The following is a 105,560-nucleotide window of genomic DNA, read 5'->3' as shown; positions in this document are numbered from 1 at the left end:
CCAAACAGAGGATTGAGTCTGAAAGAAAGATGTGGAAATGAAAAAATCATCTGTGTTGGGAATATGACAGACAGCACTGAGCAAACACTCAAGATTTAATGTACACCAGAGCCCACAAAGCTTTCATGTTTATTACAGCTATGTTGTACTTCGCTGTATTTTGGAAGAGCTTTTCTAGATTAAAACACCATTCAGATCTTCTCATGCTTTTGTTCCCATTTGCCTCTAACCAGCTAGAATTAAGCATATAAAATAGTGTATGTTCTGTGCCACCAAGACTTTGGCTCCCAGTGACTTTCAGAGGATGGAAGTGAAAGCAATAGTCCCTGCTGGTCCCAGGCAGCCAAAGACCAGTGTGAGAACAGCAGTGTTCAAGAGATTTGCCATCAAAGTGTCATGCTGTACCTGGGGCACACAGAGGCTTCCCCATTGCAGAGGGCAAAGAAAGGAGGTGCCACTGTCCTACCAAAGAACCAGACAGAAAACTTGAATGTAGACAGTGTGACATTGTGGGGCTTGGCAGAGAAAAGATCCCAACATTTGTCCTGGGTTGGAGCTGTAAGTGTCACTTAATATTCCCCACACTCCTCTGTTGTAGCACTGCTGCTTTTTGGAAGGGTTGGTTCATGTTTTTGTTTTTTAGCTCTCTATCCCTTCCTCTTAAAAAGACCTTTCTCGGTTTGTTTGTTTGCTTGTTCCCTTCCACGAGATCCTTCAGCAAAATCACAGTCAGTTGAAAACAAGGCATCTGCATTTCTGAGCCCTCGCTGCGCTCCTGTGTGATTTATGAAAACAGAAGAGCCTATTTCAGGCGTAATCCAATCTGCTCTCTCTCAGCACCATAAGCACATTTGGAGCCAGATAAGACAATTATCACATGGATCTTTAATATGTGCAATTTATAGCTAAAAGGCTTATTCTGATAACTACGTTTTCAAGTGCCATCCATGTGCTACAGCACAGCGATGAGGAATCTGCAGCAGTGAGACAGCAGAACAGTCCCTGTGGCATTTCATAGAATCGTAGAATCATTAAGGCTGGAAAGACTACTGAGGTCCAACTGCTGATCTGTCACCACTATGCCCACTGAGCCGTGTCTGTCAGTGCTTCATCTACACGCTTCTTGAATGGCATATCCATACCTCCTTCCTGCATGGCAGATCTGGGGAGAGAGGAGATACCCAGAGCAGCCATGCTTGGGCAGCGATCGCATTTCTTCTTGGGAGAAAGGCTTGGGGCAGACGGAGGTCTTCTTGGCACATGGTAGCATGTGGCTGCCCCATGAGATGACATGGAAGACATCCAAAGCTTTCATCAGTTTTGACATGCAGAACTGTTTTGCAAAGTACCCAGAAAGAGGAGGCTGCTACTGAAACACCTTTTCATGCATACCCAATTCCCAGTTCCCAGATTTAACTTGCATACGTAACCTTCAGCCTCCTGAAAAGCAGGAGCCCATCATCCAGCAGCAACACTTGAGGTATCAAGCCATCAGGCAGTCAGTATTTTCAAGAGAGCTCAATAGAATTACTGGCAAGTAAATATTTTCTTTTTAGCACTAAGTGTGGATATCACAATATATAGTGTCTCATTAGAAAAAGAATCAGTTTTCTAATTGAATTAGCTATTTATCATTGTTTATGACTCAGAGTGTAGAACTGAAATATTCTAATAATTTCACGATAGGAAATGAAGATAAGAGTTTATGATTTTATCGTGTGGAATAGACTGTGACAATGTCTATTTGCAACAGATAAGATCTGATAAAGATAAAGAATTATCTTGTTTCACTCATGCAAATGGAACCAACAGTTAACTACACCAGGCAGCCAGGGATATATTGAGGGAGTTAAAAGCAGTCACTTTTCAGTCCAATTTAATACACAAACTTTGAGCATTATGAATCTTTATAATGCTTATAATTTTTTAAAAGAAGTTGCCACAGCAGTGCTAGAGCCACACTCATCCTCATAGCTATGCATCTAGGGCATTACCCTACTTTCTTATCAATCCAAATAGAAGAATATTTTGTAGGACTTAAGAGTTAAGACTCTTTGATGTTTATGTGCTTCTTTGGCAAATTTTGCTAGGAAGATCTTATATCTAATGCTATTTTAGCTATCTCTGATATATCCAAGCCATCAGAATATTGCAGCTCAGGTCTATGCTGCATTTCTTTAGGGACTTCATTAGTGGAAGATACCCTGACTCAGTATACAAGGTACTTTTGATGCATCATTCATACAGAAGATAATCAACTCTACATCACAGAGTGGGGAGCGGGGGATGCTTTGTGTAGCAATTTATAACTGTAACCCAAACAGTGCCCTAAAACTGAAAGATACTATTTGCATATGTATAACATTAAAGATTTTCAAGCAATAAAAGCTTTGTATCAGCTCACGGCCACATGATAGCTTTTCCTCTGCAGATAATTTGACCTGCAAATTACCCAGGATGTCTCAGTACAAATGTTCTGATCTGAGTCTGAATGCAGATAACCAGAATTGGGGTGAGGGCAGGAAAATGGAGGGGAACGAGCAGTGAAATGAGGTGATTCTAAGGAGAGAGGAACAAGTTGGATTGGGAATAACTGAGGAGTACGTTGCAATGCTGGGAGGATGCTCCACCTCCACGATGTTGCTTCTCTTCCCAGGAACTACAACGGATCAGAAGCAAAGCAGATAAATCCCTTTTGTTAGTCTGCTCATTCCAAAGGGAACTGCACACATTTAACAAGAAAGAAAAGTCTCAATGAGTAAATGATGAAATGGGAATTTTACCTTTTCTGGAAGATGGCATTTGACCCTAAGACAGGCAGAGATTATCCATTCTCTATGCTTCTTATTTATACCTTGGGGAGCTGACAGCCCTTCTAAAAGCAGACTGAGGATTTTTACACAGTCTGAGGTTTAAAATTAGGCACTGGAACTAACAGGCTGTTATTGTCTCATAATTATATTTGACACGATGCTCTCAGCTCTTCTCTGAAACATCAGACAGAGTCAGGATGCCAAGACATTGTGCTGTGCAGCAGCAGACATCAACCATGCAATGACACATCTCCCTCTGGACACCATGCAGAGGGTGAAAGAGCCACCTGGGCAAGGCCATTCCTTTTGATGCAGAAAGTGGAGTGGACGTTGCCTCCATTCCTTGCCACAGCCCTGCAAACACATTTCCATCGCAGAAGTGAGTCGGTCAGGTATCAGCCTCCTGCCAGCAGAAGGAAAGTACAGGTTTGCAACTCAGACCCCTCGAGCTGCACAAGGCATTTAGGAGGTTCAGGTTTTAATTCTTTTGCCCAAGCTCCTGGAGCAGTGACCTTCAAGGCAGTGCCTTGACAAGTTGTGCTTTTTCATAAAGCGTGGGCTGGTGGATGGCAGTTAATTTACATGGGTTTTCATTCTTTGAGCTCTGTCACCAGAGCACCAGCCTCAGTTATTGAATTCCCCAGTCAATAGAGCAACCAACTGCAGCACATTCACATCCAAGTGCCCAAATGAAGCACCTGTTCCCAGTTACTTCAGGATTAATATCTCTTTTCCACTTAGCTCTCTTTCTTTCTCTGTTTTTTGGCTTCCATTTCTACTGGCACAGGCACAAATACCAGGAACTCCAGTTGGGGATGCAGCCATCTTAAATAGCCCTTTTATTTGCTTTGTACCTTTTCTTTATTTGCTTTGCTTGGCTCCTTCTGCTGCCTTTCTCTGACTGCAAGCTCAGTTCAAACCAATCTGTGCAAGCTAATGTGATTTTTCTTTTCCTCTTTTTTTCCTTTGGTAGAGTTGTATAACGCCAGTAAATAAAAAAGGAAGAGGTCCATACTCTGAGTAGGTCTCCTTATCTTACCAGATACTGTCATCAGATGTAGCATCACCAAGGCAAGGCACACATGGATAGTACAAGGAGCCAAACAACTCCAAAGGCATCCCATCACCTGGGCCACGTAGCCTCAAGAGTCCTTGGTTGTTTCCCAGTGAGGAGCAGGGCACTCACTGCAGCTTTTCTCAGAGCCGAGCACAAAAGCTGTGGTCTGACCTGGAAACCTTTACTTTGTTCCTCCAGCCGTTACGCAGGCATAGACTGAAGAGTGAAATCTCTGAGTGTCTGGGGATGGTTGTTATTGGCTAATTAATGCTTTAGTGGCGGTGATATATAAGGGAGAGCTATGCATGTTAAAGGTGATTCATGCTGCCTTGCTGGGTTTAAGTCTAATGGGAAACTTATTTCACTGTATTTATGTGTAACGTCCATCCACGTCCTAGATGTCTCTCCGGGGAGCCTTCTCTCCATGGTCATCCAACTCCTAAGAAGAAATATGGACTCCTCTGTACCCGTCTTGGCTGTAAATCTGCAATTAAGAGAACGGTCCATTTGCTGCCCTGTGAAACTGAGGTGCCACTGACTCACAGCTCCGTCGGACTGGTCCCCTTCCCTTACAACCTGCCCCAGCAAGAGCCAACACACCTTAGGGGAGCTGCATCTCCTTGTATTGGCTTTGCAGCACCTTTTTTTTTCTTTTTTTTTTCCCACTTCTCAGATACATTGATGGTATGGACCCAAGCCTGATTGCTGTCTGTGTGAGCTGCTCTCCTGCTGCCCCATCACTCCTCTGAGGTTTGGTTCACACATGCCCTCAAGGCAGAGCCATTTTTGGATGAGATTGGTCAGCTTTGCTTTACAAGACATTTTGTGATTAACTTACTGCTGAGGTGGCAGGAATAGAAAAGTGGCACAACAATACGTTTAAATTCTCTTTTCTTTCCCTCCTCTCTTCCTTTTATTGTTTCTGGGCTTATGCTATGCCTCAAGGAGCTGCTGTCTCATAACTTTCCACCATCTGCTGTACTGCAAGCAGAGGGGCTGCCACCAGAGGCATTTTCTCTTCATTTTTCTCGCTTTCCCCTCAGCCAGGATTTTTTGCATGCTTCCAGCTCCCTTTGGGCAGAATCTGTCTCCTGCGACCCAAAGGCCAAGAAGGTCCAAGCTGCTAATGTCCAGACATATTGGCATCCAGATATTCAGAGCCCAGCATTATTCAGGTCTGTGCACAAACACAGCAGTCTGTGTAGCTCCTGATGCATGCTGTGTACAGAAGCGTGAACACAACCTGAACACCTGTGTTTGCAGCTAGAGAGGTAACAGGGATGGTTTCAGAGTACACTGGAGACACTGTGCATGTGGATTAAGCCCACTGCACAACAGGGCCCTGACCTATTTGAATGCAAGGCATGAATATATAAATATTAAATAACTTCTAAACTGCTACATCAATTCAGTATCTCAGCAAAAAGCTTTGACTGAGGTTTTTTCAAACCAGCCAGATTCAGACTGATTTCCCTTTGGGACAGTTTTATCTGGGTGCTTTGCCATGTTTACCCTATTAGTGCTCTTTGTTGTATTGAGTCAGAATACATTTAGAGCAAAGAAAAGTACAAATACTTTTAAGGCAACAAACCCCCTATGAGGACAGGCTGAGAGATGGGGCTGTGCAGCCTGGAGGAGAGAAGGCTCCAAGGAGACCTGAGAGAGGCCTCTCAGTATCTAAAAGGGCTGTAAGAAAGAGGGGGACACTCTTAGCAGAGTCTACTGTGAAACATGTTGCCCAGAGATGTAGTGGATGCTCTATCAGGTCAGGCTGGATGGAGTTATGTGATCAGCTATGGGTGTCCCTGTTTACTGCAGGGGAGTTGGACCACATGGCCTTTAAGGGTTCCTCTCAACTCAAACAATTCTATGAATCTGTGAATCAAGGAAAGAAATATCTCAGCCTGCCCCTTTCAACACTCATGGAGAGCTGCAGGAACTTAGGTAGCATCCTGGTATCACCCACAGGTCTGGATTTGACTGCCCTCCCTCCTTTTCTGCAGGGGAGAAGAGCTGGAAAATAGAAGTAAAAATCATCCAAGCACAAATTCACAGAGAAGAGGGATGTGGGTGGTTACAGCCCATGCCTGTAGAATCATAGAACTATTAACGTTAGAAAAATCCACTAAGATCACCTCAACCCACCCAACAGTGCCCACTGCCCACATCCCTCAGTGCCACATCCCCACGGTTCTTGAGCACCTCCAGGGATGGTGACTCCACCACCTACCTGTGCAGCTGTGCCTGCATCACTGCTCTATGTAAGAAGAAATTATTCCCAATAGCCAACCAGAATTTCCCCTGGTGTAACTTTAGGCTATCACCTCTCACAAGAGGTACATGATTTGATCTGGGATGAGTACTCAGGACTGAGGAGTGAACCTGGGATATGCATCACAGCATGCTAGAATGTTTAAATGGATTCCTTAGAACTGTGTGCACAACTGCATAAAATTCCTCCATTATCAAGTCTCCTGCCAGATTTTTCTGAATTGGCTTAAGGCTTAGGTCTCTGCTGAACAATTCTTGTGAATGGAATTCTGTGGAATTCTCCATAAGAAACCCAAAAGATCTCCTATGCTCCATTCCATGCATACAATTGCAGACCATGCTGGAATCATACAAGCCATAGTAAGAGACTTCTACCCCAGATAACCAATACACGTTCACTGAGGGTGGCAGAAATGCCATCTACCTTGTACAGCAATCCAGTTCCATTAAAAGTCTTGCCTGAGGTCATACAGAAAGCCAAGACTCAAACCCTATCCTCCAGTTAATTTCTTAGCCTGTATATCCCCTTTCTTCCTCAGCACTGAGTGAGAAAAATTATTGCAGAAATCTCAAGTTAAACTACTCACTGTTGGAGAGCAGCCCAAGACCTGGCTGCTTTATCAGTTTATGTGTAAAGACTCCAAGACATTACTTATATTGACTCAATATTAAATGGCAATAACCACCATGACAGATTTACTGCCTGACGATGTCTTCCTGCCTGCCGTAGTAGCAGCACTGATAAATTTTTTGCTCATTAGAAGATTTAGGTACTCAGTTCCTCTAGCAACGTTTTGAGTTTTTCCATTCTAGGGAACATCAAATCCTTATAAATAATGTTTTATCAGGGAAAGATCACACCTGGCTCTGCTGTCTGCACGTGGCAAATTTTTCCTGGGAGTAATGCTGTGTCAAAGGCACCATTTGACTTTCAAGCTGCCAATGCCACGCGGCAGCAAACCATGGGCAGCTTGGGGTTGTGCTGGGAGGACACAGTGGGCAGGATGGGACTCAGCAGGATGCGTAGCGGGGAAAAATCTTAATTACAGACTTGCCATTAAGTAATATGTCCTGCTCTTTCTGCCTCCTTGGGGGAATGCTGTACTATTTCAAGCTCCCCTTTAGAAATCAGAGTGCTGTCTCCTACCTGGCTTGCTCCTCAGCCAGCCCTGGGCATCCCTGCCAAGTCCTTCTGGCAGAACACTGCTTAGAAATGTGCTCATGCCCCAGGAGATGGAGTTTCCTCCACCCCTGGGGATAAAGGATTTACAGAGCTCAGCCTGCTTACAGCCAAGAAGCATTGAGTTCTGCTCACCAGGAGATGGCCAGGGCTGAGGGTCCTGCTGGGTCTGGGTGGGCTGCACACTGGTCTACTTAAGGTTTACTGGGTTTGAGCACAGGGCTGTGAACTGGAGTTGCTATTAAGCAAGCAGATGGGTCTTACTCCTAGAGAAACCCTGAACCTGTTGGAGGTGAGCTGCCTTGATCTTGACTTCAGCAGGGCGAGGCTTTCAGGCTATGCTGGCTCATTAATTTGCCTAAGTGTGGTGCAGGTGACTGAAGTGATGAAAACATTGTAGTTGTTCTTCGGTTTCTGAGCTGCAATTGGCTCTTGCCTACTGTTAAAAGACCATGCAAATACTCATTTACACTGCTGCAAACATCAAAAATAGCCTCAGCACCCCCAGCGGTCCCTTTTGCATCACTCAGATTAGCAGGAGGCAATGTAGAAATTGAAATAAGGAAGGCTATATGTTGCTGCTTACTTGTGTTGGCTCCATGCATATGCACACCATGCAGACCTCATATGTCAGAGAGAAGGAGAGGGAAATGCAAGATGAAGGACTTTTTTGATGCCTCTTGCACTCTGAAGGGCTTTGTGGTTCTCACCTTGCTTTTCACTCTCTCATTAGGAGCAATCTGCAGGCTGCTGATGCTCTGGAGTGGTGCTCTGCATCTCCAGGCTGTCCTCCAGCTGGGCTGCTCTTCTTCTGCTCACCTCCCCTTAATGGATGCAAGAATATATATTAATTTTTTTTCATGCACATCAAAAGGGTAAGGCGAGAGAAATGTCAACAATTAATCTCAAGGTTGGTGCTGGAGTTCTGCTCCTCCTTGCAAAATGTCAGGATCCATGCCCACCCCTTGAAGAGATGAAATAAAGCTAATGAGCTGGCAGAGCAGGGGACATGGTTCTGCACTTGACCCCAGAGAGACAGAGAAAGAGGTACTGGAGGAAATATTATAACTGAGTGCTGATTTGCTGAGTGTCTCTCTCTCCTCATCGGTGATGGATGTCTCATTCCATGCTGAGGGAGAACAGAATGGGTGCAGAATGTTGCTCAGCTGCATGTTCAATTTTAAGCATGGGCTTCTGGTTTCTGCAGAGTTCAAAGACCTGCAGAAGTGCAGATGGGGTAGGTGAATGGCAGGGGCAGCTGTGTTTTTGACTCAGAACCTCATTAAGAACTATCTCCATCCAGGCTGTTTGCTGCCTTCAGTTGCTCCATTTGATATCTGCAAGCTGCCCAACAGCTCCTGCACACATGAATATGCTTAGACACCTCGAGGTGACACGATGACACCCTCAGCCTGGGCTGTGTTTCCCACCTGGATTAAGTCACCACTGAGCCACGTGAGGATCCACAGAGGATGGGTACCATGGCAGCACTGCGCACTTGAAATCAAAGGAAATATTGGCTCAGCATTTTGAAGATATAGAGTAGGGTCATCTGAATTATCTGCTGCAATGATATTCTTTGCAAATATTTCCCATTTCCTCTGGTCTCAATTCACTCCTGAATGAGTTTGAATTTCATTTAATGCATTTCTTATAATAGACCAGATGCTGTTTGGACACAAGGTTTCCAAACAAGCCTGAAAGTCTCACACTGCAGAGCCTGACTTTCTTCCCCTGCTGTTCCTGATTATTATGCCTGCTATATGTCTGGCCATATGTATTCTTTCCGCTTCCTAATGATGCTGATATTTTTTTCCAGGGAAAAGCTGAACAAGCTTATTCTGAATGGGGAAAAAAAAACCCAAACAGATAAGGAGCTGTGAGTAACAAACTGCATGGGGGCAAAAAATAGACTGGGCTGCTTTATTGGGCAGTGCAATTCCACTCCTTGTCCTCTCACTACAGTTTGGTAAGGCGCTGCCACAGATTGCCCAGAGAGGTGGTGGGTTCCCCATCCCTGCAGACACTGCAGTCAGGCTGGACGGGGCTCTGAGCATCTGATAGCTGTAGGTGTTCCTGTTCAGTGCAGGGCAGTTGGACCAGATGGCCTTGAAGGCTCCCTTCCAACTCAAACACTTCTGTGATTCTGTGATTTTTCACACATTCAGTCCTGTGAAAGACAGATCATCACCAGACACTGGAATGCAGGTGGTCGCAGGGTTCCCACATAATTTTGGATCTGCACTGAAGTTTGCCAGCACTGTCAGCTGGCAACACCAGCTTCAAAGCAAGGTCGGGGCGGTGCGTCAGCGCTTACACAGCCGCAGCGTCCTTGTTGCAGAGCTTCACCTTCTTAATCAGCCCTGGCTGTTTGATTTAACTAATGCTAACTGATGCCGGCTGGATGTCATTGCAGTCAGTATTTGGGAGCTTTGATGGGAATATTGCTATTAATCTACAATGAGGGCAGGTTTCTGCTTGATGTTAATGATGCCTGTATTGCAAGTCCTGCTTACTTGAGACTACAGAACTTACCAACTGCTGATTGGGTCTGTTTGGAGCTTCCTGCTCCCGCAGTAGGAAATAATGATCCATTGACTCCAATGGAGTTCTGCTGATCTACACCTGCTGAGCATCCAGCCCGAGGTGTTCAATTGATTCCCTCGCTGAAAAACTGAAATAGATCATTCTGATTTAGCTTATTCTCCCCAGCAGAGTATCTCGGCAGCACATTTAGAAGAGTATCTCTTCTCCTGCACAGTTGTGACATTATTTCGTAGCAAGTGGTAATTTTTAAAAATGTATTCAGCTTTTGCCTTCTGTTATCCTGGATCATTAGCCAGCATCCTGTTATGCAATGTGATCTGTGAAGCTTGGTGCAGACTCTCACAATGTGATATCATTTCTCAAACGGAGCATGCAGTGGGGGAGAAATTAATTTCTCAAAGCTGCGGCATCATTACTGACACAGTAAAATCAGATGGCTTCCCTGGTTGTGTTAAAGGTTGTGTTAAATGCTCCAGCTGAACACCAAACTGAGAACATTGCAGAGTTATTTGATGTATCCATTTCCAGGACAAGAGGGCTATTTTCTTTTAGGACATGATTACATGGTGAATGAAATCTCCCTTTGCTATCCTCAATTTCCCTTTTGTTTGGAACAAACTCGAGTTCGTGGGCACAGCCCAGAAGGGGAATAGAGGAAAGAGCAGATCTCTGTCCAATACCCTCCATCCACTGGATCTGCTGTAGACTCGTAACATAATGGAAGCACCTGGACAGAGTGTGAGCTGAGGACCTTGCAGCAGTGGGCAACACTGGTGTTGGTTGGACGATCGGTCTAGATGATCTGAGAGGTTTTTTCCAACTTTGATGATTCCATGTTTCAATCCACACATCCCTCAGCCACTGCCTGCATCCTGCATGTGCCAGAGCATCCCTTCTGCTGCACAGATGGAAGCTTAAAGATGGGAATGCTTCAAGGGATTCTTACCCCACGAGAAGATGAAAGTAGTGTAATTTTCTTCTAATGGACTGATGCTGACCTTTCCCAAATAAACCATAGGAAACAGAAGAAAAATGTGGTGCTTTTTTGTTCAAACGCCTGGACCCTTTCATACATCCAAAGTTTAGAAGCATGAATCACTCATGCAAAGGTATTCATGCAGATAAAGTGCTGAGAGCCACTTTGAAAAATTGCCTCAAAAATATGGTTCAAATGATGCAAATCCAAGGGTATGGCATGGTGGCGAGGACTCATTAAAACTTCTGCTTCAAGTAACTTTTTTTTTAAATGTTGTCTGTGCTGGAAAAAGGGGGTAAAAAAGGCAGTCTGAGCCTGAAAGAAAAATTAGTTTTGTTTGTCCTTGAGAATGAAACAACCGAAGTTCATCTCAGATTCTTCCTTCCACTTTCTTGGTCCCTAGATTTCTATTCATGGAGTAAATAAGGTTTGCCCATCTTGTCCCCCAGGTCCAGAAGGTGTGAGATTACACTGACACTCCTGCCCGACACACAAGCTGCTCCCTGCTGTGCCCACCAGCAGTGGTGGAATTGCCTCTCCTAGGCTAGAAGGACACCAACCCATCTGTTTTGCATTTATTAGCCTTGACTTAGAAAAACAAACATATGTTTTGCAGCAGTGCAGCTGAAAACTTATTATTTGCCAGAAGGCTTACTAAGCAGCCTACAGTAATCTCGATAAGTGCCCCAATATCATAGCAGACTCAGAATGCAAGCACAGAATGAATGCACTGATCCAAGCCAATAGAAGCTCTCCATGGCATTCCTCAACCCTGCAGCTCCCACATACTGAATTCATCATCTGGCCAAGATCCCAACGATCTCCTCCCTCTGAGGACGGAAGTCTGAGGACAGAAGAGTCAGAGCAGTCAGAGTCAGAGTCAGTGAGGTTCCTGGGCAGAAGACAGCAATGATGCCTTATGCAGGCCACACCACTGCTGGGCAGCAGAACAACATAGCTGACCATGGCTCCAGCACTAACATCTTCCAGTGGCCCAAAGATGCTCTTACTGCATTCGTTTTGCAGTGCCCTTGAAACTTTCCCAAAAGAGCTCTTTTCTCTACGTTTTTTTCCTCTACTTATTTGTTTTTAGGCTTTTAGGGAAGCAGCATTTGTGAGTGTGCTCTCGTGTCCCACAGCCCTGCTCTCTCCCTTCAGCTGGCTCTGAACGTCAGCATTCTGCCTTTCTAAGGAACATCTTAGGAATGCAAATGTTTTGCAAATGGAAAACATTCTCTCGTGTTATGGATACAGTTTGTATTTTTGTGGAGATCAGAGAATCTGGCAACATTACACGGTGATGACATTATTCCAACTTTGAGCATTCAAAAAGTCATTGAAAATGCTGCCAGGGATGGATATAGTTTACTCTCTGCCTACTGCTGTTCCTATCAATGAGCAATTGGTGAGAGGAAGGGCACAGATTACAGGAATTCTTGCAATGTTTGTTTTTTCCATGCATTTTTCAGAGAGAATCAGAATTTTTTGAAGGGAAATAAGAGTTTTCTCTTTTTCCCTATTAAACAAGGCTAGCTCTTCAGTATCTTAAGGAAGAGTTTGCTGTGAAAGCAGCAATGTACAGGTTACAGATATGCCATTTTGCCCTTCCTCCTCTGGCTCTGCTAATGCTGAGAGACTTTACAAACTGTACGGTTATCAGGTGTCCAAGCCAATCAGTTTTGTTCTCAGAAGTATGTGGTTAAACTCAAAGTGAGCACCCTCACCTTGTTGGAGTAACTCCCTGCTTCCAGCATTCTGAATGTCGTGGGGGCCCTATTTCTGGCAATATTAGGGAAAATATGCATTCAGTTGGGGTATTCTTACTGTTTGTGCTGCTTATTTGCAAGCAGACACTTGAGATGTTCTTATTTAAGTAGGTAAGATATATCTCTGGGAGAAATACAAACCTGTAATTACTACTATCATAAACCTTATTAATCCAGGTAATCCTTGCAGGGATTATTTCAAATCTTGTGCAGAAATTATTAGAACTGATGTGTGATACAAAAGTGCTTTGGACCAAACTCTGAAGCTTTTTACTCCTAAGGTGGCATGATTTACTCTACAGACATCCCTCTGGAGCCCTTTACCTGCTGACCCTCAGAGTGACCAGCTGCAACAGTGCCCAGAAGAACTGCCAGAGAATAGAGATTCAGAGAAAACCCACATTCCTTTGTGTTCTGGGAATTACTTTACCAACACCAGACGTGGCAGAGAGGTTCTGTAAATAAATGCACGTGGAGTGCTATGGCTTGGGATACACAGCACGCAAGGGTCAAAGCACAGGCAGAAGCCAGCAGTCCATGTTCATCTCCCTTCCAACAAACAACGCACTGCTGCCCAGGTGAAAGAGGCATTTCTTCCCTCACCAGGCAATCTGGCATTTCACTGCATGCAGCATCTGTCAGAAATGCTAATTTAAGTTTCAGCAACTCAGCTTACAGAGGGAAACACTAAAGGGGATGCTTGCAGATGATGTCCTGAAGCAAGCACATAAAGCAACAAAGATTATACACTGGCACATTTCATGTCTGCATGAAGGACCAGGGGAGTGGCCTAGTGAAGGATGGCAATTAATTTCCATTACTTTGACCTTTTTTTTTTTTTTGCCTATTTACCCCTAAATTTATTCTTCATTTGACATAGGCAGTCTTATGATGGAATCCTGAGATACAACAGTGTGATGTGCTGATTTGGAGTCTGCCAAATGCACACCCCTTCATTACCAGGCAGTCATTCACTAAGGAACACACCTCTCTTGTAATCAAGAAGGGTTTGCATTTTGTGTTGAAGACTTCAAGTACAACACTGTGCCTTGTTTGCACACGCTTTGAGCTTACAAATATCACATCTGCATTTCAGTCTGTTTGCAGCAGTCACAAGGGTTACTGGTAGGAAACAGATGCTGGCTTAGAGGTGAGATGCTCAGATACGAGGATACATCATCACCATCATGTTAGAAAGAAGGCATTTGACTTTCACCCTGCTGGCAAACCTCCAGCGGCTTCATTGACCCAGAATCATCAGCACTTCCTCTGCAGGTATTGCAATGACGTGATGAGTATTTAATGGACAGAACTATGAGTGATGATGCCTGGCTTGGAAGCGCATGGGATGAATCAGAGTGTTTCTCCATTCCCGAGTAGCCCTTAGTCATTTTTGTGTCCTTCTGAATGAAATGGGATAATTTGGTGACTAAGACCATCTTGGCTGATGGAAAGTTTGCAGAATCTTGTTCAGAGCCAGCATGAGGTCAAGCAGATGAAATCCTGCTCATATCATAAGCAAAATCCTCCACAAGTTCAGTGGTGTTAGGCTTCTTGTCCAGGGCCTGATCCAAAAATGAAACCCACTGAAAAACTGCCACTGTTTTTGACGTTACATTACACTTTATAGGTGGAATTCTCAAGGAAAAGTTTTATCTAGTTCCTGAAACTCGTGGCAAAATTCCCACGACTTGAAGCGATCTGAGCTTTCGCATTTGATATATCATATATTCATCCCTACCCTTTTTCACACTGGTGATGTGCTTCTCTTCATACAGAGCTTGTGCACAGCATTGCTTTAGGAAAGAAATAGTGGAATGAAAGGTTGCCAACAGCCTTATATCCATGGTTCAATATTCACAGATCAAAGAGATAACCTTTGCCAGAAGGATGTGCTAGAGCAGCTTTAAAACCAGAGCCTGTAAGCAGCCTTCAGTGCTCACAAGATTATTAAGTTTTTAAAACCAATTCTGTAATTCACTTTAATTCCAATAACCTTTGCATGGGCTGTTGGCACTTCTATTGAAATTGCCAGATGCTGTTAACTAGAATTGCCAGTCAGTTTTACGTGTGCAGGTGCTGCTGTTGTCAGTAGCTTTGTGCAATTAATTCAGCTGCCACAGGGACTCTGGAAGCCTGTTGCAGGGTCAGATGTTATCAGTCTACTTTGGGGCTAATCAGGAACCTCCACCATCCAAAGGTGGTCCCTAATTCCAGACTCCCAGCTGTGGGCAGGTCAGCCAGCCATGATATCAGGCACTAGATCTGGTTGCTTAGGGCCCCATTCAGCCTGCTCTTGAGCACCTCAGGGGATGGGGCAACCCATCTTCATAAATATTTTGCTTTGGGAACAGTCCATGAGCCCAAGGCCTCTGTTTAGTTCTGCCATGCCCCTTGGTCTGGCTGCCTGCATCCAATTAACATGCTTCCCCACAACAGGGGTTTAAGTGGGGATTATTGATTGAATGCTTTTTCTCCCTGATAAGTCCGCAGACTGATACATGAGGGAAAACTATCAATAAGCACCGAAGATCAGCACAGCGTTTCCCCACGGGATACTGCTGGATAAATGCTAAGTTATTATTATCACTATCTCTGGAGTTAAGCCTTGCTTCACATGTTAGATAATTAGCTGGGAAGACAAAAATGGGTAAAAGAAAACAAAGACCATGGGCCCCAGCAAACAGGCGAAAGGGGCAAAGTGGCACTGCCTCCTGCAGCCCCTTGTGGAGACCCCCAGGTGTGATGGCTGAGATGGAGCTTGCAACCACCAGAGCTGCAGATATGGTCCATCCCCCTCATGGCGAAGGGTGGCAGCTCACTACCTGAGGGCTGCAAATCCCTGCCCAGGGACAGACTGCAGACACCATGGATCAGCAGAGAATACCTGGGGAAAGGAACAAGGTATGAGGCCTCATGGAATACCTTCCCCTCTCCAATTTTACACACCTTGAATTCCTTGCTTCAGCCAAATTTTATTCATCCACTGACATTAATTGTGAGGGAATTATTTCTGCATTACTATAATTGTTGTCCACTACCTTCAGCATTCCAGATCTGAAGAGTTTGCAGAGCCCAGAAAAGACAGATCTCATGGCCAGCATGAGAGAGCATTTCCAAAGTGGATTAACACATTATCCTTGCCACAGCCCGTACCATACAGCTGCTCTGTCTTTTAAACAAGGGTCCCCTAGGACTTATCCCATCAGGGCACTGACCATTTTCCTCTGCAATGCTACATGAATGAATAAGTCTTCTAGAACAGGGTGTGCAAGAAGAGGTGACTATAAGACTGCTGGCTCCTTGCCTTATGGAAAACTTGGGAGCATCTTTGCTTTATTGTAACAAGACTTGCTCAAACCTGGACTCCACACCTAATACCAGTGCCACCCCCTCTGTATGAGCATGGATTAAACCCTTCCCTGTGTCTCCAACCAACCTCCATTGGTCCCAGCCCAGCTCCCATCAGGCAAGAATGCAGCTCAGTATCTGCCTCCAGAAGTGGCTTTGCACCCACAGGGTGATGCTGAGCAGCACAGCAGGTAGGTGGGAGATGTTACTCTGTGCTGCAGGCAGGGGTGGTTTGTGTTTCATTCTCTTCCTCTTAATAATTACAGAATATTGGGAAACAAATCAGATTTCTTATCTAATGTCTGCATTTCATAAAAGGGTGTTTAGACCAGCAGCTGATAGATAGGAGAGAGGCGAGTCCTCCTACCCTGCACTTGAGATTTAACAGTATAGCTTAAACAATGACACTTATTTCTCAGCAAAGCACCAGAAAACCACGAGCCTCAGAGCTCTGACATAACATTTAGTCAGGCACAGCATGTGCTAGGCTGCAAACCAGCAGAATCAGCATATTTCCTTTTGTCTCTCTTACAAACGCTCGTGTCAACAGTCTCAGCAGTCGTTCTTCGGAGGGCATTTATACTGTCACACATTGCATTACACTGCTATTTATTCTTTCCTGGTTTTGTGAGAGGAAAGCAGAGCAGCAGATAAAGGCATGTGGAATTAACACATCCAACAGAGCAGTTCAGGGAGTGAATATTAAAGCAGGAGAGCTTTGTGACACATCATAACCCTAAATCTGTATTTTTTTTCCCATTGAAGTGATAGTGCTATTGACTGCATGGAATTCACCCATTAGCTGTACCATGGTGCTGCTGGCACATTAATCTGATGAATGTTCAACTAAAACCTGCGGTCTCCCTGCTGCAGAATTAAGAACAGGCTCGAGATTGGCTTTATAGACATGTTGGCACAGACTGACCATTCCCATCCACGTCACCTCGCACTGCCCTCACCTATCCCATCAAATACAGGACCCACTCACAGTGAAGTAGGTTTGTTTATGAACACTTGACTTCCAGGACCACATGAGCACAGCACGACCTGGAGGCTCCCCTCCTTGAGATTTGGGTTCTGAATTTCCACGTCCACACAGTACAAACTGTGCTGCTTTTACCATAGAATGAACCACAGAATGTCCTGAGTTGGAAGGGACCCTTAAGGATCATTGAGTCCAACTCCTTGTCAGCTGCTGCCCAGATCCTGTGTGGCAGGGGTTTGGTGAAAAACTATCCCAAGTTCACTTCAGCCACTGGAACTTTGGATTTATCAGACTCTGCTCCACTCCCCCCCCCCCCCATATCCTCTCCTCTCCCGAAGAGGAGTCCTGGTATTTCCTCCTGAAGCCACGGTTTCATTCCCTCCAGACATTTTAGGCTGTACTTCTCCCTGCTAATGGACTTTTTGGACACAGGTGTACAATCACACCCAGAAAATAGCCAGAAAACTAAGGTTATTTTGTTCCCAAATCAGTATCCCTGGCTGGCTGTTACCTAACCAGACACGATACATTCATGACCTGCAGCAGTGACAACACCTGCATGAGTGGTTTGTCAGTTTAAAGGACAATCTGTAAAACACAACAGTTGCCAGTGCTTTTCCGACCTCAGGGAGCACATCTCCTCAGTGGCACAGATTTACCTAGAAAGTGCCATCCTCCAGGGGAAACAAGAGCTGGATGTGAAGCAGTTGGCTCCAACTGAGACAGAGACAGCCATTGGCAAGCAGCTGGGACTGTGGAAAGTAATGGAAGAAAAAAAAAACAACCTCACCCTGTGCTCACAGCATCTCCTCTATTCAAAAAGATGGATGGTCTTGGGGTCATATAAACCTCATCTGCTACAGTAACAGCCATAGCCAGAAACAAGCACTGATTGCTAAGTGAATTTCCACAGGCTCCTTTCGTGCTGACTCCCTGCAAACAAAACATCTGATGCATTCATGGAGAGGAGTGCTCAGCAAGGAGCGACTTTGGGCTGTCTGTGCAGTGGGGTGCGTGTTTATACCCAAAAGGCTGCCCTCTCCTGCCAGCCAGCCAACACCAATTATGCACAGTAATGTGAAGGTTGTATTGTAGCATCAGTGCCATCACAAGTCTCAGACTTCTTGGCCAGGCAAAGCACAGAAACATGGTGTGAATGCCCTTATTTCAGCTCAGTCAAACACAGCAGCTGCCCATGCAGAATACAAGATGTGGCAGGAAATAAGATGCAAGCAGTCCAAGAGGATGCATGTAGGACTTGTAGCAACCAAATGAAGAGTTTGCAAAAGTGCAGAGAAGCGAAAGGCAAATTCAGAATGTAACCAAATCACCAAATAACCAACTATCCCAGAAAGCTAAGGCAACGGCAGATGAAGATATGCATGAATGCAAAGATCTGGATTTCTGCTCTCACTGAGTCCCCTGTTGCTTTGTTTGGTAAAGGAACTCAGAAGCTGCTGGTCCCGTCTAAAATGCTGCAGCCACTGGCTGGTGAAGTACAAGCACCCATCTTAGTTCTCTCCAGCTTCCATTTCCCAGCATAGGTAATTCATATCCTGATTCTACACCCTAGAGGAGCAGCAGGAAGAGTTTTATTCTTTTCTAAATTAAATTTTCTTGCTTATTTTATGGAATCAAAAGACTGGAAAGGCAGTTTATTTTCTCTGCTCCCTTCCCCTATGAAAACTCAAGCAGGGCTGTAACAGTCCTGATAAATATTTATCCAGCCTCTTCCTGAAGAAGTTCCAGCTGTAGAATCCCTGTGGCCTCCCCAGGAATCCTTTACCATTACAAGGTTTTAGCTCCCTTTAAGTCTGACTTCTTCTTGCTGTAGGTTAAGCCATCTCTTCATCCTAAAGAAAAGATTATTCTATTCCCTTTTGCAGCAATCTTTACAAGTCTTTCCATTTAAGCAGGAGATCAGATAAGCACAGGAAAAATTGAGACCCTGGCTCTGTTTCTGCCCATTTTGGCATTTTTCCTCATTGAGATTAATTAAGTGTAAAGAGGCACTTCCCCCTGTGCAACAGGCATGTTGCTGACATGTAAGTAGGCTTTGTGCCATCTGAACAGATGCATATGTATGTAGGCAAGCAAAGACTTTTTTTGAGCATCAGGCGTGAAAACGGAGCTGCAGCTGAGTCAGAACCAGGCAGACTATTTCTAACATAACTGTTTTAGCAGAGACAAGCAGAAATTAAATGTGGGTACAACATCTTTCCAAGCCATTATAGCCCTGTTTTTATTTTCCCCTCTTCTCCCTTCATCCCTCTCAAGCTGAATGATTGTAAGCCATTATCAGCCCTCAGAAACCAGAGCCAGAGCTGTGGGATGGGGGTGGCACAGGCATTCCTGCCCCAGCAGAAGGACTGCAGCAAAACTCCACGGCACCTGAATCACCAGGTGGCAGGAACTTCATCCAGAACATCAAGGCACACATGCCCTTCGCTGTAAGCTCACAAACCACAGCCAGCCCATAACCCATACTGGTGCAACATTGAGATCTCCCATCAGTGCCAACGTGCCTCTGGCTGCTGTCCTGAGGAATATGGCAATGCTCTCACACTGCAGCCAGAGCTTTCTGTTCTCCCTTTCTCCCAGGAAAGATTGTCAAGTTCAATGCCAAGAACAGCATAGGGCTAGCAAAAACCAAAGAGGCAGCAGGTGGTTCCAGCTGAGCCCATCACATTTTCACCCACAATAGTGTGCTGGCCAGCTGCGAGGAGAGGAATCTCATCTGGCTGTGAATCAACATAAGCAGGGGAGATGGGATGCAGAGTCAGGCAGAGAGGCTGTCGAGGATTATTTATGGTTCTTAGTGGATGGACAACTTTCATCACTGAATAACCCTGTAGTCAGTGCTTTTTTTTTGGTACTTCAAGAGCAACAAAGCACATCTGGCATAGATTCTCAGACTGGCAAGTACTGGATTGCTAGGGAGATGGTGTCCTTGATGCTAAGAGGAACTTTCTGTCTTATTTGCAGTGTACACCGGTATAATCAAGAGGCAGCATGGGAAGGGGAGGGAAGAATCATGAGTGATTTGTCCCTGCCAAAGACCCCTTTATTAAAAGCTCTGAGGATGCTCATCTCCACAAGGACTTTGCAAGAAGGAAATTGCAGGACTCCTACGCAGAGAGCTGCAGGTTTGGGTCAGACCAGGACTGCAGAGGGTGAAGAGCAACTCTGAAGGAAAAGGTTTTACACAGTGTCATGCACAGCATTTCTCTGCATCATCCCAGCTTTCTGAAATGGTCACCCAGCCCTGGTGCTTTCCTCACCATAAATTGACAGGGTGGATCTTTAGCCTGAGTCACTCCTAGAATAATTATTATCCCTGAAGTGCAGGAGGAGACAAAGGAGTTTACAAGTTAAAAAAAAATACTAAAAAAAAGCACTCCTGAGGATCACAGCTGAAGTATTAAGGCCTCCCAGCATATGGTTGCATGGGGCGCCCAGCAATTACCTCCAGTGTCGAATAAGCTGTTCATATCACGTATCATTTCCGTGCATTAAGCTGATCTATGTTGACAGAAGTGGGATATTGGGGAGAACGCACTAGGACTCCTGATACCTTGCACAATGAAGACGTGGGTAATTGAAAAAGATGTTCCTTTCCACAAAGCACTGCGGGCCACCTCATCATCCTTCTCTTTCTGTTCCTCTTTTATGGGTAAATTGAAAGCGAGCGCACTGCCTGCCTCCCGCTGCTCTTTCCACTGTCTCTCTTTCATGCTCCTGGCAGCAGAGCTGAATGTTGATGGATAATCAAATGGGAGATGCACATTGTGCTCCCGCTATCAGGCAGTGTCACAGCAGCTGGGAGAAAGAAAGGCAGGCAGGCAGGCAGACCGACCCTCAGATGGAACCCAAACACAGGGACAAGATGTGATCCACTATGTTTTAACAGCAGCAGTTGGATCCAGCTTCAGAATCAAACCATTCTCAGTCACTTGAGGAAACAATTCCCAAAAGCTCAGACTAGGAGTCAGAAATGCATGTGGAGAAAATGCTGCTTCCTCCCTGACCTCGGCAGGATCCACCACCATGCAGTATTTTCTCCAGACTGTCCCTGAATCACTAAAGTGCTTAATAGAATCACCTACATTTTACACTGAAGACGCATGGGACTGGATGGGCAAAAACCCTCCTAACAGTACCAACTGGGAGCAGGCAGATGGGAAATGATTGGTGTATGCTTTATGGTCTACTTCAGCCATGCCCAGCATCAGCCTGCACCCAGGGGAGCTGCACCCTTCCTCCAGGATGGCTTTGTGCTTTAACTGGGAGCTATGATTAAACCTGAATGTCAGAATGCATGGAGAGGCTGAGGAACAAACTCAGGGGAATGGATGCAGTGAGACATTATTTAAAATACCTTGCTTGATTTATGCACCTCCAGTAGCATTTATGCAACCTTTCGCTAATGCTCATGTATTTATGGACTTCAGTTTTCAGCTGACAGCAAGATGACTTGGCTTTGCAGAGGAGATGAAGAGTCTCAGTGCTGAACTTAGGCTCATAACCCACCATAAACTCAGCACTGTGGGTTCCTGGCCTTTTCCTACACTTTAAGAACTAAGAGGGACCCAGCAGCCACAGGTTTAAAGGATAAATATATATGTATTTTAAAAAGAGAGAGAAAAAAAAACAACACAACACCGAGAAATAAACCACCACACACCTACATGCAGGAGGAAATAACTTCCCTCAGTACATAATTAAGATGAGCAACTCTCTGCCACAGGGTCGTGGAGACTGAAGGGATAAGTATATTCATAGACGGCAAACTTCTGGAAGACAAAGCAGGGATGAATGGGATGGCTGAAGTGCAGCCTCTGCTTAGGAATTACCTGATTCTGATTGCTATGAATGAGGACATGAAGGAGGAGGTGGATGCTTAAGGACAAAGCATGCACTACAATCCTGCTCATATTCCTGCTAGATCTGCTGCATGCTGCTGCCAAAGGAAGGACTGGGGACAGAAGAGCGACTGGCCTGACTCAGAAGAGCTGCACTTAAAATCCTGCCCCTGCGTTTCACTGCCTGCAAGAGGTGGTTCAACAGCACCGAGCAACAACGTGGGGAGGAAAATTAATTACACAACTCGTTTTGGGGGGGGGTCATAGAACTGGTTTGTTCTGCAGATAAAAACCATTATAAAATAAAACATAAGTCATTTAAAAATGGAAACACAGCAGGAGAAGAAAGGAAGTAAGGATAAAGGAACAGAGAGGTACGGAATCTGGAAGGACAGATAAGCAGCTGGAAGATGAAAGAGGAAAATAAAATTAGAAAACAGATCTGTCGTGGAAGGAGAGCCACAGAAATACGCACTGGAGGGGCAAGTCCTTTTGGGGGCTAAAATCAGTGGATGTAACACTGCCTGCAGATTTTCAACATAAACTTTTGCAGAAGTAAACTTCTGAATGATTACACTGGCATCTTACCTACCAGAAATATGGCCACGTACAGATATACATATACACTCATGTTGATTTCAGTCTATGTATGTAATTTTACTTAAATATATGTGTATACTATACTATGTTCGTGTACATAAAGATAAATATATGTAAACATATGCATGTTTGTAAAGACATACAGTTCTTTTCACAGCTCCAGGAAGGGAAAAAAAAAACAACAAAAAGGTTTTGTGAAGATAACAGTGTTTGCTGTTGTCAGTAATCAAAAGCTATGTTCATTTCACCTGTTCATTCCTATCTGTGCCAGAGGCACATCACCAAAAAATGTTACCCCCCAAAACATGAGGACAACACAACTGAGCAAAAGTTTTACAAAAACAGAGGCTGAAAGATTTGTAAATGAATGCAAAGTGAGACAGGCACACATTGTCCAGAGAGGTTGTGGATGCTCCATCCCTGCAGGCATTCACAGCCAGGACGGATATGGCTCTGGGCAGCCTGGTCTGATGGTTGGCAACCCTGCCCGTGGCAGAAGGGTTGAAACTATATGATCTTTGAGGTCCTTTTCAACCCAGACCATTCTGTGTCAAAAAAACATCCACCAACTGTACAACAGACCTGAAAATTCATTGCTGTCACAAGTAATGACATTCCTGGAAGGTGCTTCCCCATAAGGAGCACGCCACAGCCCCATCCTCTGCACGCAGCTCCCACCTGGCCTGGGCTGCTTTGGTGCGGGATGGAGAAAGGAAATTCTTGTGCACACTGCATATGCATAAGGCACGAATTATAGCAGCAAGGCTTTGTGTGACCTTTGTGTATCATCCATCAGAAAGCAACAACTCATTGTGCATCTGTACAGTGTTGGAGCAAATGGATTTCATTGGGGAAAAAAAAAAGCAATGAAGCAAGGAAGCAAACAAGCTCGAAACAGTAAGCGTGCATTTGAGTTCTCTCCTTGATTCAGGCCCTTTTCTGAGAGTTAAATATAGCTCAGTGAACACAAACGTGCCCCTCCTTCCTAATCCACTCCAAAGTGGAGCTGATTAAATCCGGCCATTTATCACAGTCCCACCGCATTGGGCCGAGCTGCGCCGAGCGGCTGCAGCACCGTGCAGAAAGGAAATCCCAACAAGGACGTGGCACAGTTTTGTAGGACCAAATCCAATTAAAACATTTCCATTTTCATCTCCTGACCACCCAAAGTAAAGCAGAGTGTATCCGGCTTCAGAGAACTTCAAAGAACTGTTTAATTGTGTGAATATTTTAAACATAACATGAGGGATGAATTCTCTGCTGCTCTCTCAGTCAGTGCAGCTTCACAAAGTCACACCAGTGAGGAGTCTGTCCCCAAACGAGGTAAAAAAGTAGAAAGAAAAAGAAAAGAGAGAAAGAAATTTAAAAGGAAAAAGAAAAAAAGTAATATCCCGGAGTGGAATTTCAGCTTCTGTGTAACCTTTAAATATTTCTATTTCTGCTTCCCAAATGATGTATCATAAATTTATGAGCGAAAGTCCAATTTTGGGTATTGTCCCTGGCTCAGCAGAGCTTGCCTTGCTTATCCATGGGTCTTGCAGCAGTGATAGTCCCCACTGCTGAGCATCTCTGTGCCCTGCACTACTCACTGCCCTATGGGAACTGGAGTTTCAGTGCATAGGAATAACTATTTCCCAAAGACATATAGGAATAACTATTTCTTAATTCTCCCAGCCTTAGAGGGAAAGATAATTCCCATAGTACTCCAAGCATGTTATTGGGCAATGAGTGCTGAGAGGTGGTGCTGCTCTGCAGCACTGGTGCAATGGGTCTGGTGTGGTGGCTCTTGAAGTTATCTCATGTCAGAAAATAAAGCAGAAGATGAACTAAGGCTCCTGCAGCTGAGTTCTGCACCTGAAGAACCTGGATCTGAAAAGCCTTTCAGATTTTTCAGGAAAAGGGCAGATGTGGCACTGAGGGATGTGGTCACAGGATATGGTGGCATGGGTTGACAATTGGAGTAGACGATGTCAGAGGCCTTTTCCAATCTTCAAGATTCTATGATACTACGAAAGGACCAAGGTGATGACAAAGCAAGTACTCATGCTTCCTTCTATATGGAAAAGTACAGAATTTCAAAATTTCAACAGGAAAAGACATACTTTGCAGGAAAACATTCTAAACAAAAACAAACCAACAACTACTCAACAGCCTCAGCTGCTCAGTAAACAACTGCTATAGGGATTCAATGCGTTCATCCAGCAGATCCATGTGGTGCTGACAGAGTGGCCTATTTAGCCTCAAGGCTCAAGAAAAAGTAGCACACACCAGAACCTTGGCAGTAAGTGGATTCTGAAATTCAGTGGGTGAGAAACTGCATATATTAACTGTTAGGGGAAAAAAATGAGCTGGTGTCAGGTTGTTGTGCAGACCCTCTTTGGGGCTAACAGCTCCAAGGAAGGGCCTCAGGCATCTCCCATTTCAGGTGTGGTGGATCTGCTCAAACCCTATAATAGCTGGTTCAAAGTTGGACTGAATGAACTTAGTGGTCTTTCCAACCTTAATGATTCTATGGATCTAAGTTCACCACAATCTGTGTCCCAAGGACACCCTGCTGCCATCCGACCTAAAGCAAAGCCCAACATAGCACCTTCCAGTCTGCACTCATCTTTGTCTCACTTTGGGAAGTGCCATCTGAGGCTGGGGCTGCCTTGCAGGTGCAATCCCAGCTTTTGGCAAGAATTCCCAATGGGCCAAGGCAGCAGACATTGTGTGACAGCCCCCACGGCTTCACCTCCCAGCTGAACATTTTGCATGCCTCCAAAAACAAGGAGATGAGGACAGAAGGTTTGTCCTCCCCTCTGGTTGCCCTTAGCAGGTGCTAGTGCAGCACACATAACCCAAACCTCTATAAAGAAGCCTGCTTGCCTGCCTCCAAAGCTGCTGGAAAAGGTGACTTTCCTCTGCAAAGCAGTGACATAAAAAATGGCCCTCTCTCACTTGATATCTTTCTGGCAGGCACTCAGTCATGCTCTCCTTGTCTTCCTTCTCCTTTTTCCTAAGGCTGGTGCCAGAGCTGAGTGAAGGAGGGCTGGGATGCAGCACACAAAGCGGGCTGTGCTATGTGCAGGTGCTCCCCACACCCCTGCCCCGACTCCACACAGAACACAAGGATGGGATATAAAACAGATGCACCCTGATCACAACATTCTTTAATGTCAAATTAAGCTTCTGTGAAATTTCAGGATAAAGTAGACTTAAATAAATAAAACCACTGTCCAACTCTGTTCCCCCATCTCTGATATTAAGATCTGATTGTTTCCCTGCCCCTGAGTCCTAATAAGGGAGAAAGGTCCAGGACTTGCTACAAAACAGAGAGATTTGTGCATCTATTTGCTGGAGAAATGTTGTCTCTGAGTTTCAAAACAAGTGATTTACTCCCTAAATATTTGTGTAAAGTTTTGCCAATGTGGAAATAGTCTTCAGGCATCACTTTCAAAATGTCATTTCTGAGAGTTCAGCTTTTCTCTACTGTTATTCATCAAATCTGCCACTTTTTACTGTCTAGACTTCTACAGCACAAATGCCTCTCTAAGGAGGCAATTATATATGCTTTTTTAATATTCTTAAATGTTATCAGATGCCTGCAAAACAGTTGTCAGATCTCTTACAAAAATCTACGAGACGGCTGTTTTACTTGGAGAGCCTTTGCTCACAATAAATCACATTAACAAGACCAACTTAGTGCAGTTTAACTCTTCCCACAGCAACGTCGGTCTTTCCCAAATTACACAGGTTGCACTTTTCAAGCTGTGCCAGCTCTTTTTCCCCTGTTAACCAAAATTAAGGGAGAAATTCTCCAAAACATACTTCATTTCTCATGGAGGATGAGCATGGTATTTAGCAGCACACCTCTTCCCTTGCCATCCTGAAGGATACACCAATTAAAGGGATTGAGAGCTCAAGGTTTTGTCTCCTGAGTTCAGAGTGACTGCCCTCAAAACTAGTCTCAATGAACACGTTTTTGTTAGCAAAGTGGTGATGAGCGGTGATGCAGTGACACAGCTGCTCAGGGAGGTGGTGGGGTCACTGTCCCTGGAGGTGCTCAAGAACTGTGGGGATGTGGCACTGAGGGATGTGGTCAGTGGGCATGGTGGAGTGGGTTGATGGTCGGTCTGGGTGACCTTAGAAGTCTTTTCCAGCCTTAATGATTCTATGATACAAGTTATTTGGGAAGTGGCAATGAACCATCACTCTGAGATTGGGAGGAGAACCAGATAAGCACCCCAGATTAGGGGCTTGAGGCATAAGAAGAGACCAGAAATATCTCTCTCCAGCATTTTCTATGGGTTTCTCTAGGCATATGGGAAACCCAAGGGAACCCTTCCTTATCCATTCCCTGCCCGTTGCTATGGCTCAGGAGATGCTATGCAGAACACCGAGGATACAAAGATGGATTCACTGCTTGCATGCAGAGCCTGGGGTATCTAATAGTCCTTGACCACTGCATGGATTGATTTTCTGAATTTATTAAAAAATATGTATATATATATACTTCAATGTACATCTAGCTGTTCTCATCTGTGAAAATGAGAAGCAACCTCACAGCATTGAGGCCCCGAGATGGAAAAGCAGGAAACAGATTTCAGACAAGGCACCACAAAAGCATTACCATCATACTGACCTGAATAAAGGACAGTGGAAATAAAGTAGAAATTAAGTAGAAATGAAGTGTTAACATAGATACTCATTGACTTGTAAGATCTGGGAATTTCACTCTGCTTGTTGTAGAGCTCAGAGGAGCAAGCTATCTGCAAGGACTCCTCCCCAAGGAAGCATTGCCTTTTGTACCCATGGAAGTGTGCACGCAATGGAGAGGCAGATGTACAAAACTCAGAGCTGCTGCCTCCAAACAAGCCACTCTCATTGAAATTCCTGATGGATTTGTGTTCCCAGGTATTCTCTCAAGAAGCATGTCACTGTCAGTGGGGGAGTGACTGGGAGGGGAGCACACAATCTGTATCCTAAATCAGAGCAATCTCAGAAAATGAGCTGGCCAAAGGACAGTGGAAGAGGAATGGGGCATGCGATGAAAGCACATAAATCTGTCCCCCAGCAACCTTGCATGTCACGATTTTCAGACACCCTTTCAGAGAGCTGAACCTGCAGTTACCACTTACTTTGCTTGGGTAATTCAAACTCACAACATGAGCTGGAAACTTCAGCCCAGCTCATATCACCACATACAGTCTCAAGCACTCATTGTGCTTTTGTGTTGCTAACAGCAGAGCCAAACGGTGCACCCCCAGGCAGCTCAGCCTCCTCGTCTGCCATGGCTCAACTCCAGTGATTCAGGAGAAGCTGCTGTGCAGAAAGCCTCACTCAGTGCATGAACCGTTTTGCCTTTGCAACCTGACTGGTGACACGTGAAATAGTAATTTCAAGATGGAGCCACCCTTAATGGCAGGCGCTGTTATAGCAAACGCAGCCAGCAGGCAGATCTCACCTTGACCATCCCAAGGTCACAGCCTGCAACATCCCCGGTGCTCACATGGGAGGTGCTGCGGGCTCCTGGGTCACTGCACTCATGGCTCCGAGCATGGAAAAGAAGGGTGAGAACAGAGCCAGAGCAGCTTTCTAATGTCCTTTACCAAAACAAAACACAGTGACTCATCTAAAACTTTCAGAAAAATATTAACACAGCCTGCAAAATCTTTTCTTTGGGGCAAAAATAATCAGAAAAATCTCACTGCACTCAATAAACTTCCAAGGTTTTCCTGTGCCTCCTGCCTCTCACCTGAGATATTTCCTGCTGATCACTCAATAGCAGTTCAATCACCAGTGCTGCCATGCTTCCATAAACACAGCAAGCTGAGTCTGGTCACAAGGAAGCTCACTAACACAGGAGTTAGACCAACCCACGTGTTGTTGGGTTGGGTTTCTGCTTGCTTGTTTTCTCCTTTTGTTAGTTTGTTTAAAAAAATACATATGCAATTGCAAATCTTATCTTCTCCACACATACAGCTCCTGCATGGAAAATGTTCTTTCCACTCAGAGAACATCCAGGGGCACAGCATTAGCTGCAAGCAAGCAATGCAAATACTGAAATGCCTTATCACCATCACAGAGTCCAAGTGTGAAAACAATATTTGACCCAGAGATATTTTTCAATTCCTTTTTTTTAAAAACTGAGTAGGAAAAAAAAAAGAAGGAAAAAAAAAAAGATGACTAAAAGCTTCTGTAGGAACATTTGAATAACAAACAGTGCAACATAAATAGCAACTGCTTCCTGACAGACTACAGTGTGATTCTTAAAAACTCAATTGCAAGTTTGAAAAATTTAACGTATTTCCCTTCACCAGAGCTCCTCAGATGACCCGCACCCATGAGGAAACCATGCAGAAATTAAATGCAGGGCAGGCCCGAGGCAGGTTTGCTTGAGACATAGGAAGGATGCTATTGAAAACTGGAGGTTTTTGGGGATACACATCCTACTGTTCTTCTTACGCTCATTAAGCAGAATAATAAACAAGGAGAGGTAATTCAAGCACATGAATACAAGGATACTCACGTAGCTTTCGATGAGGAAAGCAAATTACTGCTCTGCTTGAGGAAAGTGGATCAAACCCTCAGCTTGCAGCTGATCCTACTTTGAGCAGGAGGTTGGGCTGGGGCTTCATGAGGTCCTTTCCCAGCTGAGTCCTGTAACTGAGTAACGAGCTTTTCCTGCAAATACATGGTGTTCCTGAGATGCTCCTATCCAAATCTGAGATCTAGACAGAGGGACAAGGATGAAAGAGCTGCACCACATCAGAAGTAGCAGAAGAGATTTAAGAGTTTCCTCCCGGCAGTTGTGCAAGGTGCCAATTCAACACTCCTCCTGAGAATGCTTTACTGCATTTGGGGTTGCAGTGTGAATTCCCAGTAGGTGCTTCACATTAAGTTTCTGAGTTCATATCTGTGAAGATTTGATTGAACCCAGAAACTCAGCCAAAACTGCTGAGCTTCATCCAATTACAAGGTAAACTACTGTAAAATCCAAACAGTGTCTTGGCAGCTGAGTCAAAGGTTAGATTTCATATGAGAGAGAGCAAACCCAAGGGAGTTTCCTGCAGTTTCAGGTTTCCCAATATTTCTGACACTGCAGAGATAAAACTTGATCTATTCTTATGAACGCACAACTGTAAAAGTTCCTTAAAATCCCCAAGAGTTTTGACATCTCCTGGGCAGTTCATGTCAGCCATCAGGTTTTGCAGGAGGTTCCGTGTGCAGTTGGGTTTATCGTGGCCAGGCACAGGGTGAGGGCTGCTGGCTCAGTGGCTGGGACAAGCGCTGCTGTCGTCACTGTTCATTGCTTCAGACCCAGCTGGAAGATTGGATTTTCACTGTGTGTGGTTATTGAGAATTAACCATGTATTGATCGTGCCATTTCAATGCCCAAGATTAATCAAAGTGTGGTGAGTTATCCATTCCCAGGATGCACTTTTCTGTACACTTGCACTTGTTTTTCTGAAGGAGCAAGGGGACTCCAACAAGATCTGAAACCCTCACAAATGATTTTCCAAGACAAAATGAGTTAACGTGCTATTAACATGAGTTTTAACAATCCCAGGTGTCGGCCGAGCTTCTACTTTGCTTTTTATTTCTGAAATCCATGGACAGCCTACCAGTGCATTTGACTTCAATAGGCAGCAAGCCTAGGTCACCTTCCCCACACCTCTTCACATCTACCCCCTCTCCAGGATGTACCACCACTACTCATCATCTGAGGAATGAAACTTTTTTGGTTATTTCTGTAGCTGGCTGATGGTACTACCAGAAGTGTGACCAAGAATACAGTTCATTGAGAACTTTGACTAGTTTCCTTTGGGAAAAACAAATATTTTGTTGAAAATCTTGATGATGCCTATAGATTTCAGTGAGCTTTTAACCACAACAGTAAAGAGCAAGACCACCATGCTTTTTCTAGATGGGAGAGTAGAATCCCTGTGCTGGGGCTGTGCTGGGGATGATGGATCCAGTTTGTATCCCTCCAGGAGATTAGGTTCTTACAAACAAGCACATGGGAAATGAAATGCTGGAGTAGAAGAAGGACAAGAGAGTGTGGGCAAATGGATGTAGCATGGTGAAGAGGGCCACAAACTCCCCAAAGCACCCTGTGGCCCAGCATGGCAATGGGGCAGCTCAAGGTGCTGGCACAGGGCAGCCCCTGCCCATAACTGCCACATCCCATTCGGTTACGACTCCTGTCTGGCTGAAGTGGAATCGACAGCCACGGACAGCAATGAGGGTGTAAATCCATTTCCAGCCAGTGAGAGCACAGAGCACTCATTAGCATTCTGCAGGCAGAAGTGGTCTGCTTACTCTTTGATGGAGGTGGCCGTAAGCAGCAAGCAAAGCAAAGATAAAAATTATCATTGGAGGGAATTATTGGAAGTTTCCCCTTCTGGCGTGACAAAACCAAGCACCCTCTGTGTTTAAAAAAGACATTTCCTGATTGTAATCACAAGCCAGAAGTTCATAAGCTTTTATTAACAGCTCAGACAAGAAAATTGAAGTATGTGATTAGCAAACGTTACAAAGGCAAATAAGAAACGCCGTATCTTTCCAACACCGTGAGCACGTAAAGCTAAATCAACCGTTTTGTGATTTGGGGAATACAATGGGCTGAAACATATTTCAAAGGAATTAGCATGGCCAAACTAATGCATCTTAATGTGTCGGGCTGAATTGTGTGGTGAGAGAGCAAGGAGGGAGGCTTAGCTCAGAGGCAACCCAGGCCTCCCTTTTTCCTGCTGTGCTCCACAAATCCTCTCATTTAAACACAGGGGTACTTAGATTAGCATTTCCATTCTCTGTTCCTAGCTATTTGGGTTGGGGCATTTTTCCCTTAGAAGTGTGGTATGTGAATTGTGCTGCATGCTAAAACAAGGCTGTAATGAGCAAAAAGCAGTTATTCAGCAAATTAGTCCTGACCATTGGAAAAAAGGTCAGTTTTCTTCTCCCTCCTCCTTTCTAGCTTCCAGAAGTTAGGCTCACTCAAAAAATGCAGAGGCTCTTTGTGCTGTGTACTCTTTGAAATAAATCTTACCTTTACATATGTTTGCAGTATAAAATGGATCTGTGCTTACACTAAATGAAATATTTACTAAAATGATTATGAACATTTTTCATTTGTGTAAGTCAATTAATTAAATTCTTTAACGCTGTTTCAAGGGCTGGTGCATTTTTGCAACAAAAATAATGTTTTGGCCATGCTAATTTTTCACATTGTTAAAAAATTGGCAGACCAATTAATATCAGACAAATATTCAGAACGGTTCTGGCAGTTTCTCATTATCAATAAACGTGAGAGTCTCACATATGCAGACCTTTGCCAATGATTAAGAAGCTCTACTGTTCAGCTCTGCATTGTTCAAGCCTAGGTTGTTTTCCAATGCGGTGGGGAAAATAAATCCCTGAGAAAAATCTGTTGCTTTCAAGATGTAAGAAGTGAGGAAAGAGGAAAGCAGGACAAATGCACTTAAAAACTAGGATGGCAACAACAAAGCCAGGCTCTCAGCTGGTGCAGTTTGCCCTATGTCTCTTGAATCCACTATGTCACAGTGGCCATGTCACAGCAGCCATGTCACATGTCACAGCAGCCATGGGTCTGCCTGTGCTGCAGTGCTTGTAGGCACAGATTCCTCTCTCTACCCAAAGTATTTCTTAAAATCATAGAATCATTATGTTTGGAAAGAGCTCTAAGATCAGCCACACCAACCGCCAGCCCACCCTCACCATGCCCACTGACCACGTCCCTCAGTGCCACGTCTCTACAGTTCTTGAGCACCTCCAGGGATGGTGACTCCGCCACCTCCCCGTGTAGCTGTGCCAGTGCCTCAACGCTCTTTCTGACAAGAAATTTTTCCTGATATCCAGTGGTTACTCCACTTTTTGTGGTCTTACTGTGCCGAAGCCAAAATCCAAATTTTCTGATGTGTTGCCAGAAAGGAACTTTTCTTCTCTGTTCCATCTTATCTACTGAGGATCTACTGAGGACTAGGATGCCACACCAAGGTACACTTCAAGGTATCCTGTGGGAAATAATTCTGCTGGCCTTTGTCTGAAAAAGCCATCCCAATGCTCCTATCCACCTCTGGGCAGCAGCTCTTAGTCCCAACCCTTCCAGCCTTGTGTTCGGTTCAAAGCATGCCTCAGGGGAATTACCTATTTAAGCCATCCAAGCATCGTCTCTTGCCATGGGAATTCGGTGATAATAGCATAATAAATCTTTTCTTTTTTTTCCTTTTTTTCAGCACTGCTCATCACACAATATTCTCAGGATTCCTACCTCAGCCTTCTGAAGAGGAGTTGCACACTACAGCAGCAGTGTGGCAGCACTGGGGAAGCTAGAATTATCTTCCTAATAGATCTTGGGAGGGGTGAGCAGTGATTCCCTTTGACTGATTTTCATTAACTGAGCTCTTTGTTATTGCTTGGGCGTGGGTTATGAATAAAACAGTTTTCACACGAGTGTACCTTCAGCTCAAACACAATATAATCCGCTTCAGTAAAGAGGTGGAAGAACGCAGCTTTCCGGAGCATTTTTATAAAGTGCTGGAGATCCCTCCTGCATGTTAATGCTTGATAAAAATACTGACCCAGATGCAAAACATGGTGGTAAATTAAGGCATAGGACAGCTGAAGCCAAATATGTACACATAGCAACCACCATCCTTGCAAACTGAGATCACAAGCTTAGTGATGGAGGCAGAGCATTCTGTGCTTATCAGTATGTTACATTTTGATCATCGCCTTTGAAATTGCATCTATTTCACCTTACAGCTGCTAACTCAAAAAACACAACAATGGATTAAGTATTTGCAAATGAACTGCACGGCTTGTACTACTGTTAAGTAGTTTCTGTGGGAATGCATTAATAATGGATCATTTATTTTATATTCATTTACAAAACCAGACAAGAATGGAGAATTAGATGGTCTTATGGCTTATATAGAGAAAAAAACACAAGCATCAGTTGGCAGTTGGCATTTTCTTGCTGTTTTCTTTATTCCCTTTCACTTATATGAGTAACCTTTATGAAAACGAGCTTAGGAAACCACATGATTAAGTCACCAAATAGCTGTAGATCCATCCTTCAACATAAGCAGCATTGATTGGTATGAGACAACTACTTGTTTCATACCACAATTCCATGATTGCTTGAAGCCAATGAAAGCAGTTTCTTCCACCAGAAGAATTTAAACCAACCTGGCAAGACTCAAGAAGTGTGGCTTACAGTGATGATGGCCCTAAGGCATCAAAAAAGGCATTATTCCCTCTTGGGATAAAATATTTCAGGATCTTCTGAATTTACTGTAGTTCAGCATTTTCCATGAAAGATTTCTACTTAGCCACTAAGCAGTATTCCTTCTTAGAATCCACTTTCAGTTCCCAACTGACTACGTTATTCCACTGTTATGTGCTCAGTGGTAGATGTCACTCCTCCTTACATCCACTTTCTTCCCTGTTTGTTCTTTCTCTCCCCATGCATGACCAATTGTGATCCAGTGGTACTGACCACACTGTTGAGAGCTTCCATATACAATACTGTGTGGATAGGTAGAATAAACAAGGTCAGCAAAAACTCAGTGAGAATTTTTGAGGGTGTTAGCCCTTACATACTCTAGTCAGCACAAATCTGGTGTCAAAGGCAGCCACAGAAACTCACCGGCATTGCTGAGAAATGGTGGTTGATAGAGCAGGGCTGACTCAAGTCAGCCCCTCAGCTGAGGTCGATGCTGACCCATGCTCTGGTTCAATCCAGGCTGCTTTCCCTGCATAGGGAGCCCATAGGAAAGCCACTGCCAGTTCAGTATCCATCCCAACACCACTACAACACCCTCTGCCCACAATAGAGTTGTGTCATGAGAGTGCATTGTCTTCTTGGAGGCAGTGAATCATACAGAATCACCTGGGTTGAAAAGGACCGTAATGATCATCTAGTTTCAAGCCCCTTGCTGTGTGCAGGGCTGCCAACCACTAGAGGCTGTTCATAGCCACATCCAGCCTTCCTTTGAATGCCTCCAGGGATGGGGCATCCACAACCTCCTTGGCTTCTGTGCCAAGTTTTCACTATGCTGCTTAGTCAGTGCTGCTGCAAGCAGGCAGTGTGGGAATGTGGGTTGTGCTAACGTCTCTGCTGCATTCCTATTGCAGGGATATTGCACTCGTTAAACACAAAAAACTCTTTTCCCCACAATGACAGCAACAAACAGGGATTTAAATGCTTGGCTGTGTTTTCACAGTGCCACTGAGAGAATGTGCAAGAGGAAAAGCAGCTCAGTTCAATTTGTGTTATTTATTAAGTACTTGAAACCCTGCTGCAGGACTGTGAGACATAATTAGGCATGAGGTCAGAGGAGCTCCCAACACAATAAACAACTTGGTTTGGAAAATATCTTTTCCTGTTCATTAGGAAAGCGAGTGTTAAGCAAGTAATCTGTCTCTCCAGTGAAATTTCAGTACAATATATGTCATGACATGTCTTACAAAATGAATTACAGGGCTTTCTGATAAGGGCTCACATTACTAATAGTAAAGTGGCTTCATACACCCAACAGGGCTTTGTTAAGATGGAAGCATATTGTAGCACTAATGAAGCATGAGTTCAGCCTAATTAACGGGATGGCAACAGCAATCATACAGCCTTTTCATTCACTTTTATACATTCTGTCAGAGTAACAAAGTTGTGTTCGATACTGCCGGAACCCTCTGGCTTTGCTCCCTATTTGCACGCCTGCTAATCCTGCTGCTTTGTTCCAACGGGCCCAGATCCAGCCAAACGCTAAGCCCGTATAATCACACACAATAAGGCAGGGGCCCTGGGCAATCGTGTTCATCCACCCAGCTGCCATCTCCCACCCCTCATGTTTAACCGCAAGCAGGAGAGCTGATCCCCTGAAATCAGCAGCGCCACTACAAGTTTCCAGTTAAGCACCCACTAAAGTGCTCTTCTGGATTAAGGCCATGGTTTCTAATATAAGAGGGAAAGTCACAGGTAGAAATTGTCTGCCTCAACAACGTATTTTGCCTTTGTTGGAACACGAGCACATTCACAGCCTGCTTCACGACTCACCTGAATGAATGGGAAAGGTTGCTTGCCCTCATTGGAGTTTGCAAGATGAGCCTTGGAAGAGCAGCACGGTGCAAGCCATATTGACCAGCTGTCTGTGCCTAATGAGGGTGTGATGAAGGAGATGTCCAAATAGAAACAAACTTTGTTTCATTCAGTTTGATGCATCCCGTGCAATCTCTCATTTGAAGTGCTAAAAATGAGGGTGCAGATGGGGAGCTACAGATCCTTTCCCCTGGCACTGCTCCAGCAAAGGTAATTATACGCTGTCTGCCTCAATCCCTTTATATGGCTTCAAATGCAAAAATCATTCTCCCCTTTTCTTCTTGAAACACAGCAGTGCAATGCTGCAATTGCAGAACAACAACCTGGCCCTACCTGAATCATTCTCTTTAGCACTAAATCTCAAAAAAGGCTGAACTGCTCCAGTATACTCCATGAAGAATCATAGAGACATTAAGGGTGGAAAAGATCACTAAGTTCGCCCAGTCCAACCTCAGCCCACCATGCCCACTGACCACGTCCCTCAGTGCCACATCCCCACGGTTCTTGAGCATCTCCAGACAGGGACACCACCTCCTCCCCGGGCAGCTCTGCCACTGCATCACTGCTCTTTCTGAGAAGCATTTTGTCCTAATGTCTAATATAAAACTCCCCTGACACAATTTAAGGCCATCACCTCTCATCCTATCACTGTTACATGGGAAAAGATGCTGAACTCCAACTTGCTACAGCCTCCTTTCAGGTCATTGCAGGCAGAAGCCTGTATCACTTCAGGATATGGCTTCACGTGGAGCTTCCAGAATGCCTCAAAAAGTAGGAGAGCAGATAGAGCTGGTGGAAGGGTTAGTGCAGAGGTGCATGGGATGGCAAGCATTTTTGAGGGAAGCTCATCTCCAAGTCTGAAATAATGAAAACTGACAGCAGGTCACCTTTCCACCTCATTACAGTGGTGCCCTGCATGGTGGTGTTCTGTGGTGTTGCTCCTGCTGTCAGTCACTTGGCACATCCCCTGCACTAAATCTGCACAGAGGTTGTTCACAATCTGTGTTCAACTCAAGCCCAAAGATCAACTGTCTCCCACCTTCAGAACAAATTTATCTTCTCTTTCTTAAAGTAAATCAGTCACGACATTTTTGCATAGAGTAACTTTGTAGGCAACATGAAACGAGGCGAAGGAAGCCATGATCAAGGTGTCTGGTTAGGACTGCAGTCACTGAGGACATGTAACAAGTAGCCAGATTTTGCTCTTGTTTTAAAATGCTCCTCTGAAGTGGCATCATCTTTTGATCACATATTTAAGTGAAGCAGAGCACTGCTGTAAAACTTACTCCTGATGAATTTTATTCACTTCTGATCAGTTACTACCTATGGCAACCTGCTAAGAGAAGAGCAGATAATTCAGTATTACTGGGGGAAACTGCCCTTTACCTGCCCTGAATGCAGTTCTTCACTTCCCAGGAGGTTTTTTCCCTTCCACTGTTAAAATTCACCTAAAAAAAGACACAGCTCATTTGTACATGATGAAAAAGAATCCCCATATACGACTGTATTCATGAAATAAAATGAAAATCGAGTTCTCTTGTTATTTTCCGTTACATTTATGCCACAGTAGCTTGTAGTAGAAGTAAGATGGACCACTCTTACCATACTAAGTCATCCAAAAAGTCAAAAAACATGTGCAAAACAATGCTTTCCCCAAGTTCAAGTTCATGCTGAGATTCCAGAAAAGCAGTGCAACACGCTCTTGCCAAATGCAGTGTAAAAACAGAGCCCAGAAACACGAGGGGCATTTTCTGTAGCAACAACAGAAAATATAGCAGCATACATCTCTATTTGCAGGTATTTTCCTCTCTGCCTGGGTGATAAAGGAGAACTAGGGGAGATTTGGGGAAGAGAAGGAGGCAATGTGGGAACAGGATGTTCTAATACTTCAAACAGAAGCCTTTTACAAAAAGGACATCAAATCATTTTTGTTGATCTAAGAAAAAATACTCAGGATTGAAAGCCTCATTAGAAACGAAGAACTGAGACACAACGTGTGCAAGCTCGTGACACAAACAAATAGTTACAAAATGGCTTTATTATCTGAAAGAACATTGCACCATCGGCAACAAATATGCTGTTTGTCTGTATTTATATTCCAAACAGTGTTGTTACCTATACATCATCGGTTCTACATTTGTCTGTGTTCTCTTCTCCTCTTTTTCCTGAAATAAATCATACCCATTAACGCCTAACGCCATCGGACATGTTCCCGTGCGCAGGCTAAAGTGTTCCTTTCAAATCCATCAAGATACTCCACTCTCTGCACATTTTGACTTGCACTGCTGTGACATCCTTTCAGCATCGGTATTCACCTCGATGTAAAACGTTTCAACAAATGTTGTCTCTATAGACAGAGCCAGCAGGTCTGTGACGAAGAGAAGAAGAGGAGTATGGGCGACCCTGGGCACTGCGAGAGCTTACAGCATCAGTACTGAAGCCATAAGGAAATCAATAATGACCTGACAGAGCTTTTAAGGAATACATTTGATTACAAACAAACAAACTTCAGAATAGAATCGTTAAGATTGGAAAAGACCATCTCCCAGTCCAACCATCAACCCACCCCCACCGTGCCCACTGACCACGTCCCTCAGTGCCACATCCCCATGGCTCCTGCACACCTCCAGGGATGGTGACCCCACCACCTCCCTGGGCAGCCCATGCCAATGCACACCACTCTGAGATTAAATTTTTCCTAATATTTTACCTGAAGATTCCCTGTTGCAACTTAAAGGAGTTAATTCTCATCCTCGCTAATTACACAGGAGAAGTTTCTGCGCTGTGAGCTCTGTGTCTAAGTGGAAAACTTGACCAAGATCAAGTCTATATGGTCTGGTCCTATTGAAGCTAGGGGTGTGCGATGCCTTAAAGGCAGCTGGAACTGAGGACTGTCTCTTCCTACTAAATGCTGTTTCCCACAGCACAGAGTGCAGGTACACTGCAGGGTGCTTGGAGTGACATACTGACTCTGCAGAAGTGCTGGGAACTTGGACTTCAATAGCACCAGAATTTCACCCTTGTCCAGGAAAGTTTAAAAGGCATTGATTTTCCTGCTTTGCCTATTTCTTCCAAAAAATAGAGCAATTGCTCTCATTTTCTCTCTACTCCTTTGGAAATATACAGGAAAGAAAAAAAAAATCAATAACACTAAAAATACTGTTAGAAAAACACCAGTGGAAGAACAGGGGAAAGTTAATCAATTAATGTTTTAGGGGGGAGAAAAAAGCTCCTGCCCTAGGCATTTATGTACAGCTCAGCACATGTCAAAAAGCTGCAATTCACCAATCCTTCCTCAATCCAAAGTAAGAGCCAACTTGGGCAGGTGGTTCCCCCCCACACACACTCACAATGTTTTCCCCATCCTCCCAGCAAGCCAGTCCTCTCCTGACGCACCAGACCACCAAGAGCTGAGGACAGACAGCCTCATTCACAGCTGGTTGTTATCTCAGCCCTTCTGCTCTGCAGACAGATTTCAGCAGGAAGCAGGCAGGGCAGATGGAAATGGGGAGCAGCGATGGCAAGGACATACGCTGATGCAGTAGGTGGGATGGTGCAATCTGACCCATCCATCTCTCACCAGCCATACCAACATGGGCTCCTGCAAGGAAAATAACAGGGGAAAAGGTATTTCAAGCTCTCTTTTAAAAGATGCTCCTATTTTTAGGGCTTTGCAGCCCCCTCTCATTGCTTTTTACTCTTTCTCTATTTCAGACAGCTGTTTGAGGGATTTCCCTCTCACCCACAATAGGAAAATTCTTGTTGACAGCAAATGGCATGAAGGCTCAAGCAGTGGGGGACACACCTGGCCAGGCATATTACAGTGACTAGTGTCCACAGAGTGGCACATTCACAACTATAAATGAGGAATAAGCAGTAATGCCATTGTGATCCACACATACAGCCTCCTTACCATAACAGCCTCCAGGGGCAAGGACAATGGGAATCACCCAACGGGAGCAAAAAGCACTGAAACCCACCATGAACCAGCTGGAACACCTCCATCCCACCCCAATATCACTAATGTTTGAGCTCACATTGCTTTTTTGGGGCCAAAACAAGTTAGACAGCAAAAATTTTGCCTGCAGAGGAAGAAAGGCCGTGTCAACAGAACAACATCCTCTCCTATGATACCATTCCTTTGTTACCTTTTTCTTAATCATTTTCACCCTCCTGATCAGCAGAACTGAACTGGAGGAGGAAGATTTTGTCCACCTGTGAGCTTGTGTCTCAAGGTCAGCAGAGGTTTCTGAGAAATGAAGAGTTCAATCAGCACATGTAACAGCAATCACTAATTACAGAAATGTTTGTTCCTTAGAATACCAGAAACAATATACGGCCATCTCTGCACTGGCTCCTCAGTTCACCTTGATTCATGAATAACCATTGCTCCCTCCCTACTGTAAATACAATTCTAAACATATGGGAGAGAATTTGTAGTGAATTAGGGCTGTACATTATCTCCATGATTAGCTGCATTTGTTACCCGGCAGATGTCTGAGCAGTAAAAATACCCCCGAGATCAGTATCCTGGAGTTCCCAGCTCCTTGATAACCAGTCCAAGGATTTCATGTTCCCACTGTGCTCTGATCTGGGTGGCCCTCAGCAGATGCTTGCTGCCTGCCTGGCTCCTGCAGCGCTAATCCTGCCCTCCCCACACCACCACCCAGCAGAGCATCGTGCTTCCTCTACTCTCCTTCCCTAAATGCTTTCCTGGTGCCATTCATCACTTTCATGGTACATTTCGACAAGCAGAGCCAAGCACCTCCCAGGTGCTGTAACACTCCTTGCCTCCAGAGTTTCAAATTTGGCTGTAACTATGATAACAATCATGCCATCATAAGCATTAATGCTGGTAAGATATCTCAGCCCATATCTGGCCCCCATTTTCCTCAGTACTTCAGAAACAGAAGGTGAGGGAAATTCTCCATTCCAAGAAAGAGCCTGAGGAGTCACACAGGGAATTACTGGCACAAAATGAAAGCCCACGGAGATCAAGCATCTCATCACAAAACATACAAGGCATACAGTTCTGCCTTGAGAGCTTGCACATGATTGCCTTTCCCCTCAGTGGTGCCTCTATCCCAGGGGGGCCTTGTTTTTGTCTGCTCATATCTTTCAGCAGAAAGAATACCAGTGCCACTGCCCCCAGACAAGGCTGCTGCTCCTATAGACTGGATAGCACAGATGCTCCAGCACCCAACCAGATATCTTTTGTCCACCAAGAGATCTTTGCTGGCTGCCATCACTCGTTCCTTTGCCTAGCAATCACTTAACATGAGCCCAAGTCCTACTACAGTTGGAGCTCATTCTGTGGGACCAACAGGCTCACACACATCAGGGGAAGTTCAGGTTTGTTATCAGGAAAAGTTTCTGTACCAGAGTAGTGCAGAACCCAGTGGTGGGTGTGGAACAGGCTCCCCAGGGCAATGGTCATGGCACTTTGCTGCCAGAGTTCAAGAAGCACCCGGACAAAGCTCTCAGACACAGGGTCTGATTTTTTGTGTGATCCTGTGTTTTGGACCCAGGAGCTGGAATCAATGGTCTTTATGTGCTCCTTCCTACTCGAGATAGTCCATGATTATATGATAATTTGGATTTCACTGCCCTTCCCTTGAGCTCCAGTAAATCTGGTACCTTAACACTTCACACTTTTGCTTTGAGTCCCAAGTGGTCAGGGTTGCATTTGTGACAGACAACAAGGATATTGCTCGTTCCATAACCCATACGACCATTGGGACACAACAATGAGCATAGTTTTTCTGCTGGCTGTCAAACAAAGCCTTGAAAATGACAGCAAGTGGCACTGGATCCCCTTTGAATTCTTATCCCATTATTCTGAAGTTGTTCCCCAAGCTGCTCTGTTCATCCGGTACACAAGCAACCACTCATCATTGGTTGTTGGGATAAAAGATCAGCACATCTTTCTCCCTTAGTAAGGATACAAATACCAGTCCACCCTTCTAGCAAGAAAGGATTTTTTCTACTTAGTAAGAAAACATAAGGATAAATGTAGGTAATTTCAAGTGATCTGAGCTTTTATTGACCTGTTATTGTTCAGTTGCTTTCAAACAGTGCAGAGTTTAACTGTGGTTAAGAGGCAGGTTTTTAACCCACTGCATTCAGAGATGTCTGCTTTAGAACCTTTCAACTAACCCCATCCAAAGGAGTTCAAATCCAGCTGAACAAGCTCACAAGATTTTCAGTGCTTCAATCACATTAAATAAATGGAGAAAAATACATATTTAGAATCAAGGTTGGAAAAGAGCACTAAGATCTTCTAGTCCAACCATTTCCTCACGCCTACTGACCACGTTCCTCAGTGCCACATCCCCACAGTTCTTGAACACCTCCAGGGACTCCATCGCCTCCCTGGGCAGCCTGTGCCAATGCATCACCACACTTTCTGAGAAATTTCTCCTAATATCCAATATATAGATATTGTGCATATATCCTTTGTTACGGTTACCTGGGAAACTCCCCAAGGAAAGGCTGTTTGAAGGAATTAAGTGCCATAAGGTGAGAAAACACAGAGTGCTGCTTTACTGAATAGCAATTAGCCATACTAGAAATCACACCATAACATTAATTTTACAGCTACAAGACACTGGCCTTGAAGAGAATTAATACACTTGCACACACTCACTGCACAGTCATAAATTTTCGTAATGCAATTTTATGAGCCTCTTAAAAGGTAACCATTGCAAAAAAAAAAAAAAAAAGTAACAGGAAAGACAGGGTAAAGTTCAGCAGCAATATTTCATTAGCAAGACAAGGCAAGAATACAAATGACTCAGCCTCCTTGGCCCTCCCCCCTCTCCTCTCACCTTTATGTGGGGAAAAACACTCAGAACTATAAAGATTTGTTCTACTGCAGGTAGCACAACAGCCTGGCAGGATGGGGAATTTTCAATGCAGACAGAGATCTGTCTGTCACTAAAGCAGAGCTCACAGCAAAGCTTTTCAGCAGTGAGCAGACTGCCCATCGTTTCCACGGCTGGGCAGAATAATTGGCATTTCTCTTGTCCTTCTCCCAGGAAGGGCTTTTTCAGGACAGGTAATTCCCTTTTCCCCTTCTTCTGGCACAGGGGGACACCTGCATGTGGCCGAGGTGGGCATGAGTTGGAGCTCCAGGGTGCGATGGGAACAATGTGTAGATAGCACAGCTTGTACCAGAGAACAGAGCAGAGAACATTCACTCTGTGAATAGCAGAGTTGGGCATCTTTTTATAAGCACCAGAAATCAGAACTGCGCACTCTTACCTAACAGGTTTCACCCTTTTATTTTTTGTCTTCGACATACTAAACCAGTTTTCAGTCTTCTGTTTGTAGAGAGTGGTGTAGAAGTGCAACCTCCATAAAGCCCAGTGTTAAAGATAATAGGGGGCATCTTCATAACTCTGTGATTTCCAGGCTTCCACAATGTTTTGGGAGTCAGTGAGAGGAGATTCCAGATTCCAATTCTGTATTTTGTTTTGGCTGCCAGCACCATCAATGGGACAAGGAGAACTCCCAAGACCAAGGAGAGCAGGGAAAGCATGACTAGGGATGGATTATAGGGAAGAAACTGCTGCAGAACATTTAGTTTCTAAAAGCCTCCAGTCTCAGCAGCAACTGTATCTCCAGACATATACTCCCTGCCATTTCCTCAACCCTATAATGCATTTCATTTCACTGACAACCACTCTGGTCCAGCAGGGAATGCAAGCCTCTCCACCTGCCTTCTTGAGCTGGGCTCACCCAGGACTATTCACAAGACCTCCTTGAAAAATCTCCATGTATCAGTTTTAAGGAAGGATGAGTGCATCGTTGTTTTTGGAAGTGATTTGTGACTCTCACAGACTGTTTGACCATATTGCAGGAGACAAACAAAATCAAAAGCAACTTACTTAAAGGAGGAGCTGGGCTGCTGACAGCTTGATTCTTCCTTTCTTTGAAGAGTTGCTCCAGTTTCTAAATGGTCTGTGAGGATTTGTGTAACAGTAAGAGGTTGAACAGTCCATGGTCACTGCAGCCATCAGAACTGAAGTTTCCTGGAGGGATTACTGGCAGAACAGAGCTTTCTAAGGCATAATGCTGTTTCCTGAAAACATAACAAAGAAAATATCAGATTAAAGGAAGTATCTCATCTTTATAATTACTCCCGCAGACACTTGCCTTTTCCCGAAGTGCACACCAACACAACTGACCTTTCCTTTAAATAGGACCACAGTGCAGATAATCTGGGCTGCAGGCTACTTTCTCTTCTTCGGTCTGCGGATTCAGTGTGATGGAGTCACAGGAGCGCTGTGATTCAATATGGCTCAGAGATCCGGTATTTCGTTTGTGACTCTTTTGTGTGCCAGGCAGAACCATTCACCAAAGCTCTCTTTGAAATAAAGAATTTATTCAACCAGGACAATTGATTGGTGTGAGCAATACGCTCACAGAAGCAGAGGTTGCATGGGGCTGTGTCCTTGTGGAAGACAGAGCATTGCACATGAGAGCTTCCTTCAACCTCGAGACTCACGTACTCTTTCCAGCAATGGCTGCAGAAAGTTGGCAGCGTCCTGGCCTTCCAGCACAATGATGACACAGATAAGGTCTGTATATCCTATACATTCAGTTTCTTGGCTAAGGAACTAGAGCCAGAGACCTTTTTTGGCATGAAGCTGGCCACATTTAGCATTAATATGACAGTTCCTATTCCTGGATTTGCACTATAAAATAAAAATTCAGAGGGCACTTTCACCTGTAATCTTCTGGACTTGATGCTACAATCCCCCAGAATCAGGATAGTCCTTCTCAAGGGAACTTGTGCTGGTTTGCAGCCCAACCCATGGCCAAGGAGAACCTCACACAGAGAACTCAACAGCCCCATCCTCAACAGAACTGCTAAAGCAACGCATAAAAGGGGTTTTTGCAGTAGAGATGAGGAAATTGGGGTCTTAGCCTATTGTGTTTCCTGTCGTTGTTCACCATTTACATACATTGTCTTTTCTGCAGCTCCTCTTTGCAGTCTTTGATGCTGCATTACTTGTAGTTTCAACACCTGGAATTTTCAACAATGTCATTTTGCAATTAACAAGTCAAAAGCAACAAATTAAATTCCAGTGGAGATCCTAAGCAAATGAATCTCCTGCTGATAGGTAAGTGACTATACATAGTTATCTGTTGCACTGACATAAAAGGAACAGCGGTTGCACAAACGTGTAAAGGAAACAGACTCCAAAATATTAGTCATGACCTTGTTAGAACAGTTGATATGGCATAATTCAGTCATGAAATAACCTACAAAATGAAATATTATGATTAGTGTCAAGAGCTAATCTCCCAAAAGCTCAGGCATTGTAATGCAAAGGAGATTTTTAAAGAAACCCAACAAACTCATTTTTCATTATCTTCTGCCATCTTATTATTTCACAAGTGAGAAATCCATTAGCAATTCCGCCAAGAACTAGATGGAGTGCTTAGTTATCTAACACTGCGATGCTCACATCCCATGGCTATCTTGATGTCCCTGGAAAAGAAAAAGAGGAAAAGCAATGGGATAATAAATTACTGTAACTGCTTCATTAAAACTTGGGACACTGTAATTTTCAAGTTTATTTGGTATTATATTTAAATGAACCGAAAGGCAACATTGTACAGTTACTTTATAAAATAAAATCATTACATTGTACATTAACCAAAGCCCCATTAAAAAAAAAAAAAATCCTAAAAAGTCATTTGGGGACAGATTCTGTTCTTGCTCTTCTACACATATGACTTATGGAGCTGATTTCTGCAGCTCTCCTGTTGTAGGAAAAGTAAACAGGATTCGCCCCCAGAATACTATTTATTTAATTTTGTAATTCTTGCAGTTGCATTTTATCATGTGTAATATATCAAGTTTATAAGGCATAAATACGAAAAACAGTTCAATATGTTCATCATAATTTTAATTAAATAATACAATCTAAGACACTTTTTTTTTTCAATCACACCAAGGATTACAATGTACCTATAGCTTTAGTTTATTTTTCTTTTTAAATACAAAAGTCTATCATGTAGTATACAGCATATATGAGTTGATAACTGGTTCACAAGGTCAACCACAATATTCTCACAGGTTTCTATTGTAGGACCTCCCCTTGTTTTATACATTCTGCACAGGGCTGAAGGGTCCCTCCTTCCTGGGCCGCTCTCCTCTGGCAGCAGCAGCAGCCACCACTGCACCACCCTTATCTATTTTAAGCAAAGATGAGGAACTCAATGGGAAGACTTGGAATGCCCATTTTCCATAGGGGAAGCCTAGGGATGCCCATTTTCTATAAGGGAAGGCAAAGTGGTGGCTCCTGGAGGTATCTGTGGAGCATGGAGGTGGAGCCGGGCTCTGCCTTCCCCACTGCCCATGGGCTCCTAGCACTGCTGAGATGCTTCCCAGACACTGCGAGAGCCAAATGGAGCTCAAATTAGGGATTTGTGCCAAACCATGTGCTGCCATGCTGCTACAATGGGATGGGTTGCCTCTGTGCAATGGGAGGATGGGCAAAAGCGTTTCAGTAAATTAGGGGTACTTGGGATGCTGAGCTCTTAGGTTCATGACTCAATCTCCTCCCAGATCCTCAGGATATTTGATGTCCCTAATGCAAAAATTCCTTGATGCCCAACGAATAACATTAGGACTTCCTGTCGCTACCTGGAACCAGTGAGATTTCTACATCTACAATCAACATAAATTGTGCATAAGGTAAAATGCAGAGCAATGGCTCTGCGGAGAGTATTCACATGTCTAAAATTAGACATCTTGCTGGCAGTTCTGAAACATCCCTGGGGGTTACTCTACCTGTCTATATTTACTACGTATGGAAGCTGAGCTCCTAAACATAGGTGCTCTGAATCACATGGTGATAGAAGGCCTTAGGGGAGCCCAAAATAGATGGTGTGAATTATTCCCTGTCTACTGTGACTCCATCCTGCAGCACCTGGAAGGAAAGAGAAATCTTAGTATAGAAATGGGAAGAAAAAAAAAACAACACAGGATTTGGGTCAGGATTGCACCAGGAGGTGCAGGTTTTGGTGTAGGCTGTGCATCCCATCCACCCAGAGAGGGACGGGCAGGGGACGCTCTCACAGCTGCTACATGGCTGTGAAGGAGCCAAATTACCTTCCGTAAAAAGCATTTACTGAGAGGATCTCATTTCTCTCAGAAGACCAGCAAGATCACGTTAATTCTTGAAAATACTTTTTTTAGATATTTTTTCCCATCTATCTGTGACAGAAGAGAAATACTGTCCGGGTATTTACTTACACACTGCATTGACGGAGTTTCTGTCATAGCTTGAGAATTCCTTTTAACCTGCTACGTGCATTTGGGATAGAGCATTAAATGGATGTTTCTCATGGGGTTACAGACTTCTTGCTGCCCAGTAGAGTCAACCATCATTCTTAAGCACATTAGCACTAGGGAAGCAGAAGGGCTCCCTGCGCTGAATGCATTGCATTAACAGCAAGTTTCCACCAGCGCTGAAAAACTGTGCCCTTAATATAAGTGCTCAGTAACCACCAGCCCTGCAATTTGAAGAGCAATCCGAACTGTATAGAAGGCTTGCGGGAAAAGAAGCTCCATTAGTACCCATTATGCCATGATTTATGTTATGGGCTTAAAATAGCAAAATTAAACCGTTCTGTTTAATCCACAGTCTAAAAAAAGGCACAAAGACTTTGTGACAAAATTATAACTGTTCAGATTACATTTGCAAGAACTTTAGCAGAGTGTTGCTTGGATTTGCCAGCTTTGCTTGCTGGCAGGAGTGAAATTGAGACAATTCCACTGTCTGCAGAGGTAAAGAATACCCTTTCGGCAAGGCATGTTTGCCAGCTCTATGCAAATGTTATTCAACAGAAGCAACTGAAACCTCTTTTGATTGCTTTAGAACATAATCTTTTTGGTCTGCAGCACATTGCACTTATCCAAGTACTCAGTGATGACAGTGGGTCTTAGGGCAAGACCAAATATAAAGAGCCCTTTTTAATCTGAACATAGAAATGAACTCTGTTCATGGCTACACAGTCTGCTTTCAATCAAATGATCATGATATGCATAAATACTATAAAATAAATACAATACATTCAGAGTTTTCTACATTGTAGAGCTTTAAGACATTTGCAGCTCCCCGATGTAATGCATATAGAACATTCCCTTCTATACAGTGCTTCCTGCAGGTACTCACACCTCCACCGAATGCAACATAGCTCAGACAAACCTCACCCTTTTTCTGGATTCTCATCAGTCTCTGGAAAACATTATATTGTCTCTTTAGGAAAAAAAATATTGCACTTCTAAAAATGCATAAAAATGGAACCGAGTTCCCATCAGCTCTGCCACGCACACGGACCATTATTTGAAATAGCACTTCTCAAAAAACGTTCTCTCTCATCATTTCACGTTTTGTCTGCGTTTGCAGCACTCTCCATCAGGATATCCTCAGAACGTTCCTCCTTAGCAGATTCCTCTACAGTTTTGCCACCGGCTGTTTGAAACAGGGAGTGAGCTCTCTGAGATGCGCCCAGCTGCAGTCACGGCTCTGTCCGTGGGTTCAGGATTTCATTGTACAAATGGGAACTACAATGACCAGGATCACCGTACAAGCGGCCGCTGCTATCAGGGCAGCTATCTTGCACACCTTTGCTCTTCTGAACTCGGCTTCTTTGCGCTTTAATAAGGAATCGTAGCCAGGAGTATAAATGTCTTCCATCCAGTACTCTAAGTTGTTCGGGTTTAAAGATTCTTGAGTCTAAAAATTAAAAGGAAACAGTTGTTAAGTGCCTGGGATCTGTCACCAATAAAGCAAGCAAAGCCAGAACGCCTCCCAGCTGCTGTCAGGATGAAGTGAGCTATGGCTGCTCCATGCATCCCTCCAACTGCATTTCTCCCAATCCCACTTCCGTAAGACTGAAGGAAGAGGCAACAAAATACTGCAAGAAATAAACTCCCTCAATGGTATTGTTCTGCTGCAAAATACCCAACATACTTCTGATATGCTGGAAACATCATCATCTTGGGTGGCATTTAAATAAGATCTCTTTAATCTCCTTGGCAGCAGAGATGTCAGCAACCGGGCTGTCACTGCTTTCTAAATTATTAAAGCCCAGCTGGTAGGAAGGGCTCCTCACACACATTCCTTACAACTGACATTTTATGAAGCTAGCCCTAACTTTGAACCATGGGACCATAGGATACCCCAAGTTGTATGGGACCCGTAAGAATCACTGAGTCCAACTTCTGGCTCCACACAGGCCCACTCAAGACATTGGGGGTTTTTGAGTGTTTTATTTCTTATGGTTTTTTCTTCCTGTTTTTTTCTTATTCATTACAATTTTTGAGCTCTTTGAGCTTTACATTTCCACCTTGCTTGTGGTTGTTTTTTTTTTCCTTCCATCCTTTCTCCAAGGGAAAACAGGGAAAAATGGAAAACCCAAACAGCAGGCATTGTATTGTATTTAGTAGAAGAAAAGAAAGCAAAAGTGTGAAAAAGGAGAGGAAAAAAAAAAAATTAAAGAATGACAACTTTTCCTTAAAGCTGTCTCCTGTGTCTGAGTATCCAAAAGGCCATTTCTTTAAAAAATAAGGAAGATTCCCCATAGAAATATCCCAGTGAGAATACCCTAACACAGACGTTTCTGCGCCATAATGGGCCCAATGCAAAGCTCATTGGAGCCAGCACAAAGAAACTCCAGCAGACTTGAGAAGGATTTGGGTAAGCCTTTAATTGGCTCATTGAGATTTGTGGCCATGAGCCGCTGGCTGAAACCTTCCTTTGCCTGGAAGCACTATTTGCTTTATGCAAAGAAGCATTCCATGGCAGTATTGTACAGCCACCTCAGAAATAAACAATTAAGCAGCAGTTTCATGATCGTTTAAAGGAGATCTCTATGACAGCTGAAGCAGAGACCATCAGCTGAGCCTTCATGCTGCACCATTCATCCTGACAGTGCCTCGTTATACACAGGACAAAGCACTGGGATCTCACCTGGACCCCACGCCTTTGACTCAAATGCAATTTTGCAATTTCTGCTTTAAAGGAAGATCAGGAGAAATTTTAAATGAGCAAACAACTGCATAAACAAAACCAAGGACAGCCGTGCTATGCTTCAAGGGAATTATACTTTCAGACCCCTCTGCATTGATATTGACCTTTTAACTACTTCAGAAGGAAGATGCATTATTAAAAAGGCCCATTACTGTTAGTCAGCTTCCTTTCCCATTTCATTGCCAGATGTAGGAATGTTCATTAAAGCATAATGTATTTACTTTCAGTTCTAATAAAATTAATCACTGAGGAAAACCCACTCATCAGTCTGCGTCTGTTCTTTAAGTCTGTCAGTAAGCTCTATTATGAAGTCTAGACGTGAGGTTTGTGGAGTAGATGCAATTCCTACAGTCCTTTTGGGGGGAGAGAATCAAACTTGTAAAGTTTTATCACCTTTATCCTAAAGATAAATGATGGCACTAAGCTGCTTTCTCTGGTTTGCTCACAGTCATGCAGAGCTGCTTACATGGAAGAAAGCAGTCCTACAAGGACCAGATGGAGAACACTTCTCCCAGGGGAGTTATGCTTCCAAATATCACCTCCCCAGTTGCCTCTGCTCAGCAGATAAGGGCTGTTTTGCTGCAGAGGAACTGCTTGCAACCTCTTCCTACTATAGCACATGGGCTGCAATGACAAGGGAAGGAATTTGGTAAACCCCTTGATGCTTTTAAATCCCAGAGAGCAGCACACAGCTGAGGTCCCTGTGCTGTTCAGTTTCTCTCTGAGTGCATTTCAGCCACTGCAAGGAGCAAAGCTTGGTGAGGATAAGGGTGTTCACGAGAGCTGAGCCTGGAAGTAAATATGCTGTGCCCAAATTCCTTCGCGATCATTTATGCAAGTTGCACTATAGCACTGTGGGGGTGACTGCATGCACTGCTGATCAGCCCTGGGCTGTAGGTCAGTGTGCTTCTAACACTGCCAGCCCAGCAGCTAACCAAGGCAGCTTGCTCGGCTCTGGGGCATGCAAATGTCTGCAAGCAGCCCAGAATGCCTGAGGTCAGCACCAGTCGCCTGCTGGCTCTACCTGCTGCCATACAGAATCGTAGAATAGTGTGAATTGGAGGGGACCTTTAAAGGTCATCTCATCCAAATCCCCTGCAATAAACAGGGACACCTAAGCTGATCAGGTGCTCAGAGCCCCATCCAGCCTGACCCTTCTTATAGCAGCTTCAAATATACAGTGATTTGGGAAAAATTAAACCCCAAATTGGGTTTGTCTTTCACTAACCCACTCTGCTGTTTTTTGTTATTCTTTTTAAGCTATATAGCTATGCCTGCATTAACAAGTTGTACAACCTGGTGGGAGCAGATCAGCAGAAAAGCAGTAAAGACCCTGGATCTCCCCTTCTGACTTTGAAGGAGGGAAGTGGCTTGGGACTACCTCTGGTTTGGTCCATTAGTGGTCGGGAGTGCATCATTTGCTCAGGGAACACAATACACAATATAGTTTAAAATGAACAAACTCAGTTGGCACTCTGCAGTATGAACCAAAATCAGGCAAGCATTGACTATTGGAAGAATTAGCACAAAGGCACACACACTTGCAAACTGAACTAAAATGTGAGCAAGACACATTAACTGATCTGCTCTTCATGTGAGCTTGTTGTTCCAACAGCCTCTTCAATGCCATAACAGCGATGTGTTTCAGAAGGAATTACAGTATTGAATGTCTCCTACGAATATCTTGCTTCATGTTTCCAAAGTGGAAAAAGCATTAACACAAATTCTCTGTGAACAATTCAGACAGAATGAGGATAAAAGAAAAAGCAACAATGCTAGATTCCGCCCACTGCCTTGCTATGAGCAGTTCATCTCTGCACCCCGTTATCCCCATCTTCTTTGTTAGAGCTACAGATATTGTGCTGGCCTACCAGACATTTCTCCATTACAGAATAAGAGGGAGCACCAACCTGGCAAGGATCATCATTCAGCAATCAAACATCCACATTTTTTTCTTTGTTCTTAGCCAGGATGGATAGGGATCAGCCAGACTAGTGGCTCAACACTAAATAGCTCCTTTCTGAGCTATCCAAATCCCTTCTTAAATGCATACTCTAGTAATATCCAGTCACAAACAAGCCATTCACATTAACAAAAAAAAAAATGGGACTCACTTGTAGATCCAATGCTGCAATCTTGCCTTTATCCCCTGAATTCCTCGTGTATTCTTCTATGGTCCACGATGGCTGGGCACGTTTCACTTCAGCCAGTTCTGTCAACCTCATATCTGTGTAGAGCGGGTTGCTTTTCATGTGTGACTTGAGTGATGCAGGGTAAGGATGAGGACTAAAGACTTGTTCAATCAAGAAAGCATCTTTTGGCTGTTTGGGGAGTCTGTGTGGCTGTGGGATTTCGTATTGCCTGTCTGCCTGCAATAGGGTTCAAAAGAATTTGAAAAAAGAAACAGGACTATGAGGGAGTTAAACACAGAGGATAGAGATATTCCTTTCAGACTCACCAAAAGATATTGCTTATAGGTCACAATAAGAAAAGTATCAGTTAGAACAAAGGCTTTGGTTGTCCTTAATCTTTTTTGCCCACCCTCTTCTCACAACCAGATCAAAGAGGTATTTTACAGACTTGGCTCTCCACAGCATGAACACAAAGAAAATGCAAAGAGGAAATCTAGGTTTCGTACTGTTTGCAGGCTATGAAACTATTCTGAAAATAGCCCTGACATGCAGAAAATCCTAGCTGACCTGGTAAAGCTATGAGCCCCACGCAAGCTTCCAGATTTGTGTTTCCAGATCAAATCTTGTCAGGAAGATGTCCTGGAATACTCTCCCCTTGACACCATACCACCTGTTGAACCAATCCAACGTGATCCATACTCTACCACAGAAGCAAGGAAGGGACTTTCAAAATCAGCATTTCATTCTGGGCAGATGAATGTACAGAAATGCTGAGAGTTGGGCTTACTAAGGGTAACCCTCCTCCCCTTCTGCAATCTGCTAATAACCCATGGTTCATGGCTTCTTGTTCATCCCTTTGGACTTGCCCCATCAAACGTCACCCTCTCTTTCCTCAATCATTCTTTGCCCTCTATCCCCATCTTAAGGAGTCACAGCAAGGCCATCTTGTGTTCATGGTAAACAGTGGAACTGCAGGATCTCCAGTGCCCTCTACCAGCCTCCACTTCCTTGAAACTGAAACAACTGCCCACGTAGTATGCAGTTGTAGCTGAGCAGCAACCCTATCTCTGTGCAAGGACAGCCACAATAGGCATGTTATCTGTGAAGGCAGCAGTGGGCAGTGGTTGGGACAGATGGTCAGAGATCCTCTGACTGACGAAAACAAGACAGAGGAGGGTTTAAGACACTTGTAAATGGCTGTGACGGTCAGACACGTAACTACAGTTTGCATCTCATGGTGCACATGCAAAGATTCAAAACCATGAATATATTTTTTTGCGTTTTAAATATGCTTCTCTGATAATAGCCATCGCCATGCAATTTCAAACCATCTTTTTAAACCAACCTCTGGAGAATTTCAGACTGTAACAATTTTCCTCATGCTCTTTTCACCAAGTTAATTACCTGGCCTCCTTACATGACGATGATGAACATCATCTTCTTTCAAAGACTTCACCCAAATTACTCCTCTCTCTTTTCAAAAGAGCGAAGTGCTTTTAGGAACAACTTGACCATATTGCAGCTGCTCAGCACAAAATATGTAGGTACAAAATCACTCAATTACAATAACAATAAGGATAGGAATAACATGGCAGGGCAAAGAATTGCCATATCCTGAGGCTCGTGGTGACTGTGGAAAACATTCATAACTAGATTATTTTTAGGTGTTTATTATGGGAGCTAAGGTTGAAATTACCTCTTTAGATTTCCTGTGCCAGTCCTTGTTTTCTCCTCCATCTCTATCTTTCATTTCCTCGTCTGTGATGCCAACTTTGTTGGTGTAAGTGATGGCTCTCCAGTCTCGAGGAGAGTTTGAAATGCTTGCTATTTTGGATTCAGTTGCACTATTTTCCTCTGTTAATGATCTTGATGACCTCCTAGTAAATAAGCTTTTTTTTAAGGCCTTTACTCGAAGACTCTCACTGTTACTTCCGCTGGCGTCTGAACAGCACCATTCAGGATTGTTCTCTAATTTGCTCCCATGAGGAGTGTTGTGGCACTGAAATATCTGGGGGGAATTACTTTCATCTGACGCGGCATCGCTTGTCAATGAGTTGAGATCTATTTGCACGCTGACCTTCTCTGGCTGCTGAATTTTTTGATCCAGCTTGCTTAATTTTCCCAGGACCTGGGAGATTTCTTCTCGGACGCCTGAGAGCGATTCAAGTTTCTTCTCTATTTCACCAATCCTCAAAACTAATTTGCAGACACTCGTTTTCAGTTCATCATCCACGTTACTGATATCTGCCCGGACCACTTTATCTAATTTGTTGCAGGCACTCCCGTTGGAGATTTTAGTCAGATTGTGCTCAGGTGAGCTGTCACAGTCTGATTTATGCATCTGAGACAAGGAACCTGTGCTATTGTAGCACGAAGACTGCATCACTCCTGTGGACCCACTGATACTCATGTCATCCAAAAAGCGGAAAATGTCACTGATATCATCACTCACTATTTCAGAGTCATCATCTGAGTGCTTAAGAGAGTGCCGCTCTGCATACTTGGCTTGGCCAGGTGCGCACAAATCCTTACATTTCTTATGGTCCAGGACTTGCTGCTCCGTTTGTGTCCCAACACTCATGGTTCTGTCAATACTTAAGATTTGAACAGAAGTGCAATTAATGCTTTTGTCCTTAAACTTTTTGACTGGCTCGTGCTTTTCCACATCTAGAATGGAAGGAATTTCCTTGGGTTTGTGTCCATTTTGTTTCACAGCGTAGTTTGTCTGCATAATGGGTTGCTGATCCTTCGGATTTAGGTAGGACTGATGTCTGTCAGCTGAAGGGAAGTTTGGAGATGGGTTGTTTGAGCTCTGGTACCGTGGCTTCTCTTCTGACTGCTTTCTATTAAAAAATGATCGTTCAAAGTCAGGTACCTCCTCAGTATTTAAGCTCCAGCTTTTAGCTGGCCAGGCAGTTTGTTTGGTTGGCTTTCCAGTCCACTTTTTGGTGTCCTGGGGCCCAAGAATAGTTGTTGGGCCGAAATATGTTGAAGCTTGAAGATCATCTAAGCTCTCGTGCTTCACTCGTCTTTTATCTGGTATAGGAGAATAAACTGGATTCAAGTACTGGCTGCTGTATGGCATTTCAAAGCTGTGGTTGAAAAAAGTCTGCTTAGAGCTTTCTTTTCTGTTCTGAGGCTCTCTGTGTCCATCTTCTGGCTTTTTGTTGGATGGTATTAAGTTGGGAGATATTGTAATCAGATTATGAAAATCTTCTTTGAATATATTTCTTTTCTGGACACACGACTGCATCACAAATGGCTCATCGTTTGAAATGAAAGTTTCTTTCAGGCCTGTGCTTATAGGCAAAGAGTCTTGGTCTGAAATAGATTCATTTTCAATGTTCATGGGGAAGTACGTGCTCTGCATCTCGCACGGTGGAGACGTGGCAATGGAATAGGATGCCAGAGCCTGCAGCCTGTCCAGAGATGCAGCCCGGCCCTTCATCTCCTTGTTAACTCCAAGCAAGAAGTTGGGCTCTGATGAGGGAACAAACTGCTGGCAGTCTTTGCAGTCCATCTTCCTGCATTTTGAAGACCTTCTGACTGCAAAGCCCTGGCTGAAGTCCTGCTCACTCAGCTCACAGTTGGGCACGCACTCTGCCATGTTGCAGATCTCCGTGTCAGACCTACATGACTCAAAGGACTCCTTCTTCTTCACTTTCTGCCTTGCAACTGGAAGTTTCTCCTTGGCCACTCCCCCGTTCATTTGTATGAGGTTGAATATCGTTACTATATCTGCTGCCACCATGATTTTCTTTGATTGCTGATTGTTTACAGTGCATCGCATTTTGTCTTTGAATAAAGTTGCTGGGAAATTAGGATCCAGGCAAGCAGTGTAAAACAGCACGCTACGGAGTTTGGCCAGCTGGGACAGATCAAACCTTGCACAGAGTGACTTGCAGAGATCCTGGTAAGAAACAGTATTCTGCTTTGTGTCCAGCTCCTCCAAGATCTTCACCAGAAAGAGTGAGGTTTCCTGGTTGGACTCCATAGTTTAAGCGTATTTTGTCATTTAACTGGAAACTGTGTTCCACTTCTACAGCAACACACAACAGCAAACAGAAAAGATTGTAAGTCACCCATAGATAATGCCCAGGACCTTGTAATTCAGCCACAGATGGGACCTGACTCTAGTCATGCAATCAAGGGATCGGTTTTATAACCCAGCCTCAAGTTTCCAACCTCCAAGGCTGTAATCCTAGCATCAATGAAGTCAATAATGCTTAAATGGAAGCAGGATTTCATCCAAGGAGGCTCATTTGTGTCAGTATCTGCCAAAATGAGCAAGTGAATAAACAGTAGGAGCTTTGCAGGGGCTGAACTCATGGCAGATGTACTGTGACAACCTGCTTGCTATTGAGAGAAGAATAGAAAGAGTTAAGGAAAAAAAAATCTCACAATCTTGAAACCAATCCAGCAGATGCTAGAGGGCTGCCTGCCAATCAGGGAGCGTCTGAAGGCTGAGAAATATCAAGGACAGAGCACATCCTCTTCAGTGATATGATCCCAGAGAAAGCTGGGCAATGCAGCTCCATTCACCAGCCTGAAGAGACAGGGCAGAGGTGGGGAGAAAAGGCTGCACGTTTCTGTGAGTAACAGGAATAACTGAAGCAAGCACAGCTATTGTGAGCAGTGTGTTGGGAAGGTTGTGAAACCGTGCTTTCAGAGTGGGAACCAACCTCTGGCTATTATGGATCTGGAAAGGATGCTAGCAATTCACTGGTCTACGCAGGTCACAGTATGCTGTAATCTGCCAATTCCTATGCCTGGTCACTTGTTATTCTTACTCATAGGAATGACACAAACATTTCTCCTTCCCTAAAAGCTGTGGTATTTCCCCCCATTCATTCCCACCCTTAGATGTCCCTGAAAAAGGGCATCTCTATCCACACCAAGTGCAGAATATCTGTCTGAATGACAAAGCACAGGTTAGGCTTGCAAGGTTCCTTACTACTCCTTTAAAAAGTCACCCCCCATCCAAAAATATCAGAATTCCTGAGCACTGAGCAGAAACGCTGAACTCTCTGTGCTGTGGCCTTTCATCTTGACCTGATGTTACACTGCTGATCGCTACCAGTGTCAGAAGCCAGCGTACAACAGCTTTCACAGCCAACACCACAGCAGCACCTTCCACAGGGGGAAAAAAAAAAAGAAAAAAGAAAAAAAAAAAAGCAGTTGCCCATGAGGAAATCTCCATGCAGATTTGCCTTTTTATTTCAGAAGCATCTTCCTGCTGCCTACGATCAGGAGCTGAGTAGCAACAGCATCAATGTGTCCCTGTGATAGTAAACACCACACTCGGAAACCAATGGCTACAGGGATTTTCAGGCACCTCGGCTGCAAGCATGTTTGCTTTTAAAGCTCCCGTATTATGCACAGCAGCACAGCTCTTCTGCTAACTGACAGGAGAGCAAAAATGTTATATTGCTCAGCGCTCAGCTGCAGAAAGTAATGCTGAAAGCTGCAGGAGGATGGTTGTACCCTTTTCCTCTTTATCAACTGAATGTGCTTGTGCACAGCCTCTTTATCACCCTGCCTTTGCATCTCTCTGACTTGTCACCATTAGGAAATGAAGCATCCTAGCCAAGTCCAGGCTGCTCTAATCCGCCACCGAAGCCACCAAGTGCTCCCAGAATTAACTTGACATGTGGGGCCAGCAACCAGGGGACCAGCGCAGCAACTCAATTTTCAGCATGCTATAAATCTGCCATTTGTGGAAATTGTGGCAGTCTGACGTTTTGCCACCTCAGAGCTGAATACAAGCAAAAGCAAACATCTCCTCCCTTCTGGAGCTTCACAGCTTCTCACCAAATCCACACCTGGACATGCATTTTCACAGCCTGATGTACACTTTGCTCTGCCTGCACCAATCTGCCAGAGCCCTGCTTTTTCCCCATTCGCCCTCCTGCTGAAATACACAAGTAGTCATTTTGCAATAAAATACTTCTTAAAGTCATTAACCCATTTTTCCCCTGTATTTCCCAGCACACTGTCTTTTCTCATGCCAATGAAAAGAAACCAAGTAGAGTTTCTCAAAATTTTCTATTTTGCACAAAGCCATTCTTACAGCACTCTTCCCATCAGAGGTTTCAACTTCCTGCCAGGTAACTAAACTTCATGAATCCAGTATACAGAATCATAGTGGTATTTTCCAACCTTAATGATTCTAAGATCACCAGGCCCAACCATCAATCCACCCCCACCATGCCCACTGACCACATCTCTCAGTGCCACATCCCCACAGTTCTTGAACACCTCCATAGGCAGTGACTCCACCACCTCTCTGTGTAGCCTCACCACCCTTTCTGAGAAGAAACTTCTCCTAACATTCAACCTGAACCTCCCCTGGCAACTTAATGGCAACTTAAAGCCATTACTTCTTGTCCTACAACTTAGGCGCTGCCTGCTTTTCAAAGCGCTGTCGACACCTTCAGTAGGGTTCAGAGGAAGCCTCTACATAATTCCAGGTCTCACACTGCTTAGCTGGACCAGCACCAGCAAGGTGCTGGTAAGTCAGCTAATAAGGCAGCACGGGAACAAAGAAGTGACAGAGGCTTTGAAACAGGGGTTGTTGAGAGAACTGATCCTGTGGAGGTGGGATTTGGCCAATTTGCACAACTGAGACTGAGCTCTGGGAGTTGGGAATGGAAAAGGCAGGTTGCAAAATTAGACACATGCCTTGAGGAGAAGCACGCTAGCTGGGAGGTGGAATTATTACCCCTTCACTCTTTGGCTGTTCACAAGCACCTCTCCAGTGGGGACATGCTCAGGTGTAAAAGGTTCATTGAGCTTCAGACTGGGCATGGAAGTGGGAGCACTCCTGTGTCAGAGCATCAGAAACTCCGCCAGTAGAATACACAACAGATTCATGCTGTGAGAATAAAATAAGATGCAATACCCCAGAAGGACTATATATGACAGCCTCCAAATCTTGTTTCCAGGCAAACCTGGTGCCCAGGCTTTTAGTGGCACACTATGGTCTCCTGTCTCTTGTTATGCCTGTGACAGAGGCAGCAGCCTCCTGGCAAGTCATCGTAGGAGCTGCCACATCCCCAGCACTGGGGCCATGTTCATTCATCACATCTCAAAGCAGGACCAGAATAGACCTGGACATGGCACATAAATGCAAAGCTCCAAAATAAGAACAGGAAGAACTTTCAGAGAGGGCATAGAGTCATGAACCAGTCAAAGGCAGCAAAGAGAATGAAAGCACCCACAGCAAGCATACCAGCACAGAGGGGTGCTCACATGGCCTCAATTCCACCCAAGTCCTCCTGCCCTATCTTCACATTCAGCCCCCCCAGACCAACTTTATCCTCCAGAGACACAAAGCTAACCAGGCACAGGGACAGGATCCAGCTTATTTATCCTCAGCAAGATAGCCTCTGATCAAACGAGCCACTGAACACTCCATCCTTAATGATTTTCTTCTATTAACTCCAGGAGAGTTACTTGGACTTAGCTTCCTCAGCCCCAACATCTGCAGCCCTAATAGCACAATTATATCGCAGCGTGGACTGTGCAGCATCATATTGCACGGGCAGTCGATGGGCTCTGGCTCTGACTGTGCACAGATGAGCTCCAGGCTCACCGCAAATCAATGCCTTCTTGCCCTGCACCAAGAGCAGCAAGCGGAGCTCTCATCTTACCACAAAGATCTCACAGGCTCTGGGGGCACAGACCAAGAGTATGGCAGCCTCCATCACAAGGAGAATGTGCTGTTCTCTTTTCTGGTGGCTCAACCCAGCGCTGGGGCATGACAGCTTCAGCCCAAACTCTGCCCCACTGCTTTGGAGTACACCAATCCCAACATGGAACTCCAAGTCCCACCTCTGGCAGTGGAAAGGTGCCTTGCACAAGCCCAGATAGGAGCTGCTGGCAGTCAGTTTGTGTTATCCTCCTCTGTGATGCCCTCCCTCATTTCCTTCCCTGCTCTCAGTGCCTCTGACATTTGCTCTCCCCATTTCCCAGCGCTCACACATGGATGTGGTTACCAGAGTCATCATTTCCCTCTCCCTTTGGTTTGCTTTTGTTCTATCCCTGTTGTTGACTACCGGGCCACCCTATAGCACTATCACCTCAACCACAAATAGATGAAATCCTCACATCAGTTCCCCCAGGAAGAGAGAGCTACTTCAGTGTGGGAGAACATTAATACGGAGGCTGTAATATGCTGTTTTACTATTAGCTTCAGCTCATAAATCTTGCAGCCTGTCTTCCCTGCGCCAGATACAATAAAACAAGGCAGGCAGGGTGCACTGCACGAAACATGGAATGCATGGAGATGGGGCTCCGTTTTTGTTTTCTCTCACGCTCACAGATACATCTCAATGCCCACACATTAAGAAATGCTGATGGACATGCACCCCGAGCTCTGTTTTCCTTCCACCCGATGGAAGCAAAGTCCCTTCCCACATGCCTTATTCCTCCCCCTGCCTTCTGCTTCTTAAGAAGAAAACTCAGGAGTGCACTTCAGAGCCCCATCCATGCGATAGGAATGGAAAAGCCCTCTCAAGCAGCTCTAGCTCATGCAGGGTTGGAGAGACTATACACCCAGGATGGAGGGAGCTGTGCCGGCTCTGCGCCGTGCTGCCCTTTTAATTCACTCCTCTGGAGGATTTTAATTCACTCCTCTGGAGCCAGAAGGGAGGAATGGCTGCAGACAGGCATCCCGGAGGAGCTCATTCACTGGCACTGTTCTGTACAGGAACAATGCACACTTAGCATTCTCATGGGCATCACCACCGCTGGCCCCATCCAGGTTCACCTGGGGTGGGCTAACAATGGGAGAAGTTGCTGTTTTCTGGCACTGTTTGAGCAAGCCCTGTGAAAGCACACTGTGCTAACCCAGCTCCCAGCAGAGACCATGCTGTAAAGAGACTCTGCACTTCAGCTCCCCAATAAAATCCAGTAGCCTCCAAAGACTTCCAGGGCATCAGCTGACGGGGAACTTGTGGGTAAAGACAGCATGTCCCCACAGCAGTATCAAACAGGGTTTGCCATAGGTTTTTCTCATACAATAACATCAGGCTTATTATTTGCATTGTTTGGTTATGTAACACGGGTTAAGATTTCTGTATGGTCTGGCAAAGTGCAATCAGTCTAAAACCGTGCAATAAATTACTTGAATTATTACTGCATCAGATGCTCCTAGTTATTCTTTGCCAACTACTGGCCAACAAGCACACACAAACGCTGTCCTGCCAATGCACTATATCAGAGCAAACCCAAATTAAATTTTTTGCCAAAAATTTCTGTACAGTGAAACAAACACCACTGCAAACACGGTCAGACAAATACAGATCAAGTCAAACATGAGCGCTTCATTCCATCCATGCTCTACCTGCGTTTCTACATGGCAAACCCACAAACACTAGATCTGACTTCACTCAGATGGGCTCCTCAACCCAGGGGGTGCAGAATCTCCAACAGGGATTTGGGGGCCCAGGTTGGGGCCCACAGCGTTGGTCACCTCTAGAGACAAAACAATCTGTGTGGAACTATGCTCCACACCAAAGTCATGGAGTTTCAAGATTTTTGAGTCTCCCCTTCCTGGGGAAGCCCAGCAAAGAGGTGACACCCCAGGTGTTAGCAAAGCACTGGGGGCTTCCATCCTGCACCCCACATCTCCAATCTGTGGGGGTACCGGTGCTGAGGTCACCTCCCACCCTCCAATCCCTGCATTCTCCCGACAGATGGGGACCACTCGTCCCCTACACCCCATCCCGCACATCCCCCCCGATGCTCACCTGGGGCTCCGCCTGCCTCTTGCCAGGGAAGCGCGGCCGTCAGGGCTGCCCCTTCCTCTGCAGCAGCCTCTTCCCAGCCGGGAGGAGGAGGAAGAGAAGGAGGAGGAAGAGCCCAAAGCCCCAGCAGGATGCCATAGCGCCGGGCTGCGCTGACAAAGGCGGTAGCAGGTTGGCACGGGAGAAGGAGGAGGAGGGACAGGAGGAGGGAGGGGGCTGCACAAGCCGAGCCTCCCCGCGCCGCCTCCTGAGCCCGCAGCTGCAGGAGGGGGTTCAGCCCGGCGGGAGCCAGCGCTGCGGCACCGGGGCTCGGCGCCCTACCAGGGATGCTACATCTTTTAGGCTTTATAAAATCCTTCTCACACGGTAGATTTTGCAGCCTCCCAGCGTCCAGCTTTCAGCCCCATTATGTCCTTCCCGCACCCCAAACCCATGGGTGTCTTGGTACAAAGGGGTGCATGTGCGCTGGGCTATCTTCCCTCTTGTGGATCGATGCGGGGTGCCTCGTCCCCCCAGCATCCGCCCCTTTGCGCCCGCCGGCCTGAGGACGCAGCTGCCTCGCGGTGCTTCCGCGGTACCGAACCGCATCGCTCGGGGGGTTGGGGGCCCTGGTACCCAACCTTGTCTCAGAGAAGGACGGTGGCCCTGGTTGGGATGGGGTCACTGGCACAGGGAATGGCTTGCACAGGGCAATCAGCACCTCGGTTGTTGCGTGATACACGTGCAGCACCGAGGCACTCTCACTTGCCAGAGCTCATCCAGCATCAGGGCACTATTCCATTGCTGATGGTCTACTTGCTGTGCTACCCAGGAAATACTGCAGAGAGTTTTTAATAAAGGTGTTGCTAGGTAGATAAAGCCTCATATTTCATCTCACAGTAATCTTCAGGAGGTGAAATGTCATGTTTTCTTTCCTAAATGAATCCACCCAAAGGACTGCATGCCGTGGACATCTGCCTCTTACTTACTGTGACAAACTTGGGTACAGATAATTCTGCTTTTCTGGAAAAAACAGGGGGCCAGGAGAGGGTTTTTGTCCAAAACTCACTGATACATAAAAGTCCTTCCACTGACTTTGAAAAAAATTGCACATGATTCAGTGTTTATATATATATATATATATATATATATATATATATACAAACACACACATGAATATATGAAAAGGGTAGATGTCACACTGAGTGACGTGGTTCAGCACTACAGTGGTGATGGGATGATGACCTTTAGGGGTCTTTCCCATTTTTTTGTGATTCTCTCTCCCTCTCTCTGATATAAAAACATATGCAAGCAACGACTAATAAAAGAAGAAAAGGTAAACATGGATAGTGGCAAATGGAAAGAGTTTGTACTGAATTTATTCTCACCCACCACTTCACAGAAATGAAAGAGGCAGTGCCCTTGAGCCCCCTTTTCCATGCTTCTCTCTGAGAGTTCTGTGCTCTAAGTAGGCGCTTAGTTGTAAATTGCATGCTTAGATGACTTCAGCCCTACACCACATCTTGTAGAGAATGCCTTCAGGCAACCAGAATTCACCACAAAGCTCTCCACATCCTTCAGAACTGCAAGTACTAAGAAGGCAGAAGCAAACCCAGGCTGCAGCTGGAGCACAGTTTGAGCTCTTCCTGTTGTTCCCTCACTTCCCCCTCAGCACACAGAAGTTATGTATAATAGATGGCAAGGCTCTCACAAGCTGTTTGTGACCAGTAGCACATATTAGGAGTTACCTGCAAAAACTGATTTGAAACAGTGAAATGCTGCAGCTGGTTTCACACACAGCGGTGTGTCCTGAACTGAAGGCAGCTCTGGAGAGAAGAGGGTTGAAATGTGCAGAGATGGCCCCAAACAGGAAACTCCCAAACAGCCCAGAATGCTGCAGGAACCACATCCCCCACTTTCCCATCTGGACACCAAAGACCCCAGTCCTCACCCTTCTAACCCCAGCCAGGATGGGCAGCAGCTTCATTGGGAATCTCATGCCTGGGGTGAGAAGCATAGCAGCTCTCCCTGTCCCCATTCCAATTTTAGCACCATCATCGTTTCCCCTCCCCACCTTTCCTTGACGTCTGCACTTTGTTTTCCACATTCCTTTTCCCTTTCATCTCTTTCCTTCAGTTGCTGGCACATTTTTCTTGTCTAACTCCTTCATAGCCTCCACCTTCCTCCCAGATTCTCAACCTCCCTGTTCAGCCTCTCCTCCCAGGTTTAGGGATGGTGACATGCCCTCAAGCCAAGGCTGCACACATCTGCCCTCCTCATGCTTCAGGAGATCTCAGGAACTCCTAAATCATTTCCTGATAAATCTCTTTTTGAGAGATAAAAGATGATTCTGTGATTTGGACATAATAAATTTCATTTTGCCTCGGCCCTGACCTGGCTGCTTTCATCCCATCAGAGTCTGGGCAGAACGTTTGTTTCTCTCAGAGGTTAAGACTAATTCCCAAACTTCCTGCTCTGTTAAATAGCACTTAGCAATAAGCAGCCTGCAGTTTGCTATTTTTATCCAGCACTCCACGTTTGCACTCCCTCAGATAGCTCAGTAGGGTACCAATATTGCTTAAGTTGGCTTCTGTGGCCAGCGCGCAGTGCGTGATTGATAATGGGCAGCCATCGTGTTCAGCTAAACAGGTTTTGGCACAGGATTCTTTAAATATAGCAACAACAAAAAACAGTCTGTTGAGCAGCATCCACCCATACCAGATGTACTGACTGGAGGTTATGCCAGACGTTCAAAGCAGAACACTTGACACTAATGCTGGACGATTTTTTCCCCTAAATTACTTACAAACAAAGAGAATGGAAAATCTGAAGCACAGTGGATAACAAAACAATTCCGTGAGCACTGACTTAAATTTTAAAACAAATTTCAGGATAGATATCAGGAAAAATCTCTTCTCAGAAAGAATGGCATTGCACTGGAATGAGGGGGAGTCACCATTCCTGAAGGCTCTGAAGAACTGTGGAGTTGTGGCACTGAGGGTCACGGTTTGTGGGCACAATGGGAGTGAGATACTGGTTGGACTGTGTGATTTTAGTAGTCTTTTCCAACACTAATGACTCTATGGTTCCCTCTGTTTTGCTGAATTCTTTTCCAGTGGGATGGGAACAACTACCTGTTGCTGGTGTAAGTGCCCGTTAGAAACGAGCCCACAGAGCAGCCCAATATTGTATGTTCAAGTATTCACAAAACAAACCTTCAAGACGTGTACAAAAACACAGACAACTGAAGTGGTCACAGGCTGATACACCTGAGACCAGAAACTTCACATTTAAGCTTGTGTGACCAAGTGAAGCATTCCCACAACAACTCAAGTCTTTGTATTCATGACTGCTATGTTATAAATGAGCCTTCACCTGAACTCTTTAGTTCAGCTTTTTCTGAATGCATCATTAACCACAAGCAACAGATTCAGACTCCCTTCCTTGAGTGAACACGCACACACAAACACAGGTACAACTTGGTTTAGGGAGAAAAAGGAAGAGATAATTAAGGGCTATGTTTCAAACAAAGCTCCTAGGAGAAAAGGAGCATCTTGCAGTGCTGGAAGGCTGCGCAGATGGAGTCAGCGTGGCTCATGCTCATCTGTGCTCAGGTTTCACTCTGCTTCTGCACCGCTCCCTCCCAGTGTGACAGGTGACCACCTGTCTGCTCTGCAAGATGGCCATGGCCACAGCTTAGCAGCAGGCTGTGCACGGCCATAGGTTGGAGCTGAGGACATGTTTGTACCACATGAGCTCTGGGGAAGCTGTCTCCTTCCATACCACACACTAGAGAGGTGAAGGTTTTTCCAAGCTGTGCAAAGTGCATGCTGATTTCTTGCAAGTTCAGGTGAATCCTCTATGCAATCTGTCTCTCTGCTTGTTACTGGCCCATCCCCAAGTCTTACTGGTCATGGTTTTACAGAGGAAAAATAAAAATTACCCTCCTGCAAGAGGGAAATGCTGAAGGAATATCTTTCACCTCCAGCAATGCTCTGGGATGGAGGCAGCCCTGCCTCGAGCCCTGGCACTGCTTCCCTAACTCATTGGCACGGTCTGCAAAGGGAGGTGGCAGGTTCTCCATCCCAGAGGTGTTTAAGAAACAGGGAGGTGTAGCACTGAGGGACATGGTTAGCAAGCAAGGGCCGATGATTGAAATAGGTGATCTCAGAATCATTAAGGTTGGGAAAGAGCACTACATGCACACTGAAACCTGGAGGTCTTCTAGATGTATCATCAGGCATCAGCTTGCCCCCACTGGCAGCAAGGTAACGTGCAACAGTCCTTAAACCTCTCATGGACACCAAGGAATTCACAAGCACTTTGCTTTTACCACCCTGAGTAATTATTTGTAATTATTTGCTAGGATTTGCCTTTTTATGGAAGCCTCTTAAAATGCCCATCCTGATTTTAGGGCAGGCAGAGACTATTATCTCATCAGCCTGCAGAATAACAGTCGATAGCATTTCACCCAATAATCACCATGCTTAACAGTTAGTATTTGATTAAAAATATCTTTCACAAAGACCTCAGCCTCCAGCAAAGGCATCAAGGAATGAAGAAGCTATCATTGACATCAGGGATTTGTCTGGTACTTGATCCTTCTTGGGTTTAAAAGTGAAACTTTTATCACAGTTTTCCTCTTGGATGTGAGCACCTTCGGAAGCTCAGCATCAGCATCCAAAGCCTCATCCACCCTCGGCATCCTCTCAGCTTTGTGTCCACAATAACCCCAGGTGCCTCACAGAAACATTGGGTACTGCCCTACTTGCCCCTTGCCCCTAATTTCATCTCTGAGGTTTCAAAAATGAAAGAAGAGCCTTTGTTATTGGCAAATAAAGGACAGAAAAATCCTATTTTCAAGGTGGACCCAAGGGCTCAGGGAAACACCAGTCACTGTAATGGAGAGGATTAATTCTGACTCCTTCCGGCAGATCAGATGTAGCATTTGTTTGCCTTTAGCTCTCACAATTGTCTCCCTGCTGTTTTAAGCTCTGGTTTCCCATCTCCCTGTGAGATCTGCTCCAGGAAGCAATTATTTTGGGAGCAGCCCTAGAATCACTGTGTTCACATCTGACAGTGGGTAGGATGCACCTCCACGAAACCTCTCTAGATCTTCTTAGAACTTCTTTAGATCTGCTTTAATTTCTATCTCCTTCCTCCATCTTTGGGAATAAAGTTCATGTATCAACCAGATGCTCCAAGGTTCTCACAAATTAAACAGCGTAGAGGGCACAGCCAAAAGGAAGGCAGAAGGTAACCACTGTACAGGGTGCAAGGTCAGGTTCCTTGGGGGGAGACCTTTTATGGAAGAACCAGAAGAGCCATCCCACATGTTTCAGCCCAGATCTCTGTACCTTTCCCTGCTCCTAGTATCTGCTCCTTTGAGCCACATCTTCAAGAATTCTCATCCTCTTGTATTCTTTTTCCTCATAACAGCCCTGCTGTGGGTCACTGGATCATTCACATCAAATAACTTATGGCATAAATAAGATGCATTGCAACAACTCGCTTCTATTAGCCAGGAAATCATGCTTCCTCATGCTGGGAAAAATGGCAGATGAAAGACAAATGACCCACGTGGATCACAGTAACTTAAATTACATTATGGAGACAGTAAACTGCTAGTGACACATCCTGTATGAGCCTCTTTAACCACAATAAATAGATTGAAACCTTCCTAGCATTTAATCTTTTCTCCCATTGACTACGAGCAGGTCAGAGAGAAAAATAATCTCTTCCTTCTACATCTCCACTGAATTTAATTAGTTATTCCAAGTCCATACAAATACATTCTCTTGCAGTATCTGACAGATTACATGCATGCTCAAGCCTAGATCTTCTATAACTGCTTTATCAGAGGGGACCATGTAGAACCACATCTGATATGGCAGTTTTTACAGAATTTATTTAGAATATGGGAAATTTAAATACTTTAGAGAAAAACAATGAGAATAGTTTAATTTTTTCCCTTAGCAGACTGTTCTGGTTTTGCTCTTTTATGGCTTATACCAGTTTCACTTTTGGCACTCCATAATGCTCAGGTTTTGGTTTTTTGGTGTTTTTTTTTGTCCCCCCTTAGGTGAACACTGTGCCCTGGGAATGCATTTCTACAGTGTTCCCTAAGATGTCTGCTGCTGCCTCTCCACAGTGACTAGACCTTGCATCAGTGGGATCCATTTGATCTGATCTGTCACAGAGGTGCCCTTGTATCTGCACTCCAGCAGGGCATGCCAGACTCTGCATCAGAGGATAAGAAGGTAATTGATCCCACAGAGGAAAAGGAAGAGCCTGAGGCCAGAGACACAGACTGGAGGAAGGCAACGTTTATGCTTTTACCTAAATCAATAGTACCCAGAAGAAGTGGCTTTTGCTGTGGAGCTATTTGCTTGATGTCAGGCAAGGCTCAGATCTGGAAAGGAGTTTGGTAACTCCTGTGGGTAAGAAAGCACCTACAAACTGTGCTTGGAAAGTGCAGAAAACTCAAAGAAGACACCTTGAATTGACTGCATCTGCAGACAGGCACGAGGCACAGCAGCAATCTTCCTGCTCCAAGTAGGGGCCTTTGGGGTGGTGGGTATTTGTCCACGTTATTTTAGCTCCAGTGGCAGGTAGCACTATGTGAATTCATCATGGCAAAGAAGTCACTAATAAAATGTCTCAGGTTAGAGCAATAGTGATTTTTCCCATCAAAACCAAACTAAATAATAGATAAATAGCACAGATCCTTTCCTGCTCTGAAGTCGGGAGGACCCAGGGTGCAACAACACAGCACAAACAAACAACATGAACAATTTGCAAATAGCTTCCTCTCCTCTAATGGCACTCCCCCTCTAACTTCCCTTTCAGTATGACTTGTGGAGGTAACAGCTATTGATTTACAACTATTTTGACCAGGAGTGGTGCTGCAGAAACAGCAGAAATCTCATCAGGTCGCTGTCAGCTAATCTGACCACACAGCACGGGCACAAACAATTAACACCAAGAACTGACTGCTGGGCTCATCATTACCCAAAAGTATAAGGTCCTCTGAGGACCTGACTTCACATTTGGGTACAATTCAGAATATAAAAGCTGCACCTGAGTAATATGTGCCTGCAGAGGTGCTTTCACAGAGCACAGAGTTATAAGCACAGGACCTGCAAACATGTTTTCCGTTGACTGGAGTATACAACATCTTACTTATCACTAGTCAATTGATGACAAAACTCACCCAGCAAACTCATAAAAGCATTAGTTTGTATTTGTTGTTCACATTCAGAGACATTATATATCAAAAAGGTCAATGCTTCCCAACTAATTCAATTATAATGCAGCCATCTATCACACCAGCTCAGCTAAGACCACATTAGCTTGCAGTTTTTGGAGAATAATAGAAGTTGGAGAGTACAAACAGGATATTCCACCTTCATGACAAACCTCTCTGCAGCCTCTCTTTGCTAAATGCTTTCCATCATACCTGAACTTCTTCCTGCAGGAGCCACAGTGGTTAAATATATTGAGACAAGGCTGCAACCTGAAGTTAAGCTAACTGCACCCAGCCTGAAAAATGGAGGTGCCCAAGAATGTTTTATTTGTCTGAGTTTGTTATTGCAGGTGTGGCAACTCAGATTCATTTGCTGGCCTTTTTCAACAGATTTCATCACAGAATGAACCTGTCTCGTTAATGCTTTCATTAATTACTCCTAGACAGAGCAGGAAGACGCTCATTCACTCAGTGGCATTAGGCACCACAGAAGGGTGTTGCACCTTTGTAGGGCACTGAACAGGGTGAGCATTGCTGGGAAGGCGCAGAAACAGGGGGAGGCACTGCCCCACATGAGCTGTGTGTTCAGAACACCCAGCTCAAAGCCAGGAGAAAAGCCACTGAGCACACAAACCCTGTGACACTCTGAACTCACAGAGCAATCTGAGCCTCCGCTCCCCTCACACAACCTCGAAGAGATTTGTGTTTTCTTCTTTACAAGGCTGTTGTTTCCCACCCCAGCAGCCAGGAGGGACACAGAGCACCCTGCACGCCTTCCTTGCAGCACTCATCACCCAGCAAACCAGCACCAAGACCAGGAGTCATTCCCAGCCCCAGAGATGGGGATGCAGCCCAGGATGTCATTCTGTTGTGTCAGATCTCAACACAGCACACTCAGGCTTGCTGTTTGTACGCTGCCTCCCCATCAGATAAGATATTCCAGCATCTTCCCTGAGTCATTTCTTTCTCAGAGCAAATACATCATTTTCTCAAGTATTTTTACATTACGGCAGCAGAGCTGATTTGATGGCATACAACTAATGCAAGGCTTTGCTTTTACATTTTGTTGCAATCTGCAAGGAAATTAGATAGAGGGCTCCTGAGATGTATGCATTCTAAGTCTCTGTATCACACTGGAAAGTGTCAAATGATCTAGCAATAAACAAGTGGAATCCAGCAGCAGAGACTTAAGTGTACACAGTTATTTCAATGAGTGGGGCAATAGCAACATCATTCTCATTGCTCTTGCTTCATGTCATGCATGACAATTCTCCTGCATACCCAGATGAGCTCACGTACCCCTTCTGCACAAATAGGAAATGCATTCCTCTACTCTGGACATCATCTCTTAGCTCGTGTTGATTCTTATTCTGCGGGCTGATAACAACACTTTTGCCATCAATTTGACCTATATTTATACCAGCTGGAGTTATTCCCCATAACAGAGACCATTGCTGTTCTTTATAAATCTTATCAGGAGGATAAATCAAGAGTAACGCACATTTTTGTAGGCCTATGAATCCTCAACCAGCATTTACTCCCCGGTTTATGCAGATGAAGACGCTCCTCAATACACTTCTACACGCACAAGAAAAAAGTTACACGCTGTTCTATGAAGCCCAATGAATTGTAAATTGAAACCCTGTAGATTGCCTGTGTGTGTGAAGGCAGATTTTATTTCCACACTGAACAAACTCTTGGAAGAGTAACACATTCATTTCAATACTTACTGCTGGAACTTAAAGTGTTTTTTTCCTGGATCAAGGGAACTCGTAAGGAAAAATCTGCTGTTGGGGGAAAGAAGGCTGCAGCCTTCCCCATTCCTCTTACGTGATGTAAAATTTCTACTAAAGGGCAATACCTGTTCTTCACAGGAAGAAAAATAAAGGAGTGACGCCCTTTGAAAGTGAATACGCGTCATTCCAAACTGATGGTTTAAATTAAATATTAAAGATTAAATAAATAAAGTCTCCGAAACAGAGTTTGATTTATGTAGTGCTGTGCCTTCAGAGAGGATTTGTGGAAGCAGGAACTCACACTATTGTTCTTTGTAGAAAGAAGAGCAAAATCAATTTTTACAAAGCAAGATTATTTTGGGAGTCAGCTTATCAGAAATGCTGTATCTGGGACATCTGTTTTTCTCTCCCCCGTCCTTCCTTTCATTTCTGGTGACTCCAGAGAAGACTGAACAGCATCCCAGATCCTGCCCAGAACTGGGTTACATATTACTGCTCTTATCAATGTGAGTACGTTGGGTTTTACTGCAGTCTCACCCATTTCCAGAAGAGTTATTTCTCACCAAACTCCAGACTCCTAATCAAATAGGGTGAGACTATATTAGTTAGGAGCCTGGGGCCCCAGTTCCAAACAACACTGGCACTGGATGGTTCTTACTGGGTTCTAGGTTCCTAAAGCCCCCCACCCTCCTCCTCTGGAAAGGATACTAGGAACAAATGCTAATTAGAAGAGTGCTGATGCAGTGGCACAGGCTGCCCAGGGGGGTGATGGAGTCCCTGGAGGTGTTCAAGGGAAAGGTAGATACGGCACTGAGCATGGGTGGGTTGATGGTTGGACTGGGTGACCTTAATGGCCTTTTCCAACTGCAGTGGTTCATCTCACAGCATCTCACAGCATCTCACTCTGCCACACAACTCAAGCACAACTTGTCCTGGCCAGGGCAGGAGAATTATATCAGAGCCTTTCACAGGAAAGAATTTTATAATCATGAGAAAACAGCTGCAGAAGACAGGGAAAGTTCAAAATGAAAGTGGCAGGGAGAAATGGTGTGGGCTTGCAAGAAGTCACTGCAGGAATTCTGCTCTTAAACATGTCTGAAATCCCTCCAGAATAAAACATGTTATTTTGGAGAAGGATGTTTTTTCATAGCCAGCATACAAGGATCAGTTGCCAGTGAACAAGCACAGCAAAAGAAAATACTGGAAAACAATTGGAGATTGTACTAGTGCTAATCACACTGATTAGCACACAACATTGGCCTCATTAACACAGTTGCACCTCAACTTAAACACATTGAGAACGCAAAGGGACTAATGAAATGCACACAAGCATAATTAAACTGGTTCATTCCAGCCTCCAGTCCACTCAGAGGGGTTTTCTCTCCTCCTGCCCTGCATGCGAAGCCATCTGTAAAACTGATGTGGGAGCTTGCATCAGGACAGCAAACATCTGCAAAACCCAGAAAACTCTCAGGTCAAGCTGGATTTGGCTCCCTGAGTGCAAGCAATGAATGCAAACTCTGTTCTGTGTTGCACACCCACAGCAGGATATGGGCAGAGCAATGCATGGGCCAGGACCTTCAGTGAAGCCTCCAGCACATAACATAGCCTGGATTTTATATCACACACACGTGCTTTCTCCAAGCTCAAAAGACAGACTGTTCTTGCTCAGCAGTGTTTTTCCCCATGTTTATTTTTTCCCTGAAAAAAGTTCAAAACAATTGTTTTCTGTGATTTAACATGAAGGTAAGAGAGACAGGCTCCTCCATCCTCTTCCAAACAGCATCCATTGCCACATGCACCTCAATTGTGTCATTTGGAAGACGTGTTTCCTTCATCTCACTTTCCCCAGGCTTTCTATTGACACCACTATTACAGAAATTGCTAGGTTTTAATGCCCTCTATCCCAAATGGACTGGAACTATTACATAGCTCAAGTTTCTTGTTTCCTGTTATCATCCAAAAACTGAAGATCTGAATAATCTTTCTGATGCTGCATAAAGTGCTGTTAGATACAAAGGGATTTTATCAGGGCAGAGATGCACCTCTTGCCAGGCATTCCTTGTATACCCTCCTGGATGCTCACAGGTGCAGACAGTGACAGATGAAAACATACAAATTCAACCTTCCTACACAAACCAACCCAAAGCTTCACTTGTCCTACATCAGGTGAGGAACCAGCAACCCTCATTCTATACAGAAAATCCCTCAGCCTAGACTCCCAGACAGAACCCAGCAGCTTTAAAGGTTAATTTCTAGGCACATATGTACGCTGATGGCTCAGCCAGCCTCATTATTAGTTTAGTAGGCTACAAAACTCTTAGTACATCTTGCCACGCTCTGCACTAGGACATTAAGCTGTAAGAATTTTCCTCTTGACACCAACATTTCATTATCTGCTTCTGTTGATTATTCAAATTGCATTAGATGTCGAGCCTTGCTAGATTCAAAGACCTCAGTGAGACGAAGGCAGTTATCTCCAGCACAGACAACACCAAGGAAGTGAGCATAAAGCCACACCATCCCTCAGGATAATAAGCAGGAGATGTGATATGAAGTACCAATGCCTGTCCCCCATTCCCTCCTGAAGATGTTCCATAGCAGAAACATTCAATTTCACAACCTTGGTCAGACAAAAACAATGGAACTCTCACAAAAAAAAGAAAAGAAATTGGAGATTGCCTAATTATTCTCTCAACTAATAGTGTTAACCTCATTTTCTCCTGCTAAGTGAATATCCTATGTGAGCTCAGTGCTAAAAGCAGCTGAATGTCAAAGACATTGATCTTGGCTCCAACCTTTGTTTTTATAGGGTTTGCATCTACCCTGTTTTGGCACCATGCTATTGGTTTCTATTAGTGCCAAAGTACCATTCTGTTTTGTTTGTGCTTGCTCACAGAGCCCAGCCCTTTGAGGGCAAACACCAGCCTGGGTACATGGGGAAGCTAAGCTGTCATGGGAAGAGGTTCCTCCTGCCCTACGGCATCCTTCTCTTCCCAGTACTTCCATGCTACCACCTGGAGGGGTAAAATGATTTACACATGGATTCACCACCTCATTTCTGTTCTGAAATCACTATGGACTCTGCCATGGGGTTCTGCCCACTGGCAAAGCACGACCACCCATTGCTGGCAGTGATGGGAAGCAGAGGGATCTGCAGCTGCACCCTCCTGACTTGGAACCACAGGGTCACTGTGAAAACAGTTCTCCCTAGTTTTGCCCTGCACAAACCACAGGATCATTAGATTTAAAGCTTATCTCTGACTTCTTGCAATAAACTACTTCTACATTCAGAGCATCATCATCCTTTCATTTCTGTTTCTTTCTCCCAGAATGCTGGATGCTGCCTCCAGCTCCCTGCCTGCTCTCCAGAACATGAGTACGAAGCATTCGCTGTCCCCTCATGATGATACACTGCATAAAGGCACATTAATCACAGAGCCCACATTCATTTATTCACAGCATTATAAACACAAAGAAGTTCTTTTGTTTTGAAGATTTGTTTCCTTAACAAATGAAGGTGGGGGTGCCGAAAGAGAAAAAGAAAGGAGAAGGAAATAAAAGAGCTACATCAAAATATTAAATGTGGGAGAATATCAAGCCAATGCACTCACAGATTTCTTGCCAAAATATTTGAAGGACTCCTATATCTGAAACCAGGACAGAATAATAGGAGCAGAAGTGTTAAATCAACCTGCTTAACAATTAAAAACTAAATAAAAGATGAAAAGAAGCTCTGACTGAAGAGATTTCTCTGCAGTCCCAAGGAGCTCCTGCTAAGCAGGAGAGCCCTTGTAAGGAGAAATTTCTTCTCTAAAGGAGCAGTGATGCAGTGGCACAGCTGCCCAGCTGTGGTGATGGTGGTGGAGTCCCCATCCCTAGAGGTGCTCAAGAACCATGGGGACGTGGCACTGAGGGATGTGGTCAGTGGGCATGGTGGGGTGAACTGAAGTTGGACTGGGTGATCTTGGAGCCACTCAGATTGGAAAAGACCACTATGACAATTATGTCCCAAGCCCACAGCACCCATCTGAAGTTCAGCAGATGGAGAAGAGGCTTTCTGGTACTTGCCTTCGTCAAGCCACAAACCTTAACACTGGGGGAAGTGACATCTGCAGCTGCTTACCTTCAGGGGAAAGGATGAGTGTGGTGCTGGGAGGGCTACTTTGTGAGCATCTCCCACAATTACAAAGCATGATATTGGCAAAAACGCCATTTGCAGGAAGGGTGATCACTCTCAAAACCTAATTAAGCCTTGCCTACAACTAAATGTCAGAGCAAAGTAAAGGTGTCTGCTCCAATTTTGTCAAGAGCCTTGCAGCATTTCCATAACAGACAGTTTGATTTTTGACAGAACCGTGATGCGTGAAGTCAAGGCTCGCCTGCAAACTGCAGATGATGAAGACATGATTAAGGGAATAAAAATCACCGCTGGAGATGGTGGTCTTAATTAGCTCCCACCCTCTGAATGCTTGCCTGCATTAACTCTGCTCTACGGCCATCTCAAGTGGGCACAATTCTGAGCAGCCAGCAATTTCCTGTAACACCCAGAAAACACAGTAACCTATAAAGCAGGAGGTGGATGCAAGTTATTAAGTCTTCCAAACTCCTTGCTCAAATTCCAAGCCGGCCATTATTTTGTAGTTAATCTTCTGTCCATTTGTGGTGATGAGGGAGACAGATGTTTAATTAGTTTTAACAAAAAAATTCCATTAAAAATTGCCTTGCTTCTACTGAGCTAGATTTATAACCTGTGTAGACAGCACTGAAAAGCCAGAGAAAAATATTCCGTGGGGAACACAAGAAAATGTGCATCTCGGAACATTTTCTCCTGCACTCGGGGACCTCCAAGGTCTGCGGAACTGGAAAGAGAAAAACACGTGCATTTTTCAGCTGTCACCATCACTTATTCACTTAACAAAGGAAGAAGAAAAGCCTAATTACTCATGGGTCCCTTTTTAATTTGCAGGGTTAGCGATGTTTAAAAAAAAAAAAGAAAAAGAAAAAAAGAAAAGAAAAACACACTGATGAATTACCCCCGTGCTTACAGCAATAAAAGGAAAGCAGTGTTTCTGAGCAGCCATGTCCAGAGCAGAGTGCTGTCGGATTGCAGCCCACCCAGCTGCTCCAGTCTTGTGCTCCCAGCAGCCTTTGTTTACAAGATTTTAAGCAATGTTGTGCTCAGGGATCAGTTTCAAAGCTACTCTGTCCAAACAATCTCATCAAGGCCGCTGGCTTGCTCAACCTCCTTGTGCACCACTTCCCTAGCATTCCAGATTCAGCAAGCAAAGGTCTTAATCGTTATTTATTTATGCTGAATTTAAAAAGCACTTTTTCCTATCCCCCCCCCTTCCCCATCTTTCTCCTTTCTTCCATATTCTACTTGCACTTAATAGGCCCCTTCCATCACACACCCCAGCTGGAACAGGAAGACTCTTCCCATGCAGGCAAGCTGTCGTTAACAAAATAACTACAACCGATTTCTAGCTGACACTTTTCATCAGACTTCTTACTACCATTCTTTGGAGTGCAGAGATCTCTCTGGTCCTGGTTCTTTCTGCCCTTTGGACCCTCCAGTTCCCCACACCACGCTTGGGACAGCAGACCCATCCCAAGCAGGCTGCTAGTATGCATTTCCCTTTGTAGTTTGCTTACCTCTTCTAATTAACATTGCAAGACTTGATGCTCTCCCTTAACCTATAAGGTCCTAGCACACACCGTCACATCAAACCCTTCAATTAAATATTTGCAAATACTAATCAAGACAAATCTGGGGGCCCTGCACAGCCACATCAGTGCAAATTGGGTGTAGACATAGAGCTGATAGGGAGCTGAAAGGATTTCTTTTGATCACAATAAAAGCCTGTGAGCACAATGGCTTTCAGGCTGCATACTCCTGTTTTCTCATACAAAAAGAAACTGCAAGCAGCTCTTTCAGGGCAGATTTCGGCCTTATACTAAATTGAATCTTTTTTCCTTCTTTAAACAACACTGTGCTGTGGGATAAAGAGAACAGCAAACTGCATTAGCAGGGGCCATTTTTTAAACTGCTGTTACGAAAAGCAGGTCTTTGAGTAAACAACCCTGTGTCCAGACTGAGCCTGAGAAGCATCCACTAAAACCACTGGAAGAGTCACAGGGCACACATGGGTCTCCTGCCCTGAGCACCTGACCAGCTGTAGGTGCCCCTGTTCACTGCAGGGGAGTTGGACCAGGTGGCCTTTAAGGGTCCCTTCCAACTCCAACGATCCTATGGTTCTACAGGAAGCAATAGCCATCTCAGAGCAGCCCTGGGAATTTCCTGCAGCTTAGTCACTGCCTTTCAAGGGACAGGTGGATTCCCATAGTGCTGTTTCTCCCTCCCTCCCCCCCCCCTCCATCCCACATGAAGTAGGGCTCTGGGTTCCTGGGTATGGGGAGGGGGAAATAAATCTCAACAGGGAAGTCACTGCACACTTTGCTCCCCTTGCGCTCTGCCTGCACAACTCCACCAGCTCCCATCGTCTCTTCAGTGCAGCATCCACCCCAGTGGCCTCCCACACAGCAGGATGGAGCCAAGAATAAATATCATAGAATGGCTTAGGTTGGAAAGGGCCTTAAAGATCACTGAGTTCCATCCCCTTGCCATGGACAAGGCTGCCAGCTACCAGACCAGACTCCCTAGGGCCCATCCATTTCTGCCTTGAATAGCTCCAGGGATAGTGCACCTACAACTTCTATGGACAAAATATCATTTGGTATGGTCCCAAAACTAACTGAACACTTGAAGTTTCAGTATGTACTCAGAGAGATAGATTTTGAGCTCTGGGATTCAAATTGGATGACTAATATGAATGAGTTCATAGAAATGGAAATCATCCCCATCTGAAGTGGAAGAAAACTCAGAGCTTAGCACAGTCAGGTCTGGGGAGCTGGGTAATTTCTGAGGATAGCAATAATTAAAAAAAGTAAATCTATCAAGGCAAAGATGGCAGCGGGTGCTAGGGAACTGCAAATGTAAAACAACGTTTAAGAAAAGCCCATTAATTCAATTGCAAATGTGTGCAAGATTTCCTGAACAAGTTATGAAGGGAACAGTAATTAAAAGATATGGTGGTTAATGGAAAGTGGTATAAAAAGTAGCACGATTTACAAAAGGAAGCCAACAAATCCAGTATCTTTCTTTAGAAAGATAACTGGTTCTCAGCAAGGGAAATATGGTAGATCTAATCTGTTTGGATATCTGTGAAGAACTTGGTAATAAACTGCTAGCATATCACCAGTATTTCCCACTAAACTGTGTCCTTCAGTACAATATCTAAACATTTCTTGAGCACCTCCAGGGTTGGTGACTCCAGCACCTCCCTGGGCAGCCCCTTCCAGCATCTGATCACTCTCTCAGAGAAGAATTATTTCTAAACACCCAACCTGAATCTCCCCTGGGGCAACTTGAGGCCATAAGGAAATCCATTCAGGATCTTCTTCCCACATATGGTTATGAAATCACCACTTTGGGAATGGCAATACTGTTCTTCTAAAAACTGAGTTGCCATTTTTATAAGGTGCAAACAGATCCTTACTGGTGACATACACGAATCCCTGCCCAGCTGATAGTCACATCTCACTTGGCACTAACCAGTTGCCAGCACAATGTTTTCTTCATGCTTTGTTCTTGTCTTCCCATCTCTTACCTTAGATAAACATTAAAGGATTAAGGTCACTGCTGTTGTGGGTTTTTTTTTCCATAGTAGATTAAATTCAATTTTCACATTTCTGATGCTTTATAAATCTACACGCAGAATGAGCTTGTTTCAAGGAGCTCAACAATTTCCTGTCCTTAGAAGCAGAATGTGACAGTGCTGTAAATCTCCTTTGTTTTTAAAATGTTTTGTAGGAATTTCACATCATAAAACATCATGCTTCTAATCTCCCCAGTCATGTAGTTCTTTCCACAGTGCAGAACAGCAGTTTGGAGAAAGATACCTACCAGCAAGGAAAAGATGTTGGACCATCCTCCTGCCATCAAATGGAGGAGCTTACTGCATTTTTTAAATGACTGTTTAACCAATACTATGCTGCAAACCCAACAGCAATCACTGCAGAAATGCCCAGTGCACAAGTTCCCTCAGCCACAGGAAGATCTGATACCCTGCAGGAATGACATTGGTCCAGACTGCAGCCAACCATACAGGGCTCAGGAGATCTCTCAAAGCCATCCTCCTCTTGGCTTTCACAAACACATATCCACCCAAGCTCTCCTTGCTGCCCCAGCTATTTGCCCCACAAAGCATGATTTTCCCATTACTAGCAGTGGCAGTTCACCAGCATGAATGCATATGTATGGCAATTAAAGAAATAAAATCAGGGAAGGCTGCTCACACTGAGCAGTGTAACTGCTATAAAACTCAGGCTGCACGACCTCATACAGCTCTTCACCCCAACCACAGCAAGCCAGAGTATTAAAAGGAAGCAATTTGAATATTGTAGAGCAAAAACAATATAGAAAGCTGGCACATAATTTTCCTGTCCCCGGGCCATAATGTAGCAGTGCTGCAAAGGTGCCTATTTTGGAAATACCACACAGGCACTTTCTGCCTCCATCCCAGCATGCTCTAATCAAAAGCATCCTGATCTCAGGTTCAGGAGCTATTTGCAAGAACAGCCAACAGCACGCAAGCTATCAGGGAGATTGCTGAAGAGCAGAGTTCTGCACCAAGCAGGCTTGCTAGGACATCACCTACTCAAGGATGTGAATGATAATTCGGAATATTTCTACTTTCTGTGGTGTCCGGCAGCAGCATCTTTCCACTACTTGAAGGAAGCTTATAAAAAGCAGGAGGGGGACTGACTTTTCACGCAGTCTGATAGTGATAGGATGAAGGAGAACAGATTTAAACTAGAAGAGGAAAGATATAGGTTTGATGTTAGAAGAAATTCATTATTCAGAAGGTGGTATGTCACTGGAACAGATTGCCAAAGTTGTCCCATCCCTGGTCAAGGGCTGAAGGCTGGGTTGGATGGGGCACTGGGCAACCCAAGCTGGTGGGTGGTAACCAGACCACGGCGGGGCTGGAACTGGATGTGTTTTATGGTCCTCCCAGCCAAGCCCTTCTTGGATCACGGTGTGGTGAAGAATGCTGAGGGGAGGCTGGGGGTGGGATGGGAAGGTGCTCAACCCATTGGGAAGGCACCTATAAGAGCAGCCGCATCAACAGTTGGACACTGGCTTGCCAATAAGCAACAGAAGTAGGACCTGTCATGATGTAATTTGTAATCATTTAGCTGCTTTAAAGCAGCTCAGGCACGCATCAATTCACAGCTCTGCTTTCCCTGAGACTACAGGTTCAGCCACAGTGGAACAGAAATCAATGACAGTGAGCCAGAGCTCACTTTTTATTGCAGGAATAATGAATAAACAGCCATTCCTTGCAAAGGGTAACACCTACAATTGGAATCCTAGCAAGCTTAAAATATATGAACGTGGCAAGCATTTGATCTTTTATGAGAAGGGGCAGAATATAAATTTATTTCTGGAGAATATTTTGGTTTTTCACATCTCATGATGAATATTTCAGTCAAAAAAATCAAATCAGCTCACATTACCACACGTGTATCAGATCGTACCAAGATACCACTCAGAAGGTAACTGAATAAAGATTTTAATCTTAGATAACACTCAATAAGTAAAAGTGTTTTCTCACTATTAAAAACAATACTGCTCCTGCTTAACAGGTGGCAGAGGCTATGACAGCTTTTGAAGAGATTGCAGTACTGAGCTGGACACTATGACAGAGTTGACAGTACCTCTACATTGGTCTTCAGAGAAGAAAATTTGATTGCAAAGTTCCAGTCTCACAGCATCTCGGGAGCTCACTGGGAGCCATCTATGTGTAAGAGGCTCAGAAATGTACAGATGATTAAGTGCTACGTGCAGGAAGTTATATATTTCAAGAGACAAGAAAGCTGACACCGATCTTTCACTGTTTCACTCCAAGCCCTAATCAGCCACCACTGGAGCAGCACCACAACCACTTGCCTGGGGGTGTTTGTCCCCCTGCATGTTTTGGGGGTCCCAAGATCACCCAGGCCAAGGCCAGCCACTCCAGGACTTCTTTGGACACCTCAGCTCCTGGCTTCCAAGCTGGCCCCTTCCTCACTGCCAAACACCACAACACCACCCTTCTGCAGCACAGCAACCCTGCCCAGCTGGGTGCCCAATAGATACAAAGCCCAGCTACATCCCAGGAAATCCCTGCAGCCAGAATTACAATTGGTTGAGAATGCTTAACAACACAATTAGTTTCAAATGACCTGCTCTTAAGATGCAAGGCAAAAAATATCAAGTCAGGAGGAGTTCTCTTCTTTAATTAACTTCAGTGGAAAATAACTTTGTCAGATCAGGTATGGATGTGTTTGCTTTGGTTCACTAGATTTCCTAATAAACACATTAGCCATAACTTACTATTCCAATCTTAATTGTGCAGCTATAACAGAACTCAATAAAAAGCACTGTTAACTCTTGCAAAGCTGCAGTTGCTCTCATTATTGCTCCCAGATGGCTGTGGCTGCCCTGGAGTGCAAGTAGCAGGGACCTCACTGACCCATGGGAGAGGCAGAAACAGGGATAGTAATACACAGTTCAAGAAACACGTCATGGAGTTTCATAAATTCTTACTTGTATGAGCACAGCTTCTCAAGGAGAAAAAAGAGTGGGCAAGGAAAAGTGACAGAGACATGAAGAACCCTGGTTTTGTGTGACAATTCACGTTTCTATTTCTCCTGATGAGCTGAGCAGCAGCAATTGCTCCCTATGTAAGTATAGAGCACTGATTTGTGAGATGGATGCACTCCTTCTCTACACGTATCCTTCAACCGCCGCAGAAATTAACCTCAGCCAATCCATCATTCTGCTATCAGCATCTATCACTGTGTATTAACTCTGGTGACAGGACAAAGTTCAGATATAGGCCTCTAAACCCTGCCTGGTGCAAATGAGCTTACGCAGCCCCAGCTTCTGTCATCTCATGAGAAGAAATAATACCGACTACCTCCAGTTTAACAACGAGCGCAGACTGCATATTGCACATTTACAGGTACCCTGGAGAAAGGTGGGGAGAAATGCACTGCTGATGAGTTATATAGAAGAGCTCCCAGCGCCTATTAGACCTCTAATATGATGTAGTCTATTAAGGGGAACACAGGATGAATTACTGTACTCCATTCATTTTACGAGCACCAGGCAAGAGGTTAGTGGACAGTAAGAAGTTCTCTGACTGAAATTCAATCAGACAGCAGGTAGCACACAAGTTTTCCAGTGCTGTTCCACCCATCATCACTTGAAAGGAGAAAAATGATCCTTGCTTAGCTGTGCTGATGGAGAATTATTATTGCCGTGCTGGGGTGGGGGGATTTTCTTCCCAAAATAGGCTCTGATCTCTGGCTGAGTTCTTTCACTTCTGCATCTTCCCCAAAGCCAACCATTTCCCAAACCACTCATTTCACATGCTTCCAAAGTGATATAAATTTGTTCCACTCCTTGGTAAACTCCATTTCGGCCTAAAACAGTGGCAATGCCACAAAGGAAAATAAATTTGACTTCTTTTGGTCAATGGAGCATACTGGTCATGGACAAAATCTCCAGTTTTCTCCTTCCCCTTGGAAGGACATCCTGTATGTGGCCTCACATTGCTCAAAGCAGCTGTGTTTGGGAATGGTGGTTGCAGATGTGCCCAGGAGACTAAATTGCCCCAGACAGGCTGGGGAACCAAGGCATCCACAAGCTCCCTTTCAAGTTCCCCTGCTCTTTTATGAATGCTCTGCATAAAAATGGTAAAAAATAGCACAAAAACAGCCTCTACTGTAACACAGCAAAAGGCCCAGAGAGCTTCAGTTTAGGTCAAGGGAAAGATTTAGAAGGACCAAGAGCACGGGAACAGTCAGCAGCAAAATATTGCCAATTAACATAAAAAGCACACAAGATGTTCATTCTATTTAAGCTAGTTAAATACAGAGATTAAATGCTATGAACTATTAAATAAAATTAAAGCCAAAATTAACTGCCATGCATGCTACACTTAGCCTTATAATAGCTTATTAGCAATGCTCATCAAGAAGCATCACCTCAACACCGACCCCACGCTCTCCCATGCCCTGTCCCAGCACATGGGGTTGGAGCACACTCCTTGAGGGAGTCCAGCCCCATCCATCCAAGCCAGGAACAGCTGGCAACGGATCATAGCCAGCAACCATTGCCCAAACGATCAAGTGGCAGAGCTCTTCACAGAGCAGCTTTCAAGTCTCCCTCTGCTTCCACATGCTCACTTAGCTAGTCACTAAAAATATATCGCTCGCCCCAGAGACCAAGAGGATTAAGTCACAGATTTTTCAAGATATGGCTTTTTATAGGAAAGGAATTTGGTAAGCATATGGAAATTAACAGGCTCTCCAAAAAGGTTTGCTAATTTTAAATGAAGACAGCTCTGCATCACCAGATGTTTATATGCACTGACTGAAGGCTTAATTGACAAGCAATAATTGCTTATTCTTCCCAATATATGGTGAATTACACTTCTCCCACTCAGCTCATAGCACTGATTAGAAGCCCCGCGATGGCAGGCAGAGCAACTCTGATGGAGTCATCTTGGAGAGCAGGAGCTGCACAAACTCCTGCACAGGAGCAATTCCTGCTGCCCACAGGAGCACAATGGGAGTTGTATCGAGCTTTGGCAGAAGTCCATGGTATTCATGAGGGCTGGGTTCCCACAGATCTACTTAAAGCAAGACTGAGCCACAGAAACCAGCAAGTTCACAAAGTGGGAAAATATTTTTCAGAAAGCATTTAATGGGTTGAGGAGCAGAAGTCCATTTGGAGCTCTTCCCAGAAGACTTGGAGATTAAGTTGGAGGAAAGCATTCTCACTGGATGCCAAGTCCAACAGCTCTCCAGCCCAGGAGCAGCATTCCTAACAGGAGGGTGCAAAACGGTCAGTGTTGAAGAGGTCCTATACAAGACAACAAAACTTCCCCTTTATTAAGTACTGGTTTCAGTGCTCAAGCAAATGCATCAAGTGAGATGCACCATGGCAAGGCTTTACAAGTGCTCTCACAACCACCACCCCCCATACAGCAGTGAGACATGGCTTAGTGGGCTTGGAGATGGGTTGATGATTGGAATAGATGATATTAGAGGTCTTTTCCAACCCTAATGATTCAGTAGTTTCAAAGGCTTTGATAAGACTATCACACTGCAGCATTTTCCAACTCTTACCAGGTGAGAAGTTCTTTGAAACCCAAAGCAAGGGTATTACAGTGCTCTTTATTTTCTGAATGTTCATTCTGTGTCAATGGAAAGAGTTTCAGCTTTTCTACATTTTCTGCTCTGGATACAGTCAATATTTAGCCTAGACTGGCTGACAAACAGTTAAATGTCTCCAGCTTCTTTTTCAGTTAAGGCTCTCTTGAAAACAACCTATATCATATTTAATGAACTTGAAGCAATTAGTGCTTATTCAGTAAGTTTCACTGGACTTAATTTTTGTTTTGTATGCAAACAGCATTTCTGATAGGTTCAAGTAAAGTGTTTCTTAAAATTAAAAACTGCTGCTGGAAGATGTAATCTAGCATTTCCTTCAAACTAATGCCAAAGTTAATGAAAGCAATCTTGAAGAACGCTACTGTTCCACAGAGCTCTTAAAATAAGAGATGGATAAGAAGGCACACTCAGTAATAAGGCATTTTCACAGAGGTCCTGGGTTCACCTTCCCTCACAGGGTACTCAAAGAGGTCATCCTTCCTGCCCTCAAGCATATTGGGTCTTCAGATATAGCATTGTTCCCGAAAGGGCTGCTGAAGAGACACAGCAAAAGGTAGAGAAGAGCTAACAAGACTCAAATGAATAGTTGCTCATCCGTCCTTTCCTCTTGCCTAAGGGAAGGAAAAGTCTGCAACAGCAGGAGAAGTGGTCCCAAGCAGCAGCAGAAGCCTTAGAAAGCCTCTAAATCCCCACATCTCTGATTTGCCTCCTATGTTTCAGCAGTGGGTTTGCTGGGTGGATAGGGAGTACTCCTACTTCATCCCCTGAAGACAGGTCCTATTTCAGTGCCAATGACTTGGCAAGCATTGCCAAAGGCTTTGCAGCTTGGGAAAACATCCCATGTTAAACACTGCACCATCACAGGCTTCTGCTGTTTAAGTCAGGGAGATGAGACAAGAACAGAGGAAAGCTGTGAGGCTGAATTGCATCTTTGAGGAATTTCTAGGGCTCCAGCAGTGATGCCCAATTAACAGAAACAACCAGTGCCAAGAGCTCTCCCAAAGCACTAGGCACAGATTACTTTGCAAAACACAGACATCAACTTACCACATTCACATACTGTGCTCTCCAGAGGTTCTACTGCATGTCACCAAGGAGATGCTTCTCCTTAATCTATTACTATAGGCTACAGGCTTAGAAGAAATACAATGAAAAGGAGAAAAATGAGGATAACCTAAAGAAAAAACATCTGCACCTGCTCTCAAGAAAACAGACAGCTCATCCATCAGCCAAGAATTAAGCAGGAATGGTGGCTCAGTTTGGCGGCTGCTGCTGTACCACCCCAATAAACGGGGGAGTTTAGCCAGGATTCATTCATTCCACGTGCCACTGAGGGTTGTTTGATACATGATTGGATGGAAAATATTGAGAACCATTGAGTGCTTCTGCAGCGATACTCCGATTGATGCTCAGGAAAATGAGTTACTACCCCTGTTTAGGCCAAAGCTTAACATGGCAAAGCTTGTCATAGACTAGCTTAGATTTAAAGGGACCTTAAAGATCATCTAGTCCCAATCCCCACCGTGAGCAGGGCTGCCAACCACATAATTCCCCTACTCTACTTCCAGACATGGGAAAACACAAAATGGATGTGGGTGTTCAGGGATAGCTGCATGAATTGACTGTGAGATTCTCAGCTGCCCCATCCACACTGTCCAGGAGGAATACCTGCTGCAAGACCATCTGGTGAGCTGGGAGAAGGGGAGCAGGAAGGGTTAAAGGACCACTCTGAGGCAGACAGACAGGTCTGGCATTGTTGCAGGAAACTCCTAATAGGGAGAAAAAGGAAGGGACAGAAGAGAGAGAGCTAATTTGAGACCCAAAACAGCAGGCAACAAGTGAAACTGCGCTGATGGACAGTTGGGAACACAGAGAAAAGAATTGAAGACGACTGAGAAGTGCTTTTAGGGCATGAAATTACAGGTAGAGATATCTAGCTGGCTTAAATACAGAGGCAATTGAATTTGAGCTCATTGGGGTATTAGGGTCTAACACAAGAAAACCAGTGACCTCAAAAAAAAAAAACCCACACCACTACTTTCTTCTTTTAGGACAACAGCTTTTGAATATTCTTGTTCTATCTATTTCTAGTCACTGAAAACTTTCAAGAGCAGATGTGACCCTTGGAGGCTTCTCTGCACTACAGAAAGAGGGAGACGCTGCTTTCTGCCATAGAATCATGAGGACTGGAAAGGACCACTGAGCTCACCCTGTCCAGCTGTCAGCCTCTCCCACCATGCCCATTAACCTCATTCCTCAGCCATGGCACACTGCCTTGAGCACCAGCTCCACATTCAGACAGAAAACTGCTATTTCAGCCTTAAGTTCAGGGCCGTTGCCTTGGTGTCCTCCAGCTCCTAAACAGCACAGGCAGCTTTGAGATGGGCACCTTCTCACCCCGCCATGGTGGCAGCTCCTGCTCCGTGGCACAGGGGATGCACTTGGTGCTTCAGAAGAGAACAAGCTGCTGCAGGAGAACCAGCACATTTGAATTCCTGCCCAGCAAATCATCCCCCTGAACAGGAACTTTCAGATCAGCGTTTATTAATTCTGAAGTGTGATTTTGTTTCCAAGAAACTTTGTCGGTTGCAACAATAAAAAAAAAAAAAAAAAGAAAAACTGCTGCGCTGGCAAAGTTTCTGATTGAGGAGAATTCAAATGACAGCACAAGTGTTTTGCTGATAACAAAATCATATACATTTGTTTTATAGCCACTGCTATTCACTGCAGAATATTTATGGCATATGCAGAAAAATTCTATGCATTCAGCACAGTTTAGAATCCTTTCCCCTGGATGGTACTTTTTCTGGCCAGAAGCTTTGTCTGGATTGCATAAACCAACACATCCACTGCAGAACTCTCCTGCTCCCACGTGCAAGGCACATAAACTCGCATACAGCTGCTTTCCTCCTATATTTCCACTTAAACCCAAGCAATGTTAGTCTAAGCAGATACTTCGCTATAACCTGTTTCCAGGCAGCCTACCTTATACCTGTTGTTTTATCCAGCTTAAGCCTTGTTTTTAAAATACCTCTTGCAGTTAAGACTGGGGGCATAAGGCAATTTCCAGCTCTGGCTCCTGCCTCACTCAGTTTGTCTAATAGATCTTTGGGCAATGCTGCAGATTACTTGATGTCTGCTGGATCTCATGTTGTCACCTCTGAAAAAGTGCTGATAGACACTGATGGCTGCAGGTCAGAGCAAACAGCTGGCAAATGGCTACTAGCATTGCTGTGGAGGAAGCTAGACTATCAAGCCTGGAGCATTTATCAGGCTGCAGGGAAGCTGACTTGCCTGCTAAACAGGGTGGTTGGCTTCCTCATTCAGATGAGGAGGGAGTAGGGACTCATATGGCTGTTTGCTGGAAAGGAACAGCTTTCCAGCCCAGCGATACAGCCTGCCTGAATTGCCACTATCCTGACAGCTAGGATATATTGCTTTACTCTTCCTTTCAGAGCAGAACTCGTGGATTTGCAGCGCAGCTCCTAATCATTAATCATCTAGACCCAGAGATTTGACTTTCATGCAACTCCAACAGAGCCCTTTGATATTCAACAGACAGCTTAACCCCCAAGTGATGGCTCTGACACCAGGTTCAAACACAAGTCAAGACCATGTACTTCTACAACGCTGAAGTGGGAGGCACTACAAAGGGCCAGGACACCACCACTGGGACCTGCCTTCCCATTCACTGAGAAGGTCTTCAGCCTATCTGCACCAAGTCAGGATATCCAGTTAAACTGTCCAGGCTCACGTCTGCCAAGTGAAGACACCCCAGGTACGTTCAGACAGGAGACTGCCCAGAATTTGTCACTCACCTACCATCGTTACCAAGCACAGCTGGTGTCCTGCATTTCTCATTTGAGCTCAATCAACAAAAAGGCTATTACTGTTATCAATATACCTTAGACTCCTGGAGTCATCAGACCTACAGCCCCAACAGCTTTAAAGTCATGAATTAAACCCTAAGAGTCATTATTTTAAAAGTTCCATCCATAGAATCATTAAGATTGGAAAGCTGGAAAAAGATAGGCTAAGATCACTGTCAGCTCATCCTGACCATGCCTATCACCCACGTCCCTCAGTGCCACATCTTCACATGTTCTTGATCACCTCCAGGGACACTGGCTCCACCACCTCCCTGGGCAGCCTGTTTCAATTCATTACCAGTCTTTCAGATACTGCTTTCTCTTCTAACAACCAACCTGAACCTCCCTCACAACTTGAGGCCATTCCCATTCATCCTACCAGTAGTTACTTGGGAAAAGAGGCCAACCCCCACCTCACTCCAGCTGCTGCAGTGGCATGCAAGTGCTCACATCAAAGTTTGCCCCTGCAAGGGGAAATTGTTAAAAGAACAGCCTAATTTCTGTGTGCAATAGGAATTAAAGAAAAATCCAACATGTTTGTCAAGCTGGGCTGCTCTTCAGTTAGTTTTCTGCTTTATAAAATAATCCTATTGGAAACACCTCTGTGCATACATTCAGTAACACTGTTTCAACACAAGAGGAAACCCTACCCAATATCATAGATAGCTTTAACAAATATTGGAAGGATTGCTCTGCAAATACTAGAGTCCTGCACGGCACTGGAATCAAGAACAGAGCTGGCAGGTGGATGTATTATATCTGTGCACAAACACGCCACTCTCCTTCAGCAAGGAGGGCTCATGCCCTCGTGGTGATATTCCCTACAGTGTGGGTCTCAACTCAGTTGACAACAGCAGAAGGCAAACTCACAGAATAACATCCACTACAAAAAAGTCACAAGGAGCTCCCATGTTCACAGCCCCAGTAAGGCAAAGGCTCTGTTAAGAATGGGATCAGCCACTCAAGTGTGACAGTAGACTTCATTCATAAGTGAGAGCCAATGGAAGTAGGATCATAGGGGTTGGAAGGGATCTCTGGAGATCATCAAGTCCAACTCCCCGATGCCTTGCTTTGTTCCATGGGCATTCCATCTGATGCGGGCTGGCTTTTGGGAAGTTGAGAGCAGATTTAGGAATCAGCAAGTGTTTACATGAAGAAAGAGATCAGGCAATTTACATGGCCCCATTTCATTTTAGGTAGATGAGAAAGAATCAACAAGGTAGGAAAAAACTGTTAAGATCTACTCCAATCATAAATGCTGGTAGGGCAAAAAGAAAAAAAAAATACATGATAAACTTTAAGACCCCAAATAAACCTGGAAATTTAGAGCAATTTGCAGATTCAAAACACACTCATCTCGGCTGAACCAATTAGTATTTCCTGCTACTAGTTGCAAGTTGTTCTTTCTGGAGAGCACTGAGTGCTCTAAAGCAGCTGTGTAACTCCTACAGGCACTAATAATTCCTCTAATAATTTTTAAGCCCCCTACCACACTGCCATTCAGGTCTCAGGGCTCATCTGTTGCTTCACAGAGGCCCTTTGTTAAGGCCTGATGTGACTGACTGTACACTGGCTGGGATGAGCCAACTCTCACCAAATACAGCTTTAACAAATTCTATGTAGCCAACCGGAAAGTTAAGCACTGTCTTTTTCTCTGGGATTTATTAAGGTTGAAGTGGTTTTTATAAGAGTCTTCTCAATGCGCTGCTGCTATCTTCGCTTGAAGATAAATTAAGGTTGTGATCAGATTTTCTTTCACAGGAATTGACCTGATGGTCAGAGATGATGCCTCATGCATTATTCCACCCAGCGCAGGAAAAACCTCAACTGCAGCTTTCTGCAAGAGGCCAGTTTTGAGTGCTCAAGGAATCTGACCATTAGAAATCACTAGATAATACTGTTAACCAACAGCAGCTGTACAACATATTTGCTTTTCATTTGACTTCACTGGAGAACAAATACTGATTCAACAGCTTAAACTCTGACCGCTTGAAGCGCACAGGGCAAAATGGGTTGCAAAACCACACAGCTCTGTGCCGATGCCTACAATCGCACCTGTGCCACAACCACAAGAGACAACTACCTCTCTTATATGCAGGGCAGACAGGATCAACCCTATTACAGCTGCTTAAACTTGCGGTTGAGCCAACAGAACTGCTGGGCAAATTCAACAAAGTTGCTTGATATCCTTCACTCCCTCAGAGACATGCTTTAAGTTCCCATGCATAGGTAAAGATCCTGAAATTACCATACATTCATAACAGGAAAACAACTGCATCGCAGACAGTAAGAGTTAGAAAGTAATTTTGTCTGTGAATTATATTTGATGAGTGTAACACAAGCCCCCAGGAAGACAACAACCTTTGTGAATGTGTTGGTAGAACAAGCCAATGATACAACTGGGCCACAAGAGAGGCTAATGAGTTTCTGTAATTATTTCAGAAACTGCTCAGGAGAAGCTGAAGATTACTGCCATTGCTCAGCAGCAGTAGAATATGAAAACCAGGGCAAGACCAGGCATCCCAATTCAACACGGACTCAGACCAGAAAAGGTGCAAAAAAAGAAAAAAAAAATTGTAGATGTTTAGCTAATCTCTGAAAAAGAGGATTGAAATAACTCATTTTGGTTTGAAAATTAAAGACTGGGAGTTCATTTACAGCCTATGACCAGATCAGGGAGACTACCAATATCAGACCCTGTCTGTTTATGCACCAAGTCCCAAGATCTGAAGAGATTTTGATCTCCACTGGCAACATAAGACAGAAATCATTCAGGCAGAAGAGGAATTTTTCTTTTGATTTCCAGAGTGAACTCATTGGTCAGTTATGGGATTAAGCCTTGGATGAAGGCAAGAAAAAGGTTTATTTTCTATACCAGCCTTTCTAGAAGCTCTCCTCACTGGATATTTCCAAGTAGCAGATACACTTTCTTCTGAAAAGGAAGGAGAAAGAAGTCTAATATTGGAAAATTAATAATTTAGGAGCAGAATCAAACTAATTGTAACTTATGTTCAATTATATAACTGCAGGAATATCAGCACAGTTTTATCATTCATACCTCATCCAATAAAACCCTCAGGCCTTTGTCTCCACTCCAGTACAACCCTGCATCACAAGAATATTTTGGCATGGAGCAGAGGGCAGCCTGACTGCAGAACAGCACCTGCTGTAAACACAGTGACTCCTTCCCCTGTGGGATGGCACCAGGATGCCCTTTTCTAATAGGAAAAAATAACAACAACAACAACCAGACAAGCACAAGACCTGAGAGCTCATTTGCTCCCATGCTCTGAGGAACTGCATTGTCAGGACATACCCAGATTCCTCATCCCAGTCCCAAAGTGCCTGGAAAATGGCAGGGCTGGGCACCAGGTGGGGATCCAGCACCTGCTGGAAGACCCATGGGCTCCAGCTGCCCAAGACCTGCGTGGGTTGGGATTTTATTCTGACCATGTGTCATTAATTACCCTCCAAAAGAGCAGGAGATCAATCCCACAATGTTTCAGCAAAAAAAAAAAAAAAATTCAGCTTTGGAAATCCAGCAATCGACTACACTGTGGCTGAACTGACTTGTGGCACGGTTTTGAGGAATTATTTCATTTTCCTTATTGATATAAGCTATGCATTCATAAGCAGCTCAGTGCCTCACCAGCCTCCTGCCAGGCTGAATATTTTAGCTGCAAGATGAGAAACGACAAAAGTTCAAGGTTGCCACAACAGCAATCAGGCTTTAGGTCTGGAAATACTGTAGACAGGTAAGCAAAATCTCTCTCAGCCTCAGGACATCTGAAATTCAATTTCATTTAATGAAGCCGGCTGCAGTGCACTGTGGCACGCAGCAGCACACAGCAGTGCTTGGCTGGAGATAGCAGTCACCCAACAGGACAACTCCATGGTGGCCAACCCAGAAGAACAAGAGCACAGACCCCCTAAAAAACAACAACAAAAAAAAAAAAAAAAAAGCAGCTGTATGCTTCCCCAGCTCATACAGAAGTAGCTGTAGTGGAGGTCAGAAGATTTCATCTATGGAGGGGGACCACAAACAGAAAGCCACGCTGTTTTTCTTAATGGTAAGCCAAGATGAGCTTTACCCACTGCAGCTTCTAAAGAGCAGTGAAGATGGTAGGAATTGACACAGGTTGCCCAGAGAGGTGCTGGGTTTCCCATCCCTGCAGACACTGCAGGTCAGGCTGGATGGGGCTCTGAGCACCTGATCAGCTGTAGGTGTCCCTGTTTGGGGCAGTTGGACCAGATGGCCTTGAAGGCTTCCTTCCAACTCAAACAATTCTATGGTGGGAAGAGCCACCAGAGCTTCTTCCCCAGTCAGGCAGTGTGACACCAGCACCCCACAGCCTGCAATGGACACTGTGGACAGGAACCTGTAAGCAGCACTAAGTGGACACATATGGTCAGAGACTGCTTTCAGAACGCAGCAATTTTGATTACATTTGTTCCTGTGACAGATTACAGCAGTTTACCTTAGGATTAAGGGCCTGCAGCTCCCATGCCCACACTGTGTTCCTTTTCTATCCAAACCTTACTTCATATTTTAAACTGCGCTGGAACTGGATTTTTTCAAAGAAAAAGTTAGTAGCCAAACAAATACGCCCATGACATTGGATGAATGATTGCACATCTGAAGCAGTGATGTCGTCAGGATTAATCTTACCTAAATATTTCATTTCTCCATGCTGAATTATGAGCTCTTTTTTTTACATAAATACTGCTGCAGATTATAGATCATTCCTGAAAGCAAGATGTGATTAAAAATCTAGCAAACCATTTGGGGAGGAAGGCTTCAGTATATAATAAGGAAAAAAAAGAATCACTTAGTTGTGACTGAAGGACCCTAGGCAGGATGACAAATTAGTCACTTATTTATGACAGTGTTCTGATTTTAACTAAGCTGGCTATCATAAACCTTTTGCTACCTTTGCCATCGTTGGATTATCATAATGAAACATTAGAGAACAAAGCCATTGGCAGTGGTTATCCCACCCCCACAGCTCTGCAAGGATTCAGTACTGTGCTCCTCACGCGTTGGGCTGTCAGTGCACTTGAGAAAATTAGAAAGCATAAGGAACGCTGTGGCAGGCAAGACAAGATGAGCTGCAATCAGGGTAAATTACTGTCTGCAAAGGATAAATCCAGTACACAAGAAGAGAAAATGTTTATTATGACTATCAGACATACCCAGGTGCAACACCCACCGGAGGAAGTCACAAGGTTGCTATTTACAGCTCATGGCAGAGGGCTCTCAGTGAGACCTGTTCAGCAACTGGAGCTGAGCAAGAAGCACAAACACCGTGAGCAGCAATTTGCACAGCGTGAAGATGGGTGTACATTGCTGCAGCTAAGCAGAGCCAGATCTGTTATGCACCAAAGCCAGGTGCTCAATGCCATGGCTGGGCATCATCTCAGAGGGTCATAGGGTCAGCTAGAAAGAACTTGGACCTTCTGTAGGCCCAGTCCTGAATGGGCTTTCTAGTTGCTGTGCACATTCAGTGAGGTCTCTCTCTCCCATTGGTTGCTCTGTAAACAGGACAGATATCCAGCTTGGCAATGGAAAGTGCTCTAGGATGCCTCACAGATGAGCCTGAAGGACAAACTAAGCCCAGCATCATGAGACATCTGAGTGTAACGACATAAGCTAGGTAAGTTACAAATCACGTCCAAAGCTCTGCATGCTTTCTGTGTCTGCCCAATCTCAGCAGCAAATTGCATCCCATAACTCTTTCCTAACTAGGAGATAATCCTATTAATTACCAACAGGCCAGGGGATATCTGTGCTCCCTACTGCCCCACTTTTTCAGGCACCTGGATAAATAGCGAGCTTCCTCCTGCAGGGAAAGGATTGTATCTGCACAGCATTAATAGTCTAAAGCCACTTCCAAAATAGCTTCCACCAGCTGATAACTTTATCCTACATCTCAGCACTTCAAAAACAGCAGCTCCAAATATTCTCCCCGACCAATTTATCAAGATTTATATCAAATTTGGGATCTCTATCCCAGCTTGACTCACCCAATTTTTCAGCATTCTATAATCAAACCCTAAGAGGCTCATATTCCTACGTGCCACATTTTTCGTTTTCAAGATGTTCCCACGTGATGAAATAGAAGCAACAGGGTCAGGCAATGAACAGGAAGAGACTATTTCATAAATGCAAAGAAATAATTAGAACTCAGCAATTGATCTCAGAACACGCACGTGCTTCCATTGGAAGGAGAATGTCATCCCCTGCTTTTTAATCTCAGGATCCACTGATATATTGTGAGTTTTGTGCTTCTCAGTGCCGTGCATTTGCATCCATTCTGCTCCTTCCAGTGGGGCAGGCTTACCAGTGGGCTGTTGCCATTTAGTAATTACAAATATAAATGTCACTGCTGTCAGATAGCATAACGCACCTCACGCATCAGGACACAAGCTGCTTAAAATCAAACTATTCTAGTAAAGCCGCCTCCATGCGAATGCGCATTGATTAAATTTCTAGGCATTAATCATTTTTAATAAAAACTGAGTTTTGTCAAGGCAGCAATGAACTTTCCAGAAGACATTGGGATGAAATATCTCCAGAAGGCACTGATCCTCCAGACGTTGCCTCGGTGCTGGGAAACTGCTCGAGTACATAATGTACAGCTGCAGAAAGCGTTCTATGACAACAACTTCCATGCAGCACTTCAACCAAGACAAGTGCAGGAAACCTGAAAGCCACAGCTCCCAGAAGGCCAGTTCCTACTGCACCGACACTCTCTGCAGAATAGAAGTGCAATGGCTGTAACCTGAGCTCCAAAGGAGTTGGTTTCCCTGTGCCATCAATCTCACCCCAGGAAGAGATTTCTATGCCCAGAGTCAAAACATTTTCCATTTCCCACTCTGTCACTCTCAAATCCTATCAGATTTCTTGCTCTGGAAGATGGATTATCTCAACAGTCCTATGACAGATGCGCTGCTGTGGATGTCCACTTACTCAAAGAGAAAAGGGTAGATCTGTTCCACTTGTGTTTCTATCAGTGTCAGATCCACGTACTGCCCAACGCCATACTCATCTTTGACATATCCCAGAAGCGTGCCACAAGACTTTCAATAGTCACACATTTAATTAACGTGCTTTGGAGTGACTTGAGAAGTTGCTTCCTAGAGAAGCAACACCCTGGGAAAACAAGTGGTGGCTATTGCCCCTATACATTACATGAAGAACTCAGCACTGGGATCAAATCGCAGTCACAGTGCAGAGCAGCCACTTGGCACAGTGAGAGATGGCTGTATCAGTCATACCTGTGAGCCTCATTTACAGAAGCAACACAAAAATATTTGAGCTGGCAGCACTCTGCTCTGACAGCAAATACAGCTAAAGTGTTTTCTATCCTATAAAATTTACAACTTAGAAGAAGTGTGGAAAACAGATTTCTCTTTACAGTCCTTCCACTTCTGACTGATTGGTATAATAAGGAAAAAAAGCTTTAAGAGCATGAAGCATTTGCTAAAACACAGGCAAGGATGTCACTACCATTGCTCGGTCTCCTTACAGGAGTCCAGTTATGAGAGCAAAGGAAAGGAGGGAAATCTTGTTTGGAGCCAGACGCTGCCCAGCCTCAGCTTGCTGCAAACTCACCTGCCTTGGGGCTGTATTCCTCTCTGGGTAGAGCACAACAGCATAGCTGCACTGCCAACTGGTGCTGAGTGTGGTTCAGCTTGGTCCGAGCCAAGATGCTGGTGCCAGGCATGGCCCCACTCCAGGGGTGCATTGGGCATAGCCACCAGGACACCCTCATGGTCTATCCCAGTTCCTCAGCCCCACACTACTACCTCCATGACAGCTGCACAATAAAACCAGATTGATAGGCTGAGTTAAAAACAGGGGAAACTCTTCCTAAGCAGATCCTAAATTCAGCTTAAGACCATGCTGCAAAACCATCATTGAACAAGGCTGGTCTGTGGGGAATAAAGCACTGCAAGATGCCTCCTAGCCAGGCAGGCTGGGCTCCTCCAAGCAAACACACAGGTGGAACACAAGTTTCTCCACGCTGCTCTTGTGCACACCAGCACCACACACAACAGAGCCCATAGCATCAAGGGACACCTCGGTACCCATGACAAATATCTATCAGAAGAGAAATTGCACCATAGCACAGATCACATTGCTTCCTACTGAGTTAACAGCACATCTTGCATCTCCAAGCACCTCCTGCAGGATTGGAGCAAATTCAGGCCAACAGAGGATCTCTCCAGCACCAGGTGGAGCAATCCTGCTGAGACCCAAAGCAAAGCTGCTGCTTCAAGCACAACAAAACCAGAGCACTCACCACACCAAACTCCAGCCAGGCCCCCAAGCAGCTCCTCTTCCTGCAACCAGCTTTTCTTCCACAGAGTATCCTCATCTTGCAGGCACCAACCCAAAAACCTACCCCTACCACCATCCACCTGAGCCTTTAAGATAACGAGCCTTTATCAACCATGGCCCTTAATGATTTTCAGGTGGATTCAATGCACCAAAAGATCTCACTTTCTTCACCTGGAGGTTCTAACTCCCCCCCCCCCCCCCCAATCAAGCCTCCTGTTTAGGAGGCCTTGATTTCTGTGCTTTGCAAGTTGGGTCAGCCTGATGGTGAAGGATGTTTTGGTAAAACTGATGTGTGCAAGAAGATGCTGAAATATCCAGTGAGTTGAAGATCTTTATTCCAGGCTCCTAGAGCTGGAAAATAATGATGTGTTGAAGTAACAGAATTGGGCCTTGTGTTAGCCAGTTGTTCCCAGGCAATAGAAGATCTGGGTCCCATCAAATCATTTTCTCTAAAGAAAACTTGAGGTTTTGACAAAGCACAAAGTTGAGTGGTTTTACAAGATACCCGTTTCTTACATACTTTTCTTCTCTTGTAGAAGAAAAACAATAAGGCTCAAAACCTCAATTTCTTTGCTACAGAAAAGCTGTCATTGAGCTCCGTGGAGGTTTCAAGTGTGTTTTCATCCACACTGCATTGTGCCCTGCAAAGCAACGATGGATTTCATCCCTCGATGGATTTCACCCCCTATATGCATTTCCCGGGGAAGAAATGTGTGACTTTCACGGCAAATCAGTGTTGCTTCCTGGGAGAGAGAAAGGAGGCCAGCGCAGAGGAAGAGGTGACTGTCCAAATGCAAAAAGCCAACCGTGGCCTCTTCAGTTCTGTTTTTTCTTTTTTCCCATACAAAGTAACAAACATTTCTATGTGGTAAAAAAAAAAAAAAGTGAAGACATAAAGGCCAGCAAATGGCATATATTGCACTTTATAAAAAAAAAGATGTGTCTATAGATATAGAGAACACAGCCGTGGAGCTGAGCTTGCATCTCTATAAAGCTCTCATTCTGATCAGAATCTGAAAGTCTTTTCACAGCCCTTTCACACACCTCAATTATTTTAACCACTTAGCCATCACGTTCTGGTATTGATTTGAACACATACCAATTATTTAAGTCAATTGCCTATTAAAATTCATTTCCAACAAAAGGTCAGAAATGCAAATTGAAACCAGATGCAGTACATTACGCCTATCAGCATTGTGATCTGCACACACGTTCATTATTATGTTCCTGCAGAAGTAAATCCTCTTGCCACGTTTTGCTCTGTTATGCCAGAGTGGCTATTACGGGCTCTATTAATTAAGAGGGTATCTTTATTATTATTATTATTATTATTATTATTATTAACAGAAAGTTTTAAGTACTGTGATCTTCCATAGAGGTGTAGAAAGGCACTGAGGGCTGCCTACCTACAGGTTCTGCAGGTGGATGTGTGCCTTCTCTCCTTACAGATCTGAGCTATAAGGCTCCCAGTGGGGAATAACGGAGAAGTGGCACTTATCCTGGGTGCAGCCAGGACAGCACCACTTCAGCAGCACAAGCAGTCGTGTGCCAATTCACTCAAAGCCCATTGAGGGGAGGCAGCAGTCTCTGCTTGTCACCCTGGATGCTTTTTCCTGTGAAGGTGGAAGGAGGGGGTATTTGACACTTCTGGTGGGAAAACTTGGTCTCTGACTGTCTCTGAGCACCTGAAACATCTGCAGCTTGGCCCATGTGATTGTTTCAGGATGTTGCAGCTTAGGAAAGGTGAAAGAGGGGGAGTGAGTGGCACAAGATGAAGAGATAAGGATGGAGATGAGCTCTTCCTGGGCTTCCGAAAACTCGTGGCCAAACATTTACCTGCTCCCTTGCATCTGTCCCTCAAGTCAAGCCCAAGTGTCACTTAAATTAGGGGAAAATATTTTTGTATATTGTTTTTTAACTCATGTTTGGAGCAGATGGTGTAGCCAGCCTCCAGCTGACTTCTCTTCCCAGCCAGACATGTGCAGAAAAATCTGTGGGACCGTGACTGCAGGGTAGGTTGGTTCCTACTGGGGAACTGCACCATCAGCTAAAAAAAAGCCATAGGAAGTGCCTTGGAGCCATGTAACCCAGTGGTTAAATCCCAAATCCAACCTATTCTCTTGCTTACTTTATTAAAATAAGAAAGAGATGAGCAAGAACCCAGCCCTGTGCAGGATGTGAAGGTCTGTGGCAGGCAACTACGGTCTCTGTGAATGCCATTCACTGCAGAAAGGCAGCTCAGAAATGACCAGCACTGAGAAATTACAGCAATTTGACTGAGATCATCCCAGTGCCAACACGACGGTCCCCAGGCAGGGCACACAGCTGATGCGAAACTGATGCTACACTTGATCTTAGCTGAAAGGCCATTAAAAAGGAATCAGAAGAGACTGGCTAAAAGCAATTTATGGGGTTACAAAATGATGTATTACATGCACCATGGCTCCAGGTTTGCAGTAATTTAGGCTGGTATTGATTGAGGAGAGACTGGGGCATATTCCACCACCTTTTTAATTTCAGGCTGATTTGGCCACTGCTTGCAGGTCAGCAGGCAATGTGATGAGACAAAAACAAACCCAGAATCAGAGCAGCCAAAATCACCCCTCTCAGAAGTACCTTGTAAATAACTTTTAAGGCTGAGGAAGGAGAAGAGAATGAAAGCTATTAAGGAAAACAAGACTGGAGACCCAGACTGAGAAAAAAATGGTTTCAAGGCACCGCTAAGAGGGAATATCACACATACATCCTACCATTGCCTGCCTATATTTTCTCAAACAAATAAGCTGGGTTTATTTGTGTATTATGGTGCTAATTTTGATTCAGTATGACAAGGTTAGGTACCAAAATAAAGCCAAAATATACAGGGCTGCTTATAAAGGCCTCTAACCTTATCATTCCAGCCAAGGGATGGATGGTTTGGTGGTGTTCCAGGACATGCTGCAAACCTGAGCCTAAATCTCCTATGAGGGTAAATCTGGAGTGCTTTGCTCCTGCAGGTAGCAATTACAGCCCCAAGTGCATGGGCAGTGATGGTGAACAGAAGAAATCCATCACTACCTGAAGTGAGGAAACGGCCCATTGGCTGACATCAGCACAGGATATTTGCTGCATACATTTACCAGGTGATATTCATAGAATTATAGAATTATTTGAGTTGGAACGGGCTCTTAAAGATCATCTGGTCCAACACCTCTGCACTGAGTGGGGACACCTACAACTGATCAGGTGCTCAGAGCCCCGTCCAGCCTGACCTCAGGTGTCCCTATGGATGGGGCACCCACCACCGCCCTAATGCACCATGTGCTTGGGAGCCTGGCTGGAATCTGGCTGCAGGGCTGGGCTGCCAGCAAGGCCAGCTCCTCCCTTCTGAGCACAAGTTGTGCCATTAAGTGCAACCACCTGAGCATCTTGTTCCTCTGCTTCCGCTCCAGAAGGCAAAGACCTCCAAAGTTATTGGCAGATTTAATTAAAACTAGCTTTGAGATGCAGAGCGATATATAATGGTGACGGCTCATTCCGCATAATACTGTAATAACCCTCTCTCATATTAAACACAGCAGCAATATTGTTCACCAGAGATGAGGACATTAGCACAAATAATCAACCTGACTGCGATGAGGGCGCACTGAAACCGAGAGGAGGGCTGAAATGAGTGCTTCCTTCAGGTCCTTTTTCTTCCCCCTGCTCCTCTAATTAGATAATGAAGACAAGCAAAAAGCCCTGGATTTGTACTCAAAAGTTGAAAACATCTTCACAAGGTTTTTTCAAACTTCCTGGGGAAATGCTTACAACTTTCTGACAGATTATACTCACCTTCCTTATATAACCATAAGCTCCTGCTGACTTGAAATCCCTCCGATACAAAATGCACTTCAGTGGCCGTTCTGTTCAGGATCAGTTCATCCTTGGGAAAATATTACTGCCAGAATGCTACGTGAGTCCGCAGCTTCCACCTGGACGGCGATTTAAATCCTCTAAAGAGGCTTTAGGAATTCATAGCAGAGCCTGATCTTCCTTGTGGGGGAGGGAACGTCTCTTTGGAGCTGCAGCAGCTGAAGGCATTGCTTGGCTGATTTTTCCACCAACAACTGGTTATTTTTGATTGTGAGTCTGTTCTGTTAGCCCAGTGCCTTGCTAATACCTCCTAACTGCAGGATGTGGTAAGAGAAAGAGTTGCTAAGGCCAACTTAAATGGAAATCCACATGCAGAGCAGGTGGCCTAAGTGTGCTCCATGTCTTCTTAGCAGATTTGGAAGGTTCAGAGTGGTCAGAGAGGGAAGCAACATGAAATTCAGGATTTCAGCCTCTCCCTTAGGTGGAGAATTTACAGAGGAAGGCTTTAGATTCGATTCATTTTGTAAATGAACTGTGTAAGTCTCTACGCACTCTGGTTCACACAGGTAAATAACCTCAGCCCCTCTGATCCCTGAGGAACGATGATTTACGACAGAGGTAATGTGCGCTGAAGAAAAACACAACTTGCTCCTGAAAACCACTGATTAAAGTGATTAAAGCAAAGCAAAATGACTCTGGGCTTCCTCCTTCTCTCCTCTACACCTGCTTTTACCCCTGGGAAGCTGGAATGTTACCTACTCAGGCTAGAATGGGGCGCAGCTTTGGGCAACAGAGGTAGATCAGCAACCGGGACAACTTACCACAGGCTGTGATGGAGTCTGTCAGACAGACAGCCTGAAATTGGGCTACCAGATTTTCAAGTGATCGATGTGTTTCAGACTGGGATTAAGTCAGAAGCATCCTTTGTGTTGTGTTTACTCTGCGTGACAGAGCCATGTTACACATTGGAGCCATATTACATATATAATTGGTTGTTAGGTGAGGATTGTGGACTGGCAGGTTCATCCTCTTCACCTAATTAATGTTTTTTTTCCTCATAGCTCAGCACGGGACTTGTTTTTCTTCCTCTGCAGAGCTCCATTTCCTGCCCACACCCCCTCACATCGCCCACTTATTCCCTCTCCCTTGGCCCTGGAACAACAACCTGGCCCTGCACACACAGGAACTGCTGGTTGCTCAACTAGGCTGACCCCCAGCCCCTAATCCCACTGAGGAGCTGGGGGCAGGAGAAGCATCTCACCCTTTGCAGCTCAGGCCAGTTTGCCTTGCAGATGCTGCATGGTGATGCGAGTCATTGGCCTTCCTCTTCTCTCAGAGCATGGACTTTCCTGGGGCTGAGCCAGCACATGTCACTACAGAGATGCGTGTTACAGGAGGGCCTGGCTCTGGCGATGACAAACCCTCTGCTACTGCTGCGCTGCCTAATGTGCACAGCACAGCACTGCCCCTGGCCTCAGAGGGCACAGCTCTGACTGTCCCCACCCCAGAAGGTGCCTGGAAACTTGCAGGGCTCCAGCCAGAAAGCAGCATCGCCCAGTAATCATGCACATCCCCTCTCTCTGATGGTCTCAGCCAACTTCCTTCTCATTTTGGCCTCAGAAACACAGCTGACTTCCCATCCTAGCCAGTATCAAGTATAAAGAGCAGTGAAACCAGGCTCTCCATGCCCCAGGACAGACTGACAGCATGTGAAATACTGTACTGGGTCCCAGACAGAGCAGTACAAGAACTACTGTGCAACCACAAACTGGGACAACTGGAAGGGGTTTGCAGAAAACCAAAATTAAACTAGACTGAGATGCCTGAGCACAAAGCACGAGGGAAGATTAAAGAGTAAATCTGTGTACTTTGGCTCAACAGCACAACTCCAACTATAGCCTGGTCTCAAAGAACAGAAGCGATAGGGATGCAGTACCTGGCTCCCCTATACCCAGGAGCTAGAGCTGCCCCTACACCTGTCTATGCCCCTACATCCGGAGAGAACAGAACAAGCATTACTGGGCCCGCTCTGCTCCAGTACCCACCGTACATCCCAGTGTGCTGCAGTGACACAGCTTGCCCCCACAGGACACAGAGCTCCTTGCACATTCCTCCTCAGGATGGCTTCAAGTTGCATGATAGCAAAGTGCTGGGGGATATAAGGACTGCCAACACAGGTGCAAGGAACAAACAGACCCAGGACCACATTCCTTCCAACCCCACCAACAGGGCTCACCCCAACAGTCCTTTGCTGGCCCTCAGAAGTGGCAGAATCTTATCAGATCAGCCCAATTTCCTTCACTTCCACAGCACATGCAAAGAAGTAAGCTGACATTTGGCTTCTTGCAGAGAACAGCAGATCGTTTAGAGAGATTAAGAGCAGCTCCTCTCCCCCAGACACCATCTCCGCCCAGCTGGGCAGCAGGCAGGCTGTGCTGAGCAGTGCTGCTCCAGCGCCTCTCTGTGGATCCCAGCCCTCTTCCTCTTGAACACAATCCACCAGCTGGGATATTTTTCCCTCCTTAAACATAGAGCCTGACTGTAGTACCTCTCAGCTTGTCACTTGGCCCGGGGAAAACTATGTTTCATCTTTTGACAGTCATCTTTACAATACCTCTGGAAGCTTTTCTGTAGTTTCCAGCAGCGAAACAGCCCAAATTGGCTCAGATCTACAGTTGCCTGGGGCTCACGGAGCAAAGGGAATGACAAAAGAACTGGCGGGGGCATCCTTGTTGGAAGAGGCCAGCAGGTGCCCCTGATCCTCTGCAGAATGTGCCATGAGCTCAGTGCACAGCTCCATCACCAACACACGTGTCAACACCCTGATCATACCAATTCTCTTGTATCCCTCCAAAGAAGCAGAAACAAATGGTCCCCCGCTGAAGTCATGAGGAAAAAAAAAGGCTCTTCATCAGCCTCCTGCAGCTGCTTGTTGTTTTCCTTTCTCTGTGCAGCCTGCCAGCTTCTGGTTATCTTGGCCAAGCACATGATTAGGGTTTTAGAGCAACTTCCAACTGCAAACAAACAAGCACATCTTGAGATGAACACACACAAACTGGTGGATGCACAGCACATCTCGCTTCTTAGCGGATCCTGCCCTACCTCTCCTATAGATGCAGGGAAAGCCCTGTCCTGATTCTGGGCAGGCAGCAGATGGGGTGTGATTAGAGGACTCAGGTCCCCAAGCCCTTCATGTGTGTGCAAACAGCAAGAATTAGCTGTTGGAGCAGCCACATATTCATTGTGCTGGCTGTCTGCAGAAAGGGAAATCCTGCCTGGAGCAATCCCCCATGCCCAGATATGGCAGAAGGTCCATTGTTTCTTAAACTGCCACAGAAACAAAATAATTCAGCCGTTACTGCCACCACAGCAAGAGCAGAGCAAAGGATGGAGGACTGCTTCTTGTTCACTTCATTGCTAAACCAGGTGGTTCGGCTTAAACAGGCATTGGAGGCGGTTGGAGCTTACCAGCTTGGCGTTGCACTGAAGCAGATGGCAAGTGCTCACACAGCCCAGTATCGATATCCATAACAATCAGACGAGCTGTGAGCTGTAAGCTGTGGCAGACGGAAAATGGCAGCACAAAGGGCCTTACTGGGATTCTCAAAACCCTTCACCAAGGCAGCAAATAGGAAGGCTTACATTCAAATACTCGTATCGGAAACTGCAGAACAGTTGGGATGCTTCTTCTGTTTCCTACCTCCACACCAGACTGGTTGCTTTTACAACCAGAAGAGCTGAGATCTCTCACCAAAACTCAGTGCAAAATAAGACGATTTGCTATGAGAACCCAAAGTGGGACTTCGGTATGGGAGTGCCTGCTTAGCTCTGCTGAATTCCATGTATTGATGCGTTGCTGAACCTTCGGGGGAGTCACCAGCAGGAGATGTGGAAAAAATACAGCTCAGCCATGCACACAGGAACGGCTGTTGGCAGCTTTGGTACATTCTTTGTGGATTACACAGTCACCCTGGAAGCACAGTCAGTTGTAAAGAGATTGAAGCTTTCTGATGGTATTTATATAAATCTTTGTTACATGCACTAACACAGCCCCTCCTGAGGTGGTGGCTGCAATGTCACAGCTCCACAGTGCCAGGAGCCAGGCCAATATGTTTTGTAGATGCTTGAAATGCATATTTTCAGTCTCCTCTCCTAAATCCCCTCAAGTTCCTTTGGCTACCATAGGAAACAAAGATGTCCAGTGCAAAAATGCAGTCAGCCCCCCAGCTGAGCGGCCGTATTCTGCAGCTAACACCAAGGTGCTGCCAGACAACTACAGACCTGAAAATACAAAGGGATGGTTCACCTTTCTATGGCCTCTGACCTGCGTTTGGCCCAGGTGAGGCCTGAGTCACTCTGCAGTGTCACTGCCCTGCTGTACTCTGGAGATGCCCATCTTCATGGCTGATCTGCTGCCTGGATTAAAAAGACCAAGTCTGAGCACAGGGATGTTGCTGCCTGCCCACCTGGCTCAGAGCAGTAGACAAGACATAGAGATCAGACTCAGCAACAAGAAGGACAGAAGACTGGAGTCTGGTAAAACACCATTTCTTGGAGGAAAGGCTTTATTCAGGAGGGAATTATAACACACCATATTGCTCTGATGTTCCAGGGCCCTGAGAGGACTCAAACACTCAGCACAAAGCCTTAGCTGAAGCATGCAGGTGTTAAACCTGTCACCTCAGTAATAGTTCTTTCCTACCTGGAGACTCTTCCATCAGCTGTGTTTGTCCCTGATGAGGAGGAGCTGAGCCCTGCTGGAAGGACCTGAAGATTAGGAAAGAAGAAAGGCAGGCTACAGATCCTGGTGGCTGCAGTGTGGCAAGCAAGCAGGCAGTTCACATGACAAATTGACCCAAGCTGGATAGAAGCAGGATGGATTTGAACAGAGCTGCTGATAAAATATCTGTGCTGGAGCATAGGTCTGCACGGCTGTGATAGAGCAGAGCCTGGCCCTCAGGATGCAGGGCTGACTACAGCTTCTTCTGTCCCTTTATGTTCTGACTTTCCCTGCTGCTCATACCTGCATCCACTTCAGTGCTCAGATAATGTTCCCTGAATCCTAGTAGTCACTGCTGCCTCACAAGGGAAGGAGAGTGTTAGCACAGCCCCTGCTATTCTCCCAGCTGACATAATACAGACAAGAGCATCCTTTCCAGCTTTTTAAGATTAAGGAACAGAGCTGTTGGCATGGGATAAAAGTTTTCAGTCCCTAACTGACCAGATAACACCACAGGATTCACTCTGGATACAAGGAATTTAGGGAAGCCTTTCAGGTAGTAAGTGCTGTAAGGTCATACCTGTGCCCATCTGTTCTAATTCAGACTGGAAAATTAAAAGTTAGTGATAAGAATGAACAGAATGTCATTGACATGGATCTGGCTCCAGGTTAAGAGTTGAAGGAAGAAGTGACCCAATAAGAGATATCACATTGCCATCTAGTGACAGCATGAACTCAGTGCACCTGCTGAGCTCTGCACCCGGTGCCAGGTTGCCCCTCGAACCAAAAAGCCCACAACACAAACCTGCTTAAGTATGGAATTGACCTAGGAATGGTGGGGAGCAGCGTGGTACAAAGAGATCCCAGCTCTGCCTGGCTGTGGGGACCAAACGAAGAGGCACGCAGTTAAGCAAGCATTGTTATCTGACAGCCTTGCACTGTGATTTACATTGCACAAATCCACCTAGAACCAGCACGCTCTTTACCTGGAATGAGAGGCCTGTCCCAGGCACCCAGATTTACAGCTGTGAGTTATCCTAGGGAGGGCAGAAAGGAGAGGAGGAAGGGACACACGTTCTGGGCCGCTGGCAGGGGTG

At 44.9% G+C, this 105,560-nt stretch overlaps 1 protein-coding gene across 2 annotated transcripts; it reads right to left on the bottom strand.

Annotated features, from left to right (window-relative positions):
* Positions 1–42,947: 42,947 nt before the first annotated feature.
* Positions 42,948–95,973, bottom strand: MINAR1 (membrane integral NOTCH2 associated receptor 1). 2 transcript variants are annotated; one of them, XM_048956479.1, is made up of 4 exons: positions 95,872–95,973; positions 53,393–55,735; positions 51,679–51,933; positions 42,948–48,268 (listed from the first exon to the last, which is right to left on the bottom strand). In XM_048956479.1, exons 2-4 carry the CDS (start codon positions 55,688–55,690, stop codon positions 48,071–48,073), a joined length of 2,751 nt encoding a protein of 916 aa, XP_048812436.1. In that variant the 5' UTR covers positions 55,691–55,735; positions 95,872–95,973; the 3' UTR covers positions 42,948–48,070. The 2 variants fall into 2 exon arrangements, with proteins under 2 accessions (XP_048812436.1, XP_048812434.1); XM_048956477.1 differs by lacking the exon at positions 95,872–95,973 and adding an exon at positions 61,449–61,617.
* Positions 95,974–105,560: the final 9,587 nt, after the last annotated feature.

This window comes from Lagopus muta, chromosome 10, assembly GCF_023343835.1.
Source record: "Lagopus muta isolate bLagMut1 chromosome 10, bLagMut1 primary, whole genome shotgun sequence".
NCBI lineage: Eukaryota > Metazoa > Chordata > Aves > Galliformes > Phasianidae > Lagopus > Lagopus muta.
The sequence above is the reverse complement of the archived record's forward strand: the minus strand, read 5'-3'. Positions and strand labels throughout refer to the sequence as shown.

What these genes read in the sequence shown, in the direction of transcription:
- MINAR1 (XM_048956479.1), bottom strand. Translation starts at nt 55,690, where the DNA reads ATGGAGTCCAACCAGGAAACCTCACTCTTTCTGGTGAAGATCTTGGAG. An exon ending in GGCACAGGAAATCTAAAGAG is followed by an intron (nt 51,934 to 53,392) that starts GTAATTTCAACC and finishes ACCCTATTGCAG; the next exon opens with GCAGACAGGCAATACGAAAT. An exon ending in TTGCAGCATTGGATCTACAA is followed by an intron (nt 48,269 to 51,678) that starts GTGAGTCCCATT and finishes TTTAATTTTTAG; the next exon opens with ACTCAAGAATCTTTAAACCC.